A 144,179-nucleotide genomic window follows, 5' to 3' on the forward strand; every position below is an offset into this window, starting at 1 on the left:
TTGTCATCCAGGCTGGAGTACAGTGGCACAATTTCAGCTCACTGCAACCTCCACCTCCTGGCTTCAAGGAGTTCCCTGCCACAGCCTCCCAACTAGCTGGGATTATAGGCTCCAACCACCACATCCAGCTAATTTTTGTATTTTTAGTAGATATGGGGTTTCACTGTATTGTTCAGGCTGGTTGTGAACTTCGAACCTTGTGATCCACCCACGTCGGCCTCGCAAAGTGCTGGGATTACAGGCGTGAGCCACTGCGCCCGGCCTTAGATGCTTCTTGAGAGCATTTGTTATTTACTTCATTGAGCTGGGTATAATTTTGATTCTTTTAAATTAAGCCATGAGAAGAAAATGTCAGAATTGCAATAATATTACCTACTACACAGGGATTTAATAATACATAGAAAATGTAAAATAAAATGGTTGTTACTAACAACAATTTCCACCTCAGAAGACATAATACAAGAAGTCAGAACACTTTTCTCTTTTGAAGCAATCATCTAGTCATGTTCCAAGACCTAACCACGTATTGTGGGCAAAACTTTGTGTCCTATCTCTCTTCTCCCTAAAAAATAGGGCCACAGTAAAACTACTGCCAATAATAGTAACAATGTTTATTGTATTATATTAATTTATATGTTATGTTCTTATTATTGTAGCTACTTTTTTGTACTTACTGCTATATGCCAGATAACACTCATGATTTACTTGCTAAATCTGCGCAGTGACTCTCTGAGGTAGATATTTTGATTCCCATGTACTGTCACAGAGGAGGACACAGAATACAAAGAGGTTAACTTGATTAATACAATCAACTGAATAGCTCCTAAGTGGCAGGGTCTGGATTCGAACAGAGAGCCCTGATTCTAGAGTTCTTTTTTCTTTCTTTTTTTTTTTTTTTTTTTTTTTGAGACGGAGTTTCGCTCTGTCGCCCAGGCTGGAGTGCAATGGCCGGACCTCAGCTCACTGCAAGCTCCGCCTCCCGGGTTTACGCCATTCTCCTGCCTCAGCCTCCCGAGTGGCTGGGACTATAAGCGCCTGCCACCTTGCCCGGCTAGTTTTTTGTATTTTTTTAGTAGAGACGGGGTTTCACCGTGTTAGCCAGGATGGTCTCGATCTCCTGACCTCGTGATCTGCCTGTCTCGGCCTCCCAAAGTGCTGGGATTACAGGCTTGAGCCACCGCGCCCAGCCTGATTCTGGAGTTCTTAAAGAGACATAGATAAAATCCCGAAGAGTTCAGCTGCCCATCAACCTAACCTAATCACTAAGTGTTTTATTAATTTCATAGAGGTTAATGGAGTTCCTTCAATTGCTTAACACTTGTTTGTTCTTGCTGTCTTTTGTTTGTGTGTGTGTGTGTGTGTGTGTGTGTGTGAGAGAGAGAGAGAGAGAGAGAGAGAGAGAGAGAGAGAGAGAGAGAGAGAGAGACGGAGTTGCTGTCTGTTACGCAGGCTGGAGTGCAGTGGTAAGATCTCGGCTTACTGCATACTCTGCCTCCCAGGTTCAAGTGATTTTCCTGTCTTAGCGTCCTAAGTAGCTGGGATTATAGGTGTCCGCCACTACGCCTGGCTAATTTTTGTATTTTTAGTAGAGACGGGGTTTCACCATGTTGGCCAGGCTGGTCTTGAACTCCTGATCTCAGATAATCCATTCTCCTCAGCTTTCCAAAGTGCTGGGATTACACATGTGAGCCACCGCACCCAGCCATTGTTGTTGTCTTTTTTTTTTTTTTTTTTTTTTTTTTTTTGAGACAGAGTTTTGCTCTTGTTGCCTAGGCTGGAGTGCAATGGTGCCATCTTGGCTCACTGCAACCTCCACCTTCCGGGTTCAAGCGATTCTCCTGCCTCACCTGGGATTGCAGGCATGCACCACCACGCCTGACTAATTTTGTATTTTTTAGTAGAGATGGGGTTTCTCCATGTTAGTCAGGCTGGTCTTAAACTCCCAACCTCAGGTGATCTGCCTACCTCAGCCTCCCAAAGTGCTGGGATTGCAGGCGTGAGCCACTGCATTCAGCCTGTTGTTGTCTCTTGAGGCAAGGTCTCACCTCTGTCACCCAGGCTGGAGTGCAGTGGCACGATCACAGCTCACTCCATCCTCTCACCTCAGCCTCCCAAATAGCTGGGACTACAGGCATGTAACACCGCACCTGGCTAATTTTTTAAATTTTTGTGGAGATAGAGTCATGCAGCATTGCCTAGGCTGGTCACCAATTCGAATCACTCCTCTTGCATCATCCTTCCAAAGTGCTGGCATAATAGACATGAGCCACAGCTCTCCCAGACACTTGTTAAAATGGCAGATTGCCAGGCCCTACGAAGAGCCTCAAATCTGGTATCTGGGATTAAGACTAGAAATCTGCACTTTTGACAAATTTTCCTTGTGAATTATATACACTGTATAATTTGAGAATTTTTGATCAAAAGGATGAATTTCAAACTTCCTATTTGAAAACAATACCTTGGGCAGTGCCTGCTTTGTAATAGATGTTCAACAAATACATGGAGGAAAAAACCCGAGGAGCCAGGAAGAGAAGGAAGCAAGGGTAACTAATCAGGCTACTTAATTTTTTGATAAAATTAAGTCTTAAGATGAAGGACAGGAGGATAGACTAGATCCTCTACAGACATTTTGCTCATATTAATTTCAAACTTCAGTCAGCTTTCTGCCTTATTTTTCTTTCTCCAAAAGGTTAGGAAGCCCTTGAAAAACAAATACAATGATTAACTAAGTGTACATGTAACCACTCAATTTCTAAATGCCTTTCATTCTTTTCTTCTTTTTATTACAACTCTCTCTGCTTGCACTGGCATGCAAACTGGTTGTACTGGTCAAATGAGTCAGTTCAAAGGAAAGCATTAATTTAGATGAGAGCATGTTTGTGTTGAAATCTTCCAGAGGCACACATAGTCACACGTGCACAAAAAAAGTGGCTGCACATCTGTGTTCCAGTTAGCCCAATTTTTAAAATATTCCTGGAAATTTGTCCTGAAAGCTGCTTTAGAAAGTTTGACACAATTAAGTCCAAACTTACCCAAGTAAGAAGTTCCCTTTTGATTTTTCATTCCCTTTATCCCCACCACTGGTCAAAAAGAAAAAAAGAAAAAACAGTGATATATGCTTCTACCATGCTGCACTATTTAGAATAATAGAAAATTAGAGCTAAAACTACTAAGAGCCATGCTTAAAATGTTTACAGCATGTAATGCTTGTAAATGTACTTTCACATGCACAGCTCATTTGATCTTCACAATAACTCTGTGGTTGACATTTTATGGACAAAGAAATCGAAGCCATGTGACTTGCCCAAAGTCAAGGAAAGTTCAAGTTCCATTTCGTTTTTCTTTTTTTTCCTTTATTTATTTATTTATTTTTAATTCTTTTTAGACAGGGTCTCATTCTATCACCCAGGCTGAAGTGCAATGATACGATCCCGGCTCGTATTAGCCTACACCTACCAGACTCAGGGAATCCTCCCGCTTCAGTCTTCCAAGTAGCTGGGACTACAGGCATGTGCCACCATGCCCAGGAAATTTTGTGGGGGTGTTTTTTGTAGAGACGGGGTGCAGGAGTCTGTCCTGCAGACCCTGACCCAATGATGGATGAATAACGTGCACTGACACAGACATTCTGTTTTGCCGGTCCAGCTGAGCGTCCGACCCACTTACAGATGCCAAGAAGAGTGCTGTAAATAGTTGTAACCACCAGCCTCAACCAGTCAGCAAGACTCACATTCATTCAGTAAAGATTAGTTGGCCGGGCGCAGTGGCTCATGTCTGTAATCCCAGCACTTTGGGAGGCCGAGGTGGGCAGATCACCAGGTCAGCAGATCGAGACCATCCTGACCAACACAGTGAAACCCCATCTCTACTAAAAAAAAAATACAAAAAATTAGCCAGGAGTGGTGGCAGGCACCTGTAGTCCCAGCTACTGGCGGGGCTGAGGCAGGAGAATGTCATGAACCAAGGAGGCGGAGCTTGCAGTGAGCCGAGATCAGGAAAAAGAAAAAAAGATTAATTGACAAAGACTTGAGTGAACACCACTAGAGGGTAACTGACATTGTGGACCTCCCGAGTAGAAAGCAATTAAGCACCCTAAGATTAGTCTTAGGACCACATGAGTAAACGAGCTAGTTAGATAACCCCCCACCACCGCATTCCTTTGTATCTACTTTAACCTATTTAACTAAAGGTAAAGGGACTAGGCTGCCTTCAGCTAGATTACTGAAGTTATGCAAACTCTCAGGCCTTCCAAGAGGGTATGTGGCTATTCCAACTAAAATTTTTCCTACCTGCCTGACTGAACCCCCACAATGGGATTTCCCCATTTTGCCCAGGCTGGTCTCAGAACACCTGGGCTCGAGTGATCCACCCACCTGAGCCTCCCAAAGTGCTGGGATTACAGGCATGAACCACTGCATCTGGCCACGAGTACAATTTCTTACTGGACAAAGGAGAAAATATAGGAAGAGAGAGAATAATGTATATAGAGTTAATTGAATGCTGGTCACTGGCAGAATCCAGAGTTCTTGATACCTTCTGTTTATTCTTTTTTTTTCTTCTCTTTACTAAATACTTGCTTGATACTTTTGATGTGACAGGTATTCTGCTGGGGTTCCACAGCAGCTTTAAATTTATCTATAATTATTGTGATGGAGACAAGTACAAATGCAGTGGGAATGTAACTAATAAATGCAGGTTAGTCACTCACTGCTTGCAGAGCCCAATTAACAAAAGCAAGGTCTAGTATAAAAAAAGTGATTTATTTCCCAAGCTAGCTTAGGGGAAGAAGCACAGGAGTCTTGACTTTAAACGTACTACTTTGTTCGTAGAGCAAAAGCAGGGACTTTTTTTTTTTCATTTTCTTTTTTTTCTTCTTTTTTTATTTTTTATTTTACTTTAAGTTCTGGGATACATGTACAGAATGTGCAGGTTTGTTACACAGGTATATGTGTGCCATGGTGGTTTGCTGCACCTACGGACCCGTCCTCTAAGTTCCTTCCCATCGCCCCCAACGTCCCAAAAGGCCGTGGTGTGTGTTGTTCCCCTCCCTGTGTCCTCGTGTTTTCATTGTTCAACTCCTACTTATGATTGAGAACCTAAAGCAGGCACTTTTAAAAGGCAGGAGAGGAAGCGAGCAAGGTGAGAGGTCTGCATGTTAGCTTGGTCTCTTATCTACCAGGAGGTCAAGCTGGTGACTTCTGGCATCTTGTGGGCAGGACTATGCTAAAAACTCCCTAGCTGGGAGAGAGTAGTGGACATGTTTTTCATTTGTTATCTCTTGAGGCAACCCTCTGGTGGGTGAGAGTTCCATAGCAGGCATGATTTGGTCTATAAATCGACTGTTAACTCTCAAAGAGAGTTCCATCTTAGAGCTCATAGATGCACTTACCCTGTAGGGAGTGTCTGGAGAAGGGGATGGCAAAAGGCTATATTGTCATTACTAAAAGACTAAGTAGAAAGTGGAAACAAGGGTGTATCAGTTCATTTTCACACTGCTACAAATAACTACCTGAGACTGGGTAACTTATTTTTAAAAAAAGTTTAATTGATTCACAGTTCTGCATGGTGGGGAAGACTGAGGAAACTTACAATCATGGTGGAAGGTGAATGAGAAGCAAGCACCTTCTTCACAAGGTAGCAGGAGAGAGACAGCATGAAGGGGGAACCGCCACACACTTTTAAACCATCAGATCTGGTGAGAACTCAGTCACTGTCATGAGAACAGCATGGGGGAAACTTGGTGAGATGCAGAAATAGCTGGAACCTGCAAGAAAATATCATGTTTTTGAGGCAGTGAGTACCGAGAGAACAGTCTAGAAAGGAGCATATGACTAATTCATGGATTTATTCCCATTGTATGTCTCTGTAGTATTTTATACTATTGCTATTGTAACACTTGCCACCAAGAGATGTAAATTAGCCATTGTCTGTACCTTAGCTCCCTTTCCCCTTCACCCTTATTTCCCGACTGTACTGCAAGTGTTGGAGATGTGAGGTGAGGAAAAGGCTAATTCCCAGATCCCTAGCATGAGTAAGTTAGCGGACAGTGGGAGTAGTGGTGGATCAAGGGGATACTGTTGAGGTTTTTAAAATTGAGTTAATCATGAGACATCTAAGAAAAGATGTCAAGGAAAGAACTGACATCAGGTGAGAAGTTTGACTGAAGTAATCATTCTTGTATAAATGACGATTAAGCCACAGGAGTTGTTGGGCTTGCCAAAGGAAAGCTCTTTACCTTTCAGCTGCCTCAAAACAATCTTGTTTACAATAAGAGGCATTTAAATCCAAGCACACATTACAGTAGAATCTACAGAGAAAGGTAGCTGTATTTAGACTGTAGTTTTCTCAAAAAGGAGAGTTGAAATATTTATCCTAATGTTCATTATCTATGAATAGAGTTAGGGCAAAGTTCTCTATTTTGATCTATGAGCTATAGAGCAATTGAACATTTTTCACCCTGTATTATGCTATGCTTATTATTATGCATATTTTGATATTTAATTTTTCCTTCATGTTCATCTTTTTGTTTGCCAATAACAAAAAGCAATTCAAGTTATATTAGAGGAAAAGGAAAATTACTGTGAGGGTAAATTTGTCTGTCCAAATCTAAGGGTAGAATGCAACCAGGTCTCAAGAACAGCCGCTGAAATCTAGAATGCTTTAAGACAAATGAGATGTATTTCCCCATTTCTGGTTTCCCTTTGCATATTTTTATGCTTCTGTACTGGAAGATAAATCTTATTTGCTACTCAGTCCACATTATGGTCAAAAAGTGACTGCCTGTAACTTCAAATATTCTTGAGTTATAGTTTCAGTCACACAAACAGGATGATTTCCATTCTGATTCCCTTTCCAAATTCTGGGAGAAGTGACATTGAATCTATTCCTATCCCTATTTACTCTCATCAGCTGTGGCCAGGATATACTATAACATCATACGTCTATGGCTATGAGTGCTGTGTATCTGAGGGGCAGTTAAGCATAGTGGTGTGCTGAAGCTTGCTTGTAATGACTTATAAGAGTGAGTTGTTAAATTTTTAAAATTTTTGTAGATTGGTTGTTAAACATAGGGATTATTAAAAGATAAATTATACAGAGTTACTAATATTAAGTAAATTATATTAAATACAAAAGTAATAAATATTCAAAATTTACCACTTCCTGATTCTTTCAACTATAACTTAATAATATTTGTTCTTAAGGTTATTTACATTTATAATTATTGCATCTGTATGGTGAAAATACTATAAAATTGTGTTACTTCGCATTTCTTCCCGTGTTCAGTGATATGATGTCACATTGATAGTTTGAAATTGGTCATGGTAGGAGTAATTACACCACAGAAATTGACAAACATTACAAATAAGTTTTGTTTTGTTTTTCTAGAGAGCTGGTTGTTAAACATTTACCAGTTCACTACTGGTAAAAGGAGCCATTGTCAGAAAATACCTTTTACCCCACTACAATATCTACTACTTCTACTATACTAGAAGATAACTTCCTTCAAAGTAACAATAACACATTTGCTTGCAATATAGTTGTTTCTTCCACAGTATTTGGCATTCTAATTAAGTTATAAGAAAGCTGACACATGACTTGGCTACCATGATTACAATTTAATTATTCATGACACTTCTAAAAAGCCCTGCTGTCAGACGGTTTATGTCCTCTGCCTCCAAAATCTGTTTGTTGAAATTCTAACCCCCAAAGTGTTGGTATTAAGAGGTTGGTCCTTTGGATGGTGATTGGATTGTGACAGGAGAGCCCTCATAAATGGGATTAAGTGCCCTTATAAAAGAGGCCCCAATGAGCTTGTTTTCCCCTTCCAAAATATGAAGACACAATCTGTAATACTTTGTTATAGCAGCCCCACCGAAATAAAACATACCCACATACAAACGTTGTTTTGTTTCTTTTTCCTGTTTCAGACAGTATCTTACTCTGTTATCCAGGCTGGAATGCAATGGCACAATCATAGCTCACTGCAACCTCAAATTCCTGGGCTCAACCACACCTAAGTGACTTTTTGTAGAGACAGGGCCTCATGTTTACATTCTACAAGCATTTTTTTTTTTTTTTTTTTTTTTTCAGAGATAGGATCTGGCTCTATCTTCCAGGCTGACATGCAGTGGCAGTGTCATACCTCACTGCAGCGTTGAGCAACCTGGTTCAAGCAATCCCCCCACCTCAGCCTCCCAAGTAATTGGAACTACAGGCATGAGTTCCAATTACAATCACACTCAGCTAAGCTTTTAAATTTTTGTAGATACAGGGCCTCACTGCACTGCCCAGGCTGGACTCTGACTCACGTGAGCACAGGATGAGTCTGAGTTATGTCTGTCTCTTGTTCACATGGAATTTCCTTGTGGGAAAACTGGGAGGGAAGTATGTAGCTTTTTTGTCTTTGTAGCTATTTTATTTAGGAATAGAATGGGAAGCAGGTGTGCCCGTTGCAGTTCCCAGCTTGACTTTCCTTTTGCTTAGTGATTTTTGGGTCCTGAGATTTATTTTCCTTTCACAAGAGTAAAGAGAATTTTCTCAGCTTGATAATAATAATGATCAATTACTGAAGTACTTAGTACTAATATGCATACACACAACAGGTTAGTGATAAGTACTTCACATATCACTTGATGAAGAAAAAACTATTAGATTAGCTATCCTAGTTAAAGAAAACAAAATGAGGTTCAAAGAAGTAAATAATTTGCTCTGGGTAGCAGAGCGAGGATTCAAGCCACATCCCTAATTCTGGAGCCAGGGCTCTTCACCTCTATGTTATGCTTCTCCAAGTTCATGTAGCTTCTAAGCAGTAAATGTTTGCTAAAATGCTAATCTTATGCCCAAGCCTATACTCCTAAGAAATGAGAAAATGTATGACAGATTATATTTTCAAGTGTGTTTTGGGAATTCACAGAGTTAAGACCTAGTCCAATATTTTTCAGATCTGAATTGACTCTTGAGAGTTTCTTTTCTTCTTAGCAACAGGTCCTGAGGACTGCAGTTTACTTGCCTCTTCTCTTTGGAGTAGTCATTCTGGAAATCACCTCTTAGAAGTCTTAGAATCACTGTCCTACCAGCTCTAACTTTCTTTTTTCATCCTGAAGTTATGCTAAACACATTATTTATTAAATAGTGGTGGTGGTGGTGATCATCTTTTTTTTCCCTTTGGTGCTTGTTTTGGTAATCTCTGTGGTATAAGGACACAAACGTCACATACACAAGAAATTACAAAAGTTGTAGAAATCTAAATATTCTTTCTAGTTTGCAGTTTTTGACCTTCTTTCTTAGGTTGTATCTTGAGGCCTCACTAGATTCTTTATCATCAAAGTGGTATCACAAAAACTTTGTCCAAGAAGAGGGTCAGAGGGAAATTGGGTGGAAATGTGCTTCTGAATGTCTGCAGAGACATTAAGTGAAAGTACATAGGACTTGCACCCCACTTCCTGTTTGGAATTTTGGAAGCAGAGTGCCTAGAGCCAATGTGAAGGCCACAGTAGGGTTAAAATGGTTAAGTAGCATGTTTAAGCAGGGGGAGCCTAAGAGATTGTCTCTTGGTTTCCCAAGATGTGAAGAGAACCAGAAATGCCCACATAACTCTGGAGGTGTGTGCAAGTTAACCATGGACTGAGTGAGTTTTTCTCCAAGGAGTCACCACTGCAAAGGCCAGTGCTGGGGTCAAATGGAGTATGCACATGTGTGAGTCTTGAAAAATCCACAGTACCAGCAAGAGTTGAAGTGAAGAATCTGGTCAGCGTGGGGAGATAGTGGGTTGTGATCCTTATAAGAAATTGCCATACACTGGATGGGCCAAAAGAACAGAGCATGAGTTACAGCAGTCTCATATACTTCAAACCAGAAACTGAAGCCTAATCACCAAGAGAAATAAGTTGCACTCTTATTATGCCTTCAAGTTCTGGGAGAGAAGAATATTTGAGTCAGGCACTCTTCTTAGCTTGGGTAATGTTCTCTGATTGTCTCCTTTGTATGAATCAGGATCCTATCACAAAACAATTAACATGAACTGCCAATTAGGGGAAGTTTAATAAAGGGACTCTTTACAAAAGTGTGGGCAGAGTGTTGAGAAACTATATAAGATAGTGCCTTACTACCCCAATTAGTCAGCTTGGGCTTCCACAACAAAATACCACAGACTGGATGGCTTAAACAACAGAAATTAATTTTCTTACAGTTTTAGATACTGGACAGTCCAAGATCAAGGTTCATTCTAGTAGCGTACAATATGCGGTGAGGGCTGCCTTCCTGGCTTACAGACAGCTGCTTTGTCCTCACATGGCCTTTCCTTGGTGCCTGAATGAGAACAGAAAGCAAGCTTTTTGTCTCTTTTAATAAGTACATTAACCCAACTGGATCAGGACCACACCCTTATGAACTCATTTAAGTTTAATAACCTCCTTAAGGTCTTATTTTCTAATGTAGTCACATTGGGGAATAGGGCTTCAACATATGAATTTGGGGGCAATAGAGTTCATTCCATAGCACTACCCTAGGCCTGGATGGGCAAGTGGAGGGCAGAGTTACCAGAACCCAAATAGAATAGATGTATAGATACGGCTGACAAGGAACTGAGGTCATGGATAGAGAGACAGAGCCACCCTACTATGTTAATCCTACATAGAGGGAGTCACGAAAATAAATAGTTCAAAACCCTTACTTTCTTCCTATCTTCAATTGCCTGAACTCAACCAAAACTAAGAGAAGATAAACAATTACTGTGTAGTCCCTATGGATGAGATTCTTAAGGTACAGAGCAAGGTAGAAAACTGATCGGGGGGCCAGAGATATCCAGCACACCCTGTATCAAGATGCCACTAAGAAGCCGGCATGATGGCTCACAACTGTAATCCCACCACTTTGGGAGACCAAGGTAGGCGGATCACTGGAGGCCAGGAGTTTGAGAACAGCCTGGCCAACATAGTGAAACCCCATCTCTACTAAAACAACAAAAAATTAGCCAGGCATGGTGCCACATGCCTGTAATCCCAGCTACTTGGGAGGATGAGGCAGGAGAATGCTTGAACCCAGGAGGAGGCGGTTGCAGTGAGCCGATATCATGCCGCTGCACTCCAGCCTAGACAAGAGAGCAAGACCCTGTCTCAACAACAACAACAACAACAAAAAGACTAAATGTTTACTCAGAAGAAACTTAGTTCCTAATAAAGTAAAGCTAACAAGTCAGGAGCTGTGGCTCATGCCTGTAATCCCAGCACTTTGGGAGGCCGAGGTCAGGAGTTCGAGACCAGACTGGCCAACATGGCAAAAACCTACCTTTACTAAAGATACAAAAATTAGCCAGGCTTGGTGGTGCTTGCCTATAGTCCCAGCTACTTGGGAGGCTGAGGAAGGAGAATCGCTTGAACCCAGGAAACAGAGGTTGCAGTGAGCAAGATCGCACACTGTACTCCAGCCTGGGCCACGTAGGAGAGACTCTGTCTCAAAAAAAAAAGAAAAAAAAAAGATAACAATAATCCCTTATAAGACTGTTATAGGAATTAAATGAGGTAAAATATAGGCAGCACATAGAGCAGATTGGGCACAGTCAGTACTCAGAAAATGTCAGCTACCAATATTACTCAAAAGTAAGCAGAACAACTTCAGAATTCCAGAATTCTATAAAAATCTCAGAGATAATTAACTAAGTTTTCCAAAAAAGGGCTTTGTAAAATTCTATCCTTTTTTGGAAGTACTTACATTTTGATAGTCTATTTCCTGTTATGAGACTCAATAAACCAATATAATTGCTATTAAAGGATTCAAGGCTGCATTCTGTGGTACATGTAAAAGCTAAATGAAAAGTTAACGTTGACATCCTGGTGTGGAAGAAAAGGCTTAGATACCTGGCCTTAAATCTGAAGATTAATATATTTCCAAATTTAAGAATACCCAGTGATATTTAAATATTCCTTTTATTTTTCAATTAAAAATATAATTGCCGTTATTGTAATTAAATCACAAGCTTTTTCAGAATGTTAAATAAGATAATATACGTGAAAAAGAAGTTATAAGTAAATGTATTGGTAAATTGTTAGTTATTTTAAAACTACAACATATGCTAAATTGTACAGGCAGGAACTTGGCACAACAAAAACGACTCTGCTGCATTACACTGTTAAAGAAAACCACAGTTGAACGGTAGCTAGAGCAGAAAAAACAAATTTTATTTAGTAATTATTGCAACTGTAGGAAAATAAACCTCAGTATGGAATTGGGCTCAATTCTGAATACAGCGTGAACAAGAGGAGATTTATAGCCAATGAATAGGGTGGGGGTCAGCGGATTGAAAATTACTAAGAGAAAACATTAGGGGTGTCTTTGTCCGTTTTGTGCTGCCGTAACAGAATACCTGAGACTAGGTTATTTATTTATTTGTTTATTTATTTATTTATTTTCTTTTTTTTGAGACAGAGTCTTGCTCTGCATGTAACAGAATACCCGAGACTGCGTTATTTATTTATTTGTTTATTTATTTATTTATTTTCTTTTTTTTGAGACAGAGTCTTGCTTTGCATGCCCAGGCTGGAGTGCAGTGGTGCAATCTCGGCTCACTGAAATCTCTGCCTCCCGCGTTCAAGCGATTCTCCTGTCTCAGCCTCCCGAGTAGCTGGGATTACAGGCATGCACCACCATGCCGGGCTAATTTTGTATTTTTAGTAGAGATGGGGTTTCTCCATGTTGATAAGGCTGGTCTTGAACTCCTGATCTCAGGTGATCCACCTGCCTTGGGCTCCCAAAGTGCTGGGATTACAGGCGTGAGCCACTGCGCCTCGCCCAAGAGACTGGGTAATTTATAATGAATAGAAATTTATTGGCTCATAGTGCAGAAAGCTGGGAAGCTCAATGTCAAGGTGCTGGCGTCTGGTTAAGAGCCTTCTTGCAGCATCATTATATAGTGGAAGGCAAAAAGGCCAACAGACAATTGAAGTCTCCTTTTCTTAATATCAGTCCCACTTATGAGGGTGGAGCCTTTATTGCCTAATCACCTCTCAAGGGTCTCACTTTTTAATACTGTTACAATGGCAATTAAATTTCATCATGATGGGCCGGGCGCAGTGGCTCAAGCCTGTAATCCCAGCACTTTGGGAGGCCGAGACGGGAGGATCACGAGGTCAGGAGATCGAGACCATCCGGGCTAACATGGTGAAACCCCGTCTCTACTAAAAAATACAAAAAACTAGCCTGGCGAGGTGGCGGGTGCCTGTAGTCCCAGCTACTCGGAGGCTGAGGCGGTAGAATGGCATGAACCCCGGAGGCGGAGCTTGCAGTGAGCTGAGATCCAGCCCCTGCACTCCAGCCTGGGCCACAGAGCGAGACTCCGTCTCAAAAAGAAAAAAAAAAAAAAAAAATTTCAACATGATTTTGGAGGGGACAAACATTCAAATCATAGCAAGGGGTAAGAGGAGATTCTTGCTAAACTGATTTGATAGTATTCTTTCTAAAGGCAGGTTAGGGTGATCAGATACCATCTGGGGGAAGGTAGAGAATGATGAATTTGATCAGATATTGAATGTGATCAGCTATCAAGAGCAAGAGACTCTTATTAAAGTGACTTAGCAGAATTCTAGCTAAAACTGGACAAATATAGACATGGAAGCCTAAGGTCAAGGTCCAGTTGACAAAAGGGATCAGAGGAGCCTGACTAAAGTCTGGTCAAGGAGAGAGTCTTTGTATTCATCCACGTAACCACCACAACAGTCAAGATATAGAGCATTTCCATCTCCCTAGAAGGTTTTTCATGCTCCTTTGCCATTAAACTTCCCCCCAACAATCTTACACCTGGGAACCACAAATGTGATTTATTTCTTAATGACTAGTGTTGTCTCAACCATATTGTGTCCAGCATCTTTCACTCAACATATATGTGAGATTCATTCATGTCATCATGTGTAGTTTGTTTTATTGCTGAGCAGTATTTTGATTGATAGATAAATATGACACAATTTATTTTTGTTAGGAGGAGAAATATTGGGTTCTATGATAAGAACTTGTTTAGATTCATAATAAATATTACCACTGTTTTCCAAAGTGGTAAAAATATTCCTACTAGCAAAGCATAAATGCTCTAATTGCTTCAGATCCTTGCCAACACTTGCTATTTTCTTTTTTTATTATGTATTTATTTATTGACACAGGGTCTTACTCTGTCACCCAGGATAGAGTGCAGTGGTGTAATCAGGGCTCACCTAAGCTTAGGAGTTCTTCCCACCTCAGCCTCCCAAATAGCTGGGACTACAGGCACGTGCCACCATGCCCTGCTAATTTTTAAAATTTTTTGTAGAGACGTCTCACTATGTTGCCCAGGCTGGTCTCAAACTCCAAGCCCAAACAATCTTTCCACCTCAGCCTCCCAAAGTGCTAGGATTACAGGTGTGAGCTACCATGCCTGGGCAAAACTTGCTATTTCCAATCTTATTAATTTTAGCCATTCCAGTGGGATTGAAGTGATATTTCATTATGGCTTAATTTCCTGATGACAATGATGTGATAATTGCCCGTTCAACACATCTTCTATGATGAAGTCTTTTGTGTATTTTTTCAAATAGGGATATTTGTCTTTTTATTGAGTAGCAAGTCCTCTCTATATATCCTATGAGTCTTTTGTTGGACAAATGTTTTGTAACTATTTTCTCCTAGTCTGTGATGTGCCTTATTCACTTATTTATTCATTTACCATCCTTTAAAGATCATAACATTTTAATTTTTTGAGCTGCAATTATATTAATTTTTAAAAATGTTAGGACTCGTGATTATTTTATATGAGAAATCTTATCCTACTCCAAGGTGGTAAAAATTTTCTCCCATGTTTTCTTCTAGAAGTTTTAAAACAACTTTTATATTTAGACCTATCATCCATTTTGAATTAATTTTTATGTATTATGTAAGGTAGGGGTCACGGTCATTTTATTTCCATGTGTATATCTAATCGCCCCAACACTATTTGTCAAAAAGACTATCCTTCTGCACATTTCAGTTATGTTGGTGCCTTTGTCAAATTCAATTGATCATAATATTTGTGACTCTACTTTTGGACACTGCATTCCGATCTGTTGATGTATTTGTCTTACTTTACATAAATACCACACTGTTTTGATACCATAAGTTTATAATAAGTCCTGAAATCAGGTAATGCTAGTCCTCCAAAACTGTTATTGTTTTCCCAAATTGTTTTGGCTATCCTATGTCCATTACATTTCCTTGTAAATTTCTATTCACATTGTGAATTTCTGTTAAAAAGCACACTGAGGTTTTGGTTGGGATTGTTTTGAATCTATAGATGAAATTAGGTAGAATTGACATCAATATTGCCCAATGCTCTCGACACTTTTTATTGCAAAATTCCACTCATCTCAATTCACAATTCGTTATCAGTATAAAAGGAACTGCCTTCAGAAGCATTATATTTCTTTTCACTACATATTGAAATACTTTTTTGGTAATTATTGAGGTTTTTTTAAAAACATTTTATTTTTATTTTATTTTTATTTTATTTTTTTATTTTTTTTATTTTTTGAGACGGAGTCTCGCTCTGTCGCCCAGGCTGGAGTGCAGTGGCGCGATCTCGGCTCACTGCAAGCTCCGCCTCCCGGGTTTACGCCATTCTCCCGCCTCAGCCTCCGAGTAGCTGGGACTACAGGCGCCCACCACCGCGCCCGGCTAGTTTTTTGTATTTTTAGTAGAGACGGGGTTTCACCGTGTTAGCCAGGATGGTCTCGATCTCCTGACCTCGTGATCCACCCGCCTCGGCCTCCCAAAGTGCTGGGATTACAGGCTTGAGCCACCGCGCCCGGCCTAAAAACATTTTATTATAGTAAGAACCTTGAACATGAAATTACCCTCAACAAAATGTTAAGTGTAGAATACAGTAACATTAACAGTAGGCACAATATTGTACACCAGCTCTCTATAACTTATTCGTCTTGCAGAATAAAACTTTATACTTGTTGAACAGCAACTCCCCATTTCCCTTTCCCCCCAGTCCCTGGCATTAATCTGAGTATTTTAGATACTTCATAAAAGTGGAATCATGCAGTACAGTATTTGTCCTTCTCCGACTGATTTATTTCACTTAGCATAACATCCTCCAGGGTCATTCATGTTGTTACATACAGCAAGATTTCCTTTTTTTAATTTTTTTTTAAATTTGAGACACAGTCTCTCCTCCGTGACCTAGGTTGGAGTGTAGTGAGTGGTGCGATCGCGGCTCACTACAGCCTCTGCCTCCCAGGCTCAACCGATTCTCCTGTCAGCCTCCTGAGTAGCTGGGATTACAGGTGCGAGCTACCACGCCAGGCTAATTTTCGTATTTTTAGTAGAGACGGGGTTTCACCACGTATGCCAGGCTAATCTCGAACTCCTGGCCTCTAGTGATTGGCTTGCCTTGGCCTCCCAAAGTACTGAGATTATAGGCATGAGCCACTGTGCCTGGCCGATTTCCTTCTTTTTTAAGACTGAATAGTATTCAATTGAATGTATAAACCGTATGTTTTTTAACCCATTCATCTTTCAACATATGTATAAGTTGTTTCAAAAGATACCAAGTTTTGGCAAGGATATGGAGAAATTGGAATACTTATACACCATAGCAGGAATGTAAAACGATGCAGTGACTATAAAAAAAAAAAAAAAAGAGTATGGAAGTTCCTCAAAAATAGAACTACCATATGATCTAGCAATTCTATTTCTGTGTATATATCCAAAACAATTGAAATCAGGATCTCAAAAGAGATATCCGCACTCCCATGTTCATTGTTATATTTTTACAATAATATTGTGATGATCCCTCAGGTCTGAAGAGGATTTTCAGCTGTACGTTTTTAGTTCAGCATCTTTACCCAGAAAGTTATTTCCACCCATAGCTAGGCCAAAAATCTGAGTCACTCAATATTACATTTTCTGTTTAAGTTCACCAACAATAATTGTTAGAAAAATCAATCTTTCCTGAACTACAGGAACAATAAAAATAACAATAGCTCCAGCTTATTGATCACTTAACTGCCTTTAAAAAAATCATTTGAAACATTGTAACAATCCTTCAGAAATTATTTCTAAGTTCCCATTTATGAAGACACTAAAGATTAGAAGTTAATTTCGCTAAGGTCTCATGCTATTGAGAGACAGAGCTGGAAATTGTACCCAGGTCATTATGACTGCAAAGCTTACTCTCTTAATCACTATACAATACCTTCAGACCAATGTTCAACATATCTAGAGTTCATTCTTTATAATCTCAACAACTTTTCCTATTTACTAACATAACTGAATTAAAAACCACTTTTTTTTTTACAGCTGTGCTCTTAGTTTAACCTAAACTTACTTCCGTTTATTTTTTGAGACAGGGTCTCGCTCTGTTGCCCAGGTTGGAGTGCAGGAGTGTAGTCATGTCTCACTGAAGCCTTAACCTCACCGGCTCAAGCAATCCTCCCACTTCAGCCCCCAGAGAAGTTGGGACTACAGGTGTGCACGACATGGTTTTGCCAGGTTGCCCAAGCTGGTCTTAAAACTCCTGAGCCCAAGCAATCCACCTGCCTCGGCCTCCCAAAGGGCTGGAATTACAGGCATGTGGCACTGCAGCTGGCCCCATAAACTTATTTTAATAACGAAGATGCACATGTGGAATTCTATTTACATTAAAAATTCCACCTTAGTTCCAATAGGACAAATGTAGAATCAGGGAAAATGGCATTTTGATATCTTCTAAATTACTTGGCTGTTTTCTTTTGCTCTTCCTTATAAAAATTATTAAAGAAAACTCAAATTGCAAAAAGTAGAGAAGAGAGTATAATATCTACTAATGTATGTGTAAATCAAAAGGTATCCGAGGCAAGTCTCAATCAATTTAGAAAGTTTATTTTGCCAAGGTTAAGAGCCCATGACAGCCTCAAGCTGTCCTGATGACATGTGCCCAACGTGTTCATGCACAGCTTCATTTTATACATTTTAAGGATATATGAGACATCAATCACCAGTTTGACTTCTTCCTTTGGCTTCGTGATTTTGGGAAGATTTTCCTTTCACATGTGTATCTCCCAGCTTCAACAATTATTAACTCATGGGTAGACTTGTTTAATCTATTCTCCCACCCACTTTCCTACACCTGCCACCAGTTTATTTTGATAAATCCCAGATACCATATAATTTCATTTGCAAATATTTATTATTATTATTTTGAGACACAGTCTAGCTCTGTTGTCCTGGCTGTGGTGAAAGTGGCACAATCTCAGCTCACTGCTACTTCCACCTCCCTTCTTCAATCAATTCTTCTGCCTTAGCCTCCCGAGTAGCTGGGACTACAGGCACACGCCACCACGCCCGGCTAATTTTTGTATTTTTAGTAGAAACGGGGTTTCACCATGTTGGTCAGGCTAGTCTCAAATTCCTGACCTCAGGTGATCCGCCCACCTCAGCCTCCCAAAGTGCTGGGATTACAGGTGGAAGCCACTGCACCTGGCCTGCAAATATTTTCATATCAATCTTGAAATTGTAAGAAATTCTTTAAAAAAATAACTTATTACAACTAAAAATACAAATAGCAATTCCTCAGGATCATCAGATATTATTTAATGTGTGTGTGTGGTGTGTGTGTGTTCATATATTCAAATTAATGTCCAATTAAGGTCCTAGAAACAGGACCAGTCCTGGTGGCTCCATACCTGTAATCCCAGCACTTTGGGAGGCCGAGGTGGGAAGACTGCTGGAGCCCAGGAGTTAGAGACTAGCCTGGGCAACATGGCTAACACCATCTCCACAAAAAATGCCAAAAAATTTGCCGGGTGTGGCGGAGCATGACTGTAGTTCCATCTACCGGGGAGGCTAAGGTGGGAGGATCACTTGAGCCCAAGGTTGCAGTGAGCCACGATCACACCACTGCATTCCAGCCTGTGTGACAGTGAGACCAAGTTTCAAGAAAAAAAAAAGTGGTACCACATTCTAGACTTCTAGACTACTTTTCTCTGAATATGCAATTAGTTTGCCAGTTTGTCTTCATATCCAAAGTTACTTAGTTACCTTTTTGCAGATTTTTCTTACCCTTATAATTCAGTTATAGTTCAGGGAAGCAAAATTAGATTTTCTTTCCATTGGACAATGAATCTTAAGCAAGTTTCTCTTGCAGATTTTACCACACTATGTAGTTATGCATCTATTGGTCATTTCTTCTGTAGTTTCGATTCCTGGATGGTCTGCTTCAATCAGTTTTGTGCCCCAGGGCCTTGATGCATGTTTACATTAGTTGTTAATTACAAAGACATTACGATACAATTCTTTCCCCAATTAAAAACAAACCTAGGACGGGCGTGGTGGCTCACACCTGTGAGCCCAGCACTTTGGGAAGCCGAGGTGGGTGGATCATGAAGTCAAGAGATCCAGACCATCCTGGCCAACATGGTGAAACTCCGCCTCTACTATAAATAAAAAAAAATTAGTTGGGCATGGTGGCGCGCGCCTGTAATCCCAGGTACTCGGGAGTCAGAGCCAGGAGAATCGCTTGAACCCGGGAGGCAGAGGTTGCAGTGAGCCGAGATGGCGCCGCTACACTCCAGCGGAGCGAGAATCCCTCTTGAACAAAAACTAGTAGGCTTTTGTGACTACAAAGGAGCTGGTTGCATGCTGCATTGCCTTTGAGTAAGAGTGGAACCCCAACTAAAAAAGCACATCTGGTAAACATAAAGGATTCACCCAGACTTGTCCTAAATAAGACTCCGGGCCGGGCGCGGTGGCTCAAGCCTGTAATCCCAGCACTTTGGGAGGCCGAGACGGGCGGATCACGAGGTCAGGAAATCCAGACCATCCTGGCTAACACGGTGAAACCCCGTCTCTACTAAAAATACAAAAACTAGCCGGGCGAGGTGGCGGGCGCCTGTAGTCCCAGCTACTCGGGAGGCTGAGGCAGGAGAATGGCGTAAACCCGGGAGGCGGAGCTTGCAGTGAGCTGAGATCTGGCCACTGCACTCCAGTCCGGGCGACAGAGCGAGACTCCGCCTCAAAAAAAAAAAAAAAAAATAAGACTCCGATTTCCCGAACTGAATCAGGAGTCCTTTAGAGCGACTCTAGCTAAGAAAGCCTGGCAGGCACTCCACTAAGAGTTTCAGGTTGGAAAATTGCGCCATCCGGGTATAGCCAGCACAGCCGGAACTCCATGAACAACCTGGGTAATCCCTGCATAGGACTCCTTCCAGGTACCAGTGGGTTGAGGGCAGCAGGGTGACGCGCTGACGTCAAGTCACGTTCTTTTGCACGTCCCGCTTCCCCGCCCCTCTCCGCACTGTGACGTTCCCAGAGAGGAATGAAGCGTAAACAGCGCACGGCATTTCGGGAGCGGGATTGTTTCGCGCAGGAAGCAGGCTCCATTTTAGCGCCGCCCGCCGTCGCCATCTGTTTCCCTTCCCTCCCCCATACCCTCGCTCGAGTCTGAGCCCTAACGAGGAGGCGAGGCTTAGGCCGCTGGAAGCTGGAGTGAAAGGAAGGGAGAAAGGGAAAAAGAGGGAAGAGTCGAGAAGGCTGAGCGTTAAAGAGGCCAAGTGCTACGCGCGCAGCCGGGCGGACGGACTGACGGACGGGCCCGTGCTTCTGCCGCGGCTGCGGCACCCGCGCGAGTCGCGTCTAAGCGGCGGCGGCGGCGGCGGCAGCGGCGGAAACCGAAGGGGAGCAATGGCGGCCGACAGTCGGGAGGAGAAAGGTTAGTGCGGAGAAAGGTGACGGGCGGAGGCGAGGCTGGGGCTCGGGAGTGGAGTGATGGAGCAGTGGTCGCCGTTGCGGGGCGGGAGTGGGGGTTGGGGAGGTTAGCTTGCCTCGTTGGGGAGCCGGTCGCCCCCACCGAGACACTTGGACTCATTGGCGGAGACCAGGCCTGCCCTTTCCTCCTCGGTCTCCATATGGCCTAACATTTCATCTCGGTAGGGTTTTTCTTTGATCCGGATTTCACGCTTGATTTTCCGTTTAGCTGTCTTGGGCTGAGAGGGGGCCTTTCTGAGTTGCAAGCTCCTAGGTTTATTTCCTGGTAGGAGCATGCGGATGTAATGCGTATTTTCAGGACAACCATTTCTGTTAGACTAAAATTTGAGAACCCCTAATGCCGCGATCAACACTGGTAGTGTGGTAAGTGAGCATGTTTAAGAAGTGGCACTGGCAGATTATTAATCTTGAGAAATATCTGCAAATAACTTCTGGCTGTTCCTGTTCAGTAGGCAACGGGAACTAGCCGTTTTGTTCCTCGAATACTCATTTTGGAAAAACATAGTACTTGGAAAAACGAATACTTAGTTTGGAAAGATAACTATGTGACTTAGGCTGGCAAAGAAATCCTGGGTCTATTATGCTAGAAAAACGTGTGTAGGTCCCAGAGGGTACAGTCAGAAACAAATGGATGCAAGCTATAGAGAGTTGGAGGGATAAATTTCAGTGAAATGTAGGGAGAACTGATGTTGCTATAATGGAAAGATATACTAAGTTTCCAAGCCCTAGAGATGTTAATGTAGGTCCTAGATCAATATCTGTCTGGAGAGTGGTTTAGTTTAAATGCTGCTTTAAGATCTTTTTCAACCCTAAGATTAACATAATAGTCTTGGAAAGATTTTAGTTGATAATATGACAACGGTCGCTGCTCTGTGTCTCACACATCTCTTCTGTGTGCCTAACTGATTTGGGAGATTTTTGTGGGGGTTAAGTGGGCTCTAGAGTCAAGTTACTTAGGCCTGCGATCCTTTTTTCTTCATTTTTCTGGTTTCTACATCAGGAGGGTCTTCATGCTTTAGTGAACTGCCCTAGGATAGAGACAAGCTTGGAAAGTGGAGTGGGTGGGAATATGTTTAAGATACTGCCCTTATCCTAAAGCAGTTCTTTGCTTAGGTTATAGCAGTTTGATGTTCCATCCTTAAACTAAATGCTAAAAAATCTCCCTGGGTTTGTTTTTTGTTTTTTGTTTTTTCTGAGAAATCCAGAAGGAATGTGAACATAGGATTGCATGGTGTTAGAGAGTAAAAGAAACTGCTTTTACTTAGTTAACTCAGTTATTAAAAATACGTACTCTTAATTAGTAAGTATTCAGCAAACATCTGATTGTAATTTATGAGCTGTGGATATGGGAGTCTGTAGTGGTTGTGGTGGGCGAAATGAACCAAACACAAACATAAGTAAAATTCAGTACTTCTCAAGAATTCGTTGTCTAAGGTGAAAATATTTACAAGTCATTGGTAGAGTAGACGCAGTAATGCACATTGAAGAAGAAAAGTAGATGATTTTAAAAGTTTTGCTTTAGAAATGATTTAGTGGTGATAATGCAATACAAATGCATAAACTGTATAGCTATTATTGGGAAGGAGTGATGTCACCTGTTGTCTATACATAGGATACGTTTCCCCACTTTTGAGAAGGTTCTTTGCCTCACATTTGCTTAGTTTTTTTTAATTTAATTTTCATAACAACTTTATTTAAAAAGTTTATGTAAGTGCTTTATCTTTATAGTTTAGAACAAAGATTGTTTCTGGGCTGCATGGAGAACTAGCACTTACCTACTGGAATTGTTTATTTCGTTTTGGGAGAGTTCTAGGTAACCTACAGGTTGTATCATTTACTTGATCATTGCACGCCTAGCTTTATAGTTAGAATCAATACTTGGCTCTTCCTCTCTTAAGGAAAAATGGTACTCTAAGTGCTTTATTGCCTATGAAACAGGAAATTATAAGGATAAACCCTCTAAAAATCTCAGTCATGTCACAAACGTTAAGTTCCTTCTCAAGTGATCCCATAAATGGTTTAAGATCTTGATAACGAATGAGTCTAAGTTGCAGAAATTGGCAATTATATTAATCACAGAACAGTGAAAAGACTCCTGTTCATAGAGTTCTTGAATTAATGGGTTTTGCACCTATCTGGGTAATAAAGACATTAATTTCTATAATCTATAGTGATGCTTCTATAATATTCATACCTAGAAGCTGAAACCCATATAACTGGGCAGATTGCTAGCTCCCTGTGATTCCTGTGGTGATAATTTGCCCAGTAAACTGGATTTGAAAGGTGTTGCAATGTTGATGTTAACTAATATTAAATGCCATTTTTCTCTATAAGGAGGAAATATGCATCTTTTCTGTTATTGCTGACACCTTGTATAAATTTTATTAAGCTTTTACAAAGTTTCCTACAAAGAACAGTTAAAAAATAATCTATCCAAAACGTGTATGAGTAATGTGTAATGAGTTACTACATTAAAAATAACATGTTTTCTACATTACCCAACTGGAAGCTCCCTGAGGGCCCGGAGTACATCTGTCTTGTTCACTGGGTTCTTTGTATACAGTAATTGTGTTTCAGTACCTTGAATATTTACCAGGTTGGATTTCCTTAACTGATTGGTTATATGACATGTGCAGTGTGATAACCAAAGCTAAGAGTTTCTCAGTTTAAGTTATACAACACTTTTCCCCCCACCCCCAACCTCTACCAGACTTATTCCTGATAAGTATGTTCTTTTTTTTTCTTTTTTTTTTTTTTTTTTTTTTGAGACGGAGTCTCGCTGTGTCGCCCAGGCTGGAGTGCAGTGGCGCAATCTCGGCTCACTGCAAGCTCCGCCTCCGGGGTTCATGCCATTCTACCGCCTCAGCCTCCGAGTAGCTGGGACTACAGGCGCCCGCCACCACGCCCGGCTAATTTTTTGTATTTTTTAGTAGAGACGGAGTTTCACTGCGTTAGCCAGGATGGTCTCAATCTCCTGACCTCGTGATCCGCCCGCTTTGGCCTCCCAAAGTGCTGGGATTACAGGCTTGAGCCACCGCGCCCGGCCGATAAGTATGTTCTAAGACCCACAGTGGATACCTGAAACAATGGATATTACTAAATCCTATATATACTGTTTTTTTCTATATGTACATGTCTATGATGAAGTTTAATTTATGAGTTAGGGACTGTAAGAGATCAACCACAACAATAATAAAGTAGAACAGTCATTACAATATGCCATCATCACTACTCTTGTGCTTTGGGCCTATTATTAAGTATAATAAGGGTTACTTTGAACATTGGCACTGCCATATGTGAACAGCTGATCTACTACCTGAGACAGTTAGCTAAATGACTAATGGCAGGTAACATAATGCAAATATTTGTTGACCAAAGGGATGATTCACTTCCCAGGCAGGACAGAGTGGGACGGTGCATAACTTCATCACACCACTTAGCGCGCAGTTTAAAACTTATAAATTATTTATTTATGGAATTTTCCATTTTTGTATTTTTGGACAGTGATTGACTCAATTGACTGGGGGTAACTAACCCTCAAAAGCAAAACCTTGGATAAGTGAGGGACTACTGTATATATACACACAGTTGTTTTCAGACAGCCTCTATCACCTAGGCCAGAGTGCAGTGGGGGCTGTCATGGCTCACTGCAGCCTCAACCTCCTAGGGCTCAAGTGATCCTCCCATCTCAGCCTCTCTAGTAGCTGGGACTATAGGTATGTACCAGCATGCCCAGCTAATTTTTTATTTTTAGTAGAGACGAGGTCTTCCTATGTTGCCCAGGATTATCTTGAACTCCTAGGCTTAAGCGATCTGCCTGCCTTAGCCTTCCAAAGTGCTGGAATTACAGGTGTGAGCCACCATGCCCAGCTGTTATACACACGGTTACATGTAGGCATATACAAATATATATATACACACACGCACACAGAGTGTTGTGCGCACACATACAGTTACGTGTCATTTAACAGTGAAGGTGGGCATTGTTAGGTGGTTTCGTTGTGTTATCATAGTGTGTTTACACAAATTTAGGTGGTATAACCTACTACATATCTAGGCTGTATGATATAGCCTATTGTCCCTAGGCAACAAATCTGTACAGCATGCTACTGTAGGCAGTAGTAACACAATGGGAAGTATTTGTGTATCTGAATATCAAAATGGTAAAGATGAGGCATTATAATCTTAATGGAACCACTGTCGTTTATATATGCATTTCATCATTGACCAAAATGTGGCACATGATGACTGTGTATATACTATGGCTCTCGCTATAATAATTTCTTAGGATAAAATTGCCTTTCCTGGTTCACTTTAGTTTCGGCTGTGTAAAGCATAGAGTATGTAATTGATATTCCAATATATTCATTTTATCTATAGGAGAAGTAAGGTAGAAAATTTTAAATGCTTTCTTTGCACTTAAATTGTATATTTTTTAGAAGACAGCAATTTTGGATGGGAAATCTAAGTTTTTAAACGTCATTTGGAGGAATGAAAATTTTGAATGACAAAAACTGAGAAACTAGTCTAAATGTACAATGTACATTACAAGATATAGAAGGGGGAGGTTCTAGTAATCTTGCTTCATTTCCAGATCCCACTAAAATTATATTAAATGAGTTAAAATATAATTTATTTTGGTACTTTGTGTTAGAAAACAAAATGTGTAATATATTTAATATTTAACTTTCTTTAAATACTAAATCTTCGTCTGATGCTGGAACCTCACATCTTAATAAATAGTGCAGTCTTCTGACCCAGAAGCTTCTGCAGTAAAAAATGACTGTCCCAGATAAAGGTTAATTTTCTACCCTGGTATCCCTGGAGTTAAGGTTTGTGACCTTCCTGGACAAGAATGTAAAGATTATGGTAAATTTTAAGTTTCCATGTTTACCTGAAACAAAAATCCCCCAACCAAGCAACAAACAGCTAGCTTTGTTATTCCTTTTTTTGAGACGGAGTCTCGCTCTGTCGCCCAGGCTGGAGTGCAGTGGCCGGATCTCAGCTCACCGCAAACTCCGCCTCCTGGGTTCACACCATTCTCCTGCCTCAGCCTCCCGAGTAGCTGGGACTACGGGCGCCCGCCACCTCGCTCAGCTAGTTTTTTTTTTTTTTGTATTTTTTAGTAGAGACGGGGTTTCACCATGTTAGCCAGGACGGTCTCAATCTCCTGACCTCGTGATCCGCCCGTCTCGGCCTCCCAAAGTACTGGGATTACAGGCTTGAGCCACCATGCCCGGCCTAGCTTTGTTATTTCTAACATCTTGTCAGTTTTTGAACAGGCTTTAAAAATAATGATGATTTTTTTTTTGGTTGTGGGGGAACAGGGTCTTATTCTGTTGTCCAGGCACTACTGCACAACTTACTCTGTTGTGCAGTAGTGCAATCAGGGCTCACTGCAGCCGCGACCTCCCAGACTCTGGTGATTCTCCCACTTCAGCTTCCTGCGTAGCTGATAGTACAGATGCGGTGCGCACCACTAATTTTTGTGTTTTTTGTAGAGATGGGGTTTCGTCACGTTGCCCAAGCTGATTTCATGCTCCTGAGCTCAAGCTATACACCTGCCTTGGCCTCCCAAAATGCTGGGATTACAAGTGTGAACCAGCATGCCCAACCTGTTACTCTTTTTATATCCTTGTTTACTTCCTATATCCTGGGAATCTATACCTTTACCTCAGAACTCATTTTGCTAATAGTTTGTGATTTATAATATTAATACAAAACATTCACGCATGGTTATACTTTCACGGAGGAATCTAGCAGCCAACTATGGAATCTAGCAGCCAACTGTTTCGTTTTTAATTGAGGCAGCACTTAAAAGTCATGCAATTCCAAATAAAAATCTGGGTTTCAGAGTCCTCTTGAAAATGTGGAAGATCTGACAACACAGTGCTTGCAACTGTCAAGGAAGTTAATCTGCAGTAGAGTAGGATTATCCCCTTTAGCTTTCCTCCTCTTTCCCAAAGTATTATATTCTGTATACTAAAACTAGTTTGATGTTCCTGTGCCTTAGTATATTAAACGGAACCTTGGATTTTTTTGAAGTTTAAGATCAGTGTTATGCAGGGTTTGCAGATATGTGTGCATGCCAGAATCTGGCAGATAAAGTGCTTGCTTAATACATTAGGTAATAGTATCATGGGTTTTTTGTTTTGTCTTTTTTTAAAGAGCCAGCATGCTCTTTGTTCAGGTAGTGATAGTAAATACACTGATTCACCAGATACAAACCCAGATTGTCTCATGCAAATCTTTGACATGTTACCTTCTCTGTGTCTTAACTGAAGACTAGACTACTCCAGCTGGTTGTTTTCAGGTGAGAATCTGGGCCCCTAATAATCAAGTAGTATTTTTTTAAGCAGGTTTTCATATTAAATCCTTAGAATTTTTTAAAACAACATTCAAGAGCTGAGTTTATTCTGTAGACTGCTAGCGTAAAACTTTTGGATGGATTTGAATTTTAACTCTAAATGTAAATAGTGTTAAATGTAGGATTGTTTTATTAAGCTTATTTGTTGCACTGGCACATTATTTTAAAAAATCCATCTTTTTGTGACATCTTAATTTTGGAACAAAATTTTATAGATTTTAACCTGAGGTCAGGAGTTCGAGACCAGCCTGGCCAACATGGCAAAAACCTTTCTCTACTAAAAATACAGAAATTTGTCTGGGCCTGGTGGCGGGTGCCTGTAATCCCAGCTACTTGGGAGGCTGAGGCAGGGAGAATTGATTGAACCTGGGAGGTGGAGGTTGCAGTGAGTTGAGATCATATCACTGCACTCCATCCTGGGCAACAGAGCAAGTCTTTCTCAAAAAAATTTTTTTTTTTTTTTAGAGATTTAAAGTGATTTTTAAAGGCCGGGCTCATGCCTGTAATCCCAACACTTTGGGAGGCCAAGGCAAGTGGATCACCTGAGGTCAGGAGTTTGAGACCAGCCTGGACAACATGGCAAAACCCTGTCCCTACTAAAAATAACAAAAATTAGCCGGGCATGGTGTGGTGAGCGCCTGTAATCCTAGCTACTCGGGAGGCTGAGGTAGGAGAATCACTTGAACCTGGGAGGTGGAGGTTACAGTGATCCCAGATTGTGCCATTGCACTCCAGACTGGGTGACAGAGCGAGACTCCGTCTACAAAAAAAAAAAAGTTATTTTTAATATCTGTATAGTTCTCTATGTAGACATCTAAAAAAACTTTCAATGTGAAGTGCTTTGTGTCATAGAAATTAGGATTTTTGTAGTGCATGAATTGTATGTTTATAGACCTTTTCGTAACCTGGCATTTCTAATCTTTGTTTACTGTTATTATTCTTGGGTTGGGATGCTACTGTCAAACTATTGTGAAGTAATTGAAAGCATACATATTTCTATTTATATAGAATATCAATAATGTTAAATTTCAGGACAAAGGAAATGATTAAAAACATTTGTTCAGGTAGGTTAAAGAAAGTCAACCTAGAACTAGTGGATATTACTTCATATCTTAAAGAGATAATTCTTCTTAAAAATGGATATGCCAGTGATGATTATTGTCTTTAATAGCAGTAACTTGTGAGAGTATTAAAATGTTTCTGCTTTTGTAATTCATTCTACTTTAAGAAAAAAGAATTAAAATGTATGGAAGGTGTACTTTTTCAAGTCAGTGAAGGATATGGCCAGAGGAAGCAGTTTATATTAGTTTTATAACTTAATACTATAAGCTTTAACACTGACCTATTTAAATGAATTTTTTTGTTACTAAAAATGCACTTCACATATATAATTAAAATATTTATCCTTAAAACTATAGTCATTTTGGAAACATCTGTCATGTATTATTATATGACACTTCTGTCAACAGTGATTAGAGTATGTGTCCCCTCCTTTTGAACCTAGGTAAGCTTTTGTGATGAATAAATAATGTGATGCTGGATTTCTCCCTAGTCCTTTTTCTGTTGGGACACAAGTGTCCTAAACTACCATGTAAGAGGTCTGCCTCCTCTGTGGCTGCCATAGTAATGAGTAATCACACAGAGAGAATTGGAGAGGCTCCAGCTTTGAATCTTCCCAGCCTAGACATCAGCCAGACTTGTCAATGAACAAGGCTTCAGATGATTTCAGCCCCAGCCCTAGCCCCATTTAACAGCAACCACATGGGAGACCCAGGTCCAGCCCTGGAACCGTGAGTCATAATGAAAAATGTTACTGTTTTAAGTCAAGTTTTAGGGTGATCATCTTACACAGCAGTAGATAATTAGAACATGTATGTATATACCATATCTGTTTTGTTGAAGAAGGGATTTTGTTTTGTGTTCTGGACCAGGTTTTATATGTATCGTGTAGCCCATTAGCAAGAGGATTGGGGCAGGCAACCTCTTAAAGTCTGATAGTGATAAGGAAGGGGAGTCTTAAAAGTTGAAAACTCATAGAAGATTCAAATGTCCTCCTTTTCCTGTCCCCAAAACTGATCTTTTTTAAGTGCCTCTTAAGAGAGGTGAAGAATCTTGAACTCAGAAAGACTGGGAATTTCCTGATACCTAAATGTAAGCTATAACCTGTATTTTCTTAACCTCCAAGACTTTTTCCCTTGTATATCATATTCCAGTGTATATATAAGGAGTTTCAGTGATGGAGAAAAGTAACTTAAAATTTGGTCATTTGTATTTTGTCAGGGGTGGCAAAACTTTCTGTAAAGGGCCAGATAGGCTTTGTGTGCTGTGTTTTCTGACATATTCTTTGCTTTTTTTTTTTTTTTTCTTGTTAATAAGCACCTTAAAAATGTAAAAACCATTCTTGCAGGCCATTCTAAACAGGCAGTGGGCCACGTTTATCCTGTAGGTTTTAGTTTGCCAGTTTGTGGTAAAACCACACAGTTTATTGATGTTATGGACTGTAATATGGATAAAAGTGTGTACATCATTTAAGTGAGGATGTTATAGTTGATTTTGAATATTTCAGTAGATTTTAAATGTTGTAATGTTAAAGATATAGAGCTTTCTGGTGCACTGATTTGAAATTTATGTTCTAGTATATATGTCCTTTTAATATTTTGCATTTGTGTTCTTTATACTTTGGTTAAAGGTGCTTTTATTGTTCCCCATCTAATTTAACTGTAGATTTGTAAAGCCAGAACTTCATACTAATATCTGTTTGTTATTAGAAAAGTGTATTTGGTGAACTTGAACATTTGCACTTCTGTTTCTTTATCTCCTAAGTAATGAATGATTAAACATGCCTTATTTTATATGATTTGTATATATGATATATTTTAAAAACGATAAGATTTTAAAGTGACAAAGTATTTTTAAAAAGTAGTAAGTATTGGTTAATATTTGTTGTCTTGAAAAAGGTTGTAGGTGCTTTCTAAAACTGCAACCAATGTCTGAATTTGAATTCATTAAAACTTTTTAAAACAGTAATACCCCCTTTTATAGGAAAACCAGGCTTTAAGTGTCTTTGAAACTTAAATTTATTTAAATTAACATTCTGCAAAATTCATTCTGTATTAAATTTAGCATGTCTAAAGTGTATAATATATAAATGTTCAGGGTTCGGGGGTGATATTTCCAAATAAGATCTAGTGATTTTATGAAAAGATTTGTATAGCATTATATTTGCCTATTTCATTTGATAGTCTTAAATTTTTTCTTTTTGTTTTCTGCAAATGTATTTGATTCTGTGAAGACCTGTTGGATCTACTTTTTTATTGATTAATGAGCTTTGACCCAGTACTTATTAAACATCTGTAAAATGTGGATTTACTTCTATCAAACTATTTTTTTTATTTATGATGTAGAGTCCAAAAATGGTGTTTGCCACCGTTCAGATCTTGAAGGAATTTTGTCTTAGCAAAAACATGAATCTAGATGATGAGAGAAGCTTTTTTGTTTGACATATCTGGATTTTAAATAAGATTTTTAAAAAGTAAACAAAAATAACCCGTGTAACCTGTTTTCATTTTAGAAAAATGATAGAAAGTACATATCAGCATTGGTACCACCCAAAATAATCAATTTTGCTATTCCAGACATAGTAGTTTTCAGATATCTTTAGACTGTGTCTGTCTTCAAATGTAAAGGAAAATGTTATCTCTTCCATTTCCCGTGTAACCTTCTTATCATTTGTATTTACTATTCTCTTCAGTCACTGATTTCTTTCCCACTTTGGGGAAAATTTGAATCCCATTTAACCTGTTTATAGCCCCCAGGTTAATTAATAGACCTTGCTGTAATTCAGGTGGGCTTTGTTTTTTCCCTGAAGCCACAAATATAATTGTTCTGTCTCATCAGTTTTCATTGCTTTATACTTCCTCTTTGGCACAACTTAAATTTGGAAAAATTTTTTTGGTATTGGAATAGTTAATGTTTAAACATTTACTATTAGCATTAGTACATTATTTTAAAATTTAAAATGGCATTTGTGTGTATTTCTAAGGTTTGTCTTGTTGGACAAGGTGGAAGTGGGGACAAAACTGAGTTTTATGCTTTCATGATCATTGAATATGTCAATATAGTCATAGTTCCCTTGTCTGAATAAGTTTTATGCTTTTACAGTCCACACCAGCAGGCTCTAAACGTTTTTTTATTATATAGCGCATTGATAATTTTTTCATTTAACTTCCTTTTTGACATAATTTCACATAAGCATAATAGCGACAAGCGCAGTGTGAAGAATTTTCTTTTAGTGTCCAGCCACATTCTGCGAATGTTAGCATTTTGTCACGTTTGTCTCATTCTGTGTGTCTGTGTGTGTACGTGCGTGTGTGCACACTTTTTCCTGAACCATTTGTAAGTTTTAGACATAATACAGCTTTGTCCCTGAATACTTAAATATGTCTTATAAGGACTTTCTTTGACTTAACCATAGTACAGTCAAAATTAGAAAAATAACGTTGATACTTAACAACCTTTTTCAAGACAACAAATATTAACCAATGCTTACTACTTTTTAAAAATATTTTGTCACTTTAAAATTTTATTATTTTAAAAATATATATACAAATCATATAGAATAAGACATGTTTAATCATTCATTACTTAGTAGATGAAGAAATAGACGTGCAAATATTTGAGTTCACCAAATAACGTTGATAAACACGTTAAATGGGATACATTTACGTTGATACAAACTATTCAGATTTCACCAGTTTTTCCAGTTATCCAATATTGTGGGCTGTGTTCAGTTTTCATGCTTCTCTAGTCTGCTTTGATATGTAATAGTTCTTACTCTTTGTTTCATGACTAGTGACATATTTGGATACCCTTTACTTTGGGTTTGTCTGATTTTTTCCTCATGTAGGTTCAGCTTTTCCATTTTGCATAGAACATTACAAAAGCTTAGTTCTGTTCTCAGAGCATTGTAACAGGAGGTCCATGATGTTGATTTGTCTCAATCAACATTGATGATTGTGATGTTAACTTTAATTATCTAGTTAATTTGGCCTTTGCGACATTTCTCCACTGTAATGTTGTTTTCTCTTTGTAATTGTGGAGTGCACATTTTTGGTCAATGTGTATTTATAGGTTGTACATATGTATTTCTATACTAATTTATTATACACATTTTTAAGCCATCAGAAATTTTAGAAATTTAAGAATGAGGTAAAAATAGAGACATTCTTACATTTTCTTTTTATGCTTCAATATATCTTTTCACGCCTTCTGAGATGTATACTCCTGGCTTTGTAGACCAGATAGCCCAGACTTCTCTTTCTCTGTGTGTGTGTGTGTGTGTGTATGTGTATGTGTGTGTGTGTGTGTGTGTGTGTGTGTGTCTATGTATGTATATATATTTTGAGACACTCACTCTTACCGTCCAGGCTAGAGTGCAGTGGCGCGATCTTGGCTTACTGCAGCCTCTGCCTCCCGGGTTCAGATGATTCTTGTGCCTCAGCCTTCCGAGTAGCCGGGGTTAAAGGCATGTACCACCACACCCTGCTACTTTTTATGTTTTTAGCAGAGCAAAGTTTTGCCATGTTGGCCAGGCTGGTCTCGAGCTCCTGGCCTCAAGTGATTGGCCTGCCTTAGCCTACCGAAGTGCTGGGATTACAGGCATGAGCCCCCATGACTGGCCAATTCTTTACCCTCTATTGTTTTATAGAAATTAATCTTGTGTCTTGATTCTGAAATAAAAATAATGCTTTTTAATGTAAAAGTGAAGTAAAAGCTCCCTGGGCACTTGTGGCCTCACGCTTAGTAAGTACTCAAAAGTACATGCTTAATGATAGTGATTTTTCCCTATTAATTTTTAATTTTATTTGCAGATGGAGAACTTAATGTTCTAGATGATATTTTGACTGAAGTACCAGAACAAGATGATGAACTGTATAATCCAGAGAGTGAACAAGATAAAAACGAGAAAAAGGGTATGTAAGAGTTCTATTATTTTTGAAATAACAGTATAAATAGAGGAGATTCAATTTCTTAAGAAAATGACTTCAGTGCTTTTTTGTACTTGTTCCTTGAGGCAGTTAACACTAAATGTACATAACAAACTGATATCCATATGAATGGGGATAATCTGGTTTTTTCTAATATATGAAACTTTTCAAATATATGGATTTATTCCTGTAGTTGAAAGCTATGTTTTCTTTTAGATTAACTGTGGAGCAGAAATCTTTCAGAAGACTTTTAAAGAAATGAGGCCTTTTCCCCCCTTCCTGATGTATATTATTGTCAATCTTTGGTGAAATAAATGGAATATACTACAAATACTACTTTTTTTTTTTTTTTTTGTATTTTAAAGGATCAAAAAGAAAAAGTGATCGAATGGAATCTACTGATACCAAACGACAAAAGCCTTCTGTCCATTCAAGACAACTGGTTTCTAAGCCACTGAGCTCATCTGTTAGCAATAACAAAAGAATAGTTAGTACAAAAGGAAAGTCAGTCACAGAGTATAAAAATGAGGAATATCAAAGATCTGAAAGAAACAAGCGTCTAGATGCTGATCGGAAAATTCGTCTATCAAGTAGTGCCTCCAGAGAACCTTACAAGAATCAACCTGAAAAAACCTGTGTCCGGAAAAGGGATCCTGAAAGGAGGGCCAAATCTCCTACGCCAGATGGTTCTGAGGTAGTAAATATTATTGCAGATATAAAACAGAAAGCCATTCTTTTTGAGGCTTTAGAACTGTTTATTCACCCTGACCTTGTCTTTTATATGACTGCTGATCCCCTTTTTCTTTAAACATCAGAGAATTGGGCTTGAAGTGGATAGACGTGCAAGCAGATCCAGCCAGTCTTCTAAGGAAGAAGTGAACTCTGAAGAATATGGCTCTGACCATGAGACTGGCAGCAGTGGTTCTTCTGATGAGCAAGGCAACAACACTGAGAATGAGGAGGAAGGAGTGGAAGAAGATGTGGAGGAAGATGAAGAGGTAGAAGAAGATGCAGAAGAAGATGAAGAGGTGGATGAAGATGGAGAGGAGGAGGAGGAAGAGGAGGAGGAAGAGGAAGAAGAGGAGGAGGAGGAGGAAGAAGAAGAATATGAACAGGATGAGAGAGACCAGAAAGAGGAGGGAAATGATTATGACACTCGAAGTGAGGCCAGTGACTCTGGTTCTGAATCTGTTTCCTTCACAGATGGGTCCGTCAGATCTGGTTCAGGCACAGATGGATCAGGTACTACTTTTTATTTGTAAAAGTTTGTCTTTAAAAAAACTTGATAGATTTTGGTCTTGAAAATGTTTAAATTATAAAATTGTTGAGGAGATGGGGGATATTAATAGGATTGTCTTGTGATCTTTTATAATTATATGCTGTTGAATATTATAAATATATTTGAATAATCTTGAATAAGATTTGCATATTTTAGTAAAGGCATTTCCTGGCTACAGATTGGTTGCGTTGTAAATGAGCACAAGTCCATTTGATTCTGTATAAGGAAATGTATTTCAGATTTCTGTAAATTCTTAGATTTTCATACCAGTCAGCAGTTTATTTAAACACTGATGTACTTGAAGTATATTCATATGAAACCTGTCCACTGGGTATTACGGTATTTCCTTGGTAAAATATCCCTGGATTTCCATCATATGGCTTCAGAATCAAAACAAATTATTTCTTTTTTCCCTGGGAGCACAGACTTTTCTTCTAATTCTGTGTCTGTCAGTTGACTGGCTGAGACAGGGTCGACAGGAGGGCTGGGGTGTAAGGTATAAGATGGAGACGAAGACTATAAATACAATTCTTGTGGAAAAATCAGGTAAGAGCTGTCTTGAGTCATTTATTCAATGCTATCTATCCTGCCTCTCTATACCTATGAGACAAAAATGTATGACTGTTAGATAGTTGGAGGCACTAGGCTTAGGGGAACCTTTCTTGGGGGGAGGGTACAGCAAGGTGAGGTCAGGGTACTTACAGAGCACTGTATGACTGTCTTACGTAAAGATGCTACCAGATTGCTACATAAGCAAAATGTACTAAACATAAGAAAATTCCTATTTTTTGAAATACATTTACAGTTTCATTATTATAGAATTTGATCATTTATAATAGTACTTTTATATATATATAGTATAGAAAAGTACTTCAGTTGCCAATCACTAGAAGATAAGGCCATCTGCTCAACTATACTACATACAGATAGTACATATCTATACTATATATATTACATATTTATACTATATAGATGGTTTATATCTATACTATATACAGTACAAGTAGAACAGATGGCCAGTTATTTTCTAGTGATTGGCAACTGAAGTGCTTTCAACCTTTTGTTCGCTAGAATTCTAGGTTTGGGAGTTAAGATAGGCTCTTCAAGGGAAGTAGAGATAAACGGAATGGATGAGTAGTTGGATTTGTTGTAAAAACTTGTGGAATCTTTAATTCTGTGCTTCCGTCGTGCCTTTTGCAAACTGATAGGATGTATTTTTTATAATTTAAGATAATAAGAAAAATTTCATTAGCAGTATGTGTTGAGTGTTCATTTATTGTGGAGAATGTGTGAAACCTCTCCCATGGGTAGGGAACATTTTGTTGTAGGAATCTTTTTTGTGTCTGTGTTATTTCTTAGACTTTAATGTTTGTATTGTTTACATGAAACAAAGGGAACTTACTTAAATGGTAGGACCAGAAATCTGCAATTGTAACAGGCTCCTAGATGATACCATAGTAAGGTAACTTGATTGATACAGTTTGTTTTTGTGGAGAAGACATTTCAAATTAAATGGTAACTGTAGTTTTATAACAAATCTTGATATCAAAACTCTGTTACTAGACTAGGTTTATTCTAAAAGAGATACCTGAAATTTTTATTTTCCTTATTAAAGGAAACTCCCTTATGTGGAACATGCGTTAGGTACTATATTAATAAGCAGGAATTTTTTTTTATACAATAGTTTATGAAAGAGAATGGGGTGGTTTTGAAATTTCTTCATTAGGAGACATCAATTTTTAGATAAAAGTGATCACAATTTAGTTTCTGTGTCATGAATTTTCTAGATTCCAGTTCATTTTACCTTATTCTCAGAATTTGTGGTAAGTTTATAAAAGCAACAGGCTGATGGATAACGCTTTGTTTATTAGATGATTTTCATTGTTCTTTTGACCTAAGAATAACAGTTGGGGGAGAGGGCCATAAACTTAAGAGCATTGGGAGTTATTCATACAAAAATGATGAAAATTCCTTGGAGATTTCTAATGCTAATGCTAGGTTTAGCATTATATAAAAACAATTGAGTAGGATCTTCTTCTGTTATTTTCCCTGCATTATCTCAGATCTTTTTAGTAATTTTTTTTTTTATTATTGTTTTGTCTTTATATAAAGAAGGTCTTGCTATGTTGCCCAGGCTGGTCTCGAACTCCTGAGGTCAAGTGATCCGTCTGCCTCGACCTCCCAAAGTGCTGGGATTATAGGCATGCACCAGGCCCTTTTTGGTACTTTGGACCATAAAATAATTCTTTTTTAACAGCAACAAGAGATAAATTACACTAAATCTGATCCATTCATAATGCTTAGACTCCTGAAAGAAATATCCATGGAGGGAAAATTAGAACATGTCAGAACTTTTGAAAGGAACAATGAAAAAAGCCCCCTAGACCAGTTAAACCTGTAACCCCCTTTCAGAAATAGTTATAAAACATCCTTTCTACTTGCTCAAGCCAGAGGACCTGCCCTTGAGTCTAGGTTCTGCCACCCAGGAACTGTGGGACCCTAGTCTAGTTGCCTAACCACTTGTCTAATCCAAGGTTTCTTCATCTGTAATGAGAATATCTTGTAAACTTGTTCTGAGAATTAAAGGAGATAAGTACTTAAAGCTTTTTAAATAGCTGTCATTATATAGTGGGTTACTGTATACATGATCACTGATTATTCTTTTTCAGCTCTCCATTGTTTGTATAAAAATAAGCATGCATTTTTTTCTTCTTATTCCCTTATCTCTAAGCTGAAAAGTAAAAGGAGCTTATCATGGTAAAATTAAGATAAAAATAAACAGATAGGAGAGCTGAATTCCATTTCAAGTCCTCATGTATATGCTTATAAAGTTCCAGATTAAGCTTGGGACTGGTTCTTACATGACAGGTAATCCAAACCTTTTCTATTTACTGAAGATTTTCAGCTCTCTACAGAAATACACAGGCTACCATTAAAATTGTAGGGGTAAATTTTAAATTGAATTTGAAAATAAGAGCAGTAATCCAGGGAGGAAATGTTTAAGGAGAATGAAATAGAAGACACAAAAACAAGCAGTGGCAACCAGAAGGGAATCGCTAATTATGGTATATATATTTTTTCCATTTGTAAAACTTTGGGTTCAGGGGTTCATCAAATCTCTTAAGATAGAATCAGAATTGGAATTGTGATGAAGAATGGTAGTGGAGTTTCAAAAAATAAGGACTTAAGACAGTGTTACCTGGTGTGTAGAAAGGACACAGTTTTGAAAGAAATTGTTTTTGCTTTGCAAATTTTTCCCCCTCTTGGAAAACTGTATTCAATATTCAAGGTCACCTATATATGCCAGTTAAGGCCCTGACTTTGTAGTTATTTCATTTGTTTTTATTTGATTGAAACTGATGAAAGAGATAAGATGCCTGTACTTTTAAAACAGTATTTTTAAAATAAAACATTCTTAGGAAATTGAGGGATCAGGAGAGGAGCACAGACTAATTAAAGGGCTATGCAAAAACTAGACATGTAATGATACATTCTTGTTTGATTACTTCTCTTTGTTTCTATATTGTGATTTTAAAAAAAACCTCTTGTTCTTTTTAGATGAGAAAAAGAAGGAAAGGAAGAGAGCTAGAGGCATATCTCCAATTGTTTTTGATAGAAGTGGAAGCTCTGCATCAGAGTCATATGCAGGTATTCTCATTTTGTGATCATATCTGACTTGATTCTAATGTAATCTGCTTTAGAAAGCGTGTGGAGGCTGTAGTTTAGTGTGAACTTGTTGATGTCCATTAGTACTGATTTTTGGCATGTTCAGTGTAATAATTCTAGAGAAAACTAAGCTTTTTCTTATTATTTTAATCCTGTTCTGTTACTGCTTAAGTGGAATTTTCACTTTTTTTTCTTGGAAGATGATGATTCAGTGACTAGTTTTCTGAGTGGGAAACTGTTCAAACACATACTTTTAAAAAAATCCAAACAACCCAAAAAGCAAAACACTCGTACACATTGAGAAGTTTTTTTGTGTGTGTGGGTGCGCCAGGAAGAAATTTGTCTTGAATGAGAATTTTATGTGACAAGACTGTAGAAATTTTGTCTTATCTCTATTAAAGCTCAATCTGAACAAATGTACTTTGGCTAAATACAGGTTCAGAAAAGAAGCATGAGAAATTATCATCTTCCGTTCGTGCTGTCCGAAAAGGTATCATTTAAATTTGAAATTGTTTTCATTGCATGCTGCACAGTTATTATTTTGCCTTATTGGTTCTCCATTAATAGCTGCTTTTAATGTAGTAATGTTCCGATATATTACATGAAGCAAAAAATAATATCTTACATTGAAAGCTCTGTGTCTGCTTCTTACTGCATATCTTTTAGAATAATACCAAACATTTCAGGATATTTTAGTTTTTGGACAAAATGGGATGGGTGTATGTGTGTATATGTGTGTATGTGTTACATATAGATGTGTGTGTATATTTATGTGTGTATATAATGGTCTATTATCACTGTTGAATCTGAGTAAGAAAATCTGTAAAACTTGGTAACCATTTTCATACGTAAATATGAATTTGATATATCGGAACATCACTAGGTTAGGTTTACTTTCTTGCAGTATGCTGGTTGTCTTTTCTTAGCTTTGCTTTATTACATGTCGTGGCTTAGCTTTCCAGGTTGAATGGGTGATTGTTTTAAAAGTTTAGCTGGGTTGTGGAGGGCTAATTTCAATTAGTACAGTTTTGATCCCTTTGTGTGATAATGGCCTGTGGTTAATTGATTTGGGTTTCTTTTTTTCAGATCAAACCAGTAAACTCAAATATGTGCTTCAGGATGCAAGATTTTTCCTCATAAAGAGTAACAACCATGAGAATGTGTCTCTTGCCAAAGCTAAGGTATTAGCATCAGTTCTGTTGAAACTGTCCTAATATTAAAAGTTTTAAGTGGGAAAGTAGACTTGTATCAAGTAGTGTAGGTATTATGGTTTTCATTACGACTTTAAAGGTCTACATTGCAGTTACCACTTAGCATCTGGTTTGTAGTCAGGCAGCCTACTTGTAATTTCAGTTTTCTTTTTTTTTAAAGATGATTTTAGGAGTCAGAATATTAAATGTTGAAGGCTATACAGTTTAAGTTTTTGCTGTAAAAGATCCTATTTCTGTTGGTTTTTGTTTTTGTACTTCCTCAGTGGCTCGTTTATTGTGCTAACACTTCTAACAGTACCTCTAGTTAACCAATTACTGTTTTATGTTGATGGTTGATGTATACTTTGAGGTTCTTTTGAAATCATTCTTTTATGGAGAGTTTCTATTTTTTTAAAATTAAGATCATTGGTGTTTAGAAGAAAAAGGAAGAATTAGCTTAAAGGCCCACTCCAGACTTTGCAAAAAGGATATGCATAGTTGCTGTAGGATGTTCTAAGATAGTAATTTTCTTTTTATGTTTGGCTACAAAAATACATTGTGTGTTACACTAGCTGTTATAATGTTTTGCTATTCTTGGTTTAAATTGAGTACAGTTTCAACTGATTTTCGGAAACTTAAAACTAAAGTTAGACATTTTTCTAACGATATTTCTGTCAATATTTTGTATTTCTAACTTAAGGACTACCCATAAAACTTTACAAACAGAAGGAAATAGTACATCAGATAGCCTTATTCTGCTCTCTAGCTTAAGTGGATTTAGGCAGAAGTACACTTAGCCCTCGGTATCCACAGGATTCCCCATCTTTAGATTTAACTAACTGGATTGAAATAATAGCAGAAAAAGGAATGAGAAATAATACAACAGAAAATACAAACTTAAACACAGTATAACAACTGTTCACATAGCATTTACATTGTATTAGGTGTAAGTATTCTAGAGGTGATTTAAAGTATATGGGAGTATATGCATAGGTTATATGCAAATACTATGCCATTTTATATAAGGGACTTGAGCATCCTCAGATTTTGGTATCTGCATGGGTCCTGGAACCATTCCCCAACAGAGACTGAGGAACAACTGTAAGCACTTAGTTTGAATGAGATGTCATTTGTATGAGCAGATTGGTGTGAGCTGAATGATAGCATCTGCCTTACAATTCCATTTCTTTTTATCTTTTATGAATGAAGAATTGGTTAAAATGCTTTAGAAATTAACAAATATCTTCCAGCTCTAGGTAGAACATAGGCCTCTTCAGTCAAACTATTGATACATAAAAATTTGAATTTAAAAACTGCTTTAAAAAAACGAAGTTAAATAGAAAAACGCTAGATTCTTGACTAATACAGTAATTTTTAATTATTTGATTAGGCACAGTTTTTCAAGAAGACAAACTTCTAAGTTGCGGTTCACCTTCAAACAGGATGTATTTACCACAGCAAATCGTTGTAATATTAAAATAATTGTAGGTGGTTTGTTTCAATATGTAGAATTCTAGTCCCTTAGATTTTAACCTCATCTCCATGTGTTTACTAGTTGCTTTAATAATTTTGTAAAATTGGTAATTGTCTAATTACCAATGGTAAAATGGTAAAGTGGTAAATTGGTAAATGGATAAGAATGAATGAATGTGAGTCAGCCTAAACGTTTATTGTAGGATAGTGGGGAGCTGTGAAGATAGGGGGGTGATATATTACAAATAGCATACAGTCACTTGCTGCGAAGTGACATATCCATCAAGAAAGAATCTTGTCCCATAAGACTGTAGGATTCGTAAGAGGTATCTATAATACCATATTTTACTATACCTTTTCTATTATTTTTTCCCTTAGGTTTTTATTATTTTGACAGCTGATAAATAAAATCTTTCTTCATTATAGCTTACTTAAATTGAAAGCACATCAAAATATGTAGTTTTTTTTTGTTGTTTTTTGCAAACATAACTGGAAACACAAAAGAGTTGTAATTAATTTCACTTTTTGGTCTTTATGTTATTTATATAGGGTGTATGGTCCACGCTCCCTGTAAATGAGAAGAAATTGAATCTTGCATTTAGATCTGCAAGGAGTGTTATCTTAATATTTTCTGTCAGAGAGAGTGGAAAATTTCAAGGTAAGAATAAAAATAATTTGGACATATAAAAACATTAATTATATTAGCATCTACATATTATGATATGATTCTCTTAGGGTTTGCAAGACTTTCTTCAGAATCACATCACGGAGGATCTCCTATACACTGGGTGCTTCCAGCAGGAATGAGTGCTAAAATGCTGGGAGGTGTCTTTAAAATTGACTGGATTTGCAGGTAAATTAACACTTGAGTATAGATAACTGAAGTTTTGAATACGCCGCCAGTTTAGAATAATGTGTTAAAGTAAAAACGTCATCGTATGCGTATCTTACCTTATTCACTATCTTTTATCTAATGTGGGACACAACAAAAGTGTATTAAGTCTGAAATTTTATGTATTTGATTTGTTTTGTATATTAGTAATACAGCAGTAAATGAATTGGACAATTGCTTGAAATGTTGTCAGGCGTATCTGTATAATTTTAGTGATTTAACATGTCACTTAGCTATTGTGGAATAAGTACTCTGACTTGGCTAACAATTTCGGAGGTAACTAGTTTAGTTGTGAACAGTATTTTTTAAGGAGGTTAGCAAATGATGTTTAGTTGCCATTGTGATCTTTTAAAACTGAATTAAGATTTAACTATATTTATTAGAAAAATAATCAGGCTTATTTTGAACACTGAGTTGTTACTATTTTTAGGTCCTTACTGCATACTGAATTATTGTACACAAGAAGCTCATTATTTAAGTGATCTTTATGTGGCATACACAAATCTGTTACCTATAAAATTAATTTTAGTTAAAAAGTGTCTGAAAGGAGATGGTTACTTTATGAGTTTTAAGTTGTTTTTGGGTATTAGATCTTGATGAGCGTGAAGGAGTTGGGTGAAAAAAAAGAAAAATGCTATGCATATGAAGGAAAGCAGCCTAAGTCAAGAAGAGCATGGAAACAAACTATGGGCGGGGCGGGTGGGGAGGGCATGTGGTTGTGTGAGTGGGATAGGGAGCTACCTTTTTTTATGAAGGAGATGGTTAGGAAAAGAGAAGAACAAAGGGCAAAGATGGATAAGAATGAATGAATGTGAGTCAGCCTAAACGTTTATTGTAGGATAGTGGGGAGCTGTGAAGAAAGGGGGGTGATATATTACAAATAGCATACAGTCACTTGCTGCATAGTGACATATCCATCAAGAAAGAATCTTGTCCCATAAGACTGTAGGATTTGTAAGAGGTACCTATAATACCATATTTTACTATACCTTTTCTATGTTTAGATACACAAGTATTTTCATTGTGTTACAGTTACCTACGCTATTAAATACAGTAACATGGTGTGCAGATTTGTAGGCTAGGAGAAATAGGTCATACCATATATCCTAGGTATGTAGTAGGATAGACCATTTAGGTTTGTGTAAGTACATTCTGTGATGTTCACACAATGAAATCACCTGATGAGTGTATCCCTGTCATTAAGTGACACGTAATTGTATTAGGTTGATAATAGCATAGCAAAAAGCTATGTGCAGAAAAAATACTCATCCCATTATTACTTTATGTGGGGAAGAGTTGGAAATCATATAAATTCTTTGAAATAGAAAATTAGTTAAACAGATTATAATTTGTCTGTTAAATATATGTGGAAGTAATCTTGCACATATCAGCATGGAAAGGTATAACAAATGAAAAAATCCATAATTACGGTATTGGAATGCAGTGTTAGGTGGTGAGACTGTTAGTACTATCTCCCACCTCCTCTATATTGCCCCCAGGGATTTTAAAATATAAATTTAATAGTTTTTTTGAAATCAAAATTAAAGTTGAAAATCTGGTGACAATTTATAGGGAAAGGGAGTGATTATTTTTCAGCAGAGAGATGCACATTTTTATTTATTTTTATTTTGTGTGTGTATGTGACTGCTCTGTAAAGGCTAGAGGAAACATTGTAATGTAACATATTTGCAGGTGTTGCTTTCTTGAGAACAGGAGAGAAAATAATTGCCCATTTTTACGTGGGTGCAGCAGATTTTGTTTTGAATGTTATTTGTTCTGTTAACCTTCATTTTTACATTACTGATAAGGAAATTTGTTTCTTAATTTTAAGATGAATTTAATTTTTCGTGGATTATTCATTCTTCATATTCTTCATTGACTTACTGACTATTCTACTGACTTGTTTGAAGCGTATTAAGCAACCGAAGAGGTAGACAGACTCAAATTGTCTATCCTACTAACATGAGATGTAAAATTATGGGCAGTAAAGGGCTTTTATTATTTTAAAGTAAGTTTATGGGTTTACCTAGAAATAGTATTTTTACATAATAAAACTATAGTTTTAACTTTTTTAATACTCCTAAGTTCTATTCAAGAGCAATTTTGCAATACTTTACAGTTCTGGAGGGCATGTGATATTTCTAACATTGGTATTTTCCTTAGATAAGTCATTTGAACTCTGAGTTTAAATTCTCTATATATACTGAGAATTACATTTGAGTCTCAAAATTAAAATGATTTAAATTTAATAAATACAAATGCTAAGGATTTTGCTATCAATAACAGTAACTGCTGTTAATGTATTTTTCTTTTTCAGATATAATAGTTACTAGGTTTCTATTTAAATACACTTTGGATATAATAATAACTAGACTTAAGCCTCTTTAAGTGTGATCACTGGATCACTTGTATCAGTAGCATCTGATTGTTAAAATGCACAATCTTGAGACCCACCTCAAACCTGTTAAATTCCTGATGGTTCAAGTAGTTGATAGGCACATGGAAGATTGCAACCAGATAAGTGTTTTAGCTGATAAAGATGGAGGCATAAAAAGTGACTTACTAAGGTTGCCACCTGTAATTAGCTCAAAATAAGGCATAATCTATGAAATATTATTCATCCAGAGTTACATTTACTGACTAGATATTATTTTCCTTTCATGTCCATTCCAAATAACCCATTTCTCTTTTCATTTAGTGTCTCCATTTTTCTTTTCTTTTTTTTTTTTTTTTGAGATGGAGTTTCACTCTTGTTGCCCAGGCTGGAGTGCAATGGCGCGATCTTGGCTCACCACAACCTCGGCCTCCCAGGTTCAAGCGATTCTCTTGCCTCAGCCTCCCTAGTAGCTGGGATTACAGGCATGTGTCACCACGCCCAGCTAATTTTGTATTTTTAGTAGAGACGGGGTTTTTCCATGTTGGTCAGGCTGGTCTCGAACTCCTGACCTCAGGTGATCTGCCCACCTCAGCCTCCCAAAGTGATGGGATTACAAGCATGAGCCACCGCACCCGGCCTCCATTCTTCTTTTTAACATTAATCAGCAAACTACTGTCCAGCCTGTAAGAGCCTCTGCATGGCTGGGCACAGTGGTTCATGCCTGTAATCCTAGCACTTTGAGAGGCTGAGGTGGGTGGATCACTTGAGGCCAGGAGTTCGAGACCAGCGTGGCCAACAAGGTGAAACCCCATCTCTACTAAAAATGCGAAAATTAGCCAGATGTGGTGGCGCATGCCTGTAGTCCCAGCTACATGGGAGGCTTAAGGCATGAGAATCGCTTGAACTCAGGAGGTGGAGGTTGCAGCAAGCCGAGATCATGCTGCTGCGCTCCAGCCTGGGTAACAGAGTGAGACTGTCTCAAAACAAAACAAAAAACTGTGCACAATTTTACACTGTTTTGTTAAATTTGCAGTATTTGCAGAACCACTTAGGTCAGAGAGTCCCTTACATGTTCTCAAAGAACTCACAGTAAAGATAAGTTGTATCTGTATGCTTCATAACATAGCTGCTCAGAAGGTAACTGTTTGGTTGTTCTATGATTGCGATCTGAGAAGAAAGGATAAAGTAAGAAGGATACATGGATCACAGACCCTTCAATTTTCTTAATTCTGAGCCCTGTTTTGCCTCAGACTTCACAGTTTTCTGTGATGTTCTGGCTGAGATTAACTGTGTTGAAACAGTGCACAGATGTCTCTTGAATATAGTTGGAACCAGTGCCACCAAAGAATCTCAACCCCAAATGATACATCTAGCTTGGCCTATGCTTTTACTTCTGCTTGGATCATGGGTATTTACTTGCTGATATTTAAATAACAGTGATAATCCCATTAATTTATAACCTTCTTATATTTTGTTGGCTATAGGTTTTCATTTATTCCTTTCCTATAACTGGTCTAAACTGGCAATTAGAAGAAAAATTTAAATTATTGAACAGAATACAAAGAAAACTAGGTATCTGCCTCTGGATATTCAAGCTTTGGTGTGGACTTGTTCTAGTCTTTCTGCTTCTGACATCCTGAAAAGGGGAAAAAAAACATTCAGTATTTTTGACTCACTCTTGATGGGTGAAGTAGGGTGTATATTAGAAAAAGAAACCAAGCCTTTAAGTGATACTTAGTGGGTATTTTCATTATTCACTGACCACTCTTCCATGTATATATATATTACTACCATCACAGAACATACCACCTTGTTAATTTAACTCTAAAATACTTCTATTTCCCTGGAAAATGTCAGTTTTTCCTGAGATTTAAAAAAAGTTGTATAAGATCTGAGCATTCAGGCCAGGTGTGGTGGCTCACACCTGTAATCCTAGCATTTTGGGAGGCTGAGGTGGGAGGATTGCATGAGCCCATTTGTTCGCAACCAGCCAAGGCAAAATAGTGAGATCCAATCTCTAAAAAATTAAATTTAAAGAAAGATCTGAGCAGTCAGTATTCACTTTCAAGGAAATTCATGTAAGGTTATGTGGCATGTTCACTGGGTAAAGTTACTTATGTTTTCCTTTTTCCATTATGCCTCTGTTCTAGCCGTTCTCTTTGTTTCAGATGTATTCCTGCCTTAGTTCTCTACATAAGGCTTTACCTGGGTTATTTTTCTTTCAAGCTTCACTCATGTACCACTTCTTTCATGAAGCATTTTGTGATTATTTTTCTTTCTTTGAAAATAGACATGACCACTCTTATTAAAAACAAAACAAATCTTCTGTATTGTGCACATAGTACCCATTCTCTTTGAAAATTGTGTGTGCCTGGTTTTTTTTTTTTTCTTTGATGGCTATGGAAGGAAGGTTAGGGATGCAAACTCTTTTATCTTTCTCATCTTTGTATGTCCTTTGGCTGAACAGTTTCATTTGTGTTATAGGTACAGTGAATAGTTCTTTAAAGTTTTTATTTATTTTGGCATTATTTGTTTTATATGCACAGACATAAAACCTTAAATACTGTTAATTTACAATTATATCTTGACAGCTAACAACTGTTGATTTTGTGTCATCTTTGTATTCATGTGACATTGTGTTAGGTTGACAAAGCACTATAAAAATACAGGGTATCTTTTTAAGTTTGGTGAGACCATTTTGTCCTATGGCTCAGAGATCTTAAAACCAGGTTTTTAATATTTAAATTACGTAGATACTGCCTTTGAGTTTCAGTAAAGGGCATAATTAATATAAATATATGCATTTATAAATAATTTATTGCACAACTCAAGCCATTCTATGGGTGGTGAAGAATATTGCCATATTCAGTGAGGTAGGTAGTACACTTGAACAGGGAAAGCAGCCTCCAACTGAGAATAGGGGACACTTCTATTTTCATTTGGTTTTAACAGCTGGGTTAAGGTCCAGCTTCTTTTTGGTCAGTTTTAAGTGTTTTGAGGTTGTAGAGGAAAGGGATATGCTGAATATTTTGTGTCATTTCATTTGCAAACTGCATAAAACAACTGTAAAGTAGATGGTGATATTCTTTTTTATCAAAGGAATAGATTCAGGCTCAGAGAAGAGAGCAAGCTGGGGTTTAAGCCCCGAGTTATCTTGGTTCTCAAGCCCTTGCTCTTAAGTTCTTTTTAGAAAACTGGAGAATATGGAAAAAGTCTCTGAAGAGGCTTTCTGTAGGGAATAAACTCAACCACTGTAAGTGATTTTTAAAATTTTAGTCATATTTAAGTTACAATTAATACAGGAATTCACTGCTAAAAGTAGTATAAGGTCCTTAAAGGATTCTGCAGAAGAATGTAATTGATATTACTTTGTGTTTAGGCGTGAATTACCCTTCACTAAGTCGGCTCATCTCACCAATCCTTGGAATGAACATAAACCAGTAAAGATCGGACGTGATGGACAGGTTTGTGGTTTTAATTGATTCTTTAAGAAGTACATTTAATCAACCCTTTTAGAGATCTTTATTGATGTATTTGTTTTAACCATCTGAGATCATGTGAGAATTTGAAAAAATAGTCTTACCTGAAGTTTATAATAACTGATTAAGACTAATAAGACGTCCATTAATGTTGAAATATAGGCAGCTTTGTATGGTACTTTCTTTTGATATAATTGAAGGAAATACTTCTTTTTTTTTTTTGAAACGGAGTCTTGCTCTGTCGCCCAGGCTGGAGTGCAGTGGCCGGATCTCAGCTCACTACAAGCTCCGCCTCCCAGGTTTACGCCATTCTCCTGCCTCAGCGTCCCGAGTAGCTGGAACTACAGGCGCCCGCCACCTTGCCTAGCTAGTTTTTTTTTTTTGTATTTTTTAGTAGAGATGGGGTTTCACCGTGTTAGCCAGGATGGTCTCGATCTCCTGACCTCGTGATCCGCCCGTCTCAGCCTCCCAAAGTGCTTAGATTACAGGCTTGAGCCACCGCGCCCGGCCTGAAGGAAATATTTCTAAAGAGAATTTGCCAGATTAAAAAAAATTTTTAACTATATTATCACTGTTTAACAGATTCTTCAGTTTCTGTAATACATTTTAGAATTGCCATTTAGTGTGTGTGCTAAAGTTTTCTGAGTAGAAAGCAGCTTTCTGAAAAGATTAAATATGTGTACTCAGGTTTTCAAGTCTACAAATGGAATTGAAAATGTGGAGTAATTGAAAACCAAAACCTTTGACCCTTGCAATTGTCACATGTAATTCTGAACCAGGAGTTTTGTTTTATTTTATTTTTTAATTTTAATTTTAATTTTTTTGGAAACTGGATTATGAGAGTGGCAAATTTTTGTATTTTTGGGTAAGACGGGTTTCACCATTTTGCGAGGCTGGTCTCAAACTCCTGGCCTCAAGCCATCCGCCTGCCTGGGCCTTCCAAAGTGCTGGAATTACAGGCATGAGCCACTGTGCCTGGCCACACAAAAGCAATATGACATTTTATTGCTCATAAGTAAAAATGTTTTCACTTTTTCAATTACAAATAACTGAAAATGATTTAATTTTAAAGAGCCCATAGATTGGTCTGCCTTTGTGGTAAATCTAATGTATTTCAGTGCACTTAGTAGATCATAATTATCAAAGTTGTTGGTACACACACTAACGTGTTTTTTCTCCATTGTATTAAATGACTTTGTCCTGGTATTTTTGTATTTTGCACAAAGAAATAGTCCCTTCTTTTCAGAGGGTGATTGTCACAGAATTTTAAGCAACTGCATTTGTGTATTTAATTTTGGTGATTCTACACTTTCAGTTTTTACCCTTTATATAAATACACAAAACACTTTTGAAATGTTTCATAAATCTGGAAATCTTATTGGAATCGCACATGATCATCAACTTGGGAACAAAACCTCCAAGTCAGTTTTTGTTCTGGTACATCAGGAAAGTGCAAGTCTGTTGAAAGGGTCTGTTTTTGTTTTATAAATTACTGCTTTCCTATTCTAGGAAATTGAACTTGAATGTGGAACCCAGCTTTGTCTTCTGTTTCCCCCCGATGAAAGTATTGACTTGTATCAGGTCATTCATAAAATGCGTCACAAGAGAAGAATGCATTCTCAGCCCAGATCACGAGGACGTCCATCCCGTCGAGAACCAGTCCGGGATGTGGGAAGGTTAGAAACGTTCTTTGGACTGATAATAGGCACATGTATCAGAATAACATGATGGAGGAATATGATTCGTCAAAAGTTTGTCCTGCGGTAAAGAAGAAAGAGAAAATCCTCAAATCAAGCTGCATGGACTAGTTTGTGGCTTCATTGAGGATTTCACATGGTCACCTTGGTCTCAGTCATTTTTCAAGAGGAAAATGGGGATCTTTCCTTATTCTGAAAAAAGTATAACCAGTGATAACCAGTTTAGATTAGATAGTACTCTGATAATACAATGTATACAATTGAAATGAGGTAGGCATTTGTTGCTAAGAACAGGCTAGAAAGGAGGAAGAGGAGGAAGTCTTTATTTGCAAAAATTGTTAATATTTTTTAAAAAGCCTTTTCTTTCAGGTATGTCTCTGGATAAGCCTTATCAGATATGGGACTTTTATAAAGGATCACTAATATTTTTTCAGAAGATGACGCCTCATTTAGAGGATAAAATATTTTAAGTTATTTTGATACTCAAGAGGAGCATTATTGGGACTATTTCAGATTTTATCACCGTGATGTGTTAATCCTATTGCCAAATATTCTCTAACATGTACCCAGTGAATTCACACATCTTGCTGAGCTTCTGAAAACAATAGGTTCTTTCCAAAGGGGATCAAGTGGCCCTGGGAGACCCGGCAACAAACCAAAAAGAAGGGCTGTTGCTGTGTCTGTTTACAACTTTTCCAGATGCTGGCAGTACCTGTGGACTTAAAGTGTTTTTTAGAGGATCGCCATGGTTATTGATCACTACTTTATGAACTAAACAGCATTTTCCAGAAAAAGGGGGTTTAACTTGTTACAGAATTGGAGAAGTCTTTGCAAAGGACTGATTTAAGCCCTTCTACCCAACACCTTCCCCTGTGTAGATTTGCATACAGCTAAATCTAAAATATTCTGCTAAAGACTATTGGATGTATGGTTGATGGGATGAAACCTTTGGTTAAATTTCCTTTTGGTGGAAACATCCTGTGGTAGGTACAGATAATCCAACAAGAGTCCCCATTTCTTTGAGCTTAAAAAGGACACTGTCGAGTAGGTAGGAGGAAACCTGGCAGAGCCCCTTATTTTTGGCCTAAAAGGACTGAGCACCAAGATGTCTTTTGAAGTTTTAAACTAAGAGGTTTCCAGTGCAATACAGTATATACAAGTGAAGTTTTTACCTCAGTTTTGCAATGGACTGCAAACTATACTTATTACACCACTACACCTTCTCTCAAGCCTGCCAGGGCCTCCATTTATGTATGTGGCTTACAGCTTAAAGTCAGTAGTTGGACTACTATATGAACTGTTACTATCATGTTTTATACCGGTCGTAAATGCACTCCCCAAACTACAGGAAAGCGGTATGTTTATTTTTTAAACCAGCTTTTAATTTTCTTAGTATTATTTATTGTAGATGCAACTGTTTTTATTCTGTTGGGGGGGCTTGGGATTATTGCACTTAACTTTGCAGTTTGAATGAACTGTGTTGAAAAAGTTAATGAAAGTAGTTGGTATTCAGACAAATAGCTGAAAACTAGTGAATGCCAGGTTGTTATCAAGTTTTTATTTGACATTAAGGGTAAAAAGATTTATTTTCTAAATATTTTGGACTTTTTTTTTGTTTAACTTTTATTAGCTGCAAAGTAAATTGAAGTGTATTTAATGATGTGTTAAGTAAACCCAATTTATGAAAGACAGTAGAGAACAGCCCTTTGTAGTCAGTAAAATTTCACCTTCTAAAGAATATATTTTGAACTAGTTTTATGAACTCTGTTAAAATTCTGACCCATTACTTGCCAATTTATAAAAGCCAGTTTTATTTCAAGGCATTGTCTCTGGAAAAAAAAATTCCCTTAATTCTTAAATGTCATTAAATGTAGAAAGAAAAACTAAATGTTATTAAGGAATATTAAGAAATTAGTTTTTTAAACTATTAAGATTTTAAAAACTTTCCTGTAAAGTTGCTTTTAATAAGTATCAAATTTTCTGTATGATCATGTAAAAACCATAATTTTGTGCAAAGCAGAGGAAAAATAAATTCTTAATTTTGTTTAGACTTAACCTAAAATGACATAAGTTTTAAATATATAGATTTTAGAGTTACATATTGTACAATGATGATAGGTTTTTCTAATTTTTATTTTTCAACTGAATGGAGACTTTATTTGGGAAAATGTTTTAATTGTTAAACTGGTATTTAGTTTGAGAATGGCTCTGTTTACTTTTGTTTAGACTACTAAAATGTGATTTACATGTTTTGATTGGATTAGTCTGCAATTTTCTCATCATAGCATGAGATGGCAGAGAATATCTACTTCCAGCAGTACATTTAAGGTTTGGTTTATAGGAATTAATTTGAGAATCAAAATGCAGGAATTTTAAAACTAAAAATTAATATGTTAAAGTAAATAATGGGTTATGTTTTGTACTTATCTCTGTCAGAAACTCTTACTTTACTATTTGTTCTCCCAGCAGTTTTTGGTTTAATTTCTAATGTGTCTAATTTGTGTAGGCGTCGACCAGAAGATTATGATATTCATAACAGCAGAAAGAAACCAAGGATTGACTATCCCCCTGAGTTTCACCAGAGACCAGGTTAATATTTTATAATCCTGCAGATATTTGATTTCAAATTATTGGAAAAAAAAATTAAAAAATTAAAAACAACCCTCACAATCCTGCAGTTTTAAAAGTGAAAAAAATTCAGGACCTGACTATTTAAATCTTGGGAAATTTTAGTAGTTCTCATTAGTGTAATTCTTCCTTTTTTGTCCAGTCTATTCCAGTGTAACTCATCATATCCTATTACCTGAAATTGCCAATTTTGCAAAAATGGAAACTTACCTGCACATGTGTTTAAGATTAAATGTAGTTATGAAAAGCAATTACCTTATATTCTATCAGGCTTTTTAATAAAAATCTTTATGTCTTTGGAGAGGAATGGGAAATATTTGGTACGTAATCTCTAAATGTAGCTTTTCAATTAATCTATCCCTTACTGGAGTTTGAGATAGCAAACTATATTCAAGAAGGGATATCATGTATTTAGAACAGAGTCAGTGATACACTTGTGAAACTTAGGCAGTTAGGAGATTGATGTTGGTGATCGTTATAGCACTATTATGGAACAGGTGGCTTGATTAGCCTCATTCTTCCAAAATAGGATATCCTGTTGTAGAAAGTGAAAATAGTTTTTCCCCAGTAACATGACCACTCATATATTTCTACATTTTAATTTGTTGGGTCCTTACTAAAAGAAGCAGGGGAAGGAATATTTTTCTAATCACCATCGATTTTTCATTTTCAGTGTATACATCTTCATTTTTGCAACTTTTGCAATTTTTTTCCCTCCCCCTTAAGTTAACATTTTAAAAAGCTTATCTGGTTTACTTGGTAAGGCCTACATATACCCAAGGTGGAAAGTAAACATTTAAGGAAGTCCTGTCATACTGTGCTCAAGGTAGTTCCTCTGCCCTTACCTTCTCTGTGATGCAGAATGAAGAAATTTTCTGATTAGCAAGATTTGGACTGTGAACGTAGAAGATACGTATATGAAAGCTTCTCTAGCAGTTTACAATTCTGTGATATAATTAGTTATTTCCTAGATTATCATGTAATCTGAGAAGAAAATTTGAAAATGGGATAATACAATAGTAGCATCACTTAAAGTACATATTTCATGGAAAGAATTGAAACGAGTGGTAAGGAAGGTTTAATTATAATGCCATAATAGAAAAATATAAATTTGATTTACTAAAATGCTTGATGTTTGAACAGGGTATTTAAAGGATCCACGATACCAGGAAGTAGACAGGTAAGTCGGGTTCACTCTTGCCTAGCTTTGAATTACATTCTTGGAACTAGTTTATGAATTACCTGAATTTAGTTTCACAAATCTTATTCCCAACAGACGATTTTCAGGAGTTCGCCGAGATGTGTTTTTAAATGGGGTAAGCATTTCATTTTATCTATTTAATGTAGATAAAATCAGGCTCTGATTTATTTTGCAGTTCTGTGATAATTTTTAATTATATTGACATTATCATCTTTCATTTTAGTCCTACAATGATTATGTGAGGGAATTTCATAACATGGGACCACCACCACCTTGGCAAGGAATGGTTTGTATTATTCTATTTTTATAAGTTACATAACTTCATTTGCCGTTCTAATATTTCAGGTGCTTACTCAGAATATGATTGTTACAGTTGCTCATTAAAGAGACTTAAACTGGCTGGGCGCCGTGGCTCACACCTGCAGTCCTAGCACTTTGGGAGGCTGAGGCGGGCAGATGACCTGAGGTCAAGAGTTCGAGACCAGCCTGGCCAACACGGTGAAACCTCGTCTCTACTAAAAATACAAAAACTATTAGCTGGGTGTGGTGGCGCATGCCCATAGTCCCAGCTATTCAGGGAGGCTGAGGCAGGAGAATTGCTTGCAATCCAGGAGGCAGAGGTTATAGTGAGCCGAGATAGCGCCACTGCACTCCAGCCTGGGCAACAGAGGGAGACTCCATCTCAAAAAGACTTAAAATACAGATTTTTGGTGATAAATAATTGTATACTGTCTTTCAAGCTAAAGACCAAAAGCTCATTTGTGTTAATAGTACAGGTTTCAGAACTGTAATAGCATATTATGGTAGTGATTAGTAGTGCAAAGTCTGCTTGGGTTCAGATGTATTTCTTTTTCTTCCCATCTCTGTGACCTTGGGTAAATTTCTTAATACAACTCTTAGTTTTCCTCATCTGTAAAATTCTATAGTTGGCTTATCAAATGTAATATTTAGTACTTACTCTGTGGAAGGCACTGTGCTTGTTCTGATTATGTCATGGTGAATGAAATTGACATCATGATTGTCCTGGTATAGCTTAACATTTAATGTATTAGTGTCATTCTCATTGTCAAGAAGATAAATTTACAAAGTGCATGTTAAGTTTAGCATAGTGCCTGATCTAATACTCAATAAATTTTCTGTGTAAAATAAGATTAATTAAACCCTGATTATTCCTGCTTTTTAACTATTTCCTTTAAGAAAACTTGTCTTCTTAGAGTATATTTTAAGATATTGAAGATAGCTGGTGCATTAATTTTCAAGAAATAAAAACCTGGAAGTTTAGCTTCTACTGTTTTCTTACATTTTAATTTATCTCTTTATTTTAAATGCTATATGTTATATGGCCTCTTCATCTGACTTTTGTGTCTGTTTAAGGTATACAGTTTTATACTATTGTATGCAGATGATTATGAGACTTTCCCTTTATATTCTGGGAAATTTTAAAAATATATTATCTTGATAGTAACTATGAAAATAATCTTTAATTTACCTTCTATTCGTTTTTAATGGCATTTAAAAGGTAATTTGCTCCTGACCCTCCCCCCCTTTTTTTTTAAAGAGACAGGGTCTCATTTGGTCTCCCAGGCTGGAATGCAGTGGTGTGATCATAGCTCTGTGCAGTCTTGAACTCATAGGCGCGCACAAGTGGTCTTGCTGCCTCAGTTTCCTGAGTAGGTGGGACTACAGCACATGCCACTGTGCCTGGCTAATTTTTTTATAGAGACAGGATCTCACTCTGTTACCCAGGTTAGTCTCCAACTCCTGGCTTAAGGGATTCTTTTCCCTCAGCCTCCCAAAGCATTGGGATATGGGCATGAGCCACCACACCGGGCCTGTTGAAGTTTTTAAGAGTAGATACATACAAAGTGGTTAACCAGTTTACCAGTTGTAGAACTAGGATGCCTGATGCCGTATGTCTGCTTCACCACTTTAACAGTAGTGTGACTATAAGCAGGTTACTTAACTGCTTGTTGCCTCGGTTTTCCCTTTTGTAAACTGGGAACAATAGTATCTATCTCATAAGGTTGTGAGAATTAAATGAGACTAGTAAAGTGCTTAGAACAATGCCTGGCTCACAGTAGGCACCATGTAAGGGTTTTCTATTTCCCTTAGTATTTATATGATAGGAGTAGAAAAGTATAAACATGTTATATCTTAGAAGATGTGTAAATTTTCAACAAACAAAAAGGATATTTTGAAACACCTTAATGCCATCAAAGTAAATGTCTAGTACAGATTCACTTGTTTGGGATTGGCATTTTGGATGAAGGTTTCTAAGAATGGCTTGTTTACAAGGGTATTTGGTAGATTCTTAATGGGAATGATTTTCCTTTTTTAGCCCCCTTACCCAGGAATGGAACAACCTCCACACCATCCTTACTATCAGCACCATGCTCCACCTCCTCAAGCTCATCCCCCTTACTCAGGACATCATCCAGTACCACATGAAGCAAGATACAGAGATAAACGAGTAGTAAGTGCACAAGGAGGCAAAGGTGTGAGGGAACTACTTAGAATTCTGTAGGTAATTTAAATATGGGGAGACCACAGTATGGTGAATGACAGACCATTGCATATTCTTAAACTGCAGACTATTTTGGAGTAATTCCTAGTTTGTTTTTTATTAAAAATGCCTGATTATGCCCCTTTGGATTATGTAGGTAGAATATATTTCTTTTACTGATCAGATCACAAACTGCTTAAGGCAAACGCCTACAAATAGAACTCCTTTTAGGTAGTACCTAGGCTATGTTCTTTCCATATTGAGACCTTAATTATGCTGTGTAATTAATATTAATAGGTATTTTTCAACTTTTTTTGTATTTTGATTCAATTTTTATAGGATAGATGGTGTATATTAAGTTAGCTGGTAAGCTGTAATCTCATTTAGTCATTTGTTTTTATTTTTACCATATGTTAAAGCTCTTAACTAATGAATTGTTTTACCTCTGGTTATTGTGATGTTAACAAAGAATAACCGGATGTTACCATATGTAGCAGGTATGTCCTTTATTCATTGATTCTGTTAATTATTTGATAAGATTGATGTGAAAGCTTTTTTTGATGGCTTCAAAACAGGACCAATGAAAAAAAGACTCTAGTTTGAGTTGTCTGGGTTTTTAACTAGTGGGGCTGAGTTTATTAAATGCTTTTTTTCCCCCTAATAGTACTTTTATTTTAAAAGTGGAATCTGTCTTCTGGCAGGTGTTGGAAGCATAATTCATATGCATATAAGATTGATAGCCTTAGAAAGGTAGTTTTGTTGTTAAACTAAGTAGGATATGCAAGTTAGAATTTTTTTTTCCACTCCCTACTTACGGTGATGAGTGTGTATGGGGCCAAATAAAGATACTTTTGTTTTCCAGCTTAAGATGACAAGTGGGCCTATTTGTGAGAATCAGAGTAGCTTTCTGGCCTTTGAGACATTTTTATGTGTTGTCAGTAATTTCCTTATCCTCATAAAGATAGTAATTTTCTCTAAATCAAGTCATATGACCTTTAACGTGTAAAATAATTTGAGGGTACTAGTTAACTAATTCACAAACTTTTAATTAGTAGTTTATTTTCAGTTAGGCATACAAGAAAGAAATACACAGTCTGTCTATATGAAATCTTAGTTGACTAGATGGGTTATGGTGTCTTAAAAATTCTCTTAACTGATCACATGGCTTTTAAAATAGGAAGTCTAAGATTTTTGTTTGTTTGTTTGTTTTCCTGAACTGTATTTATCCTTTTTAACAAGTTCTATTTTATGGATCTTTATGTAGTGATGTTTTGGTTAGTATACATATTCTCTGCTTATATAATCACATATATAAAAGGTAATGTAGGATTGTGTTTTCGAATCCTATTTCGGCTAAATTTTGAGAAAACACCAAAATCAGTAAGACGAGCTGAGAACTAAGAGTAGAAAGTTTAAAGTAGAGCAGAGGCCAAGTTTAGGAGCAGCCACAACTTTTCTTGCACATCACTTAGTTGTAACAATTTAGTTTGAAAGAAAATCTGGAACATAATACTCTGTTTGTAAAATTGAAGTTGGTAGAATTGAAGGAAAAATGTCGAGCTAGCCTGTGCCAGAAAAACATTGATGACATTTAGCATAATTGGCAGTATATATGGATAATAGTTGAAGGTCATCACTAGTTAATTTCTTTGGCCTAAATCTTATTGAAAGGATCCGATGAAAAAGTCATTAAAGTTAAGTAGAAAACTGCATTTGAGTAATCTGTTGTAGATGTCTAATGAGACATCATCCTTTTTCTAAACCATGTCAGCATATTAACCTTCTGTGGATTAATTTATTATTGCATTTCTTTAGATTGTTCTCTCCACCAATTATAATATAGAGACTTTTTTCTTTTTTTGTATTTTAAAATTGTTTATATAATTTTTTTTTCAAATCAGGGATCCAGTTACACTATTTGCATTTTTGACGTACCTAACACATTTCTTCCCTTTTCTAGCATGATTATGATATGAGGGTGGATGATTTCCTTCGTCGCACACAAGCTGTTGTCAGTGGCCGGAGAAGTAGACCCCGTGAAAGAGATCGGGAACGAGAGCGAGACCGCCCTAGAGATAACAGACGAGACAGAGAGCGAGATAGAGGACGTGATAGAGAAAGAGAAAGAGAGCGATTATGTGATCGAGACAGAGACCGAGGGGAGAGAGGTCGATATAGAAGATAATGGGCTTTTGGAAGCACTGATTGTTTAAAGATACAAAAAATCTTGTATTTTTTTTTTGTGTGTGTTTACAAGTAGTAAATTTATTTTCAGCTGTCTACCTATAAAGTTCATTGTGTAGAAGGATTTATTATGACCCCCTTTGTTCCAAGCATGCAGTATCATAAGAACTGGAAAAACTCAAATCCGCCAAAAATCCACAGTTGACAGTTGAATTGACACTTTTATTGGGGCAGAATGGAACAGTCCAAGAATGTAGATATTGATTCTTTCTCCATAAATGTTCTTATAGTGTGTTCATCCTAGAGTTATTTTTCTGTTTGTTTTTTTCTTTTTGGATCTTGATTGATAACTGCCATGATATTTTGCTTTGATGTGTTTCTACATGTAGTTGCACACGGTTCAGTAAAAATAATGCTGCTATCAAGTATGCAAATGTTGAAGTATGATGGTTTGACTGTATGGCAGTGTTGTAGCAGCCTCTTGTTTTTTTCCCCATTGCCTCTTTTTTAAAAAACTTATAAAGTCACTTTTTATTTTTCCTCAGTCTTCAATGATGAGAGCAATATTAAGAAGACATTGCTATCTAATTTTTAATCTTTTTAAATGAAAAATTCCTATGTTCAGTAGCGTGGTTGATGCTATTGTTTAGCCTTCCCCTCCAAATTGTATTCATTGGCTTGGAATGTTCACAACTTGCGTGCGTGGCAGCGGAAGACGATTCCCATATTCTACATTGCTACTGTTTTGTATAAAATAAATTGGTAAAGATTGATGGTTATCTTTTGTATTTTTTTATCCAGTTACTAGTTTGTTTTATTATGCAATAATAGACATAAAAATGCTTTTTGTTTAGGAATTTTAGGAACCCCATTTGCCTTTTTTGAGGCACATTTTAGCAGAAATGATTGACCTAGGCCTGTTGTATTAAAAACTTCCTTCTATTTCTAACATAAGATACCAGAGTTATGTTAATAGTTTGGTTAAGTATTTACACACCTGATAATATTTTTGAGTCTACTCAGATCACAGAATCGTTTATTTAGTTTTTCTATTTGTTGTTTTAGTCTTCTGTAAGTGAACTACTTTGTACGTGCTTTCTACTTTACTTCATAAATAGACTTTTAACCCTCTTATATTCTGTATTTTAAGTTAACTGTCCAGCTCTCCCAGTGGTAACCAGCTTCAACACAGAAATGGAGCCGCTCAAGAAAACAATCTATGAAATAATTTTTTGAATCTTAATTTGAGTTATACCTGGAGTTTTGGCGTTTGGAATTTGGCCTTTATAAACATTAGGAATATTTGAATGTTTGACTAATTTTTTTATAGTATCAGATTTGCACTGTTTTATATTTATATTGACCTGAAAAGAACACAGGCACTTTACTCTTAAAGGATATTTAAAACTATAGTTTTACTGCATTCATATTCATACCAGCATGTAGTATCTTCCCTGCATTCACACTAGTTTTATTTACAGTGACAAAACTAAAGCCTAAGGATTTGTTTTAAATCTGCATTGTGGTAGCGAGGAAAAAATACTTTAAAGGAAACCTGTGTTCTAGTTTTGTCATTGTCTTTAATTAAACCTGTTGGTGATATACATTAAGTCACTTCATTGGCATTTTGTTTGTGTTCATCAGTAAGCTAGTCAGGATGATATCTACAGTTTTTTAAGAATTTCTGTAACCAGTTACACAAAACTGGTAGGTAATATTAAAGGTATTTTCCTGAAATAATAGTAATAAATACTGAGCACTTTGTATGCAATAGACAGTTTGTGCTTTTATATACAGACTCATTTAAATGGGCTCAAGAGAGGCTAGTAAACTTGCCCAAGATCAGAAAGGTAGTAATTGATGGGCCAAGATTTTATACATGTTTTTATTTGGTGTTTCTAAAGCCACCTCATCACTTTTGAAAAAATAGCATATAAATTAATATGCGTCATTGAGATGGAGTCTCTCGCCAAGGCTAGAGGGCAGTGGCACGATCTCGGCTCACTGCAACCTCCGCCTCCCAGGTTCAAGCAATTCTCCTGCCTCAGACTCCCAAATGGTTGAGACTACAGGCGCTCACCACCACACCTGGCTATTTTTGTAATTTTAGTAGAGACAGAGTTCCACCATGTTGGCCAGGCTCGACTCGAACTCAACCTCAAGTGACCCACCCACCTCAACCTCCCAAAGTGTTGAGATTACAGGTGTGAGCCACTGCACCTGGCCTGAGATTTTTAAACATTAAGTTTCCTTCAGGCTTAATTTGCAGCAGAAGATTTTTCTAAAGTGCCATCCAATTAGGTGTTAAGTTATGCTTTGTATGTTGAGTGTTAAAGAGCTTAGTATTGAGTCAATCTATTTTAAAAAGCCATCAAGTTTTTACCAAGTATCTGGTGTTACTCTAACAGTTATGTTGGCTCATGTAATCATCACTGTTATCCTTTCCTGATTTTTTTTTTAAATAAACTTACAGGAACATTGTATAAAAAATGGAAGATACAGGAGAGTATATAAAAATCAGAATTTTTTTAATAATCATACACATTTATGACAGCTTTTGTCACCATGGGAGACATGGTTTCTTTCATGTACTATACAGTGCTGTGATTCTAAAAATCTCCATTAGTATGATGTATTCAGGTGAAAAACAGAAAATTCAGTCATTCAGAGTTTAGAAATCCAGTCAAGGATTTTATTAGCTGGAGTAATAGTTGAAAGGAGTAACGATTCAAGCATGTAATTTTTGGATTTCATTCCCCCATAATGGCTTTTTATCAAGCACGGTCTAATTTTTTAGAAAATGGCCGTTATCTCCAAGCTTCCGTTATCTATGTAGTTTCAGTGGCAGGAGAGACCGTTTTCCTCCCAGTGTCCATGTCAATTCCCGCGAAGGACTGAACAGCCATGTTGGTTCTGGAGCAAGCCGTAAACCAATCTGTATTTCCAGGGAAATGGGGTCCTTTGACTCCCAGCATGGGAAGCAAGAGAGGCAAATGATATGGTCACCTCTGTGAGGATTACATCAGGAAGGAGTTTCCAAAACACATGGACAGAGAAAATGTAGCAGATGTCCATTAAATCAGGATCTCATACAAGTTGTAACACCTGAATGTTCTCACTTTTCAGAGTATTGGCCTCTTGCCCGTAGATATCTCTACAGTATTCTGCTGTAGAATGCTGTGGTCTTTCTGAAGGTCACATCCTGTCTTGTTATAATGTTAAACATTGAGTCCTCAGGCATGTCAGGGGTATGGAATTGAAAGGAAGAAGGAACTGTTGCCAGCACTTAACTGACCAAGCTAGAGTTCCCTGACCCAATGTAAAGGTGACTGTGACACACATGGATAATTTTATCCTGATGTTTTAAGATTTTGTTACTTGGATAGGAAACATTCCAAATGCAGTTTGAAACATACTAACATTGAAGCACATAGAAAAGAACTAGCTCAAGTTTAGTCCCCAAGTTCCTTATAGTAGGAATAGGAATCCTTAGAGTATAAGCAATCCATGCATAGTATTCTGTTATCTATCATGTGGATCATTTAATCTCTAATTTTTTGGGGTGGGGATTCTCTTGTGTCTAAATCTTACACTTTTTCTTTCCTTTTCAGTTTCTTCCGTGTCAAATATAGATTATTGACTATTAAATACTAATCAATATATTAAATACTAATATCTTAAATACTATTGACTGTCTTAAACATAGACTCTTGACTTAAATATTTTCACTTGTAACCCTCATACTAGAGATTTGAAAGATAGTAAAAAAATAATAGCTCTGAAAATGCTAAGGAATATACAACATAAAAAAATGTCAGGCTGGGTGCAGTGGCTCACGCCTGTAATCCCAACACTTTGAGAGGCTGAGGTGAGTGGATCACCTGAGGTCAGGCATTCAAGACCAGCCTGGCCAACATGGTGACACCACTCCTCTACTAAAAATACAAAAATTAACGAGGCATGGTGGTGCATGCCTGTAATCCCACCTACTCGTGAGGCTGAGGCAGGAAAATAGCTTGAATCCAGGAGGCAGATGTTGCAGTGAGCCAAAATTGTGCCATTGCCCTCCAGCCTGGGCGACAAAGAGTCGTCTTAAAAAAAAAAAAGTTACGGCAACAAAAATATGCATTGGGAAGAGTAGAAATCTGGAATAATTCTATATGATCTGTGTTGTTGCTAGCTTAAAATAGTGTATTACAACTATAACATGTTTTATGTAAGCCCATGGTAACCACAAAGCAAAAAATTACAGCAGATAACGATAAAGGACAAAGCTTATTAGCACTACAGAAAATTACCATATCACAAAGGTAAACGAGAGGAAGAAATGAACAAAGAATCTACAAAACAAGAAAACAATTTTAAAATGGCAAAATAAGTCCTTACCTATCAGTAATAACCTTGACTGTAAATGAATTCAATTATCCAATAAACAGAGTGATTGAATGGATTAAAAAACAATATAACTATGGGCTGCCTAAAAGACCCACTTCAGCTTCCAGAACACACAAAAGTTGAAAGTAGAATGGAAAAATACATTCCGTACAAATAGTAACCAAAAGAGAGCAGGTGTGGCATAATATACAATAGATAAAAGAAACTTCAAGGTAAAAACTGTTACAAAAACAAAGATGGTCATTAATGATAAAGTGGCCAATTCATCAAGATGACATAAGAATTGTATATGCACCCAACAACAGAGCACCTAAATAGATACTGGCCAGGCGCGAAGGCTCATTCCTGTAATCTCAACACTTTGGGAGGCCGAGGCGGGCAGATCACCTGAGGTGAGGAGTTCGAGACCAGCCTGACCAACATGGCAAAACCCCATCTCTACTAAAAACACAAAAATTAGCTGGGCGTGGTGGTGGGCACCTATAACTACTCAGGAGGCTAAGACAGGAGAATCTCTTAAATAACCCGGGAGGCGGAGGTTGCAGTGAGCTGAGATCACACCATTGCACTCCAGCCTGGGCAACAGTGAGACTCCATCTCAAAATAATTTAATGTACGTGAAGAAAAAAAATAGCAATACTATAATACTCGGTGATCTTAGTACCCTGCATTAAACACTGAATAGCTCAACTAAACGGAAAATTAAGCAAATACTGGATTTGAAGTGCAGTCTACACCAAATGAACCTAATAGACATATAGAACTTACAATCCAAGAGCAGCAGAGTATACATTTCCAGTGCACATACCACATTTTACCTCAAAAAGCTAGAAAAAGAACTAAAGCCAAAGTTAGCAAAAGGAGGAAAATAATACAAATCAGTAAAATAGAGAACAGAAACAACACAGAAAAAATAAAAGCCAAAAAGTAATCTTTGAAAAAATAAGATCAGCAAAACACTAGCTAGACTATGACAAAAAGAGGGCAGACTCAACTAAATAAAACATGAATATGGAGACATTACACCAGATGCCTCAGAAGTAAAGTATTATGAGGGCCTATTATAAGTATATGCAACAGGCCAGACGTGGTGGCGGGCGCCTGTAGTCCCAGCTCCTTGGGAGGCTGAGGCGGGAGAATGGTGTGAACCCGGGAGGTGGAGCTTGCAGTGAGCCGAGATCGTGCCACTCCAGCCTGGGGACAGAGGGAGACTCTGTCTCAAAATAAATAAAATAAATAAATAATAAATGCAACAAATTGGATAATCTAGAAAAAAATGATAAATTCCTAGAAAAATATAACCTACCAAGAAGGAGTTAGGAAGAAGTAGAAAACTTGAACCAATCCTTAACAAATCAGTTGGAGAAGTCATTAAAACCCTTCCAACCAAGAATAGCCCAGGACCAGAAGGTTTCATGGCCAAATTATACCAAATGTTCAAAAAAGAATTTTTATCGATACTTCTTAAACTGTCAAAAAATAGAAATAGAGAAGATACTTCCAAACATTTTATGGCATCAGAATCCCCTTCATATCCAAGGCAGACAAAGACACTGTAAGAAAAGATAGCTATAGGACAATATTTCTAATGAATATTTATACAAAATTCTTTAATAAAATATTAGCAAACAACTAAACCACACATCAAAAAGAACGTACATCATGAGCAAGTGAGGTTTAACCCTGGCATGCAGGACTGGTTTATCATATACAAACCAATGTGACACATGAATTATCAGAAGGAAAGTTTAAAAACCGCATGTTCCTTTCAAATGATGCAGGAAAAGAAGTTAACAAAGTTCTGCATCTTTCTCAATAAAGACTTTCAGGTATAGAAGTAAAGTTTCTCAAAATAATAAAAGTCATTTATAAAAAACACACACAGATAATATATCAGTGGAGAATGGCTGAAAGTTTTTCCAGTAAGATCTGGTATAAGGTGAGGATTCTCACTCTAATCACTTCTATTAAACATTGTACTTGAAATATTAGCAAGAGCAATTAAATAAGTGAAAAAAATAAAAGACATCTAAATCAGAGGTAAAACTATCCCTATTTGCAGATGATATGATCCTATACGTTGAAAATGCTTAAAGATGCTTAAAAAACACTGTTGGAGTAAATCAGAAAACTTGCGACATATATGGTCAACTAAATTTTGAGCAGGGCACCAAGTGGACACAAAGGGGAAAATATAGTCTCCAATAAACAGTGCTGGGAAAACTGTATTTCCACCTGCAAAAGAATGAAAATGAACTCTTATCTCACACTATACATGTGAGATACACAACAAAAATCAACTCAAAATGAATAAAACATCTAAATGTAAGACCTGAAGCCATAAAACTCCTAGAGGAAAACATAAGGGAAAATCTCTTCAACATTGGCGTTGGCAGTGATTTTTTGGATATCATACTAATAGTTCAGATTACAAAAGCAAAATATATAAATGGGATTACATCAAATTAAAATGCTTCTTCACAGCAAAGGAAACAATCAACAAAATAAAAACGCAGCCTACAGACTGGGAAAAATATTTGCAAATTACATATCTGATAAGGGATTAATACTCCAAATTTGTAAAGAACTCTTACAAATCAATACCAAAAAAAAACATGAATAACCCTATTAAAAAATGGAGAAAGGACCCAACCAGAAATTTCTCTAAAGGAAACAAAAGTAACCAATAGGCATATTAAAAATTGCTCAACATCACTAATCATCAGGGAAATACAAATGAAACCACTATGAGATATCATCTCATATCCATAAGAATAGCTGTTATCAAAAAGACAAGAAACAAAAAATGCTGGTGAGAGTGTGGAGAAAATAGTGAACCCTAGTTCGCTATTGGTAAGAGTGCAGAATGGTGCAATCATTATGAAAAACAGTACAGAGGTTCCTAAAGAAATTAAAAATAGAATTACCATATGACCCAGCAATCTCTCTTATGGGTATAAAACAAAAAATGAAAATCACCACTTTGTAAAGATAGCTGCACTCCCATGTTCCCAGTTTTCACAATAGCCAAGATATGGAAACAACTTGTGTCCATTGACTGATGAGTAGATTTAAAAATGTGTGTGTGTATATATATATATTTATATATATATATATGTATGTATTTGTATGTGTGTGTGTGTGTAATATTATTCAGCCTTAAAAAGACAGAAATGTTAACATTTGCCACCACATGGATGGACAGAGAGGACTTCATGCTAAGATAAATAAGCCAGAGATAGAAACAAAAATATTGCATCATTTCCTTTACATGTGGAATATATATTTTTAAAAAGATCTCAGATACACAGAGAACAAAACAGTAGTCGCCACCAACAGGGGTGGTGGGCGGTGAGAGGAAATGGGAAGATGTAGGTCAAAGAATACAAATTAGCAAACATGTAGAATGAGCAACTTTAGAGATCTAATGTATAAGATGAGGACTATAGTTAATAAAATTGTATTAAGGACTTTTATTAAGTAGATTGTAGCAGCTCTTGTCACACCAATAATCAACAATATGAGATACTGTATAACAATCTATAACATCAAAAACAAAGAATAAAAGGACAAGCTTCCTGACATCGCTTCAAATCTTGCTTTCTCCAACTTGGTAACAACAGCTAATATTGCTAATGATTGCCATTATACTGCTATTACCTTTCTCTGTGCCTTCCTTCTCCGCCTCCTCTTTTTCCCTCCTTGCCAACATAATCACTTTCCCTTTATAAGCATGAAGAAATCTTTCAAGAATAGGAGTTAATTGGTTAGAAATTCTACCAATCCTACCTCAACCTTTTTACCTTGTGAAAGTTACCGTATATAGCCTAAACAACTTTCAGTCAAAATGAACATTGAGTCTTAACACTTGAATAAGATCTCACTTTTATATTGCTGCCAATAAGAACATAGACAAAAATAATATCTTAGATCATATAGTACATAAAGAATGCTGCCTTTCTGCTTATATCTTAAAAGTATGATATTAAGTTAGAATATGTTGACTCATGTGTTTCTTCATAAGGAATATCATCCTATATGCTGACAGAACTGATACAAGTGGTAGAAATTATTTGGTCTTTATTATACATGCACTGTACATTTTTCTATGCTTCTCTATCAAGCAGTTATGATATAGCAAGACCCATGTTCCCTAAGCGAGCTTTACTGAGGTATACTATAGTCTGGGCATAAGGCAGAAAACTCTTTGATAGGGTAAACCACCATTGTATTCTCTAAGATGTGAAACTTTGGGATCTTAAGTAAGAATAGGTTTAAAAAAGAAATACTAGAATAAAAGAAAGTTTTAAAAAAGTGGAACAAAACTAGAATAAAAGAAAGTAAATCCTGCCAGAGCCACCACGGCCAACGACAGTAACTCAGAGGTCCATGAGGCCAACCAGCCTACACTTGCTCACCTTCAAAGTCTATGCAGCACCAAAAAAGGACTCATCTCCCCAAAATCCCGTGAAGGTTGATGAGCTTTCACTGTACTCATTTCCTGAGGGTCAATCGAAGTGTGTAGAAGAGTCAAGGAGCCAGCTTGAAGAAGGCATCTTACAGTTCCAACGCTATTGTGAGACATACAAATTTGTGTCAGGAAACATACTCCCAAACTAAGCCTAAGATGCAAAGTTTGGTTCAGTGGCGGTTAGACAGCTATGAATATCTCCAAAATGCACCTCTTGGATTTTTTCCAAGACTTGGTGTTATTGGTTTTGCTGGCCTTAATGGACTCTTTTTGGCTAGAGGTTCAAAAATAAGCTAGTGTGTCCACCTAGTTTCACGGGATTAGCTGCCTCCATCTGTTATCCACAACAAGCCATCGTGTTTGCCAAGGTCAGTGGGGAGAGATTATATGACTGGGGTTTACGGGGATATATAGTAACAGAAGATTTGTGGAAGGAGAACTTTTAAAAGCCAGGAAATGTGAAGAATTCACCTGGAACTAAGTAGAAAACTCCATGCTCTACCCATTTTAACCAGTTAAAGGTAAACACTGGAAACTCCATACAATAAATCACTATTTCTACAGAAAAATGGAGGATAAGTCAGTATTGAATGTATTAAAATGGCTTTCTTCTTCAGGAAAAAATATGTATATAATTAAAACCCTAAGTTAAAGAAAGAAAGAAAGTGAATGTTAGTTTTGTCTGCAAATATAGTTGAAGTCGTATACTTATATTGTTGAGGAATGGTTTCTTTTAAGCTAAAATACAAGTGAAAAGCCTCAACCTTTCCAATAAAATTTTAGCATTTCCACTTGTTCATCTGATCCATACACTGACTTTATACCAATCCACGGGATATCCGTTCTCTAGGATTTTGGTTGAGAATGCAATGTTAATCTATTAGAAGACCAGTTTCTATAAAATGAGGAATAATATCTAAAGTGTCTGGCACAAATTAGTTAATAGTATTAGTAATATAAACAAAACAGCAATAATGACAAGAGTCAATATTACTCTGGATCACTATGTACCAGAGATATTTCAAGTGTTTTATTATATTAACTATTTTTTTCCACACACACAACACAATATGAGGTTGGCCTATTATTGTATGAGTAGGCATAGTCATATCTATCAACATTCTTTTTTTTTTTTTTTTTTAAAGACAGGGTCTCCAACTGTTGCCCAGGCTGGGATACAGTGGCATGATTATGACTCACTGCAGCCTTGATCTCGTGGGCTGAAGTGATTTTCCTGCCATAGGCTCCCGTGTAGCTGGGACCACAGGCATGTACCACCATACCCAGCTGACTTTTAAACATTTTTTTTTCTAGAAACAAGGGCTCATGTTTTTGCCCATGACGATCTCAAATTCCTGGGCTCAAGCCTGCCTCCCGTCTCCCCCTCCCAAAGTGCTGGAATTATACATGTAAGCCATTGCGTCTTGCCTCTGTGAACACTCTACTTTTCTGTCACTTGTTGCCTGAATTCTTGCAAGAACATTCTTACAAAAGTTCCCCTTAGAGTGATTCCCCTTTCTATAGTCCTGCCCCTCTACAATCAACCCAGTTACTAAACCTTGAGATTTTTTTAAAAAAAGGAAATCTGATAATATCCTTTTTTTGTTTAACTCTTTTTCACTGTCTTCCGCATGCGCTTAACATATGTTCAAACTCCTATAATTATCTGGCTCTATACTACCTCACCAGCATCATCTGCTTCATTACTCAGCCTCTTCCTACAGAACTAAACTTAGGGTCTCTGGGAGCTGTCCTTACTTTTCTACCTGCTTTTCTTTATGTTTCTTCCTCTCCCTCTCATCCCTTGACCTTTCCCTCCACCTTGTTTAGGGCTCACGTTAATTATTAATGACTCAGAGATACTTTCTGTAATCTCTAAATGCTTCGTTAGCATTGTAGTCTCTCCTTAAGATGACACTTTTCATGCAGTTTTTATTACTTATATTTTATCTTTCACAGTAGAAGATAAGATGTATAGGGTGCAGAAGCCATGTCTACTTCGTTTCTTTGCAAATCTGGCACTTCTGGTATATTTTAGTTACTATATTCTTTAAGTGAATAATTGATTCTTATGTGTTGAATAATAAGACCTTAAGTTAATTGACTGTATTCTCAAAGTCTCCCAGGTATCTCAGGTTATTCTGTAATAGTAACTGAAATTCACATACTTATGATGGTACAGAAAACAAATATACCAGTTTCTAACTGGCAGATCACTTTCCTCACTTTCCATATCTGTCTCACTATGAGACAAACACTCTGAACGAAGAATACAGTCATTCCCCGTGAAAACTGCAAAGCAAACAGAATAAAACATCTAGGAATAGGTTTACCTTAGACAGGGTTTGACAGGTTTGAAGTAGGGTCCTACAACAAATTCAAAATTAGGTAAGAGTGGGCGAGGAAATTCCAAACACCAATAGTTTTGAATGAGCCACATTTCAGCTTTTCCCATGATCTCAGATAATAGTAGTGCATTTTCCTGAAGCGGGGGAGGGGGAAGGCAAAAGAAATAAAATTGTCATGTGAATATGCCAGGTAATTTTCTAAAATCATTTGAAATAGCATAGCCAAAATTATTTATGTTTTGCTAAAGCAAATATAAATGTGCATATTATACATAATTTATATATTTTATAGATGTTGTTCATACATATGTAAATAAAGTGGGTAGACTCTAATGTCACATTAGTATATACAAAATCATGAATGATTATTAAAACAAGTCACTGTAGAATTAAACATAGATTTGTTTTCTCTCTAATATACAAAAGTAACCGTTATAAATTTAAAAACTCTTTGTATTCCACCATCACTTAATCCTACCATAGCCATAGCCATGTTTTTCAAGAATATTCCGTCTAGTTTCTACAATTTAGAAAGCGACATGCAAATGCCATTGGTCCCCGTGGAGATATTTTTAATAGCTCAGCCAGCAGCTCTCCACAGGAACCACTGGCATTTGCATGAATGACATCAGATCTTGATTATTGTAGGTTTGTCAGAAGTTTCTTTTTCAAAACTACATCTTTGAAGAACTCCTCAGTGTAACCAGAATATTCCCAAAGAAGTTCTTGCATTAGTGAAAAATATGTTCAAAATATATGTTTTGGAAGGTCATGTATCCATTTAGTAATATGTTGTGTGAGAAAAACCCTGCAAAATAATCTTTAATTACAGATGTAGAATAAACCTCAAATTTAGTAATGGATGTTATGTTGGGGTAAACAAGAATAGAAGCTAACAATGTTAGAACAGTCACCTCATGACCTCTCTGCGTCAGTTTTCCAGGATTGTCTTTATATTCATCCAATGACCATATTCTGTGGGCCACATCAGCACATTTCCACAACTCCCAGAGCTAGAGTAATAGCTCAGCTGTATCAGTAGAAGAGCTGAAGTCCATTTCATAGCCATCTTGATAAAACACAATGCCTCTTTTTAAATTGTTGTTCCCTCTTCCATTCTTACGTTTTGTTTTTATGCAAGGATAAATTAATCCGGAAGTTAAAATATAACTCTTACCCCTTGAAGTAAATACATTATATAAGTAGTCTGAACATGTCAATGGCAAATAGAAAAACAAAACGTAGACGACCCTGTGTTTACACAAATGTATTTAATGTCTCTTTTATGTTTTTAAGTACTTTCATCCAGCTAAGATCAATGATTTTGCATGAACAAGTCATCGCATTTATGTAATATATTTTAGAATACTACCAAAAGTAGTGGCAATAGAGAGTCTCTTTTGTCTTCAGTCTCCTTGACACAGAACTAGAGATAAAATAATTATATGGATGAATCAGCATCTTTTAGAGTATTTTTATAAAAACACTTTAGTCATGACTTTTGACATATAATTCACATGCTATGCAATTCACCAATCTAATATATGTATATTAGTCTGTTCTCATGCTGCTAGTAAAGACATATCCAAGACTGGGTAGTTTATAAAGGAAAGAGATTTAATTGACTCAGTTCCACGTGGCTGGGGAGGCCTCACAACCATGGCAACAGGCAAGACAGAGAGCTTGTGCAGGGGAACTCCCATTTAGTAAAACCATCATATTTCATGTGACTTATTCACTACCACAAGAACAGTATGGAGGAAACGACCCCCATGATTCAATTAGCTCCACCTGGCCCCACCCTTGAAATGTGAGGATTATTACAATTCAAGGTGAGATTTGGGTGGAGACATAGCCAAACCATATCAGTGTACAATTAAATGTTTCATTGTATATTAACGGACTTGTAAAATCAGAAAATAATTTTAGAACAGGTTCATCTCCCAAAAAGAAGAACTTTACCATTTGCTGTCAGCCCCTACCCTGTGCAATTTCTGCATCTCTAGAGTCCTAGGCAACCACACACTAATCTACTATCTGTCTCTATGGGTTTTCCTTTTCTGGATATTTCATATTAATGAGATCATACAATATGTGGTCTTTTGTGGTTGGCTTTCACTTTTCATAATATTTTAAAGACTCATTCATGTTATTTAAATACCAATATTTCATTCATGTTTATTTCCAAATAACGTGTAGTATGGATATACCACATTTTGTTTATTATTTATCAGTTAATGGACATTTGAGTTTTTTCCAATTTTTGGCTATCATGAATAATGTTATTTATTAATGTTCATGTACAAGTTTTGTGTAGACATATTTTCATTTCTCTTGGGTATATACCTAGAGATGGAATTGCTGGGTCACATATTAGCTTTATGTGTAACTTTTGAAGAATTACTAGACTGTTTTCCAAAGTGGTCATACCATTTTCCAGTCTCATTAGCAATGTATGAGGATTCCAATTCCTCCACATCCTTGACAACACGTGTTATTAATTGTCAAAACAAACAACATTTGTTTACTAGGCTCTTTCCCTATTGAACTGTTTTGGCACTCTTGTCGAATATCAGTTGACCATTAACATATGGTATATTTCAGGATTCTAAAACCTATTCCATCGATCTATACATCTATCTGTAGGCCTATGCCACATTTTCTTTATTACTGTAGATTTGCAGTTGACTTCAAAATCAGGAAGTGTAAGTCCCCCAACTTTGTTCTTTTTAAGACCGTTTTGTTATTTCTAGGCCCCTTAAATATCTAATATAAATTTTAGGATCATCTTGTCAATTTATGCTATGAAGTCAGCTGTGGTTTTTATAAGAATTGCAGTGAATTTATATATCATTTGTGGCAGTATTGTCATTAATAAAATATTAAGTGTTTCAGTTCAGGAAACACTTAAGATGTGTTTCCAATTAGATATGTCACAAACAAATGGAAAAACATTCCATGCTCATGGATAGGAAAAAGTAATATTGTTAAAATGGTTGGTCATATTGCCCAAAGCAATTTACAGATTCAATGCTATTCCTATCAAAGTACCAATGACATTTTTCACAGAATTAGAAAAAAATTTCTAATATTTATTTGGAACAAAAAAAAAGCCCAAATAAAAATAAAGCTGCATGCCTAAAACTATCTAATATTTGTTAACACTGACAAAGACAGTGCTGAGATAACTGGCTAGTGATATGTAGAAGATTAAAACTGGACACCTGCCTTTCACCATATACAAAAATTGACTCAAGATGGATTAAAGACTTAAGTATAAAACCTAAAACTAAAACTCTTGAAGCAAACCTAGGAAATACCATAATGGACGTAGACCCTGAGAAAGACTTCATGACAAAGACTCCAAAAGCAATTGCAACAAAAAGAAAAATTGACAATGGGACCAAATTAAACTAAAGAGCTTCTGCACCGCAAAACAAAACTATCAACAGAGTAACAGACGAACAACAGAATGGAAGAAAATATTTGCAAACTAAGCATCTGACAAAGGGTTAATATCCAGAATATATAAGGAACTTAAACAAATTAACAAAAAACAACCCCCTTAAAAAATGGGCAAAGGACATGAACACACACTGCTCAAAAGAAGAAATACATGTGGCCTAGAAGCATATGAAAATGCTCAGTGTCACTAATCATTATGAAAATGCAAATCAAAACCGTAATAAGAGACCATCTCACACCAGTCAGGACGGCTATTATAAAAAGTCAGAAAATAAGAGATGCTGGGGAGATTGCAGCGAAAAGGGAATGCTTATACACTGTGGTAGGAATGTAAATCATTTCAGCCACTGTGGAAAGCATTCTGAAGATTTCTCAAAGAATTGAAAATAGAACTACCATTCAACCCAGCAATCTCACTGGGCACATACCCAAAGAAATATAATTGTTAAACTGTAAAGACACATGCTCATGTATGTTCATCGCAGCACTATTCACAACAGCAAAGATGTAGAATAAACCTAGATGCCCATCAATGGTGGACTGGATAAAGAAAATGTGGTACATATACACTATGAAATACTATGCAGCCATAAAAAAGAATGAGATCACATCCTTTGCAGCAACATGGATGGAGCTAAAGGCCATTTTCCTAAGCAAATTAATGCAGAAGCAAAAATCAAATACTGCATATTCTCACTTATAAGTGGGAACTAAATATTGAATCCACATGGACACAAAGAAGAGAACAACAGACACTGGGGCCTATTTGAGAGTGGAGGGCAGGAGAAGGGTGAGGATCAAAAACCAATCTGTTGGGTACTATGCATATTACCCGAGTGACAAAATTATCTGTACACCAAACCACCGCAACACAAAATTTACCCATGTAACAAACCTGAGCATGTTAACGCTTGAACCTAAAATAAAAGTTGAAAAGAAAAGAAAAGTTTAGGGCTGCTCCTCCTATGGAGTAGCCATTCTTTATTCCCTTACTTTCATAATACATTTGTTTTCACTTACTCTATGGACTCACCCCAAATTCTTCCTTGCGCGAGAGCCAAGAACCTTCTCTTGGGGTCTGGATCAGGACCCCTTTCTGGTGAACCATGAAGAGACCATACTGAGGAGATCCCCCAACCCAAAGGAATAGACTGCAGCACCGATTGGCCGACTTTGAATAAATGGGGTGCATTTACCCAGGTAGAGGATGGGACTGGGTTACAGGCCCAACTTAGGGGTGTTAGAGTTTCTCCTAAGACAGAGAGGGTTAAAGATCCTACTTAATAAATGGCAAGGATGCTTGACTGAACTTGGGTTTGAGGCCCAAGTTAGGAAGGTTAGAGTCCTTCCTAAGATTTAGAGGTTTAGAGGCCCCTCTCTCAGTAAAATCCCTCTTGGCTAAGAACAGGTTTGGCACTATGGGATGTTAACCACTATTCTGCTTGGATTAATCTGTCTTGCACTCTTTGCTGATGGCTGTGGGTGACAGGATTAGGCATGTGCAGCATCAAAAGACATGGGGAGATTTTTCTCCCTAAAAGCAGAAACTTCAGAGCTGATCGGAGTGCTGGAAAAGATCCCTTCACTACTGACAAGGGCCGCCTGAACTTTAGATGCAGTGACACTGCTGCGGGTAGGTCTTTCTCTGGCCTCTCTGAGTGTCTCATCTTCCCCACCTTGCCATAGCCAATGCTTTTCTCCCTTTCTTTTTTCTGTTTTTTTTTTCTGTTACTCGGGGCAACAGTCCACCACTTCATCTTGCCCAAAGACCACATGTTGGAAATGTCCTTGGGAGCTTGACTTTGTAGCCACATGGCGATACTTTCTCTTGGTCTCTGCCTTCCAGGGAACAGTAATTTTGGGGTTCATGTCATAGCCCTAAAAACTATCTTGTGCAATTAAAAGCCGTTGCAAGCTCACAATTGGCTGCTAAAGGCTCCTTTAGGGAAGGACAATGGAAACCACCCAATGCTGTAGTCAGCAGCTAAGGCTTTGTCTTTTCACAGTGGTGGCCTGTGTTCAGGGTTCAATTCCTGGCTTAGGTAATGAGTACTTTCTGGGTTGCTATCTGTGTGACCTTTACTATTCATTAATTCTTTCCCTCCACGAACCATCTTGAATGTTTTTTCTCTGAGCACCTGGGAGGTTACTTTTGGTAAAATTTAAAAGCCAGAAATATTGGTGATTTGGCATGGCTAACATCTGGTAATCAGAGATTTAAAAGGACTAAAAGTCAGTTTATTCAAGCTCTAACAGCCTAGGACTCCTTGGGAAAAACAGAGGAGGAACCAAAGACGCTCTTTGGAAAAAAATCTCTTTTTTCCTCATGAAACCCCAGAAATTAGAAGTGGATAAATTCCTTTCAAAATCTAAGGTTCTGCCCTCTTTACATTGCATTATTTGACAGTTTTGACTTTTGAGGGTATCAGAAATTACTTCACATGCCACAGGGTTCTAACTGACTCTATACTGTAAGCCCCTTCAGAATATTTATGAGATTGATAGATAATTTTATATTTTCATTTCCTTATTTACCTATAAAAGAAAACTTTCTTTGATTTTTATATTCATGTAAGCTCACCTTCAAAATGCGCAAAGAAAATGGAATGTTTATGCTACCATATAAAAACATAGCATACCTAGTACTTCTCTGTAAAACTGATCTCATTTCTTTTCATAAAACGTTTGGAACCAAAAGTCAAAGTAAAGCACATATATTGTATTTTTACCTTCTCCATAAATTTCATTTGACCACTTAATTCAGATATAACAACAGATATATAGGAAGGAAGGAATCAAAGTCCTCACCCATATTTTTTCAGTGTATAGCCAAGAGAGAAGCAGAGACTATACACAAAGGACATTTCAAGTATCTCAGACAGCAATTCACTACAGGGACCACTGGCATCTCCAAGAAGGACATTGTTTTAGTCCATTTGCACTGCTATAACAAAATACCTGAGAGTGGATGATTTATAAAGAACAGAAATTTGCTTCACACAGTTCTGGAGGCTGGAAAGTTCAAGATCAAGGGGCTAGCAGGTTCATTGTCTGGTGAGGATCTCTCTGGTCTCTGCTTCCAAGATGGCTCCTGGAACACCGAATCTTCTGGAGGGGAGGAATGCTGTGTCCACTCTTGGCAGAAGGCATAAAGACATAAAGGCAAAAAGGAGCAAACTGTCACTGTCAAGTTCTATTATAAGGACACCTAGTCCCATTCACAAGGAAGAAGACCTCATGGCCTAATCTCCTCTTAAAAGGTCTACCTCAATACTATCACATTGGCAACAGTTGAATTTTGAAATGGAAATTCAACATTTTGAATTTTGAAATGGAAATTCAACATTTTGAATTGTGAAGGGGACACATTTAAACCATAGTGTATGTCAAACCTTGATTTTTATAGTTTTGTCAGAAGTTTCTTGTTCAGAACTACATCTCTATAGAGCTTTTCAAAGTAATCAGAGCATTCACCCCCAAACATTTTTGCAGTAATGGAAAATATGCTCAATATGTGTCTTTTGGCAAATTATACACCCATTTCCTGACCCATTTTGTAAAAAAAACACTCCAGTTCAACTCTAGTATAAGATGTAGAAAAAATTTCAAATTTAGTGATAGTTTATTGAGATCAAGGTTAATGAAACAGGAAGGTGTCAGAACCTCATGAACTATCCTCATCAACTACCCAGACAAGTTCATTCAGTAGTGTCTTTAAATTGCTCCATTGATTATATTTCATTGGCTACAATAGCATTTTTCCATAACTTTCTTTTTTTTAAATTATTATACTTTAAGTTCTAGGGTACATGTGCACAACGTGCAGGTTTGTTACATAAGTATACATGTGCCATGCTGGTGTGCTGCACCCATTAACTCGTCATTTCCATAACTTTCAAAGCTAAAGTAATAATTCAACCCATTTCTTTATTGTGTTGTTTTCTTCTTGAATTTTAAGCTTTCTTTACATTTTCTTGATAAAAGTAACTTATCAGATATATGGTTTGCAAATATATTCTCCAATTTTGTGGTTCCTCATTTCACTTTCTTGATGGTATTCTTTGATGCACATAAGTTTTAATTTTTATGAAGTCCAATTTGTTCATTTTAATTTGGTTGTTTCTCCTTTTGGTGTCATATCTAAGAAACCATTGGAATCCCCTTCAACACAACTCAACAAAATTAAGAGGTTATATTAAGTTGGAAAATGAGAGCTAATATAAAAAACAGATACATAAAACAAGTGTAGCTCATTAGAAATTTGCTATAATCTTTGCATTGTAATTATAATGATGTTTAACTCTTGCATAAATATTTAAATCTGTCAGTTGATAATCTCATTTGTTTAAGACATCATTTATGAAACATCAAGGTTACATTTCATATCTTAATTGAATATAAAAGTATGTACAAGAAATGTGAATATTTATATTTACATCAGTGTTTTAATAGTTCTCATTACTCACCCTCTCTCGTCCCCATTTCCTTGTCTGTCATATGAAAGGTGTTTAACTATGCAATCTCTTAATTGCTTTAGAGTTCCCGCATGCTATAAGGTATTTTCAGTAAGGTATTTTTGGAAGGAAACCAAATACCTTAGGATCCAATACTCACTGGCATAGGTGGATCCCATAGAATGAATGTCTTGATAAGACATGAAAAAATAAATACCGAAAACATGAGTAACAGCCAGAGTGATAGTAGTCAAACATGAAATAATTTATTAAACACTTACTAATAAAAAATTTAAAAATAAAATTAACTTCTTCACATTTATTTTCTAGTTTTAGGGAGAAAAGATATACTTTAAGGGGTTGTAGTTGTTATTTCCTGAGATAAGGTCTTGCTCTGTAGCCCAGGCTGAAGCACAGTAGTACAATCATAGATCACTGTAGCGAGCCTCCTTTCTCAGCCTCCCCAGTGGCTGGGACTACAGGTGCACACCACCATGCCTGGCTAATTTTTTTATAGTAACAGGGTCTCATTATGTTGCCCAGGCTGGTCTTGAACTCCAGGCCTCAAGAGATCATCTAGGTGCAGACTCCCAAAGCATTGGGATTCCAGAAATGAGCCACTGTGCTCAGATTGGGTTGGTACTTTTTAACCCAGAGTCACATTCTTCATGGCCAGAACCAAAGTACCTTATTTCAAATGCAGTTATATCTCACAGAGGAGTTTTCACTAACTTCCTGGATTGTCACATTGTCCTTTGTTCTGCAATCTTACACCTATCTCCCCTACTGCCTCTGAAAAATAACACCTCTTTTATTATGAGTGACTACATTTTCTATGAGAAAATACTTGACAACTTTATTATGAAATGATAACATATTTCATGATAAAGTGTGGCCTGTCTTTCCTCTGATTCCAGCATACTCACTCAACTCCATGTAGCCCTGCCCTACATATCACATTCAGTGTGACATCAGTGTTTCTTTAAGATAATGCATTTTTATTTTGCTTCCCTCTCCCTTTCTCACACTTGCTCTTTATTTATTGTGAATGTGCTCTTTCATTTTCTCCTTCTAACAGTCTCATACTCATTTTTCAAGTCTCAAGTCTCATGTCACACAGTACCTTTTTCATGTAGTCTTCACTTACCTCCCCAGTGGGCTTAGGTGCTTCTTCCTCTGAGATCTGAAAGCGATTTCAGGGCAGCTTCATGCATGCAATAACCTGTTACATAGAAAACACTTTATCTTTCATTGCCTTATATTGTGTATTTCTCATCTTATTCCTCAGACATACAATTAGTAATCTTGTTAAAACTCACCCAATCCTAGATTATTTCCAAACCAAAAGCTTTTGTAACTTATGGTGGAACAACAGCATATATGAGATGACCTACCATGGAGTCCCTCCATGGACATTCCTTTGTTTGTGGACCAACATGATAACATTGCTCACATGAAGGCCAAGGGAGCAGCTGTTATATTGGACTTGAGCACAAAGGCAAGTACAGATTTGCTCGATATACAGAAGACAGTCATATATAACCCTTAATGAGTATAATTTTTTTACTCTATTTACATATTTTACAGGAAGGCCAATGTGGCAATAGTATGACTGAAAATGAATACAGTAACTAGTACAAATTTGCTTATTTTTTGTCAATAAGTTTTTTTCCAGTGGTTTTAGTGAAAAAATTTGTAAGAGGTTTAGGGATAGTGGACAAATTTTGAAATAGTTACAGGCAGAATGAGAGGAATCACTGAAGCTGGTCACTAAATGATTACAAGAAAGCATTGAGAACAAAGTTGAAGTAGGGAACCATGAATATTATAATTACTAATCTGCAGAGTTATCATTTTCTTTCAGCATGAAAACTTTTCAAGTATTTTAAAGTCTTCTAAAGTGGTTTAGGTTCCAGTAAAGGAACACAACATAATCAATCACTAATTCCCATTACATTTGATGCATCCTGAACCTCCTGTGTGAATATTTTGATTCCTTCAATGATAAGTAATAAACAACCAGGGATTTCAAATTTACCCAAATAAAACTATTGAAAAAAGACGATACTGCTTATAAATGTAGGCATATTCTTAGCTCTTTTGGTTGTGGTTGTTTTTTTTTGCCTTATTTGGAAGAATTATAAAATCAAGAAGTACTTTACTTGGAAGAGATAAGTTAGAATTTTCCTGGTTAAAAGGCAAAATTTCTGAAACCAAAAATATTTTGTTTCCAAATTATTCAATATATACATTAATTTGAGTTATAATATTGCTATTATTATTTTTAATCTTATTGTTATATATGCATTTTCCTTCTGTTTTATAATGACCTACATAAAAATACAGCATTCTATTTGAGGATATATTGGCAATAATAATACACTGAACACGAAATATTTTTAAAGCTATGTTACTTTAATTTTAGCACAACTGATGTTCATCCTACTGAGTACCATGAGAAGCATGTTTTATTTTTGTTTTTGAGAAAAAAACATATCTTTCAATTAGTAGTTTAATGTAAAAGTACATCTCTCTAGAATAGATGTCTTTCTATACTTGTTGCTTTTTAGTAAATCTAATGCTAGTGTACAAAAATGAAGATAATTTTTTTTGAGACAAGGTCTCTCTCTGTTGCCCGGGCTGGAGTGCAATGGTGCAGTCTCAGCTCACTGCAACTTCTGCCTCCTAGGCTCAAGCGATCTTCCTGCCCCATCCTCCTGAGTAGCTCAGACTACAGGCACATTTCATATGTCACAATAAGTTTTATTATTTTTTAATTTTGTAGAGACAGGGTTTTGCCATATTGCTCTGGCTGGTCTCCAACTACTAAACACAAGTAATCTGCCCACTTTGGCCTTCCAAAATGCCAGGATTACAGGCCTGAGTCACCAAGACCAGCTGATAATTTCTTTACTAGCTGATACTATTGAATATTTACAATATGAAAGATATTGTATTAGTTTTTCAATGTATTAATTTCTTCATTTTCCCATTAAATTATAAAAATATAACAGAATTAATACCCATTCTCAAAAACCCAGTTCTCCCACTCTGTTTTTTAAATAAGAGGAAATGATCTCCATTGGTATTGCTGTAGTGCCATGTTATAGCATTTTGGGGTTCAATGTTTGCAAGCCATATCCCTATATACACCTGTTTTCCTTATCTGTTAGTCCATAATCATTTCAATAGTAGAAAGAGATGCAACTGTAATGCCTCAAAGTAAAATGTTGAGCACTTTCCAGATGCTAAAGTAAGAATACTAACAAGAAAAACAATAATTACAATACCAAACATTAAGTGAGAGTCTACTATATAATAGAACTCTACTATATAATAAGAATAATTTTAAGTATTTTATGAATCAATTATTGCTCACAATAATCAAATAAGAAAGGTACTTTTCCTATATGTTAAACACTTAAAAAAACTGAGGAACAGAGAGAATAAAACAAACAGACAAGACAACCCACCTTCACATATTTAAACCTTAATTCACTGTTATAAGGTCAACATCAAATCCTGGTCAGTACCAACTCCCGATCAGCCCTATTTGGATGTGGCCCTGCACCTCATCACAGACTTGCCTTCTACATCTGGATTTTGATACTGTTTTGAACCTTGTATTAGTCTTGAAGAAAGTCAAACCTGGAAGTTATACTTCCAGACATCTAGACTACAGCAGTATTACTTTTAGGATAGACAGATGTATCTATAGAAAGGAGGATGGAGACCAGAAACTGACACATACATCTAGTCACCTAATTTTATGACAACTGCACAACTACAATTTATTGGGCAAACAACTTTATTTTTCAACAAGTGATTCCGAGTTAATAGGATATCCTATTAATATGGTTTGGCTCTGAATCCCCACTCAAATCTCATCTTGAATTGTAATTCCTGCATGTCTAGAGAGGGATCTGTTGGGAGGTGATTGGATCATGGGGGCAGTTTCTCCATGCTGTTCTTATGATATTCAGTAAGTTCTCATGAGATCTGATGGTTTAAAAGTATTTGACAGTTCACCCTCTCTCCCTTTCTCTCTCCTGCTGCCTTGTGAAGAAGGTGCTTGCTTCTTCTTCACCTTCCACCAGGATTGTAAGTTTCCTGAGGTTTCCCCAGCCATGAGGAAATGTGAGTCAATTAAACCTTTTTTGTTTATAATTACTCAGTCTCCAGCAGTTCTTTATAGCAGTGTGAAAACAGACTAATACACCAGCAATCCAAAAAGTGACAGAGGCAGATCTCAGTGGATTCAGAGATCTATTTTATAAAGGTGGAGGACATGCCTGGGAAAAAGAAATACAAGTTACAGTAGGATCTGTGGCCTGAGTTTTTTCAAACAGGGTTTTGGGAACTTCAATATTTAAAGGGAAAAGAGTAAGCAGAAGGGGAAGAAAAAAAAAGGAGGGAGGGTAGGCAATGAGTCAAGGGGTTACATTCTTGTGAAGCTCAGATTAATGCTCAGTGAGTATACATTTTACATTTGGAAGGAAGACTGTGGGGGAAAGGTCAATTACGCATTTGACTTGTATTCAGTAAATCTACATTTTACATAAGATAAAGTAAGCCTATGAAATTACAACTGTCTGTTTGGGAACAAAAGGCAAGTAGGGTTTTTTTGTCCTTTTGCTTTTTGTGATTTTTCCATGACCTAGTTACCAAGATTAATTTTCCCTTTAGCATCGTGAGTTTGAAATTCTGAGTTTTTTTTTCATAATTCATATGGAAAAATGTGAAACTTGGCCTATCTTTCTTATACCATGCAGTACAATCAATTCAGGCTACAGTAGGTAATTAACTATGAAAGGCAAAATAATTGCATTAGTCTCTTTTTACACTGCTATAAAGAACTAACCCAAATTGGGTAATTTATAAAGGAAAGAGGTTTAATTGACTCACAGTTCTGCATGGCTGAGGAGGCCTCAGGAAACTTACACTCACCGCAGAAGGTGAAAGAGAAACAAGTATCTTCTTCATAAGGCAGCAGAAAAACAGAGAAAGCAGGAGAAAACTACCACTGGTAAAACCATCAGATCTCATGAGAACTCACTCTGTTTCATAAGAACAGCATGGGAAAATCTGCCCCCATGATCCAGTCACCTCCCACCAGGAGGGAGATAATATGGTTTGACTCTGTGTCCCCACCCAACTCTCATCTCCAGTTATAATCCCTCAATACCTGGGGATTATAATTGGAGATGAGAGTTGGGTAGGGACACAGAACGAAACCATATCGTTCTGTTCCTAGCCCCTCCCAAATGTCCCTTTCACATTTCAAAACATATCATGCCTTCTCAATAGTCCCCCAAAGTTTTTTTTTTTTTTTTTTTTTTTTTTTTTTTTTGAGACTGAGTCTCGCTCTGTCACCCAAGCTGGAGTGCACTGGCCAGATCTCAGCTCACTGCAAGCTCCGCCTCCTGGGTTCACGCCATTCTCCTGCCTCAGCCTCCCGAGTAGCTGGGACTACAGGCGCCCGCCACCTCGCCCGGCTAGTTTTTTGTATTTTTTAGTAGAGACGGGGTTTCACCGTGTTAGCCAGGATGGTCTCGATCTCCTGACCTTGTGATCCGCCCCCCTCGGCCTCCCAAAGTGCTGGGATTACAGGCTTCAGCCACCGTACCCGGCCAGTAGTCCCCCAAAGTCTTAACTCATTCCAGCATTAACCCAAAGGTCCAAGTCCAAAGTCTCAATTGAGTCAAGGCAAGTCCCTTCCTTCCCTCTATGAGCCTGTAAATACGAAAGCAAGTTAGTTACTTCTGAGACACAATGGGGGTACAGACATAGGGTAAATATTCCCACCCCAGTGGGAGTAATTGACCAAAACAAGGGAGTCACAGGCACCACACAAGTCCAAAGTACAGTGGCGTAGTCATTAAATCTTAAGGCTCTGGAAAGATCTCCTTTGACTCCATGTCTAACAACCAGGGCACACGGATGAAAGGATGGGCTCCTTCATAGGCTGGCGTTGAGTACCTGTGGTTTTATTCAGGTGTACAATGCAAACTATTGGTGATATTCCATTCTGGGGTCTGGAGAATGGTAGCCTTCTTCTCACAGCTCCACTAGGCAGTACTCTAGTGTGGACTGTGTGGGGGCTCCAACTTCACATTTCCCCTTTCCAGTTTCCTTATGGAAAAACTCTGCCTGTAAAGCAGTCTTCTGCCTGGACATCCAGGCATTTCCTTACATCCTCTGGAATCTAATCGGAGTTTCCCAAACCTCAATTCTTTTTTTTTTTTTTGAGACGGAGTCTCGCTCTGTTGCCCAGGCTGGAGTGCAGCGGCGGGATCTCAGCTCACTGCAAGCTCCGCCTCCCGGGTTTACGCCATTCTCCTGCCTCAGCCTCCCGTATAGCTGGGACTACAACTGCCCGCCAACTCGCCCGGCTAGTTTTTTGTATTTTTTAGTAGAGACGGGGTTTCGCCGTGTTAGCCAGGATGGTCTCGATCTCCTGACCTCGTGATCCACCCGTCGCGGCCTCCCAAAGTGCTGGGATTACAGGCTTGAGCCACCGCGCCCGGCCTCAATTCTTACATTCTGTGCACCCATAGGCCCAATGCCACATGGAAGCTGCCAAGGCTTGGGACTTGCACCCTCTGAAGCAATGGTCCAAGCTGTATTTCAGCACCTCTAAGACATGATTGGAGCTGGTGCAGCTGGGATGCAGGGCACCAAGTCCTGAGGCTACACAGAGCAGCAGGGCCCTGAGCCTGGCCCACAAAACCATTTTTTTTTTTTTTGCCCTGCTATGCCTCTGGGCCTGTGATGGGACGGGCTGCTGTGAAGATCTCTGACATGCCTTGGATATATTTTCCCCATTGTCTTGGCTATTAACATTTTGTTCCTCCTTACTTATGCAAATTTCTGTGGTCAGCTTGAATTTCTCCCTAGAAAATGGGTTTTTCTTTCCTACCTCAATGTAAGGCTCCAAATTTTCCAAACTTTGATGTTCTACTTCCCTTGTGTTAATAAACATAAGTTTCAATCTCAAATCATCTCTTTGTGAATGCATAAAACTGTACACTTTCAGGAAAATTCAGTTCACCTTTTGAATGCCTGCTGCTTAGAAATTTCTTCGGCCAGATGCCCTAAATTATCTCTCTGAAGTTCAAAGTTTCACAGATCTCCAAGGCAAAGGCAAATGCTGCCTGTCTGTTTGTTGAAGCATAGCACTAGTGATCTTTATTCCTGTTCCCAATAGTTTCTTCACCTCCATCGAAGACCACCTCAGTGTGGACTTCATTGTTCATATCACTATCAGCAGTTTGGTTAAAACCACTCAACAAGTCTCTAGGAAGTTCTGAACTTTCTCATCTCTTCCTGTCTTCTTTTGATCCCTCCAAACTGTTCCAAACTCTTCCCAATATCCAGTTCCAAACTTGCTTACACATTTAAGTATCTTTATAGCAGTGCCCCACTTCTGGTATCACTTCTCTGTATTATTTCATTTCCACACTGTTATAAAGAAATACCTATGATGTGGATAATTTGTAAAGGAAAGAGGTTTAATTGACTCACAGTTCCACATGGCTGGGGAGACCTCAGAAAACTTACAATCATGGTGGAAGGCAAAGGAGAAACAAGTACTTGCTTCACAGAGTGGCAGAAAAAGAGAGCAGAGGAAACTGACACTTAGAAAGCCATCAGACCTCATGAGAACTCACTCACTATCATGAAAACACCATAGGGAGAACACTGCCCCCGTGATCCAATCACCTGCTACCAGGTTCCTCCCTCAACACCTAGGGATTACAATTCAAGATGAGATTTGGGTGGGGACACAAAGCCAAACCATATTAACCATGAGCATGAGGATAAGAACATAGGAGAATAGCTTCATGGCCTTGTAGTAGGCAAACATTTTTTAAACAGGACATAAAAAACTCATCATCAAGGAAAGTGTGACAATTGGCCTTCATTAAAATTAAGAACTTCTGTTTATGAAATGACACTGTTAAGAGAATGAAAAAAAAAAGCCACAGTCTGGAAATACATATTTGCAATATATACACTGTATGAGGATATCATATCCAGAATGTATAAATTGGAATCACAGAATTACATAATGTTAGGGATAGAAGCAATGTCATAGTGGATCTAACTCTAGGTTAGTCCAGTCTTTTGAGCCATAAGGAAAAATGTTGTTGGATAATATAGCTAAAACTAGAACATAAGTCACGGTGTTCAAAACACTGGGCTATTTTATTATATTTGCAACAAGATCTAATAAGGATTTTTCAAAGACTTAAGCAGCTTAAAAAAACTTATTTTGAACTAATTTCAGACTTATACGAATGCTGCAAAAATGGTAAAAGGGGTTTCCTTATATTTTTCACCCCACTTCTTCTAACACAAACATTTCGTATAACCATAGAATAGTTACTGAGAACAGTAAATTAACATTAGTATAATATTAGTAATTAAAATGTAGGACTTATGTGAAATATTAAAAATCTGGCGCTTGGATGTGCAAGGGTGTACTAATAATTTCTTTCACTATTTTCAACATATGTCAAACCCACTGATCTCATCCTTTGAGGATTAGAATTCTTTAAAGTTTTAAAAGAAAGACACTTATTCTTTACATCCTAGAGTTTACTTTGACTAAAACTAAGCTGATGCCTGTAATCCCAGCACTTTGGGAAGACGAGGCGGGTGGATCACTTGAGTTCAGGAGTCCGAGACCAGCCTGGCCAACATGGTGAAACTCCATCTCCACTAAAAATATGAAAATTAGACAGGTGTGGTAGAGTGTGCCTGTAGTCCCAGGTACTTGGGAGGCTGAGGCAGGAGAATCACTGGAACCCGGGAGGTGGAGGTTGCAGTGAGCCAAGATCATGCCACTGCACTCCAGCCTGGGAGATATAGAGAGACTATGTCTCAAACAAGAACAATAGCAACAACAATACAAAGCAAAAACAAACAAACAAAAACCAAAACTCCTAGGGAAATAGTGTATGCCTGGATGTGATGGCTCACAGCTGCAATCCTAGCACTTTTTTTTTTTTTTTTTGAGACAGAGTCTCGCTCTGTCCCCCCGACTGGAGTACAGTGGCACGATCTTGGCTCAGTGAAAGCTTCCGCTCCCGGGTTTATGCCACTCTCCTGCCTCAGCCTCCTGAGTAGCTGGGATTACAGGTGCCTGCCGCTATGCCCAGCTACTTTGTGTTTTGTGTAATTTAATTTAATTTAGGAGAGCTAAATAATTAAACATGAGGCCAAAGTACATAAGAAAGTGGCAGACTTTTATTGCAAATATGCACACACTCTGCAGCGAGGTTCTCTGGTCCTCAGGTGTGGGGGGCCAGGGAAGTCCCACCAGTGCTCTGGGTGAGGTTCTCTGGTCCACAAGTAAGAGGGGCTCAAGAAGTCACGCCGGCTCCTGCCGGCGGTGGACTTTTATGCATTGGTACTGGAAGGGGGAGGGCAGTGGGCGGGATAAGGGAGTGATAGGGGCATCTCCATAGGTGTGGCTGGGTAAGTTTCGATCTCTTCGGATCTACGTCACCTGGGGCATGCCCGGTTGATCTGCATCTTCCCGGGGGTGGGCTGCATTTTCCCACGGGCCAGAAAGTTGGTGAGGAAGAACCCAGAAGCAACATGGATTGTGCCTTCTTGTTCACCTTCCTCCATCTTGTCCTTTCTCCCTCACCCAAACACTTTGTTTCTTTTTTTTTTTTTTTTTTTAGTGGAGACAGGGTTTCACCATGTTAGTCAGGATGGTCTTGATCTGCTGCCCTTGTGATCCACCTGCCTCTGCCTCCCAAAGTGCTGGGATTATAGGCGTGAGCCACCGTGCCTGGCCAATCCTAGCATTTTGAGAAGCTGAGGAAGGAGAATCGCTTGAGGCCAGGAGTTTCAGACCAGCTTGGGCAATATAGTGAGACCCTGTCTCTACAAAAAATAAAACAAAATATTAGGAGGTTGAGGCAGGTGGATCGAGACCATGATCAAGGATGGTCAGGAGATCGAGATGATCTTGGCTAACATGGTGAAACCGTCTCTACTAAAATAGCAAAAAATTAGCCGGGAATGGTGGCATGTGCCTGTAATCCCAGCTACTCAGGAGGCTGAGGCAGGGGAATTGCTTGAACCGGAGGTGGGGGTTGCAGTGAGCCAAGATCGCACTACTGCACTCCAGCCTGGGTGACAAAGTGAGACTCCGTCTCAAAAAAAAAAGAAAAAAAAGTATTGGTGGGCATGGTAGCACACGCCTGCAGTCCCTGCTACTCAGGAGGCTGGGACAAAAGAATTGCTTGAGTTCAGAAGGTGGAGGCTGCAGTAAGCTATGCAATGATTATGCCACTACACTTCATCCTGGGCAATAAAACAAGACCCTGTCTCAAAAAAAAAAAAAAAAAAAAAAAAGAGAGAGAGAGAGAGAAAGAAGAGAGAAAAATTGTTGCCAAGCTGTGATATTTGTAAAATTTATCAGAATTTGATAATTCTGTCAAAAATACAATGTCTTCAGCACCATTCCCAGACTCGAATACATTGATCTTGGGGGAACTTAGATTCTTTGTTTTAAATAATCATTTGCTGGTGGATTACTCTGTTAAACATGACCTGAGAAGTACATTTGACAGAAATCAATCATTTCCAAAGAAGTTCTTGGGAGGTTTAGTATTTATGAATTTTCCTTCAAAAAAGGAAAGATGGTGACTGTCAGGTCTCTGAGCCTAAGCCTGCACTTACACATCCAGATGGCCTGAAGCAACTGAAGAATCACAAAAGAAGTGAAAATGGTGGGTTTCTGCCCTACCTGATGACATTACCTTGTGAAATTCCATCTCTTGGCTCAGAAGCTCCCCCACTGAGCACCTTGTGACTCCCTGCCCCTGCCCGCCAGAGAACAACCCCCTTTGATTTAATTTTCCACTACCTACCTAAAACCTGTAAAACGGCCCCACCCCTATCTCCCTTCACTGACTCCTTTTTCGGACTCAGCCCACCTGCACCCAGGTGAAATAAACAGACTTGTTGCTCACACAAAGCCTGTTTGGTGGTCTCTGCACATGGATGTGCATGACAGTGGCAGTGAGACAAATGATTACACACTTGTGAGACATTATTTAGTGCCCAGTAAATGAACAGTTTACATAAGATAGGTGAACATTTGAGGAAAAAAGGGAATAGAGTGAGCAGATGTCTCAGCGAAAGGTGAAGGAATTATTAATCTCATCTTACCTTTGTTCTATACCTGGGAAGACGAGTTAGCAATCTTTTGAAAAGGCTGATTTCGGCCGGGCGCGGTGGCTCAAGCCTGTAATCCCAGCACTTTGGGAGGCCGAGACGGGTGGATCACGAGGTCAGAAGATCGAGACCATCCTGGCTAACATGGTGAAACCCCGTCTCTACTAAAAAAAATACAAAAATCTAGCCGGGCGAGGTGGCGGGCGCCTGTAGTCCCAGCTACTCCGGAGGCTGAGGCAGGAGAATGGCGTAAACCCGGGAGGCGGAGCTTGCAGTGAGCTGAGATCCGGCCACTGCACTCCAGCCCGGGCGACAGAGCGAGACTCCTTCTCAAAAAAAAAAAAAGAAAAAAAAAAAAAAAAGAAAAAGCTGATTTCTCTTTAGTTGATTTATTACCTAGTACAATGCCTTTGTGACATAGCTGAACTTCTACCTTGCTGTAACTTGGCTTATTTTTAGAAACAGGAAGGCATGCAGACAGAAGTTCCTCCTCAGGAGAATTAGTCAAAAACCAGTTAGAATCAAGATGGCTGACTGAGTGGCATTAAAGAGATCTCAGACTTTATTAAAATCCAATTTTCATGCTAAGTGACACTTCCAGCAGAGTCATGATAGTTAACAACTGCCATGACAATGACCAGAAGAAACCATAAAAGAACAAGAACAAGGTTGGACTCTGGTTCTGATATCACTGCTCATTTCCAGAAAGGATATGAATATTCCTCCCCTCACTTTTAATGTCCAAGCCTTTCCTTAAAGAGACCCTACATTTTAACATCTCATCTCTCAGTGGGTGAGAAATTGATCTGTGAGCTATGTTCCTGTTTCTCCTTTCCTTGGCCATCAAATAAAGCTAGATCTGCTTGTTCTCATTTCTGGTTTTATGAATTGGCTCTGCAATACCAAACAAGGAAAGATCCCACTTTTGGGACTAAGTTTATTGGTAACACTTAGGGAAGAAAACCTAATGACAGTTAGCAAGGGAGGGGTTATGGTGAGGCATGACTGAGCTCCCATCCTGTTATGGTTATGAATGCAGGTTTTCTCTGTGGTTCCCTTGGTCTGAGATAGAAAGCCCCTAAGGGAAAAATTCTAAACATACATGCATGTGACCACCCCCCGGGCTTACACAAACAACTTATCTAGAAAACCCCTAGCCATTTGAGGTTGCAACATACATGCATGTGACCACCCCCCGGGCTTACATAAACAACTTATCTGGAAAACCCCCAGCCGTTTGAGGTTGCGAAAAAGGCGGGAACCAACCAGAAACTGCCGAATGTTCAACTTTAAATGTTAACCAATAATAAGCTTGTAACTACTGTTTCTCTGTGACTTGTTTGTATCTCGCTATAAAAGAAACCCTAAAACAGCAGCCGGGGCCTCTCTCTTTACCTGCCATTGTATAAAGCGGAGAGGTCCAGGTTCGAACTTGTAATAAAGCGACCCCGGCTATTTGGCTTTGACTCTGGACTCTGGTGGTCACTTACTGGGGTCTCGCGACTTCGGGCACAACATTTGGGGGCTCGCCCGGGATTCCCCTCAGCCCACCAGACCCCAGGTCAATGGGTCGTCACTGTGAGCAGATTCGGTAAGTCGGCCGGCTTGAGTCTCTGTGTTGTCTGTAGTCTCTGTGTCGTCTGGAAAAATCCCGCGGGGTCTGTATCGGTGGTCGGCATAGTCTTGGCGGACGCGCTATAAGACAGCCACCAGGGGCCAGTGGGAGACATCCCCCAGCACCCGTCTGGGGCTCTGTATTTATTAGCCCATCTGGTTCTGATCGGGAGCTAAACCCGAGAAGCGCTGGTGACTATTGTTATGTTAATTACTTAACTTACTTTCATTTTTCAGGACCTACTTGGCAAGGAAAAAAAAAAAGAGTACAATACTTCTGGTTTTACTCTTTTTTCTGTCTCTCTTTTCTATATCTCTCTTTTCTCTATGTCTAGGATTCTACTACCATGGGTAATAGCCAGAGTACTCCACTCTCCATTCTTATAAATAACTTTAAAGATGTTAAGGCAAGGGGCCATGACCTTAGCATAGAACTCAGAAAAGGGAAATTGGTAACTTTCTGCCACTCGGAATGGCCCACCTTTGGTGTAGGGTGGCCAGCTGAGGGGACCTTCTGTCTCCCCATTATCATTAAGGTAAAATCAAAAATTTTCCTGCCGGGGCGGTCAGGACATCCTGATCAGATCCCTTACATCCTGGTGTGGCAAGACCTTGTGGAAAACCCACCCCCTTGGCTAACTTCTTTTGTGCTGACGCCAGAGCCATGTAGGGCTCTGGTCGTACAGTCGACAGAACACCCCCGTAGGCCAAAAACACTGTCCGCTCCCCCACCCCCTGTGTTAGAAGACAGTCAGGATCCCCTGCTTTTAGAACCCCTGCCTTATCATCCCCCTCCCAGCCCTCAGCCCCCAGACCCCCCAGGGGACCTCGAAGAGCAGGAAGCAGCAGCTGCTGTTGCAGCCGGGGCCGTCGAAAGTGAAAGTAACTCTGGGGGGCCGGCGGGGCGGACGCGCAGACGCGCTCAACGGGAAATAAGCTCGCACCCCCCTGATTCCACTGTGGCTCTCCCCCTGAGGGAAATAGGACCCCCCGATGACACGGGCAACCCTAGACTCCAGTACTGGCCATTCTCCACTAGTGACCTGTACAATTGGAAAACCCAGAATGCTCGGTTTTCTGATAACCCTAAAGATTTAACAGCTCTTTTAGACAGTGTTATGTTTACCCATCAACCAACCTGGGATGATTGTCAACAACTCCTCAGAATTTTGTTCACAATAGAGGAACGAGAAAGAATACAGGTAGAGGCCAGAAAACTGGTTCCGGGAGATGACGGCCAACCTACCGCCAACTCTGACCTCATTAATGCTGCCTTTCCCTTGACCAGACCTGCATGGGACTACAACATGGCAGAAGGTAGGGGAAGGCTACTCGTTTATCGCCAGACTCTAATGGCGGGTCTCCGGGCTGCCGCTCGCAAGCCCACCAATTTGGCCAAGGTATATTCCGTGTTACAGGGAAAAACAGAAAGCCCAGCTACCTATCTAGAAAGATTGATGGAAGCCTTTAGACAGTTTACCCCCATGGACCCGGAGGCACCCGAAAACCAGGCAGCTGTTGTCATGTCTTTTGTAAATCAGGCAGCTCCGGACATTAAAAAGAAACTCCAAAAATTAGAAGATCTAGAGGGAAAACAAGTCCAGGACCTCCTCCGAATTGCCCAAAATGTATACAATAATAGAGATCTTCCAGAAGAGAGACAGATTAGGGCCACTGAAAAAATGACCAAAGTCTTAGCCGCAGTAGTTCAGAAAGAACAGTTACAGTCAGAGGGCGCCCAACACAAGCGTACTCCTAGACACAACTTAAAGAAAGATCAATGTGCATACTGCAAGGAAATGGGTCACTGGGTAAAAGATTGCCCCAAGAAAAAACAGCGCCAACTGGGGCAAGAACAATGGCAGTCCAAGGCCTCATCAATGTTAGTAACCCAAGATGACTAGGGAAGACGGGGTTCGGACCCCCTCCCCAAACCTAGGGTAACTCTACAAGTGGAGGGGTCCCCGGTTCAGTTTCTGGTCGATACCTGGGCACAGCATTGAGTCTTGGTCAAGCCTTACGGGAAATTATCTAATAACTTATCCTGGGTACAAGGGGCCACAGGAGTTAAAAGATACCCTTGGACAACTCAAAGAACTGTAAATCTGGGAACTGGAGAGGTAACCCACTCCCTCCTGGTTATTCCCGAGAGCCCTTGTCCTCTATTAGGGAGAGATCTGCTGACAAAAATGGGAGCCCAAATCCATTTCCAACCGGGGGGCCCCAAAGTAACCGATTCTCAAGACAAGCCAATATCTGTCCTCACAATTGCCCTAGAAAATGAGTATAGACTCCATCAGGAACTGGCACCTCCTGACCAGAATATCGGCCCCTGGCTACAGCGCTTCCCAGAGGCCTGGGCAGAAACAGGAGGTTTGGGACTGGCAAAACACCATCCTGCCATATTTGTTGAAGTTAAACCTGGGACGGATCCTGTTCGGATACGGCAGTACCCGATGCCCCTAGAAGCCAGAGAAGGTATTACACCACACATCTGCCGGCTCCTAGATCAGGGAATTCTACACGCCTGCCACTCAGCATGGAACACCCCGTTGCTGCTGGTACGCAAACCTAACAGTAAAGATTATAGGCCAGTACAAGACCTAAGAGAAGTCAACAAAAGAGTCATGGACATTCACCCCACTGTGCCAAACCCATACACCCTCTTAAGCACCTTAAGCCCTGAAAAACAGTGGTACACCAGTCCTGGATTTAAAAGATGCCTTTTTCAGCCTGCCTTTAGCCCCTAAGAGTCAGGAACTTTTTGCATTCGAATGGACAGATCCCAAGAGGGGCATAAATGGCCAGCTAACGTGGACCAGGCTACCACAGGGATTCAAAAACTCCCCAACTCTGTTCGACGAGGCCCTCCACGAAGATCTGGGTGAGTACCGGTGACAGCACCCTGAGATCACTCTTTTACAGTATGTTGATGATCTTTTAATAGCAGCTGAATCCCCAGAGGCCTGCCTACAAGGAACCGAAAGCCTCCTAAAGGCTTTGGGAGATCTAGGCTACCGAGCCTCGGCAAAGAAGGCTCAGATCTGCAAATCAGAGGTAACCTACCTAGGATACCTGTTAAAAGGGGGGCAACGCTGGTTGACGGATGCCCAAAAAGAGACTGTTCTACATATCCCTAGACCCCAATCAACACGACAAGTAAGAGAGTTCTTGGGGTCGGCAGGGTTCTGTAGACTCTGGATACCGGGCTTTGCTGAATTGGCTAAACCACTATACCAGGCAACAAAAGAGCAGCAGCCCTTTAATTGGACAGAGGAGGCTGAGCTGGCTTTCCAACAAATCAAAACTGCTCTGCTATCAGCCCCTGCGTTGGGACTCCCTGATGTCTCCAAGCCATTCCACCTATACGTGGACGAAAGCCAGGGTGTAGCCAAAGCAGTATTGACTCAGTATTTAGGTCCTTGGCGGAGACCAGTTGCATATTTGTCGAAGAAACTGGACTCAGTGGCTGCTGGGTGGCCTCCTTGCCTCTGGGTAATCACGGCCACTGCCTTAATGGTCAAAGACGCTGATAAACTGACCATGGGCCAAGAATTGCAAGGTCACTACCCCACATGCCATTGAAGGCGTACTCAGACAGCCACCTGATTGGTGGCTTAGCAATGCCCGGCTCACTCACTACCAGGGACTGCTACTAAACCCCCTCAGAATAACTTTCATGCCCCCAATGGCCCTAAACCCCACATCCCTACTGCCAAATCCGGACTTGGAGAGCCCACTCCACGACTGCTCCGAGATATTGGCCCAGGTACACGGAGTCAGAGAAGACCTACAGGACCAGCCACTGCCAGACGCTGACCTCGTCTGGTTCACCGATGGAAGCAGTTTCGTCCACCAAGGACAAAGGTACGCGGGAGTGGCGGTAACCTCAGAAACCAAAGTCATTTGGGCAGAACCCTTGCCCCCGGGAACGTCGGCCCAAAAGGCTGAACTGGTGGCATTGACTCAGGCCTTAAAATTGGGGAAAGACCAAAAACTAACGGTATATACTGACAGCCGATATGCCTTTGCCACCGCTCACATACGTGGAGCAAAATATAGGGAAAGAGGGCTCCTCACGGCAGAAGGAAAAGACATTAAAAACAAAAAAGAAATCCCGGCCTTATTAGCTGCCCTCTGGGAACCCAGAAAACTGGCGATTGTCCACTGTCCAGGACACCAAAGAATAACTGACATGGTCTCCCGGGGAAATAACCTGGCTGATCAGACTGCTAAAAATGTGGCTCAAACGCCTTCACAGCTCCTAGCCCTTCAGCTGCCTGACCCGGGGCCCCCAGAGCTACCCTCTGACCCGGAGTACTCAGAGAGCGACCTCCAGTGGATAAACGAGCTCCCTATGGCTCAGATGCACGACAAGTGGTGGAGAGACTGTAAAAACAACATTATTCTCCCAGACAAATTAGGACAACGGGTACTAGAACGAATCCATCATAGTACCCATTTAGGCTCAAGGCGAATATTGGACTTAATAAGACACTTAAAACTAAAAATCAGAGATGCTTCTAAAAAAGTTGAACAAGTGACTAAAAATTGTGTAGTATGCCAACTCAATAATGCAGGAAACCAACCCCAAACCACTGGAAAAAGACAAAGAGGAAATAGACCTGGGGCTTATTGGGAAATTGACTTCACTGAAATAAAACCAGGAAAATATGGATACAAATACCTACTAGTTTTTGTAGATACTTTTTCAGGATGGACAGAAGCCTTCCCAACCAAAAAGGAAACTGCCCAAGTTGTAGCCAAGAAAATCCTAGAAGAAATCTTGCCTAGGTATGGCTTCCCAGCTAGGATAGGGTCGGACAACGGGCCGGCCTTCATCGCCAAGGTAAGTCAGGGTCTGGCTTCCATTCTCGGGGCAAATTGGAAATTACATTGTGCATATCGGCCCCCAAAGCTCAGGACAGGTAGAAAGAATGAACAGAACATTAAAGGAGACCCTAACTAAATTGACCATGGAGACTGGCGCTAACTGGGTAGTCCTTCTCCCCTACTCCCTGTTCAGGGCAAGAAACTCCCCTTACAGATTAGGTCTCACCCCTTATGAAATAATGTATGGCAGACCTCCCCCTATTGTCCCTAACCTAAAAGACAATCTCATCAAATCTGATGTTGATGATGGTGTTGAACTCTTATTTTCCCTACAAGCCTTACAGAAAATTCATGAAGAAATCTGGCCTAGACTAAGAGAACTATACAAAACAGGACCTCCACCCGTTCCACACCAGATCCGGCCAGGAGACTGGGTTCTCGTCAAGCGACACCGACAAGAAACCTTAGAACCAAGGTGGAAAGGGCCGTTCCAGGTGATACTAACCATGCCAACAGCACTCAAGGTAGAAGGAATCGCTGCCTGGATCCACTACACCTACGCCAAGCCAGTGGACCCCCTCTCAGACTTCGTCGGGCCCTCCACAGAGAAAACCGCAGCCTAGACAATTGACCGGACTAAAGACAATCCTTTAAAACTCACCCTGCACCGTCAACAACCGTAATTATGGTGTCCATCTCCTTTGTGACGCTCTTGCTTTTGCGGGCCTTCAGCTGGAAAATCCAAGCACAGCAGGCTTCTTCCCCGTTTGCCTGGCGTTTTTTCCTGACAGAGAATTGGACCAACTATGCTCAGACACAGGTACAAGGCCATCTTCTGGCCACAGCTGATTGCCCCCCTCAAGGCTGTAGCTCTCCTATCTATGTTAATTTTACTGATTTCCAGGCACAACCGGAAAAAGTCACCCCAGCTATTTGCTTTCTCTTTGACCAACAAATCCCCTATTGTAAAAACACATGGGTTGAACAAAGCGTCAGTTGCCCCTATAGCTCATGTAAAATCCACACTGTCAAGACTCTCACGGCCTCAGAAACCCTCTCGAGCCAAGTGTGGAATTCCCATAATTTTTTTAAACTGCCACAGGCTACACATGGGTTATCTTGGATCCCTGGGACTCCCGTTGGACCTCCCAACAGAAGGGGGCCATGTACATGACATCTGGGACAAAGTGGCCTAGCAGCCGCCTCTATCTATGGCACTCACTTGTTCAGATCCAAACCACCCTCCACGCTAACATTCAGAAACAGGAAACAGAACTAAACAAACAACTCTCCACTTTAACCTCCTCCCGCCCTTTCTCCTGGTTATCTCTGCTGAGGGAGGGGTTACTTCTTGTGAACGCCACCGGTCTGGGAAACCTCTCTGCATGTTTCTTTTGTGCTACCCTAGGACAGCCACCCCTGACGGCCGTCCCGTTCCCAGCCCCCTTCAATAATTCCCTAACAACTTCCAGCCAAGGATCCTCCCCCATCTCAGATGTTCCTTTGTTCTTAAACCCTGAACAAACACAGTTTTATTTTGCTATTCAAACGCTAGCACCTCCCTTTGCAACATAACCTCTCCTCCCAACTCCACTCTGTACGCCCCTCATGGCTCATTCTTCTGGTGTAATGGAACTCTATATAAAAATCTCACTGTTCAGGCCACTAAGAGCCTCCTATGTCTCCCTGTTACAATAGTTCCCCAACTAACCCTGTGAACCCCTGCTGAATATCTAGAAGGAGACTACGTGCCTTCCTTCAGGACAAAAAGGGCTGTATTTCTTCCCTTAGTAGCCGGTGTCTCACTCACCACATCCGTAATAGCGGCAGGGTTAGCAGGAGGAGGCCTAGGCCACGCTCTCGTTACTACCGCTAAGCTCTCCCAACAATTCTCCATAGCAATGGAACCTTCAGCCGAATCCCTAGCCTCATTACAAAGGCAACTGACCTCCCTCGCCCAAGTTACTTTGCAAAATCGGCATGCCCTAGACCTGCTTACTGCCGAAAAAGGGGGAACTTGCCTTTTTCTCAAAGAAGACTGCTGTTTTTACATAAATGAATCTGGGTTAGTAGAGACGCGGGTCCAACAGCTATACAAACTCAGCCTAGAACTACAAAAACAAAAATTCAATTCCGCAGCTGATAGTTGGTGGAGCTCCTCCATGTACTCCCTCTTAATGCCCCTAGCAGGACCATTGCTAAGCCTACTCCTCCTCCTCACCATAGGGCCATGCATACTAAACAGAATAATAAACTTTGTCAAAGATAGAATCAACACTGTCCAGTTAATGGTCCTTAGAATACAATATCAACCCATCATCAATAAAACAATTGAAACAGACATATAAGACCCAAGATTGGCTCTTGAAGACACAACTAAAAGGGGGGAATGAGATAGAAAGCCCCTAAGGGAAAAATTCTAAACATACATGCATGCATGTGACCACCCCCCGGGCTTACATAAACAACTTATCTGGAAAACCCCCAGCCGTTTGAGGTTGCGAAAAAGGCGGGAACCAACCAGAAACTGCTGAATGTTCAACTTTAAATGTTAACCAATAATAAGCTTGTAACTACTGTTTCTCTGTGACCTGTTTGTACCTCGCTATAAAAGAAACCCTAAAACAGCAGCCGGGGCCTCTCTCTTTACCTGCCATTGTATAAAGCGGAGAGGTCCGGGTTCGAACTTGTAATAAAGCGACCCCGGCTATTTGGCTTTGACTCTGGACTCTGGTGGTCACTTACTGGGGTCTCGCGACTTCGGGCACAACAGGTCAAGAGGAAATCCATTCAGTCAGTCGTGGGGGCTTAGAATTTTATTTTTATTTCTCAAGTCACAACCCTTTACTGACACAAAATTCTTTGAAATTTTTTCATAGAGAAAACTTACTAGTATGAAGGTGATTATTACATATCTGGCATTCACCTACAATGGTAGTTGTGAAAAAGAACTATCACAGCCTAGCACAGCTCTGAGCAAATGTACTGAGATTCTTGTAAATCAGAATTTTGTTATATTCATATCTGTGTCACTCAAAAGTATACATAGCTTTGAAATGAGGTTACCACCACGGCTGACAATGTAAGCTCATTTTTGTTCTCTGTTGATGAATCTCTGATACACTGAAAGATTCTAGTTTATATGGCTGTGTTAGAATAAGAAATATGTTTGGCATTCTGGTTCCAGGCACAAAAGCTCTTAAAACCCTTGGAATTTTCTGAGTGGCAGAAGTTTCTTTTGTTATTCATAATGAGCTCCTTAGATTCCTGAGGCTGAGTAATTTGAGTGACCTTAGTTACCCAGTCAGTACAGCACCAAAGTGTTTGTATCTTCCCTTTATCTTCCCTTTTCACCCCCATTCATTTATAAAGTACTATGCAAATACATATCAATAGTCAACCTTAACTTCCTTTGGTGCACAAATTCCGTATGGGCATATGGAGATGCCACTCCTGCAAAAACAAGTTTCTAGAATTCCCAGGGGAACTAAGAAAATAAAATACTAACTCTCAGTTTGTTTGTTTTACTTTTTGAGGGAGGGAGTTTTGCAAAAATCAATTACAGAGTCATCTCAGTTAAGTCAGTAAAATTCTTGTTAGGTGACACGATCCAAAAGCATAACAGCATAAGTATATCAAGCAAATACCACCTACATTGTTTCTACCTCTATTTTATGGAAGCTGAATCCTGGTAGTTTCAAAGAGTAGAATGACTGACAGCTAGCTGTTCCTTACCGTTCTGTCATTTAAGGCAGACACAGCCATCAGTGAGCCATGACCTAGAAGGGACTGAGTGTTTCTCAAAGAGCAATGAAATTCCTCTGTAGATGGTTGCTAGTCAAAACAGCAGCCCACATTTTCTTCCCTGTCTACCCACAAGAGTTTTCTCAGAGGTTGCTAGTGTTGCTTCCTTTTGCCTTCTCATCTCTATTTCTATGCATGCCTCTGACAGAAAAGACATTTATGTTCAATGACTCGAAAACTTTTTCAAAAAGTAATTTTGGAAGGCAAATGCCATAAATTTTTTTTTTTCTTTATTTTTTTGAGACGGAGTCTCGCTTTGTTGCCAGGCTGGAGTGCACTGTCGCGATCTCGGCTCTTTGCAACCTCTGCCTCCTGGGTTCAGATTCTACTGCCTCAGCCTCCCTAGTAGCTGGGACTACAGGCGTGCGCCATCACGCCCAGCAAATTTGCATATTTTTAGTAGAGATGGGGTTTCACCATGTTGGCCTGGATGACATTAAAAAGGTTTTCTTTAGTATAGATCTTTCTCAGTTGTTTTAGAGTAACTGGAATTACAAATGTTAAAATCCAGAGAAAATTCTCAGCTCTTCACTTAAACACTGTGTCATCTCCCTCTAAATTCTTTTTTTTTTTTAATTTATTTTTTTTCTGTCCTTACACACCATCTAGTGGATACGTGGGGTAATGACTAAAATGTAAGTGGTAAGAGCAAAAAGTCCTGAATCGTCAGTGAGCCAGTTTTTGAGTAATGAAATAATCCAAATAATCAAGCTTTTACAACTGACCATTAGTTACTTAGTTTGGATTAAAATATGTTCCCATTCTTTCCCAAATTTCATGAGAGCAATGCTGACATTTTAATCAACAATGAGAAATTTGTAATGAATGTAACACATCCTCTAATATTTTCTCAAGGTGCATCCTTTGCTAAAGATGATAGTACATTGATTAATTGGTTTAAAAATAATAAGTTTAAATAAAATAATTTTCAGAAAGATAAAAACTGTAATACTTTTTAGTTCACATGATTTACTTATGGATTTGGACTTTTGAGTTAATTAATGCTGGAATGAGTTAAGACACTTGGGGACTGCTGGGAAGGCAAGATTGGTTTTGAAATGTGAAAAGGACACGAGATTTGGGAGGGCAAAGGGGCAGAATGATATTCTGTGCCCCTACCCAAATCTCAGCTCTAATTGTAATCCCATGACGTGGGAAGAACCTGGTGGGAGGTGATTGGATCATGGGGCGGTTTCCCCTATGCTGTGCTCATGATTATGAGAGAGTTCTCACAAGATCTCATGGTTTAAAAGTGGGTTTCCCCTGCATGTTCTGTCTCTCCTGACACCATGTGAGATGTGTTTTGATTCCCTTCAACCAGGATTGTAGTTTCCTGAGGCCTCCCCAGCCAGAAAGAACTGTGAGTCAATTAAACCTCTTTTCTTTATCTTGAGTAGTTCTTTATATCAGTGTGAAAACAGATGAATACAGAGAATTGGTACCAAGAGTGAGGTACTACAATAAACATATTTGAAAATGTGAAAGCAACTTTGGAACTGGGTAAGGGGAGAGGCTGGAACAGTTTGGAGGAGTCAGAAGAAGATAGGAAGATGTGGGAAAGTCTGGAACTTCCTCGAGACTTGTTGAATGGTTTTAACCAAAATATTGATAGTGATATGGATAATAAAGCCAAGCTTGAGGTGGTCTCAGATGGAGATGAGAAGCGTATTGGGAGCTGGAGCACAGGTCACTCATACTATTTTTTTTTTTTTAGCAAAGAGACAGGTGGCATTTTGCCCCTGCCCTAGAGATCTGTGGAGCTTTGAACTTGAGAGAGATGATTTAGGGTACCTGGCAGAAGAAACTTCTAAGCAGCAAAGCATTCAAGATGTGACCTGGCTGATTCTGAAAACATTCAGTCATATGAGTTCACAAAGAGATGGTTTGAAATTGGAACCTATTTTTAAAAGGGAAGCAGAGCATAAAGGTTTGAAAAATTTGCAGCCTGACCGTGAGGTAGATAAGAAAAATCCATTTTCTGGGAAGGATTTCAAGCTGGCTGAAGACATTTGCATAAGTAACAAGGAATTGAATGTTAAAAGCCAAGACAATGAGGAAAATGTCTCCAGGACATGTCAAAGATCCTCACAGCAGCCCCTTCCATCATAGGCCTGGAGGCCTAGGAAGGAAAATGGTTTCATGTGAACTGGGCTCAGTGTCCCACTGCTCTTTGCAGCCTTGGGACACAGTGCCCTGCATCTCGGCTGCTCCAGCCATCATATAGCTTGGGCCATTGCTGGAGAGGGTACAGGCCCCAAGACTTAGTGGCTTCCATGTGATGTTGGGCCTGTGGGTGCACAGAAGACAAGAGTCAAGGTTTGGGAACCTCCACCTAGATTTCAGAGAATGTGTGAAAACACCTGGATGTCCATGCATAAGTCTGTTGCAGGGGCGGAGGCCTCATAGAGAACCTCTACTAATGCAATGCTGAGGGGAAACATGGGTTTGGAACCCTCACACAGGGTCCCCACTGGGGCACTGACTAGTGGAGCTGTGAGAAGAAGGCCACTGTCCACTAGACCCCAGAATGATAGATCCACTGACAGCTTGCATTGTGCATTTGGAAAAACCACAGGCACTCAACACCAGCCTGTGAAAGCAGGCACAGAAGCTGTACCCTCCAGTGCCACTCAAGGCCATGGAAGCTCACCCCTTGCACCAGTGTGCCCTGGATATGAATTATGGAGTCAAAAGGGATTTTGGAGCTTTAAGATTTAATGAGTACCCAGTTGGGTTTCAGACTAGCATGGGGCCTGTGGCCTCTTTGTTTTGGCCAATTTATCCCATTTGGAATGGGAACATTTACCTAATGCCTGTATTCCCATTGTGTCTTAGAAGTAACTAACTTACTTTTGATTTTATAGGATTATAGGTGAAAGGGACTTGCCTTGTCTCAGATGAGACTTTGAACTTAGACTTTTGAGTTAATGTTGGAATGAGCTAAGACTTGGGGGACTGTTGGGAAGGCATGATTGGTTTTCAAATGTGAGGACATGAGATTTGGTGGGGGGATAGGGTCAGAATGATATGGTTTGGCTCTGTGTCCCCATCCAAATCTCATCTTAAATTGTAATCCCCACATGTCAAGGGAGGAAACTCATGGGAGGTGACTGGCTAATGGGGGCAGTTTTCCCATGCTGTTCTTGTGATGGTGAGGGAGTTCTCATGAGATCTAATGGTTTAAAAGTGGCAGTTTCCCCTGCATGTTCTCTCTCTCCTGACACCATGTAAGACGTGCCTTGCTTCCTCTTCTCCCTCCACCAAGATTGTACATTTCTTGAGGCCTCCACAGTCATGTGGAACTGTGAGTCACTTAAGCCTCTTTTGTTTATAAATTACTCAGTCTTGGGTAGTTCTTTATAGTAGTGTGAAATGGACTAATACATACATATATCTTTTAAAATAGTGCAATAGACCTTTCTGGAATCCTTTAGTCAGTTACTGTTCTATATAACACAGAAACAAAGCAATAGTTAAGAGAAGTAGAAGTGAGAGCTGTCATATATGAATAAAATGAAATAAGGAAACAAAAGAGGAATTGAGAAGTCAAAGAAAATAAAAACTAATCTTTTTTTATAGAAAGAATAAAACTAGTAATTTTATAATGAATTACCTATACAATATCATGTTGCTCATGATATATATTCATCTCAATTTGTACTATGTGTAAGACACTATATGTACTATGTGTAATTCTTACTTAGTGTACCACGAAATAGAAGTACACAGCAGAATAGCATAAAGCCCCCAATCTTAAATATATTATTAATCTATCAGGAAAGATAAAATAATTAGTTGTTAACAACTCACTGTATTGCAAAGGTAGCTAGCACCTGCTGAAGAAATCTAGCAACAAAACTCTCCCAGCCCGGAAATTCTCTCCACAAAGCCAGCAGAGAAAGTAGGCTGGGCATGGTGGATCATGCCTGTATTCCCAGCACTTTGGGAGGCCGAGGCGGGCAGATCACAAGACCAGGAGATCAAGACAATCCTGTCTAACATGGTGAAACCCTGTCTCTACTAAAAATACAAAAAATTAGCTGGGTGTGGTGGCATGCACCTGTAGTCCCAGCTACTTGGGAGACTGAGGCAGAAGAATTGCTTGAACCTGGGAGGTGGAGGTTGCAGTGAGCCGAGATCATGCCACTGCATTCCAGTGTGGGTGACAGAGCAAGACTTGGTCTCAAAAAATAACAATAAAAAAAAAAAAATAAACACTTTTTTAAATTTAAAAAGTATTAAACCAGAATGTGATGCACATCACAGGCAATCAATTAAGAAGTTGCAAAGACCAAGAGGAATCTCAATGTTTAATATAATTGATACAACCCATTACATACAAGTTTTAAAGATAAATAGTAACTAGTTCTGAAGTAAGTAAACTTAACACCACCATTTATTATGCATAGTTCATCCTAATGTCACATGGTAGTTGCAGACCTTTAGTTGTCTGCTCAGTTCAGGAACTGACAATCTCACTCTATCCCCTCTGCCAGAAATGTTGGGGAAATATAATTAGAAAACAAATTGTCTCCCAACCGATAAATCTCTCCATAAAGGTAACAGAGAAAGAAAACATTTTTATAATTGAATTAGCATTAAACCGAATGTGACATGTATCACAAGCAATCACTAAGGAGTCGGCAACCATTAAGAGGTTTCAAAGACAAAAAGGAACTTCACTGTCTTACAGAGCCAAACTGATACAACCCATACATACAAGTTTTCAGGATTAATCCTCAAATAAGAGGACTTGACACCACCCTAGCTCATTCTACCTTTACCTGGTAATTATATGAGCACCTGTTTTAGCTAATTGGATTTACTCAGACAAAAATCAAACTTCTCACACCTTTATGGTAGGAGGTAGTTTTGTAACTTGTAGCAAGGTGTCAACTGAGGTTAAGCTCATGTCCTTGCACCGAAATTGGGAGACAAGGGCACTATCTCCCATTAATTACATTTCAAAGAGGTGGCTCCCAGGTCTTGAGAAAGACGTTCCTGGCTATTTAGTCTTCATAAAGATTACATACATTTCAAAGAAAGATGAAAATACTTACAATTACTGTTTTTCTAAAATAAATGCTGAAAGAGGAAGAAAGGGAAATTTCTTCATTTTCCAGAGAGAAGTAAGCCTCTTATTTTTAATTACTATTTGTCCTTACACACCTTACACTAGGATATGGGGCTAATATTTATTGTACTGTTGTCTCAGCTTTTGGGACTTTGGCCAAATTTGAACAGAAGAAACCTCACAAGTAGTTATGGTTAATATAAATGTTAATCAGAGTACTTTGCACTATTAATGTAAGTACTGATTTGCAGTCATGAATATGTAATATAAATAGATAAGTCTGCTCTTGGAGTTGACAAGCTAACCACTTTTTTTGCCAGCCTGTAGGTGACAGTCATCATCAGACACCAATTTTGGAAAAACTGACTGACTTTTGACTGGGAGGAGTTCTGGCCATGGCAGGCCAATATATGATGAAGAAGCCAACACCACTGTGGAGCCTCTCTGATCAGCAGGCAGTGGCTGGTGAATGTAGCTTCTTGTTTTCTTGAGTAAATTTATAAGCTTGGCTCAAGTTCACAAACATTGAGTATTAACCTAAACAGTACTCAACCCAAACGAGTTCTGTCTGTTGTACTAAAGCTAAAAGGCTAAATGTTAATTAGAGTTAAATGAAATTCACAAATGACCTCTTTTTTTTTTTTTTTTTTTTTTTTTGAGAAGGAGTCTTGCTCTGTCACCCAGGCTGGAGTGCAGTGGCCAGATCTCAGTTCACTGCAAGCTCCGCCTCCCAGGTTTACACCATTCTCCTGCCTCAGCCTCCTGAGTAGCTGGGACTACAGGCACCCGCCACCTCACCTGGCTAATTTTTTTGTATTTTTTGGTAGAGATGGGGTTTCACCGGGTTAGCCAGGATGGTCTCGATCTCCTGACCTCGTGATCCGCCCGTCTTGGCCTCCCAAAGTGCTGAGATTACAGGCTTGAGCCACTGTGCCCGGCCACAAATGACCTCTTAATGGAAGAGCAGATAAAACATTTTGACTTGTTTTTATAAAAAAGATGAAGGAAGGTAAAGATGTAACCACCCAGTGGGTTTTTCTTCCCTGTTTCCCAGATAAAGTTGATTTATCAAGACAAGGGAATTGCAATAGAGAAATAGTTTAATACACATAGAGCCAGCTAAATGGGAGAGCAGAATTTTCTTATTACTCAAATCAGCCTCCCCTCAAATTCAGATGCTAGGGTTTTTTACAGATACTTTGGCAGGCAGGAACTAGGAAATGGGGAATGTTGATTAGTTGGGTTGGGGATGTCCTCTTGTGCTGAGTCAGTTCCTGGGTAGGGGCCACAAGATCACATGAGACAGTTTACCAGTCTGGGTGGTGCCAGCTGATCTATCAGAACATAGGGTCTAAAAAATATCTTGAACACCAATGTTCGGTTTTACAATAGTTATGTTATTCATAGGAACAACTGGGGAGGTTAGGAATCTTGTAGCCTGTAGCTGCATGAATTCTGAGTCATAATTTCTAATCTTGTGTCTCATTTTATGAATCTTGTGTCTGCTTTATGAAGGCAGTCTGGTCCCCCAAGCAAGAAGAGAATTTGTTTAGGGAAGTGCTATTACCACCTTTGCTCCAAAGTTAAATAATAAACTAAATTCCTCCCAGAGTTAGTTTGGCCTATGCCCAAGAATGAACAAAGGCAGCTTGGAGGTTACAGGCAAGATGGAGTCAGTTAGATTAGATTTCTTTCACTGTCATAATTTTCTCACCATTATAATCTTTGCAAAAGCTGTTAGCTCTCGTTGAATACACAATACGTAACACTTATGTGCCTGGAAATTTAGATATATCCTTTTAACTTCATCCTCACAATTGTCTATTTTTTTTAAATGAAAAACGAGACTCTGAGAGTTTAAGTAATTTGCCCAAGGTCATATAGAATGTAAACAACCAAACTCAGATTTGCAACCAGATTTTCAAAGTGTGTCTTCTTCCACTTTACCATATTTTCTTCTTCTCTAGGAATTTAGAATAATTAAAATAGTAGAACAGGCAATGGTAAGGACTCTGGAGCAGATCTTCTGGGTCTGAATTTCACCTGTCACATACTAATCATGAAATGCTTGGCAAGTTATTTAACTTCTTCATGCTTCAGTTTAACAATCTATAAAATAACAGGTAATAATACCTATCTCATAGGATTGCTGTGAGAATTGAGTTGATATATGGAAGAATCACAGGCAGTTAAGGTGCTTAGAAAGGTTTAACAATCTATAAAGTTTAACAATCTATAAAATAACAGGTAATAATACCTATCTCATAGGGTTGCTGTGAGAATTGAGTTGATATATGGAAGAATCACAAGCAGTTAAGGTGCTTAAAAAGGTTTCTCTATAAAGCTAAAATCTGAGTTAGATCTTGAAAAATGGGTAGGATTCATTGGCAGGAAAAAAAATAGGGTGTTTTATGAGAACTGTAAACTAAAAGTAATATCCTAAGCCACTCCCTTGGCTGAGGAGAGAAAAACCTTAAAAACTGAATTCCTAGCCTGGTGCAGTGCTGTAATTCCACAGGTGGATCACGAGGTCAACAGTTCGAGACCAGCCCGGCTAACATGGTGAAACCCTGTTTCTACTGAAAACACAAAAATTAGCCAGGTGTGGTGGCGGGAGCATGTAATCCAAGCTACTTGGGAGGCTGAGGCAGAAGAATCACTTGAACCCGGGAGGTGGAGGTTGTAGTGAGCCAAGATCACACCATTGCACTCCAGCCTGGGCAACAGAGTGAGACTCCATCCCAATATCAAAACAAAACAAAAAAAAGACAAAACTGAATTCCTGGCTATGATGTTAAGGAAGGTCAGACATGCCGCCTTATACTCTATCTCTTTTGGAGTTTAGGTGTAACAACTGACTAGCATTAATGTTAAAATAGAGATCTTAAGGCTGACATAACAGACACTTTGCTGCAGTAAGATAGTAAATTATAAACAAGACCTAACGCCATGCAAGGCGAGTGTGAAGCCTCACCCTCAGGCCATCAATCTTGCCATATCCTTATCTTGCTACATCTTTATCTTGACTTAAAACATTTAAAACACTCTGTTCTGCTGACTTTAAGTTTTAGACAGAACCTTACTCCTTTAATCAATTGCAAATTAAAGAATCTTTGAATCCACCTACAAACTGTAAGCTGCTCCCTCTTCAAGATGTCCCGCCATTTTTAGTTCAAACCAATGAATACCTTCCATGTATTGATTAATATCTTTGCCTGTAACTCCTGCCTCCGGAATATGTATGAAACCAAACTTTAACCACCTTGAGTGCACTTTCTCAGGACTTCTTGAGATTGTGTTTTTTCTGGGCTCATGGTCACTCAAATAACCTCAGAATAAACCTCTTTAAAATATTTTAGAGTTTGATTTTCCTGTTAACAGAAAAATAATAAGAACTTATAACAATAAGAAGTAAAATATAAAGTAAGTGAAGGAGAATAATGGTATCATATGTCTTAGGGACATTAAATAGGAATATCATTTTTTAGTGAGTTTTTGTTGGAGAACTACTAATAAATATGATAGAAAAAGCAGGTTGCAGACAGTTATGGAGAACCTTGAATGCTATCCTAATGCATTTACCCTCTGGAATATGAGGAACTTTTTTTAAGTGAAAGCTAGTTTATTAAGAAAGTAAAGGAATAAAAGAATATCTACTTCATAGACAGAGCAGAAGCTTGGGATATTAGACTAAGGATACTTACAGTTATTTCTTGATTATTTGCTAAACAAGGGGTGTATTATTAGTCAGTTTTCTGTGAAAGAGGTAGGCAATTCCCAGAATTGAGGTTTTCTCCCCTTTTTAGACCATATAGGGTAACTTCCTGACGTTGCCATGACATTTGGAAATTGTCATGGCACTGGTGGGAGTGTCTTTTAGCATGTCAATGCATTATAATATGTGTATAATGAGCAGTGAGGATGACCAGAGGTCACTCTCATTGCCATCTTGGTTTTGGTGGGTTTTGGCTGGCTTCTTTATTGCAACCTGTTTTATCAGCAAGGTCTTTATGACCTGTATCTTGAGCAGACCTCCTATCTCATTCTGTGACTTAGAACGTCCTAACCTCCTGGGAATGCAGCCCAGTGGGTCTCTCAGCCTTATTTTACACAGCTCCTACTCAAGATGAAGTTGCTCTGGTTCAAATGTTTCTGACATATTTCCCCCCTTCCCTTTTACAAGGGAATCCTTAATACTAAGAGTTGCAGCAGAGGGATGAAGATCCACCTTCTGTAACTTTTTCATGGTGAACAGGGGCAATGACATTCCTACCTAACTACTAAGGTCTCTTGTATTCAGGGTAGAGAACAGCTCAGTTAGAAAACATCGGTATGTTAAGGGCCACTCATAACTCTTGAGTTCCAACAAAAGGTGATATCTGGAAGATTAATAAGTGTTTAAGAAAACATTCGGTAAGCTTATCCTGCATTCCTACACAGAGAGTAGAACAGCAGTATATTCCACAATAGTAAAGCAAAATAAGTAAAATTATCCCAAGTAAAAGAAATAAGAAGGCTTACCATGAACTGGGCAATTGTTGAAACCAAGCTGATATGGGTTGCTAGCTGATTCCAACTGCTCAGAATTAGAATACTGATCCAGATTTTTACATTATGCATCTCTCCTGTTTCTCCTGAGCAGCAGCCAGAGATCACTGGTTGGTTCACAGGAAAAAGTAGGGTCAGTTTAAATCTCGGAAAAAAACTCCAAAACAACTTATGAGACTAGGATCTAGTAACAGATGTACCATAGTTTTTGAAACATGATCTTTTTCTTTCTCCAGTTTCCCATTTTTACTAAAGACAAATCATGGTAAGACTGATTTGCTTTATTATATTTGACCTGATTATTTATTTATTTATTTTTTTGAGACAGAGTCTGGCTCTGTTGCCCAGGCTGGAGTGCAGTGGCACCATCTCAGCTCACTGCAAGCTCTGCCTCCTGGGTTCATGCCATTCTCCTGCCTCAGCCTCCTGAGTAGCTGGGACTACAGGTGCCCGCCACCACATCCGGCTAATTTTTTGTATTTTTTTTTAGTAGAGATGGGGTTTCACCATGTTAGCCAGAATGGTCTCGATCTCCTGACCTCATGATCCTCCCACCTCGGCCTCCCAAAGTGCTAGGATTACAAGTGTGAGTCACTGTGCCCAGCCTTGGCCTGATTATTTGTATAAAGTTCACTAAATAATTTTTTTTTTTTTTACATAGGCTTTTAAAAATTTGCTTTGATGGAAATCTGTTCCATATACGTAATCTCAGATAAGACTTTTAAAACCGAGCCCAGTCATGGGTTTGTACACTCAAATACCCATGAGTTGGGTAAATTCCTCTCCTCTTGAGGTCCCAAGGTAATACGGGGCTTCTGAGCCTGTTAGAAAGTGACATTCTTGACTTACAATATGTTGCAGGAAGTCAGGGACCCTGAACGGAGGGACTGGCTGTAGCCACAGCAGTAGAACATAAATTGTGAAGATTTCATGGACATTTATTAGTTCCCCAAATTAATGAAGTATTGATAAAGTATTAATTTGGAGAACTAATAAATGTGCATGAAATCTTCTTTTATAATTTCTTATGCCTGTCTTTACTGAAATCTCTGAACATAAATTGTGAAGATTTCATGGACACTTATCAGTTCTCCAATCAATACCTTTGTGATTTCCTATGCCTGTCTTTACTTTAATCTCTTAATCCCGTCATCTTCATAAGCTGAGGAGGATGTATGTCACCTCAGGACCCTGTGATGAATGCATTAACTGCACATATTGTTTGTAGAGCATGTGTGTTTGAACGATATGAAATCTGGGCACCTTGAAAAAAGAACAGGATAACAGCAATCTTCAGGGAACAAGGGAGATAAGACTTTGGAGTCTGACCGCTGGTGAGTTGGAAGGAATAGAGCCATATTTCTCTCCTTTCAAAGGCAAATAGGAGAAATATCGCTGAATTCTTTTTCTCAGCAAGGAACATCCCTGAGAAAGAGAATGCACCCCTGAGAGTAGGCCTATGAACAGCCCCTGTTGGGGCGGCATCTTTTACAGTTGAAGCCGAAGGGATGAAATAAGCCCCAGTCTCCCGTAGTGCTCCCAGGCTTATTAGGAGGAGGAAATTCCTGCCTAATAAATTTTGGTCAGACAGGTTGTCTGCTCTCAAACCTGTCTTCTGATAAGATGTTATGAATGACAATGCATCCCCAAAACTTCATTAGCAATTTTAATTTCGTCCCATCCTGTGGTCCTGTAATCTCGCCCTGCCTCCACTTGCTTTGTGATATTTTATTACCTTGTGGAACATGCGATCTCTGTGACCCACACCCTATTCATGCACTCCCTCCCCTTTTGAAAATCGCTAATAAAAACTTGCTGGTTTTACGGCTCAGGGACCATCATGGAACCTGCTGACATGTGATGTTTCCCCTGGACACCTAGCTTTAAAATTTCTCTCTTTTGTACTCTTTTCCTTTATTTTTCAAACCAGCAGAGATGCTTAGGGAATAGAAAAGAACCCACGTTAAATATTGGGGGTGGGGTTCCCCGATATCTGGTGCCAACATGGTCTTTCTTTTTTCCTAAGTGCATGTGGGAACCTGATTCCCTTTGGCAGGTGTGGAGAAACGGCATTGGTATGGTCCACAGATACGCGTGTTCGACTCCCTGACGACTGGAGAGTAGTCTGGGTATGGTCCGGGTTAACTATGGGTCACACGGAGTATAAAAATTATACGTATCTCTTCTATATTAAACTCTGGTTAAAACAGGGAATGATTCGAGTGCCCATGGAAAATATGGCCACTCTATTCAGGGCAGTGGTAAAATTCTGTCTTTGGTCTCCTGAAAAAGGAACCTTAGATGTAGACCTGTTAAAACAGGGAAGGGGCCGGGCGCGGTGGCTCAAGCCTGTAATCCCAGCACTTTGGGAGGCCGAGACGGGCGGATCACGAAGTCAGGAGATCGAGACCATCCTGGCTAACACGGTGAAACCCCGTCTCTACTAAAAAAAATACAAAAACTAGCCAGGTGAGGTGGCGGGCGCCTGTAGTCCCAGCTCCTTGGGAAGCTGAGGCAGGAGAATGGCGTAAACCCGGGAGGCGGAGCTTGCAGTGAGCTGAGATCTGACCACTGCACTCCAGTCCGGGAGACAGAGCGAGACTCCGCCTCAAAAAGAAAAAAGAAAAAAGAAAAAAAAAAAAAAAAAAAAAACAGGGAAGGGTCCCAGTAACCGTGGAAAATATGATCACTCTATTGAGGGTGGTGGAAAAATACTGTCCTTGGTTTCCTGAAAAAGGAACGGTATATGTAAAAGTATTGGATCTTGTTGCAGCATTCCAGGAACTGGTCTCAACAGGGAATTATATTCCTGTCCCTGTTTGGGATGATTGGGCCTTGATGCTTGCAGTCCTAATACCTCCTCAACTTTCCTCTCCCACATGGCCTTCATTATCTGATCAGCCTCTCCCTTCAGCTTCTCTTCCCCCACCTAATGATTCTCAAAATTCAATGTCTAACTCTGGTAAATGTGGCTTAACGTTACCCCCTACTTATCTTACTTCTTTTCATGAAGGGCCAGTACTTGAAGCTCCCACGGCTGCGACTCACACAGCCCAGGACCATAGATATGCTAATTCTTCCCTCTTCAAACCTTTGCAGCATTTGCCTCTGGGTGTCACCTAATGGCTCCGGGACCAAAATACAATTTACCTGTAATTCTGCAGGCCTTCCCTCATCCACTTCAGCCCCTCACCCCCCTGTGGTTTTGGTTCCTCAACTGGTCATGTTGCCATCCACTCAGCCTGCTTCTTTGTACCCTTCTTCACACATAAAAGCCAGTAATCACTGGTATACTTGTGCTTCTTCTACGCCTTCAATGCCCCTTTCTCACACTCTCAAACTGGTCTGTGTCAATATGCGCCGCTCAATCTTACTTTTTTAAAATAATTTAAGGATGCTTGTAGTCAGTATGGTCCTGCTCCTCCTTATGTTAAAATGGTATTGCAAACTTTTTGTACGGAGGTCACTTTATTTACTTGAGACTGGGACCTTTTGGCAAAAAGCTGTTCTGACCCCATCTCAGCATTTACAGTTTCATACTTGGTGGTCAGAAGCGGCTCGTTTGCAGGCTCAACTAAATCGGACTAATGGCATTCTAATTACTCAGGCTCAGCTCACAGGTTCCCATAGTTTCTCTGATACTTATGCCCAGTTAGGCTTTGATACTCTTACCACAAAACTAGTAACAAAGGTGTGTATGAGAGCTTGGGAAAAATTACGTGCCCCAGGCAAAACTCCTGTTTCTTTTACTACTGTTAAACAAGCTCAATTGCTTTTACTACCTAGTAAAAGCCCCTGGGATGGGCTCCAGTGATGAGAAGGCTGCTTATTAGATTAATGTAATTTCTAAACAATGGCCCACCTGCACCATACACGTTCAAGGAAAAGAATCTCCTAGTAAATACTGAGGACGAAATTAATATTCCACATAACTCTTATAGTGCTCCCAGTCAACATATGATGGAAAACATGGGTTTGTTCCTGAACTCAGTCTCGGTCCAGAGCATGAAGGGATTACTAAACCCCTTCCAGTTACTCAAACCAGCCGAGAGGCTTAGGGAATAGAAAAGAAACCATGTTAAATATCGGGGGTGGGGTTCTCCAATAACTATAGGTCAGGAACCCTCTACAGGGACTGTATAGACATTGTGTAAGGCCAGTTTTCCCAAGGGTTTTTTATTGGTTCTACAAATCAAATTTGATTCTTTAAAGGAAAGCACACCATTCTAGTCAAGGCCTTGGTAAAATAACGAGTTTCTCCAACTGGGTCCTATTGCAAAAGAAAAAATTCTTATTGCACTTATGCAAATAACTATATTGCCATAAGTTAAGAATACTCACACATAGTCTCCAAATTCTGGAAAAATAGGTAGAGAGAAACAAATATGCTCCACCTTTTGTTCATGGGAGTATATTATAATCAGTTTTTAAAAGCTGTAAATAACTCAAAAGAAAAGTTTCCTTGACTATGAAAAACAAAACACAGGATCAGCAATGTTTTAAGCAAAAAGTCAAAAAAGATCACATCAGCTTTCTATGAATTTCGTTCATACAGTTAACTCCTGTCCTGCTTGATATTCACAAACATTTCGGCTCTCCATGAGTCCTGAAAGTTTTTCTCTCTATTCTAATGTCATAATCTCCAAAGTTGTCAGAAACCTGCATTCAAGAGCACCTGAAAGTTCTGTAGCTGATTATAAACCACTTTTTGAAGAGGATGAAAACAAGACAACAATTGTCCATGGATGGCAAAACATCTTAGGGCAGCCTCTATTAAAGCTACAATTGACTAGAAATTTTGATTACTCCTGTGGCATAAAACAATTTTACATAACAATTATAGTTTTTAATAACATATACTAAGTCATCAGAATTATAGGAGTTTAAGAAAGTTTTGGAACACATATCAATAACATATTTATACAAATACTGCCCAAAGAAAACCAAGCACCATTTCATATTTGACAATGTTTCCTGTATAAATTTTATACCAAATAAGCCAATATGTCTCTTCCGAACTTTAGGGGACCTAATTTTTAAAAAGATTAATTAGGTCTGAAAAATACATAATTATAATTTAATTTTAGGAATTTTTCAAGTATCAAAGGTTTAAAACATTTCATATTAAAAAATAAAGTCCCAGGTCACCATAAATTATTGGTAAAGTATTCATTTAATCAAAATGATAACTTAAAAAATTTTAAGAAGGTGCTGGGCACGGTGGCTCACACCTGTAATCCCAGCACTTTGGGAGGCCGAGGTGGGCAGATCACAAGGTCAGGAGATCAAGACCACGGTGAAACCCCGTCTCTACTAAAAATACAAAAAATTAGCCGGGCGTGGTGGCGGGCGCCTGTAGTCCCAGCTACTCAGGAGACTGAGGCAGGAGAATGGCATGAACCCGGGAGGCGGAGCTTGCAGTGAGCCGAGATCATGCCACTGCACTCCAGCCTGGGGGACAGAGTGAGGCTGCGCCTCAAAAAAAAAAATTTTTAGTTTTTGGTATTTTTTAGTAGAGACGGGGTTTCACCGTGTTCGCCAGTATGGTCTCGATCTCCTGACCTCGTGATCCGCCCATCTCGGCCTCCCAAAGTGCTGGGATTACAGGCTTAAGCCACCGCGCCCGGCCTAAAAAAAAATTTAAGAAGACAAAATCTTTACTAATTAACAGAGGAAAGACTTAGCTTTCCAAACAATCCTTTTTCTTTCTCTTCTTTTACCTATAGTTTATTCAAAACGCAAACAAAGATATTTTTTAAATAAAACACATAAATCTTGTTTAAGAGAGAAGCCAACTTTTACTGTTACATTACTGCATTCTTCTTCTTCTTTTTCTTTTTGAGACAAAGTATCTCTCTGTTGCTCAGGCTGGGGTCTAGTTGCACAATCTGGGCTCAATGCAACCTTTGCCTCCCGGGTTCAAGCTATTCTCCTACCTCAGCCTCCCAAATAGCTGGGATTACAGGCATGTACCACCACACCTGGCTAATTTTTGTATTTTTAGTAAAGATAAAGTTTCACCATGTTGTCAAGGCTGGTCCTGAACTCCTGGCCTCAAGTGATCAGCCTGCTTTGGCCTCCCAAAGTGTTGGGATTACAGACATGAGCCCTCGTGCCTGTCCGCATTAGTGCATTATTGATGTCAAACCCAATTCTTAATAAAACCTTACAGACAAATCAATTCAATTTTAATGTCTGACCATAAGATCCTCATAAATCTTTTTTTTATAACTCTTTACATTTTTTGTTAAGGAGCAGATCAGTGGTGTAAGAAAAACCCATTGTGCTTTTATTCCAATGCTCAGTTTGTGGAAACACTGAATAATACCCCTTTAACTTTAGCCAGTATGTTTACACGCGGAATTTCTTTTAAAGGTTAATTTTTCTAAACCTTCTACAGCTTGCTCAAACCTTCAGCTTTATTCTATCTAACTTAAAACAATCCATTAACCCTTTAATATAGGTTAAAAAAAATCCACATTCCCATGACTTCTTCTAATCTTTTACCAAAAATACATGTTACTTTCCTTACACATGTTGCATGAAAAACTGTTTTTATTTCCAAAAGATTGCTAAAGCCATGTGAACTAAAAGACATGACAGTTTTTATTTTCTGATAGAGTATTTGATTTAAGCTCTTATTATTTTTAAACCAATTAATCAAAGCTCTTTCATATCACATACACAACATATAAATACACAGACAGAAGAAGATCCAGTAGTTTTAAGTACTTTTAAGATCTTTCATTTCCTAGTTCTTTAACTGGATTATTGACTTCAAGGTGGAGCCCTTGGAGGAACAGGGCCAGGAAGTTTCTATGGCCTTATAAGCAGGCACAACTGGAAGTTAAAACATATCTCCCAAAATTAAGGATCCCATTTTGTATATCATAACTTAAATCCCAAAACAGAGAAACTCTACAGAACAATACAGTGCAATGATGTTATTGCAAAGGAAACAAAATCCAATCAACTCATTCTGTGATAAGCCCATCCTACATGGGAGTCTTTTCTCTCACTGGGGGTTTGGGACATCTTCATACCTTCCAGGTGACCAAGAGCATGCTTCTCTGATCCAAACATGCAAAAAACTGAGGATCTCCAAAACTGTTTTTTCTACCTAGTTATTACACATAATGCAAAGTGGTTTCAGATACTCCCAAGAGTAAAAACCATCATATAATGCAATGCAAAACAGACCCTTACATTTTGAGAGTTATCTATCTACTTTTAATTAAGCTGACTTTTAACCAAAGTTCTTGATATAGTTTGGTTGTGTCCCCACCCAAAGCTCACCTTGAATTGTAATAATCCTCACATGTCAAGGGCAGGGCCAGGTGAAGATTATTGAATCATGGGGGCAGTTTCCCTCATACTGTTCTTGTGATAGTGACTAAGTCTCATGGGATCTGATGGTTTTAGAAAGGGAAGTTCCCCTGCACATGCCCTCTTGGCTGCCACCATGTAAGAAAAGACTTTTCTTTTTTAGCAGCATGACAATAGGCTAATACAGTGTTCTTTAAAGAAAATAAATCCTTTGGAATTTCTTTATTACCCATGGTTAGCTACACCAAACTGCCAACATTTCTGGCTTTTGAACTTTTCCAAAGGTATCCTCCCAGGTGCGAAAATAAAAATAAAAAAAGTAAGATAGTTCACGGAGGAGAAGAGAATAAATAAATGGCAAAGTTCACACAGATATCAAGCAGAGAGGACTCATGCTTTAAGCCAGGAATCGAGCCCTGAACACATGCTGCCATTGTGAAAGCACAAAGCCTTAGTTACTAAGCTACAGCACTGGGCAGTTCCCATTGCCCTTCCTAAAAGGAGCCTAGAGTAGCCAGTTTTGAGCTTGCAAAGGTTTTTAACTGCTCAAGATAATTTTTAGGGCTAACTATGACATGAATTCCAAAATTCCTGTCTGCTGGGTGGTGGAAACCAAGAGAACGTACCACCGTCTTTACAAGGTCAAGCTTCCAAGGACATGAAACAAAATGAGATGAAAACTTTATCCAGTTTTGTTTTGCTTTGCTTTTTTTGTCCAGGGATTTGCAGCAAAGTTTGTAACTGACCAGTTTACTGGGTTAATTTGAACAGCAGGCGTATAAGGTCCTAGCCCCATGTTCTATCCCAAGGTACCCCTCTTTATGACAGAACAATACAGAAAGACAAATTTATGGCACAAGGTACACCAGATTTGCTACAGTAGCCACCCTGCTTACCACCCAATATCAAACTGGCATGACTCCAACATTCCCTCAGCTGGCTACTGTCATTCTTAGCCAGGAGAGACTGTACTGAGATGGGCCTTTAATCCCGTAAGCCTTCGGAAGGACTCTAACCTTCCTAAGTTGGGCCTCGAACCTAAGTTCAGTCAAGCATCCTTGCCTTTTATTAAGTGGGGCCTTTAACCCTCTCTGTCTTAGGAGGGACTCTAACTCCTCTAAGTTGGGCCTCTAACCTCATCCCATCCTTTACCCAGGTATATGCACCCCACTTACCCAAAGTCAGCCAATTAGTGCTGCAGTCTATTTCCTTTGGGTTGGGGGTCTCTTCTTTGGGTCTGCGTGGTCTCTTCACGGTTCACCAGGAAGGTGTTACCAGGAGGGGTGCCAATCCAGATTTCAAGAAGGGTTCTGGGATCTCATACAAGAAAGGATTCAGGGCAAATCCATAGACTAAAGGGAAAGCAAGTTTTTTAAGAAAGTAAAGGAATAAAAGAATGCTTACTCCATGGGCACAGCAGGCGAGGAACTTTTGAGCAGAAGAGTGATAACTCTACAAATAAAGGTTAATAATACTGAAATCTAATGTAAACTCTTCCAGAAAGTAAGACAAAGCTTTCATAACGTGCTGACTGCCATGGTACTCTCTGTCTAAAGGAAAAAGCTGAGACAAATTTAATATAAATAGGGACTTTATTTGGACCAAGTTTGGGGACTACAACCTGGGAACATAGATTCAAGTTGCCTTGAATATACATTGTGATTAGCAGCAGTTACAAGTGGATTTTTAAAGAAAAAGAAATTGTTCCTAAGTTGTTTACTAAGAATTTGTGTTATATTAATATAAGCTACAGAGTGGCTATATATTGCTCTTTGTATCACAGATTCCAAGAAAATGAAGATAATGGATGAGGCAGTTAGTCAGAAACAAAATGTCTTAAACAATTGCTATGCTCATGTCTTTCTGATCTCAGTATGGTTTGCAGACCTCACAAAGCCCAGACTGCTCTAAGCTATTTTTCTTTTCTCAATAAAGACTAATTTGAATTAGTCATACAAATTTCTTCCAGGAAGAATTCTTTTTCATATTGATGTGTTGGCTCTTTTTATATATTATGAATGTTAATCCTCTTACATATTTAGTAAGGTTTTTCCCCTAATTAGTCACTTGCTTTTAACATTATATAAATGACATTTATCATACTGCAGTTTTACATTTTTTAAGTTGTGAAACTGATAGGTTTTGTGTCCTAATTCTTCCACACTCAATAATGTATAAAAAACTTTTGACATTCTTTTCTATTCTTTATATTATTTTATGTTTTTAATGCTTAGCTTTTGGAAATTATTTGTGATGTGAGTGAGGCTTACATTTAGCATTCAAGTGTCAAAAATAAGTAGTTTAAAAATAATTAATGTACATTGGAAAAACTATACCTGAGACCAAAGTAAGAAAGATTAAAAGGTACCAGAAAAACTTTTATCTTGCAATTATATTTCTCATATAACATGAAAACAAACAAAAATTGTAAAGTTAAAATGCCAGATTATTTTAATAGAAGAAGGGAATGGATGCTAAAATTCTTCTCTTGTAGATACTATTAGCCCTAGATAATGACAGACAAATATGTTTAAATTTTTGGTAGAAACTGAAGGCATACATTGAAATAAGATAATTACATTGTTATCATTATATAAATTGAAAGAATATGCAATTTCTCAACTGCCAGAAATTACAAAAAACAGAGACATATCCTTAATTCATTATAAAGAAGAAAATAACAATAAAAACAAATCAACATAAGTCATAAAATAAATGGTAGAAACAAGTCTAAATATATGCGTAATCACAATAAACATAAATGAGTTAGATTCATTTAAAAGCCAGAGATAATCTGCCATAAATTACCAGAAAATAGATTCTGTGACAGACATTTGCATATAGGGGTTTATTGAACAATGCTCACAGGAATAATACCTAGAAAAAGGTGAGGAAGCAAGATTTGGAAGAGGAAGAAGTTGCCACAAGCGCCTCAGTCAATATCACACAGAGCTCTGAAGCTGAGATGGCCTCTCAGACGTGTCTGGAATCCAATCAAAGACCTTAGCTTTTAAAAATTTAATTTTTACTTTTTGTGTATTCAGAGGATACAAGTGCAGATTTATTGCATGCATTTATTGTATAGTGGTGAAGCCTGGGCTTTTATTATACTCATCACTTCAATAGTGAACATTGTACCCAATAGGTAATTTTTCAACCCTCATGCCTCTCCTACACTCCCACCTTTTGTAGTCTTCAGCGTTTATTATTCCACTCCGTATTGTCCTTGTTTAGCTCCAATTTATAAGTGAGAATATGCAGTATTTGACTTAGTTTCTGAGTTATTTCACTTGACACTCAGGCTTTAAAACCAACTTCCTTCCTCCCCAGTAGCTAGTCATTGGATGATGGCTGCTGTTTTGGTTGAGCGCAATTTCTGTGTAGGGAATGAGCTGTAAACTACTATCCTAGTACAATTCCTGGCAGCTAGAGGAATGACTGCTTTGATCTTGAAGGGGAATCTGGGCAGCACATCACAGTATCCAGTACACTCTGCGATTGTGATTTAAAAAAAAACAAAACAGCCAGATTCTGTTCATGAGGGCCACACTAAAACAAAAATTGGCCAGGTATAGATCATTGAGAAAATTATAATTGATTCCCCAGAGAAGAAATCTTACATGCCACGTTCTTTAACCTCTAGAGAATTAGAAAGCATCCTCTCAAGAAACTCTGGTACTCCATACATTTCTGGACTGCTTAATAAATACTACATTATTGTTCTGGCTTATTTTAAAGGAATAATTGACAGAGAAATAAATACTGACCTAAAGAGTCTTTTAGAATGACCAAGGGTTGGTATTACATCATCTTTGTGGACAGGTGAGAAGGTTTATACTTGAAAAGATGGTCACAATCTAGTAGTTCAAATGTTGTATTACTATAAGTTAAAACATAGTATTATCCTCAAAATAAGAAGTTGGCCTATGAATCTCTTAAGTTACATAGCTTAGAAAGTGTGACATTGGAGGAAGAAGATGGGATGTACTCTGCTCATAATGGATCATAGCCTATCAGAAGTCAGAGAGAAGAAAAAAAAAATTGTAATCTAAAAAGTAAATACAAATAAATACCAAAAAGAAAATCCAAATAAGTCAAGGAAAAAGTGACATATCATAATTTATTCAATATATATTGATCAAACAGGAACAAAGGGCATGACTCTAATCTAGCTACTTTAAAAAAAATAATAAGACATCTGTCTATCTCCCCTGCCTACAATCTAGCAAGGAAGACAGACATTGAATAATAATAATAAAAAAAAGCCCACATGAATAAAATTACTGTTGAAGTCATAATTGAAGCAAAGAAGGTCTCTAAGGGGGTTTAACTTAGCTTGGAACATGGGGAAGAAGTGGCCCTGAAGAAGTGGCCTTTAAGATGAGATGTGAGGGGAAGAATGTTCTGGTCAAGAGATTAGCTTATGAGATTAGCATGTGAGAAGGCCCAGAAGTGCAAAACTTAACCATAGGAAAATTGTGAGGAAGGCCACAGTGACTTTAGCTTAGAGAGTGAGAAACAACAGCTTGAGATAAGACTGAGAAGTTGTCAGGGACTAGATTCTGTTAGGACTGGTAGGTTGTATTGAGGATTCTTTCATCCTAAACCTGATGGCCACTGGAATTAAGGGAAGGACCCAGTCAGGGTTGTGTTTCAGGGATACTACCCTGTCTAGAGAAGAGCTGTTACATGCAGGGCAGCCAAGTGTGATGTGGAGAGCTCAGGTATAAAGCTTTTGCAGAAGTTCAGGTAGTAAACGATGGTGATATCAACAGGAGTAGTAGTAGAGGTAATAAAAGGAAGCAGATGAATTTTAAAAATACTTAGCAAGAAAATTTGGCCATACAGACAACTGGTGGCTCATGGGAGTGGATGAGTGAGGAGTCTTTAAGAATGGACCTTCATTTCTGATATGCAAAATGAAACCACTAAGGAACCGTTTACTGAGATAGGAAAAGATGAATAAAGAGGAAGGGCTTGTTTTGGGGAAGAGATCATGAGCTTACTCTTGGATATTTTCTTGAGATGTCTATGAAGAATGTGAAAGGAGCAGGTGAGTAGGGGGAGTTGAACAAGTAAATCTGGTACCAAGAATTGCAGTTTGATCTTAAGATATACATTTTATTATTGTTACCATATAGGTGGTATTTTAAGCTGGGTGAGTGGATAAGCTCCAGCAGAGAGAGATGGTAGAGCGAGAAGAGAGAAAACTCTGGACTAAACCTATAAACTACAAAATTGAAAGTTCTTTTGAAAAAGCAAAGGAGATTAAGAAGTGACCATAGGTGTGTTCTTTATTATTATTATTATTATTTTTATTTTACTTTAAGTTCTGGGATACATGTGCAGAATGTGTAAGTTTGTAACATAGGTATACATGGGCCATGGTGGTTTGCTGCAGCCTATCAACTCATCATCTAGGTTTTAAGCCCCACATGCATTAGGTATTTGTCCTAATGCTCTCCCTCCCCTTGCCCTCCGCCCCCCAACTGGCGCCAGTGTGTGATGTTCCCCTCCCTGTGTCCATGTGTTCTCATTGATCGACTCCCACTTATAAGTGAGAACATGCGGTGTTTGGTTTTCTGTTCCTGTGTTAGTTTGCTGAGAATGATGGTTTCCAGCTTCATCCATGTCCCTGCAAAGCACATGAACTAATTCTTCTTCATGGCTGCCAGAGATGTGTTCTTAAGAACATTGAGGAAGAAAGTATCTGGACAAAAAGAAAGTGGACATCTGCATTACAACTAATAAAATAATTGAAAGAGTGAAACAGTTAAGCAGTTAAAACATTAAAAAGACTAAGAAAGAAAATGATGCATAAAAACAACTTAAAATAGAAGCAAGTTATTAAAGTTAAATTTTACCCTTTTAAAACTTCACTTATTTAGACAAAAGTCTTTTTTTCCTGACTTGATTTTAGCTCTACTGCCCACTACCTTTTATCTGGATGTCCTTAGACTGGCAGCATTTAGACTATTGAGAATAAGTACCACACTCTAGAATTAATCTGTTTTTGTTTTGTTTTGTTTTTCTTTTTTTTGAGACAGGGTCTCGCCCAGGCTGGAGTGCAGTGGCATGATCATGGTTCACTGCAGTCTCGACCTCACAGACTCAAGCCATCCTCCTGCCTCAGCCTCCTGAGTATGCAGGACTACCAGTACATGACACCATGCCCAGCTAATTCTTGTATTTTTCTGTAGACACAGGGTTTTGTCATGTTGCCAGGCTGGTCTCAAACTCCTGGGCTCAAGTGATCCACCTGTGTTGGCCTTCTACAGTGTCCCACCTAGATTTGATCTTTCAGCTTTAACATTTAAATTTGAAATCACGTCATAAATTGCTGATCTCATACTGAATGCATTTTTTACTTACATGTTAGAGAAATTATACATATAATTATCTCCTATGAGGAAAAACAAAAGTTTTGCTTACTGAAGAAAGTATCAGAATATTTTCTAGTGATAAATAACTTGTGGTGATAAATATTATACCACCAGCCAATAGACAAGGTACTTGAGAACTGTCTGTTAGCTGCTATAAGGTACAGATAAAAGCAAATCTAGAAAATGATGGTTCACAATCATATTGTGTGAAGTAAAAGTAAATGCTTTTCCCCTTAGGCCTGCAACACCTTATTCACAGTGCATTTTTTGGGTTCTCTCATTTCTCAATTAACATATCTATCCTGAGTGGGGCTTCCTACAAAGTCACCTTCAAACAGAACTTCAAAAGTGTGGGAATTATGTTAGACATGGTGGCTCATGCCTGAATCTCAGCAGTTTGGGAGACCAAGGCAGGAGAATCACTTGAGCTCGGGAGTTCAAGACCAGCCTGGGCAAAATAGCAAAAACCTGTCTCTACAAAAAAATACAAAAATTAGCTGGGTGTGGTGGTGTGTGCCTGTAGTCCAAGCTACTCAGGTGGTTGAGAGAGGAGGACAACTTGAACCTGGGAAATTGAGGTTGCAGTAAGCTGTGATCACGCCACTGCATTCCAGCCTGGGTAACAGGTGTGAGACCCTGTTTCAAAAAAAAAAAAAAAAAGAATTATTTATTGTGCATTTCTAAATAACTAAAAGATGATAATTGGATTGTTTGTAACACAAAGAAAGGATAAATGCTTGCTGTGATGGCTATCCCATTTACCCTGATGTGATTATTATGCATTGTATGCTTGCATTGAAGTATCTCTTATACCCCATAAGTATATACTACTATGTACACACAAAATTTAAAACTTAAACAAAACTAAAGTACTGTGGTCACATCACTCCAATCTCTGTGTTCACACTGCCTGCTCCTCTTTTGAGTATCTATTTATTGTCTCTTTACCTCTCCTTTATAAAGACACTTGTGATTGGATTTAGAGCCTACCAGAACAATCAAGAATAATCACTTTGAGTTAATTTTTGTGTGGTGAAAGGTAAAGATCCAGCTTCAGTCTTCTGCATATGGCTAGCCAGCTATCCCAGGATCATTTATTGAATAGGAAGTCCTTTCCCCATTGCTTGTTTTTGTCAAAACTACAATGACATGCCATCTCACACCAGTCAGAATGACCATTTTTAAAAAGTCTAGACAACAGATGCTTACAAGAATGTGAAGAAAAAGGAAATCTAATACGCTGCCGGCGGGAATATAAATTATTCAGCCTCTATAGAAAGCAGTGTGGAGATTTCACAAAGAACTTAAATAGAGCTACCATTCGACCCAGCAATCTCACTACTGGTTATATATTCACAGGAAAATTGATCATTACACCAAAAAGACACATACACAGTATTCACAATAACAAAGATATGGAATCAACCTAGGTGCCCATCAGTGGGGAAATGGATAAAGAAAACGTGATATATATACATCATGGAATACTATGCAGCCATAAAAAGAATGAAATGTCATTTGAAGCAATATTGATGGAGCTGGAGGCTATAAATCTTAAGTGAATTAACACAAGAACAGAAAACCAAATACTTCATGTTCTCACTTTTAAGTAGAAGCTAAACATTGAGCACACACAGACGTAAACATGGGAACAATAGACACTGTGGACTACTAGAGGGGGCAGGATGGTATGGTGGGTTGAAAAACTACCTATTGGGTACTATGCTCACTACCTGGGTTCAGTATACTCATGTAACAAACCTGCATGGGTACTCTTGTATTTAAAATTTTTTTAAAAACTCTCCTTACATCAAAATTCATAATCATATTTTCAAATATTTTTAAAAAATATATATAACACAGGTTTAAGGGATTAAACCTGGTATCTATAGGGATTAAGATTAAGGATTAAGACCTGGTATCTATAGGTGGCTAATTTTTTTGTAGCATACTACACCTTCCATATGAATCCAAAATACACCCCACCAGGTGAAGGCATAGTAGCATACAATCTGATTTTAGAGAGCAGAGGTCTAGAAGTGGCACTGAGGAGTGAGGAGTGCATGCACTCCACCTATAGGGACAGCAGTAAAAGGAGTGGTGAGTAAATAGTAGTCACCTTATAAGAGGGCGGTAATGAAATCTGCATACTGGAGGAAAGGCAGGTTCTAGTTTGAGCAAGAATATGGAGTGGATGTTTGGAGAAGAGCTTGAAGTCCTAAAGAAGTTGCAGAAAGCATACTGTGACTCCCAGAGAACGTCATATAGTAGGGTTTAGAGAGCTAGTGAAAGGAGTGAGAAGGTCTCATATTGAAGAATGGGACTACCATGAAGTGGGAGTGTAGAGGTTCCTGAGGTAAGTGATATGAACAGAGAAAAAGGGCAAAATGGGATTTGTCCTGAAGGAATCCAAGGCAAGTTGTGGTGGGGGGTCTGTGAGAGTAGGATGTCAGGGGGAAGGGTGGGAAGCTTCCCAGGCATATAGGCATATAGGAACCAAAGTAGGAAAATATCCAGATAAACTCAGTCAAATCCTTACTAAAACTATATGGGAAAGAATAAGTTCTTTTGTAATTGTAAGTACTTATATACACCCTATGAATTTAGTAGTTTTATTTTATTTTATTTTGATTTTTTAAATTAATGATACTCTCTATACAAAGTAGTTCTATATTTAAAAATAAATATGAAGGCAGTACTATATAAATTCCATTTGTGCCGTGAAAAATGGACTCTTTCCCTAGGGAAATATATAGGTAGGATTCTAGATGGTGCTACTAATGTGGAAATCAGAGCTTAAATCAGGAAAAACCTGCTGCTTTAAGCGAGTTAATTCTGAGAGGTTATTAGGATATCTATTCAAACAATAATTATTAAGTGAACCAATGTTGGCTTAAAGTAATAATTGCTTCCAATTTTTAGATTTGCACAGCCATATTTTTAGGAATTTATTGTGGCTTTTTTCCCCTCAAAATTGATATCAGGCTCAGTGTCAAATGGTTTTCTTTTTTTCTTTCTTTTTTTTTTTTTTTGAGATGGAATTTCACTCTTGTTGCCCAGGGTGCAGAGCAATGGTGCAATCTCAGCTCACTGCAACCTCCACCTCCCAGGTTCAAGCAGTTCTCTTGCCTCAGCCTCACAAGTTGCTGGGATTACAGCCACCTGCCACCAGGCCCAACTAATTTTTTTTTTAATTTTTAGTAGAGACGGGGTTTCGCCATGTTGACCAGGCTGGTCTCGAACTACTGACCTCAAGTGATCTACCCCCCACTTGGCCTCCCAAAGTGCTGGGATTACAGGTGTGAGCCACCTTGCCTGGCCTATGGTTTTCAATACCAACTTTTCCCAGTTAAAAAATAAAGTATTATCTCCATTCTCATATTTCTCTCATTTAAATAATTATCAAAATTCTGTAAACAGCTGTAATACTTCAGCAGTTTCATTTGTAAATATTCTTAGTACCTTAGGAGGTAATTAATTTTACAAAGAGACTGAAACTCATGAAACAGCAACTTAGACTCTTACAATCAAAAGATTTTTATTAATGTTCATTATATTTACAAGGATTATCAAAGCATGTCAATCTTCCCTCAATTTCCTTAGTACGAGCAGTTTATACAATCATCTGAAGCTAAAGTGACTGTTTAAAAAAAAGAAAAAAATATATATATATATTCAAGTTATATTTTCAGTAACAAAAATTACCAATGTGTAAAAATGACGTTTTAATCTAAAAGGATTATAGAAGTGGGCAGTTACATTCCAGAATACTTGGATTTGATATATATGTATTACTTGTAAAATCTCATGCTTATTGAGAAGGAAACCCAGGTTCCTTGAGAGTTTTCTTCTTATGTATCATGCATTCCATAAGCAGGGAATAGGTAACTCCCATTTAAACTAAACAACATCTTGGTTAGCAAGATATGTCGCATGAGTCTGAAAAATGTGAAGTAATTCCCTAGAGCTGGGTCATGATAGACAATATCGATAAGTTTGAGCTTCTGATTTTGCTATTTTGAGAAGTAGATCCTATTAGAAGTGAACGTACCAAGGAACAGTGTAGTAAAAACGGCCTCTTGGTTATTTATTAGGGCAGTGAAACTACTCTGTATGATACTATAATGGTAGATACATGCTGTTATACATTTGTCCAAACTCATAGAATGTACAATACCAAGAGTGAACCTTGATGTAAATTATGGAGTCTGGGTGATAATGACATGTCCATTTAGATTCATTAGTTGTAACAAATGTACCCCTCTGATGGGGGATGTTGATAAATGGAGAGACTAAGCATGTGTGGGGGCAGAGGGCATGTATGGAAAATCTTTGTATCTGCCACTTAATTTTGAAGTAAACCTAAAACCGCTTTACAAAATGAAGTCTATTATATATAATGAATAAATAAGCAAATAAATAAATAAGTAAAAGATGTCTGAGGATGAAAAAAGGCTTCTGTTTGCCAGCCAATCTAACTCAAAATATTATTGCAAATGAAAAGAAAATAATGTTAATAAGAACGAAATACTATGTAGAAATAAACAGGGGAGGACAAGGGGTCTTTCTTTCTCTTCCATGTTGTAAGGATTGAATAATTAACCTGTCAGTGCTTACTAAGAACATGGAAGGTATGGAAAGTAGTATAAAACATAAACCCTACATTCCAGGAATGTATAATCTATTTGGGGAAACAAGTATGACACAAGTAGAAGAATATGTAATAATTAGTTATTATGAGATATATGCAATTTGATCTCAGAAAACTATAAAATGTATGTGGGTCAGGGTTACTGTAGAAGATTCAGTTGTAAGTCTTAAGGTTGGTTTGAATAATTTTGAAGTATATCTACATGTGAATGACATGGTAAAGCTTTTAAAGAAACAGAAACCCAGGAAGAGGAAGCGCTGTCATGAGGTGGATAATCCCAGTTGCTACAGAGCATTTGATTAATTCTTACCCAAGCTTACATCGAGACTTCAGGTTCAATTGAAACTGAGACATGCAGTCTGTGGGAGTGTCCTTGGAACAAATGTATGTTTACTAACTCACTCATTTAAAGAATGATGATTCAATGAGACCATAAGCACAACATGATGTATGTGCTTCTCCTTCATAACTGACAAATCTTTTGTGGCTACGAAGCTATGGGGAGAAAATGGCATAAACATTGACATTTTAGGCTTTGTTCAAGATGGAAGAAAGAATCATCCTGTTTCAGCAGCAACGCCGTTCGCCCGTGGAAAGTTAGAGAACCTCATCAGTCCACAGTGGCTATTTCTGATATTAGAGCAAATCAAAAGGAAGAATGAATGCGTGTGAAATGATTGAGATTTAATACAAACATATTATACATCAGATTAAAATATTTAAGTTTTTTTTAAGGTGTTTAAAAAAGTTGACTATAAACATCAAATAGGATCTTTATTAGTCATAGATATTTGTGTTATCTGTTTCAACAGATAAATTCTCAAATCTTGATGGGCTTGTAAAAGAAAAGTTTATTTCAAGTTTATGCAAAGTCCAAAATGTGGTATCCCTGAAGGGCGGGTAGCTCTCCTTATAGTGGTACCATATTACCAACCTGCCTTTTTATATATATATGTACATTTTCAAATAATTTGCAATAAAATAGTTACTTTCCAGTTTGTTTTATAAGGCTAATCTCAGCTGAGAAACTTAACAATGAAAATAAAAGACAGGAAAACTATACGTCAGTGTCTCTCAGAAGTATATATCAAAAAATCTTAAACAAAATACTAGCATCTGAAACCCAGTGACATACAAAATGTGTCATAAATTGCAATCAACTTGAGGTTATTCCAGAAATGCGAGGTTGGTTTAACATTTAAATATGAGTCAACGTAGATCATGACATTCATAAGATAAAAGTAGACATGATTATCTCTATAAATGCAGACAAAAGGATTTGGTCAAATTCAAACTCTATTTATTACAAAAACTTAGCAAACAAAAAACAAGAGAATTTCCTCAATTTGATAAAGTGACTGAACACATTCTACTTAGTGGTGAAATACTAAAAGTCTTTCTCTGAAATTGGGAAAATAGAAAAGAATCCCTGCTATCACCATTCCATTCAATAGTGAACTGGAATTCTATGCCAAAAGCAAAAAAAAAAAAAAAAAAAAAAAAAAAAAAAAAAAAAATCATTTAGTCAAACAAAACAAAATAAAAAACATAAGCAATGGAAAAGAAGTAACACTGTTTTTATGCAGATGACAAGATGATATACATGTATATGAAAAATTTGAAAAGATGTCCAAACAAAAAAATTAATAAATTAATCAATTTTCTTGTTATATAAAAATCAATTGTATCTCAATATGCTGGCAACAAATGTAACACAAAATTCAAGGAATAATACTATTTATAATAGGACAGAAAAATCTGAAACTCACAGATTAATTCTAGGGAAACATGTATGACTTCTATCCAGATATTGAGAAAAATTAAAGAAAATCTAAATGGACGAATGTATACCAAGTTCATGGATTGAAAGCTTTACTATTTTAAGAAGCCAATTATCCTCCAATTTATCTGTACGTTCAGTGCAATATCAACAAAATTCTAGAGATTTCTCTTTAGAAATTGATCAGATAGTGTTAAGATTTCTAAGTAAATGCAATGAACTGAAAATAGCCAAGACAACATTGAACAAGGAAAATAAATATGGACTTATATTACCAGTCATCAAGACCTTTCATAATTTCAATAATTAAAGCAGTGTGATATGTCAAAATAATGGCAAAATTAAAAGCCAATAAAAATAAGTACACCTTTACTCCCACTTCATCATGTACACAAAAGTAAATTCTATGTGAATTATTAATCTAAGTGCAAATGGTAACTCATTAAAGTTTCTAGAACAAAGCATGAGAGAATGTCCTTGTGAAAAGCAAAGAATTCTTAGACCACACAGGTATACATAAAACACTAAACTTAGAAGCAAAGATTGATACATTTTAAATTAAAATTAATAAATTCCGTTCTTTAAAAGTTACTGTTAAAGCATTCCAGTAATGGCAAACTACCTTCTATTGAGGCCTTCTAGAGTTAATAATTATAAACTTAGGAAAATAATATAAAAATTAACCATATGAAGGCAGTGAAGAGTGACAAAAAATATCAGAAACTGAAGGAAAGCCAATCCAAGAAAGGAAGGGTCTGTGCTGAATGATATTTGGAAATCTTAATATTTATAGACAACATAATCATCCATATAGAAAATTCAAAGAATCTAAAGACAGCTATTAATTTTAAAAGTAACTAAACAAATTTGCTGGGCATGCTACCTACTAATACCAATCAGTTACATTCCTATACACTAGCAATAAATAATCAGAAAATTTAATAGGAAAAATATTAATGACTATGAGAAAAACTTCAAACAGAGGAATAAATATAAAAAGACGTGCCTTATACCACTTTATGAGTAAAATGACAAAATAAAATTAATGAATAAATAGAAAGATGTGTCATACTGATAAACAGTTAACAATATAAGATGTTGAATCTTTCCAAACTATTCTGTGAGATAAATAGATTTCTATCGAAATCTCAAAATCTCAAAATATCTTCTTGGGACTTAATAAAGGGAATTAATAAGCTGATCCACTAAGCATATGGCAGAATAGAAGGTTAAGAATTACCAATATAAATTTGAAGAATTGTTTGAGAAAACATATGCTCTCAGAAATCATGACCTACTGTAATCTGCAGCAGGGGTTGGAAAACTACAATGCATGGACCTGGGTCACCACTTGCTTTCATAAGTAAATACTGGAAAACAGCCATGCCTGCAAGCATTTTTTTTTTTTTTTTTTTTTCTTGAGATGGAGTCTTGCTCTGTCGCCCAGGCTGGAGTGCAGTGGCAAGATCTCTGCTCACTGCAAGCTCCGCCTCCCAGGTTCACCCCATTCTCCTGCCTCAGCCTCAGGAGTGGCTGGGATTACAGGCGCCCGCCACCACGCCCGGCTAATTTTTTGTATTTTTAGTAGAGACGGAGTTTCACTGTGTTAACCAGGATGGTCTCGATCCCCTGACCTCGTGATCCACCCGCCTCGGCCTCCCAAAGTGCTGGGATTACAGGCATGAGCCACTGCGCCCTGCTTGCATTTTTTTACTCAGCATTTTTGGCTGTTTTTGTGCTGCAGTGGCAAAATTTAATAGTCGCAATGAAGACCATATGGCCTACAGAGCCTCAAACGTTTACTGTCTAGTGCTTTACAGAAAATGCTTGCTGACTCCTGATCTATAGTAACTAAAACTATTTAGTATTGACAGAAGAAAAGGTAAATAGACCAATAGAACAGAATAGAGAGTTAGGAAACATGCAGATTTTGTATATGGCATAGGAGGCCTTACACATCCGTAGAGAAAAGATGAACTCTGCTGTAAAAAAGTCTTGGAAAACAGGTCATTAGTAAGAAAAAATAATTCCAAATTAATACAGTATAAAATTAAATTATCATTTCATGTCATTACAAAAGTAAATTGATTCTTAAAGTTTTTAAAGAACTGAAATCTCTTTACATTATGAAATGTCAAGCTGCAGCCAGGGGATAGGTAATTAATAAATAGGTGAACATAACTGGCTAATATCCAGTATAATAATACATTAATATCCAGATCATACAAGGAACTGACATACAACTATTAGAAAAAAAGATTGACAACCCATTTTGTTTTTCCTTACCATCTGCTGCCTGTTGACAAAAAGCTAAAAGTATGAACAAGATTCTCAAAAGTGAAAATCCAAATTCCCTCAAAATATGTGAAATGATTATTCTCACAGGTAATTAAGGAAAAGCAAATGCAAACCACAATGGAATAGAATTTCATCTGCATGAGAATGATGGCAATATTTGTCATATTAAAACTGACATATTGTAGAAAGACATTTATCAGAAACTTTTAACTAGTTATAGTTAGTTTCAATTGAGAACGGACAAGGTAGTATAATGGAATTGGTAAAATACAGAGTTAGGATTACCCCTATATACTTCAAAGTTGTTTCTTGGTTGTACATCTTAGGTGACCAAACTGGACTGTAATTTTTTTCTAAATCGCCAAGTCAAGGAAATTTGTCATTCTTGGGGTGACTCCTATCTTAAAACTATAGAAATGTGACTGTCATTAACACTAGTCAGACAAGTTTCATCTTAGTTGTTCGCTACATCTTTCCCAGCCCATAAAAACCAAGCTGCAACACTGGATGTAGCACATAAGTTAAAAGCTACATCAGAAGGTTCTAACTTTTATCATCACTGTTACCAGCATCGCCATTGTTATCGTTATCTTCACCATCATCATTACCACCATTATACCTGACACTGCCACAACATCAGAACATCATGTACAGGTAAAGGGGATTCCATTGGGGAGAGTAAGTCTGCAAAGTTTAGCAAGTTGCCATTAAGTGTGTTCTAGTTTTTTGTTAATTGATTGCTTTTTATAATTCAGTTTTTATTTCTGGACACTGTCAAGAAACAAGCTATTATCTGAGGTCTACAGGTCCTTTGACATCTCTGGGAAAGTTTTCAAAAGTTAAAAAGAAAAATAATAATTCAGGAAAATTTCTTTTATAATCACTCATAAAGACACTACCATTTTTGTTCTCTAGTAATGTAATTGAAATCAAATTTTCTAATATTAAAAGGTTTTCTTAGAAATAATGAAAAATATGAATGCCATTATAGATTTTGGACTAATGTACTTTCCAATATAGATTTTGAATTAGCAACCAGCAAACTGCAGGTTCTCAAAACTTCATACATTTTCAAATGACTTCCTTTTGTAGACTCTCTTTTATTCAAAGTTCCAGGAGAAAGTGAAGATACAGGCCATTACCCATTTGATCATTACACTTCTCTGCTCCTTATGCACAATTCTCACCCTAATGATTTAAAGTTTTCTATGGAAAAAGATTTATTTTTATAGAATTTGAAGAATTTTGCACCACAATTGTGCTTTAACACATTTCATTATATGAGATAATTCAGGTGCATCTAATTCAAATGGTCTATAAATGAAGTTCTAATAAATGAAAACTATATATTTTTTAATGCTTTGCTGTTTAACTCCTAAAGCAATGCCCAAAAGTGGTTAAAAGGAAATCTAACCTAGGAAGTGATATTTGGCATGGACTGTAAGGGTACAATTACAACAAGACTGATGTTTTTAAATTGTAAGTAATGTACTTACCATCATTTTGATTAACATGATTATTGCAAGTTGATTAAGGCAAATGGTTATGCCACAATGGCAATGAGCTTTCTTTTATTCATTTCCCCTGTGATGGAGCTGGGTTCAAGCGATTCTTGTGCCTCAGCCTCCCGAGTAGCTGGGGTTACAGGTGCTCGCCACCACGCCCAGCCAATTTTTGTATTTTTTGGTAGAAATAGGGTTTCTCCATGTTGGCCAGGCTAGTCTCAAACCCCTGACCTCAAGTGATCCTCCTGCCTCGGCCTCCCAAAGTGCTGAGATTACAGGTATGAGTCACTGTGCACAGCCAGCAATGAACTCTTACTTGAAGTAGATTCATTCTAAAAGTGAGGCAATCATAGTTTAATTAAGTACATGAAGTTGGTAAATTCATTGATGATTAATTTTTAACCTATTTTCTTTGTTAAATGAGGGATTCATCTTATAATACAAATGCCTACCTTTAGAAAAAACTGTTGCTAAAAATTAATTTGGTAAATTAGAGTAAATTATTTCATGAATGGACTTTTTTCGATATTTAGAACACAATTTTTAAAAGTGCAGCTATTATTCAAAAATAATAATAAATTCCTAGAGGCTACATTTATTAGAGGAAGGGTTGAGTTAATCACAAACTCACTGTATTTTAGATATAAAATAATGTTTTAAATTAGTTTTGAGAAGAGAAAGCCATGTGGGGGGAAAAAGTCATATCAGAACTATAGTCAATAATATGTACTCTTCAGAAATTTTCAGAGCATCCAAAACGGGTTTTTAGAGAAAAATGTCTTTTAAGCTGGATAAAGCAGTGATTATTCTGAAACCATTTCAGAACTTAGAATAATTATTTAGGCTATCTAATGTTTAGTCTCTTAGACTAATATGCATGTCTCAGAAAGCCTGAGCTACTAGACTGTTATAACTAGCTAATCCAAAACAAATTTAAGACCTTACTGTCACAGTGCACTTTTATATAGCCATTAAAAGAAACATGTTATCAAATATTAATAAAGTTATATAAATACTGTATTAAAAATGCTATGCCTGAGTAGGCTTTTTTCTCTGAGGCTGATATTAAACAACAGAATTCTGGTATGAAAAACTACATGAAATGTGTCTGAAAGAAGGAGTTTCTTTGAAGAGCTTTGACAAGTAATGTTGGTTCTGCGAAACACTAATTAACAAGTCATCAAAAGAGACAAAGAGGTATAAGGAAGAGGTAGGATTAAGCATGTAGAACAGAGTGAAGAGGAAACAAGTTTAGGTGGAGTTGCACAGTTGTATAAGGTAATGCTAAAAAAACAGAAACAAAAATGTATCTACCTAAAAGTCAGTTGGTCCTGGATGGGAATGAGAATGAAAAGTTTCACATGTTCACAGGAAATACGTAATTCACCAAATATGTGTTTCCTGATTACAAACTCTTCTGCTTTGCAAGGTTTATTTAGAATGATACAGAATAGAGCTTGAAGAAGCAGCTGAGAATGTTTTGAATTTGAAATCATGAATGTTTATGTTACAGCCCTTCCTCCAATGGACAATTATATAACATAATCTCTCAAGATATGAAAAATAACTAGGGTTCAAACCTCATGTAGATTAAGCTTAGTGTGGCCATACAATGTAACTGTAACCATACACTGCTTTATCTGTATGATGCCGAACCACCATATTTTCTAATTCTCTTTCATCTAATTGATTGGCTTTGATGATAAAACAACTAACTGATCTATTAATTTATATTATGCAAGTAATTTACATTTGTTGTAGAAAATTATAGAAAATAGGCCAGGGGTGGTGGCTCATGCTTGTAATTCCAACACTTTGGGAGGCCAAGATGGGCAGATCGCTTGAGCTCAGCAGTTTGAGACTAGCCTGGGCAACATGGTGAGACCACCGACTCTATTAAAAAGATACAAAAAAATAGCTGGGTAGGGTGGTGCACCCCTGTGGTTCTAGATACTCAGGAGGCTGAGGTGGGAGGATCACTTGAACCCAGTGGGGCAGAGGTTTCAGTGAGCTGAGATTGTACTACTGCACTCCAGCGTGGGTGACAGAGTGAGGCTCTGTCTCAAAAAAGAAAAAAAAAGAAAGAAAGAAAGAAAGAAAATAAAAAAAAGAAAAATTAGAAAATATAGTTAAGTTAAAAGTAAACAAAAAATCTATAATTTTATTACATAGAGATTACTGCAGTTGACATCATGGTGTTTCCATCTGCATTTATCAAACCTATAATTAAAACTTGTTATATTATGTATTTAATTGTGTCTATAAGTCTTTATATGTCCCTGTGCATGATATGGCTGTAATTTACAAAAATATAATCAGACTACAACTAATGTTTTGTAACCTGCTTCAGTTTTTTAAAAAAGCAAGTCAATTTCTCTTCGGCAACATGAGGACAGAAATCAAGTCTATTTTGCTTATTGATATATTTCCAGTAGCTAACCTTGGCTCAATAATGATTTGTTAAGTGAATGAGCATTATGGTCTATCCTCTTTGAGGCCTTTGAGGTTTCTAGGTTTTCAAGTAGCATAAAGGACTAATGTATAAATTACAATTCATGTACTATGAGTTGAAGGAGAGGCAGGTAGATTTTGATTGTTATTATCTGATTTGAACCAATTTTTTCCTCTTTCATAGGCACGGCATATCTTCCCAAAGATCTTGGTCACTGTGGACTATGATCTTTACTTTTCTTGGAGTGGCAGCAATCTTGGGAGTAACTATTGGTCTTCTTGTTCATTTTCTGGCAGTCGGTCAGTATAGATTATTTTCAATTTTCATCCTTGCTATAAATCTTTTAGTTTTAAAAATTGAAAAAAAAACATGAACATTAAATTTCTTCTTGGGAGTTTTCTTATTTACTTACTATTTCATTTCAACACAGTTTATTATAACACAGAAGTTTATAAAATTTTTTGAATCAGAGGCCTCCTTGTAAATTATATCACCAACTATGGGGGTATGAGCAAGACAAATGTTCAATGATTTGATGTCAATATCCATTGTCATTAAAGGAGCTTATAGTAGGCTTGTAGTTGAATTGTTACATCCTGTAGTAAATACATCTCACACTTTAGAGATTCCTTCTCTTCTTGGCTCAATTCTGCTATTGGTTATTAAGATATGATGAATAAGTAGCAATGAAAAATCTACAAATCTACAAATAACTCTTTTAATAGTAGATAGTCAAGCATGGTTGAATGGCTAAATGTTTGCACAAACATGGTTTTAGTTTTAAAACTTTTATTAACAGTATACTCACAAAGCTTAGTTTCCAATTTATTTTTACCTTTCTGAAAAATAAGTCCTTAAACTTGTGTAGTTATTTAATGTTTAAAAATAAACTTAACATCCATTGTTCCACTTTATCTTCCCAATAATCCTGTGAGCTAGAGATGATAGATTTTACTACTATCCTTATTTTCACATACAGTACACTGGGGCTCAGGAAAGTAAAGTGACTTGCTTGATATCACAAGCTTTTAAGTAGCATAGCTTGCTTAAAAGCTTAATATTAATATACTTAATAGTTTAAGTAATTATACTACTTATCATAATTTTTCTGAGCTTTATATCTCTGAAATATGTAACCCTATACAATAATGCAATGTCGACAAATTTTGGCTGACTTAACAAAAATGACATTTTTTCTTTCAACCTGGCTTCTTTTCCTTTGTTTCTCCTCAGTCCTCTTAAGAATTGTCTTTCAGAAGGGTAATGGGTGCTCAGTCTCCTGTCTGCCATATCAATCTGTATCTTTCTGTCCTCTCTTTCCCTCTACTCATTAAAAAATAACATTCTTCACAAAATTTCCTTAAGGACAGCGCTCTGAGTTTTCAAAATCAAGCCCTTGTGAATAAATCCAGTTTTTCAATATACACTTTGCATCTTAACAGGTCCCCTTTCCTGGGGAAGCAGTGTCTTAATAGAAAGGAGTGGTGCAAAGGGGAACTACAGCACCCTGGCTGGAGCAGGAGGTGCATGGGACGAGAATTCACCCTTGAATGCCCCTATGTGGTCAACCACGTACTATTTCAGATACAAGGCTAGAGTAGCTTAAATTGCTTACAGTTGAATTACTTGAACTGCAGTCCTTGTGAAGTAAAAATGGACACAAACTCTGTGGTAAAGGTTGTTTGAAGTCAGTTTGAAAGATGGGTTGTTGCTCTAGGACTCTGGCTTAGGAACGAATATAATATTTGTTAATATTGAGAACAACTTAAGCTGGATAACAGATACTGTAATCTTTCATTTAAGTGGTATGAAATTAGCTGATTGGCAGCTATTGTAATCCCTCATTTAAGTAGTATGAAACTACTAGTAAGTAGTTTCCCTGTCTAAATACATCTGTTATTTCTCAATCAATTTTTTTTAAACTTTTGAGTTTCCACTTTTTCGATTAACTCAGAAATAAGTATTTCACAAAGATCATTATTCTAGAATGACTTTGGTTCATCTCTTTCTCAACAGCTTTACTTAACAATGCTATTTCCAAAAGATTATATACACATGTATAACCAATTTCATAATTCTTCAGATAGTTTATCTAATAGTTCCAAACCCTACCTTCTTCTCAGAATCAGCTGTTGAGTGCTTTTGAAGTAGTGTTTATTCCCTAGGGCCTACCCTTAGATTAGCTCATTCAGCTGGACCAGGGCAGGACCTACCCATGCATGCCTTTGGGAAAGTCTGTAGTGATTCTGATACATAGGTGGTGTTACTATCTATTAGTATAAGACAGTGTTTTAGAGAGGTAATAAAATAATGTCTATCTTAAGAAAAAAGACTTTATAAACTTTGAAATGGAGGGCAGTTTACCATGACAGATTACTGTTTCTGTGTCTGTAAAACTGAAAATCACTGACCACAGTATAGAATATAGAATAGACTTCCATTCAGTTTATCTAAATAATTATATTAGCTCAATCTGCCATATCAAAATCCACAGATTGGCTAGGTAAAACAACAGACATTTTTTCACAATCCTGGAGACTGGACTTTTAAGACCAATATGCTGGTTGGTTTCCGAGGAGACCTCTTTTCTGGCTTGCAAATAGCTGGATTCTTACTGTGCCTTCCTGTGGACTTTCCTCTGTGTGTATTTTGGGAGATGGCATGAAGTGAGTGAGTGAGAAAGAGAGAGAGAGAGCATGCACGTGAGAGAGATGTGGTCTTTCTTTTCTTATAAGGTGACTAGTCCTATTGGATTCATGTCTCAACCTTATGACGTCATTTAACCATAATTCCCCCTTAAAGATCATGTCTCCAAATACAGTTACATTGGTGTTTAGGGCTTCAACATACGAATTTTGGAGAGGATACAATTCAATCCATAATAATAATCAAGTGAAAATTAATTATAAAATGGCACCTTGAACTGATAGAATTCTCCAGTAAAACCATAACTGGAATCAGAAATCTAAACATAATGGTTTCTTGGAATCTGGGCATGATATATGAGACTTTTGACAAATTAATCTAACTACTTGTAAATACCCTGGTTCAGCATTCTGGGTCTAACACAAGGTTAGCAGATTCTAATTATTTACTTTAGTTCATTTGGTGACAAACTTCACAGATGAAAATGATAAAATACTGGAAAGAAGAGGGTCTTAGAGTTTATTGTAATTTAGTTTTTGTTTGGTTTTTTTTTGTTGTTGTTGTTTTTTGGAGATGGAGTCTCACTCTGTTGCCAAGACTGGAATGCAGTGGCATGATCTCAGCTAACTGCAACCTCCACCTCCCAGATTCAAGCAATTCTCCTGCCTCAGCCTCCCAAGTAGCTGGGACTATAGGCATGCACCAACACTCCCAGTTAATTTTTCTTTTCTTTTTTTTCTTTTTTAGTAGAGATGGGGTTTCACCATGTTGGCTAGGCTGGTCTTGAACTCCTGACCTCAAGTAATCCTTCTGCCTCCGCCTCCAAAGTTCTGGGATTACAGTCGTGAGCCACCGCACCAGGCTGCAATTTAGTTTTTGTGATTAATAAAGAAAATCCCAGCGGGTTAAATACACCAAGACAGCACAGCAGATTTGTGATGGGGCTGGAACTAGCTCCTCTAGCTTCATATGCATTTGTCTTTTCAGGAAACTTCTCAGACAGACTTTGGCATTGGGGCTTTTGTATGTACTGGTTACCATAAGGAAGAATATAGGAATCTATGGAAATATAGGAAACCAGTTTTTATTTTATTTTATTTTAAAGTTATTTCTAACTTATAGGGTAACAAATTATTTCAGCTCAGGAGATCATACTTTTCAGTCACTTAGCGACTACATGGTGTATGGTAAAGGTGGATCAAAAGCACAAGTGCTCTCAAAATACAGGAATGGCTAATTACTTAAACAAAACAGGTACTGTTTCATATTAGTTCCTGTTTTTTTTGAGATGGGGGTCTCACTCTGTCACCAAGTCCGGAGTGCAGTGGTGCAATCACAGCTCACTGTAGCCTTGAACTCCTGGGCTCAAGCAATTCTCCCACTTCAGCTTCCTCAGTAGCTTGACTACAGGCGTGTGCCACCATGCCCGTAAATTTTTAAAATTTTTTATGGAGACAGGGTCTCACTATGTTTCCCAGGCTGGTCTTGAACTCCTGGACTCAAGCAATCTTCCCACCTCGACTTCAAAAAGTGCTAGGACTATAGGTATAATCCACCGCATCTGGGCAGTTCCTATTTTTAAAAGATTTGTCCTGTTTTAAATTGTGGTGACCTAATGTACCAGGTGAAACAGTTTATATTTGGGGAAAAGAAAAGATGGAGATATGAGACCTTGTGACACACAGCAAGCACCACCCATCATAAGCTGTAGAGAAATAAAAGGGCACCATGCTTTTACACTGTTGGCGGGAGAGTAAATTAGTTCAACCATCGTGGAAGACAGTGAGGTGATTCGTCAAGAATCTAGAACCAGAAATACCATTTGACCCAGCAATCCCATTATTGGGTATATACCCAAAGGATTATAAATCATTCTACTATAAAGACACATGCACCCTTATGTTTATTGCAGCACTGTTCACAATAGCAAAGACTTGGAACCAACCCAAATGCCCATCAATGATAGACTGGATAAAGAAAATATGGCACGTATACACCATGGAGTACTAGTCAGCCACAAAAAGGATGAGTCCATATCCTTTGCAGGGACATGGATGAAGCTGGAAACCATCATTCTCAGCAAACTAACACAGGAACAGAAAATCAAACACCGCATGTTCTCACTCATAAGTGGGAATTGAACAATGAAAACACATGGACACAGGGAGGAGAACATCAGACACCGGGGCCTGTCGGGAGGTGGGAGTCTAAGGGAGGGAAAGCATTAGGATAAATACCTAATGTAGGTGACAGGTTGATGGGTGCAGCAAACCACCATGGCACGTGTAAACCTATGTGACAAATCTGTACGTTCTGACATGTATCCCAGAACTTAAAGTATAATAATAATAATAATAATAATAATAATAATAATATAATAATGGCACCATGGAGTCCTCCAGGAATAACATCAAGGAATAGAAATCAGGCCAGCAGGCAAAGGGCATGCAAAAGGGTGCAAGACAGTGTATATCATCTAGAAAGTGAAGGATGACTGATGCTTGTATGTTTCCTGTATTAAAATTGCTTAGAAAGATTAATTGAGTAATTGCTAGGCTGAGTTTAGACTATACATGTAAAAGATGTTTTTTTTTTTTTTTTTATTATACTTTAAGTTCTAGGGTACATGTGCATAACGTGCAGGTTTGTTACATATGTATACTTATGCCATGTTGGTGTGCTGCACCCATCAACTCGTCAGCACCCATCAATTCTAGTGCATACTCAGGTGGATTGTTAGTGATTGTGGGCATTGCTGTTTTGAGAAGGGTGCTGAGGGTGTATCTGGACTTGGCAGGACAGTAATGTCTATTATCACATAAAGGGAAACGGGGGGTCATTGAATGAATGATATGGAGTTGCCATTTTTGGAATAAACTATTGTTCACTCTTCTCCTTTTATTTTTCTCCCTCCCTTGGATTATTTCTAAACTTGGGTTGAATGTTGAGGCAGAGGTATAAATGGTTAAGGCAGAGGTATAAATGGTTAAGGCAGAGGTATAAATGTTGAGGCAGAGGTATAAATGGCTGAGGCAGAGGTATAAATGGATTATTTCTAAAGCTGGGTTGAATGTTGAGGCAGAAGTATAAATTGCTTTAAAAGTCACTTTGCACTTTAAAATTCTTTGAGGTTTTTTTTTCTTAATTTTGCAGAGAAGACTTACTATTATCAAGGTGATTTTCATATTTCTGGAGTCACATACAATGACAATTGTGAAAACACAGCTTCACAAGCCAGCACAAATCTAAGCAAAGATATTGAGACTAAGGTAAATCAGAGATTTTTAAAGTTAATTTTATTATAAATTTGATTGAAATATATATGGTGACTCTTTTTTCTCTTGTCAGATGTTAAATGCATTTCAAAATTCCAGTATATATAAGGAATATATCAAATCTGAGGTCATCAAACTTCTGTAAGTACAAGTTCATTCAAGATTTTATGAAAGGAAAGTAGGTGATATATCATACAACCTTGATTTTAGATAACAATAACACCAAAAAACAAACACAAAGAAAAACAGAAACAAAGGAAAGGAAAGAAAGGGAGCAATGAAGGAAACAGAAAAAAGAAAAAGAAAAAGAAAGATCAAGTTCTCCGTGAATGAAAGTATCACTGTATCTAGCAAATTTCTGTTCCAGGCAAGAGTCGTTATATACAAATCTTTAATCTTCATACCTGCAAAAGAATTATAAGGTTATTGGTGGTGGTCAGCCCTAATTGACTGTTATGATGAAAGATAATTATAACTCCATGGAAAACAAATAATTCAACTGGTTTGTTTTTAGCCCATACCTTCCCTAAAAACATCCCATTTAGTTTCCTTAATGATTATCATTCTTGCAATGGCTGTGGAACAAAGACAATATTTTAAGATAACATTTGTCTAGACATACATATGAAGGATGCCTGAAGATAGTGGTGGTAGGGAAGGATGCAGGGAGGAGGGTATGGTGTATGGGGGAAGAGTAATGAGGGTAGAGCTCACTTGTAATTGGTTATTGTTAATATCTATTTTGGGGAATTCTGAACTCTCAAAACAAAACAAACAAAAAATCCAGCTGACCTAACCAACCTACTTATCTACAGACAAACAAAAACCTTCAAAGACCCTATAGTTGATTATGATTATTTGAAAGTGAAATTATGGATTTTTAAAAAAAATTCTGATTGATATGGTTTGGTTTGAAAGTCTTCCAAAATGAAGTAATCTCTTTTCCTGATTAATAAAAATAGTGTACTGAATATATAATTGAGATGTTCTTCATGCTTTAGAATTCTCTTTCTGAGCTTTCTCATTGCATAGATCTGTTGGGGGCAGACTGGTTATGTATAAAAAAACCATGGGAAGAGGTTTAGCACTGGCTTCTAAATATATGCTGGAAATTGTGTTTTGAACGCTTCCCTGCCCTACCTTTACTTTCTCATTGATCTCTTTCTCTAAAATGAAGTTGTTAGAGAAATTCTGTATGAGAGCACTGGTTTTTATTGTATTATAGTAAGACTTCATGCCAATCATTTCTTGGCCAGTATTCCATTTCCTGTATGTGTTTGAAATATTCTGATTTTAGTTTGTGGTCTATATTTTCTTCCTTGAATAGTATGTCTGAACTAGACGTACTAGAAGATTTTTTAGGTATCTTTGCATTTTATACATGTTTAGATAGTATCTGTATATTTTTCTTTAATATATGTAAAGAAAATGTGATAATTAAAATGTGTGAAATTTAATGTGTTCACAAAACCTCTGAAAGATCAAGAAACAGTACATTAAAAAATTTCTCTTGTTTCTAGGCCTAATGCCAATGGTTCAAATGTACAGTTACAGCTGAAATTCAAGTTTCCTCCAGCAGAGAGAGTTAGCATGAGGACTAAAATCAAGGCTATATTACATCAGATGTTGAAAAACAACATGGCATCCTGGAACGCAGTTCCCGCTTCCATTAAACTCAAGGGTATTTGGCTTATTTCCATTATTTTCTATGACATAGGTTTTTTTCTGGATTATTTTTTTAAAAAGTACTAAAAAGTGAACTAAGAGTTTTAGTAATTTGGGAAAAAAAAATATGCGTACCTAACTCCGTCACCCCTAGCAATGACTTGGTAGTGGAAAGGGCAGTGCCAAGGAATCATTGTCTCAAGAATGATAGGAATGAGGGTTACATTGCAAGCATGGATGTAAGTTTGGAAGGGTTTGGCTATTATGCATGGGAAAGGGGGTGAAGGGTTCTAACTGAAGTATCTTTTTTTTTTTTTTGAGATGGAGTCTTGCTCTGTTGCCCAGGCTGGAGTGCAATGGCACCATCTCGGCTCACTGCAACCTCTGCCTCCCAGGTTCAAGCAATTCTCTGCCTCAGTCTGGGACTACAGGTGTCCGCCACCATGCCTGGCTAATTTTTTTGTATTTTTGGTAGAGAGGGTGTTTTATCATGTTAGTCAGGCTGGTCTCAATCTCTTGACCTTGTGATCCGCCAGCCTCGGCCTCCCAGAGTGCTGGGATTACAGGCGTGAGCCACGGAGCCCAGGCAAAGTATTTTTCTTTTCTTCTCCCTACTTTTGTCAGGATCTCATGACAGAAAGCAGATTTAGGGCTTTCTTGGTCTTTCAGTAAGGAAACTGCAGGAGTAAGAACAATGTTGGGGATGGGAGTTCTTACCGATTCTTGTGAGAAAACTGGAGTAATACCACTTTTAAAGAAAAAAAAAACTGTCTGGAAAATTCCCTAGAAAATAAGGGAAGAAAATGATAAGATTTTGCCTCCTTACAGAAAGTGAAGTTTGTACAGATCGTGAAGGTTCTGCAAAGGTCTTGAAACTGTTACTTGGATTGCTAAAAGGCCAGCTAGGTGATAAGCATGTGGTTTCAGTGTCCAGTTTCATGGTTCTTGCAGCCAGACTATTAATCCTAACGTCCTTGAGGACTTGAAAGGCCAGCAACATCTGCCAGTTACTGCTCCTTTGCCACACGATAAAGATCCCGTTACCAGTGAACCACTAGTAAGAAGTGAACCTGAGGTATAACTTTTCAAAAGAGCAATACAATTTTTCTGTGAGTAGCTTTTGGGAAAGAGGGATACATTGTTTACTCTCTTTCTGTGTCCCATATAGTCAGCATTTTCTGGTGTTTCCTTAGTTTCCTCCTCTTCTCCTTCTCTCTGAAGTCTTTTACCAATAGGACAAAGATTTAAATTTAAGTTCTCAAAATTTCATGATTCATTCTTAGTAAGGAGATTTCCCTAAAAAGCAGGATAGGCCCAATGAAGTATAATTTTAATTGGGACATTTTTCCTTAAAATATACATAATTCTCAGCATTTCAGAGTAAAGAGAATTATCATGGGGAAGAAATCCCTGCCATGATCTCTTAAAAATATTTGTAAGGGTGCCAGCTTCTTACAGCACTGAATATTTTACTTCGATAATCATAAAACTGATTTTTGTTTTTTATTCCTTTTTCTCTTTTCCTAGGCTACCTAGCAGAGAGATGGAGAGATGGCTATAATATAACAAATAAGAGTCAGAGGGGCTGAAAATACCTGAACTATTCCAAATAGTTAAATGTTGGACAATATTGGGTTAGGAAAGTTAGCATTTATGTTCTTAGGTTGAAGTCAATTGCTTGGTGGTATTTGGTCAATTTTATATTTTGTTTTGTTTTTCACTTTCAGAAATCAGCAAGGCTGCTTCTGAAATGCTTACCAACAATTGTAAGTTAAGGACTTTTTTTATTATAAATTTGATGAACTCACAGGTATTTTCTCATTATTTTTCTATTAAAAATATTTGAAATATATCATGTGGAAATCCCATAACACACTTTCCGAATTACTGGATATACCAGATATTGACTTAGAATTTCTCTTTGAAAAACATTGGTCTATTAATTTTAACATTTATTTAAACATATATAAAAAGTTAAATAAGAATTGATTCCAAGTAATAAAATTGTGAGTGAAAAGTATCATATTTAAATATGTTAAAATGAGAAAGACTGAAGGAAATGACAATTTAGCATAAGAAGAAAATATAAAACCTGGCTATATAAAATATATTTATTAAAGATAAAAACAGTTCTGCATCTTAAACATTATTATTATGTTTTGCTTTAGAGGTGGGATGTTGCTATGTTGTGTGGGCTGGAGTGCAATTCACAGGGTGCAATTATAGTGGACTACAGCCTGGAACTCTTGGGCTCAAGTAATCCTCCTGCCTCAGCCTCCCAAGTAGCTGGGCCTAATGGGAGCACATCACTGTCCGGTTACATCT

General features: G+C 38.1%; 2 protein-coding genes and 1 pseudogene across 5 annotated transcripts in view; all 3 read left to right on the forward strand.

The window, feature by feature from the left end:
• Window positions 1-20,303: 20,303 nt before the first annotated feature.
• On the forward strand, window positions 20,304-58,447 carry YTHDC1 (YTH domain containing 1). Of its 2 annotated transcripts, none has more exons than XM_010365554.2 (17): window positions 20,304-20,689; window positions 32,983-33,084; window positions 33,465-33,793; window positions 33,915-34,341; window positions 37,937-38,026; window positions 38,481-38,534; window positions 39,131-39,225; window positions 41,257-41,365; window positions 41,443-41,560; window positions 47,356-47,440; window positions 48,965-49,131; window positions 51,659-51,741; window positions 52,924-52,960; window positions 53,033-53,096; window positions 53,205-53,267; window positions 55,320-55,454; window positions 57,445-58,447. In XM_010365554.2, exons 1-17 carry the CDS (start codon window positions 20,662-20,664, stop codon window positions 57,667-57,669), a joined length of 2,211 nt encoding a protein of 736 aa, XP_010363856.1. In that variant the 5' UTR covers window positions 20,304-20,661; the 3' UTR covers window positions 57,670-58,447. The 2 variants fall into 2 exon arrangements, with proteins under 2 accessions (XP_010363856.1, XP_010363857.1); XM_010365555.2 differs by having other exon boundaries at window positions 53,057-53,096.
• Window positions 58,448-60,572: 2,125 nt separating this feature from the next.
• LOC104664123 lies at window positions 60,573-67,019 on the forward strand (annotated as a pseudogene).
• A 63,777-nt stretch (window positions 67,020-130,796) lies between these two features.
• TMPRSS11B (transmembrane serine protease 11B) overlaps window positions 130,797-144,179 on the forward strand; it is an 18,627-nt gene continuing 5,244 nt past the window's right edge. For all 3 annotated transcript variants that reach the window (XM_010365551.2, XM_010365552.2, XM_010365553.2), the window contains exons 1-6: window positions 130,797-130,965; window positions 134,452-134,567; window positions 140,068-140,183; window positions 140,263-140,330; window positions 141,710-141,870; window positions 143,582-143,620. In XM_010365551.2, coding sequence (XP_010363853.2) covers window positions 130,958-130,965; window positions 134,452-134,567; window positions 140,068-140,183; window positions 140,263-140,330; window positions 141,710-141,870; window positions 143,582-143,620 — 508 coding nt within the window. In that variant the 5' untranslated portion in view covers window positions 130,797-130,957. The remainder of the gene's footprint in view (window positions 130,966-134,451; window positions 134,568-140,067; window positions 140,184-140,262; window positions 140,331-141,709; window positions 141,871-143,581; window positions 143,621-144,179) is intronic.

The sequence above is a fragment of the Rhinopithecus roxellana genome, chromosome 2, assembly GCF_007565055.1.
Source record: "Rhinopithecus roxellana isolate Shanxi Qingling chromosome 2, ASM756505v1, whole genome shotgun sequence".
NCBI classification, from domain to species: Eukaryota; Metazoa; Chordata; class Mammalia; order Primates; family Cercopithecidae; genus Rhinopithecus; species Rhinopithecus roxellana.

Coding starts and splice junctions, on each gene's coding strand:
- YTHDC1 (XM_010365554.2), top strand. CDS start 20,662: ATGGCGGCCGACAGTCGGGAGGAGAAAG. Junction 33,794..33,914: donor CTACGCCAGATGGTTCTGAG/GTAGTAAATATT, acceptor TTTAAACATCAG/AGAATTGGGCTTGAAGTGGA. Junction 49,132..51,658: donor CCAGTCCGGGATGTGGGAAG/GTTAGAAACGTT, acceptor TAATTTGTGTAG/GCGTCGACCAGAAGATTATG.